The 111,295-nt window shown below is 41.9% G+C and overlaps 4 protein-coding genes and 1 non-coding gene across 13 annotated transcripts; 3 read left to right on the top strand and 2 right to left on the bottom strand.

The window, feature by feature from the left end:
- The first annotated feature begins 11,615 nt into the window (after positions 1-11,615).
- Positions 11,616-11,688, top strand: TRNAK-UUU. Its single transcript has one exon. It is a non-coding gene; the product is annotated as a tRNA-Lys (tRNA).
- Positions 11,689-12,481: 793 nt separating this feature from the next.
- Positions 12,482-77,471, bottom strand: TULP3 (TUB like protein 3). Of its 6 annotated transcripts, none has more exons than XM_042945514.1 (12): positions 77,187-77,471; positions 43,229-43,280; positions 33,880-34,039; positions 33,041-33,217; positions 22,369-22,440; positions 20,704-20,831; positions 19,888-20,085; positions 17,409-17,521; positions 16,773-16,887; positions 14,145-14,243; positions 13,572-13,743; positions 12,482-12,649 (listed from the first exon to the last, which is right to left on the bottom strand). In XM_042945514.1, the coding sequence occupies exons 1-12, from the start codon at positions 77,225-77,227 to the stop codon at positions 12,516-12,518; spliced, it is 1,461 nt and encodes a 486-aa protein (XP_042801448.1). In that variant the 5' UTR covers positions 77,228-77,471; the 3' UTR covers positions 12,482-12,515. The 6 variants fall into 6 exon arrangements, with proteins under 6 accessions (XP_042801448.1, XP_042801447.1, XP_042801452.1 ...); XM_042945513.1 differs by lacking the exon at positions 77,187-77,471 and adding an exon at positions 77,090-77,179; XM_042945518.1 differs by lacking the exon at positions 77,187-77,471 and adding an exon at positions 77,090-77,179 and having other exon boundaries at positions 33,041-33,145.
- A 1,185-nt stretch (positions 77,472-78,656) lies between these two features.
- On the bottom strand, positions 78,657-86,119 carry RHNO1 (RAD9-HUS1-RAD1 interacting nuclear orphan 1). 2 transcript variants are annotated; one of them, XM_042945521.1, is made up of 3 exons: positions 86,026-86,119; positions 81,280-81,531; positions 78,657-80,006 (listed from the first exon to the last, which is right to left on the bottom strand). In XM_042945521.1, the coding sequence occupies exons 2-3, from the start codon at positions 81,445-81,447 to the stop codon at positions 79,410-79,412; spliced, it is 765 nt and encodes a 254-aa protein (XP_042801455.1). In that variant the 5' UTR covers positions 81,448-81,531; positions 86,026-86,119; the 3' UTR covers positions 78,657-79,409. The 2 variants fall into 2 exon arrangements, with proteins under 2 accessions (XP_042801455.1, XP_042801456.1); XM_042945522.1 differs by lacking the exon at positions 86,026-86,119 and adding an exon at positions 85,465-85,696.
- Positions 86,120-86,194: 75 nt separating this feature from the next.
- FOXM1 (forkhead box M1) lies at positions 86,195-98,252 on the top strand. Of its 3 annotated transcripts, none has more exons than XM_042945511.1 (9): positions 86,195-86,391; positions 88,435-88,977; positions 89,569-89,714; positions 90,823-91,014; positions 91,904-92,032; positions 92,708-92,752; positions 93,397-93,466; positions 93,614-93,789; positions 96,223-98,252. In XM_042945511.1, the coding sequence occupies exons 2-9, from the start codon at positions 88,482-88,484 to the stop codon at positions 97,246-97,248; spliced, it is 2,280 nt and encodes a 759-aa protein (XP_042801445.1). In that variant the 5' UTR covers positions 86,195-86,391; positions 88,435-88,481; the 3' UTR covers positions 97,249-98,252. The 3 variants fall into 3 exon arrangements, with proteins under 3 accessions (XP_042801445.1, XP_042801444.1, XP_042801446.1); XM_042945510.1 differs by having other exon boundaries at positions 93,394-93,466; XM_042945512.1 differs by lacking the exon at positions 92,708-92,752.
- A 590-nt stretch (positions 98,253-98,842) lies between these two features.
- Positions 98,843-104,512, top strand: TEX52 (testis expressed 52). The gene is made up of 3 exons (XM_042945520.1): positions 98,843-98,990; positions 100,055-100,605; positions 104,047-104,512. The coding sequence occupies exons 1-3, from the start codon at positions 98,895-98,897 to the stop codon at positions 104,339-104,341; spliced, it is 942 nt and encodes a 313-aa protein (XP_042801454.1). The 5' UTR covers positions 98,843-98,894; the 3' UTR covers positions 104,342-104,512.
- Positions 104,513-111,295: the final 6,783 nt, after the last annotated feature.

The following is a 111,295-nucleotide window of genomic DNA, read 5'->3' as shown; positions in this document are numbered from 1 at the left end:
ACCCCTCCGCTGGGACCCGGCCTCCGCTGGGACCCGGCCTCCGCTGGGACCCGGCCTCCGCTGGGACCCGGCCTCCGCTGGGACCCGGCCTCCGCCGCTCCCCCGCACCCAGACTTTCCCTTGGGTCTCTCCGCTGCGACTCTGTTCCTCCTCCCCGAGCCCCCCGGTTCCTGCCTTTCCTGGCCGAGTCTCCGACTGCCTTTCCCAGGAGCTGAAAACCTTCCCCGTAACCGGGATGGGGGGTCCTGTAGGTGGCCCCGCCACCCTCGGCGTCCCCGGTTGCCGGCTGGCGCCTCTCCGCACAAGTCCCTGGGAGGCCGGGGGAGGGGCGGGCGCCCGACGCGCAGGAAGGGCTGCTCCCTTCCCCGCGGCTCCCACCAAAGGACACTCGCCCCGGGGAACCAGGAAGCAGGAACTCCCGGGCTGTAGTCCCAGATCCGCCGCCAATGCCCCCACGCGCGCTCTCCCTTGCATTGGTCCTTTCGGTCGTTGTCCCGTGGCCCCGGCAGATCTGTCACTACCAAGAGCAAAGCACATGGGGAGAGGATATTCGATGTGAAGTACGTGTGGTGCGAGGAGCCACCTTTTGGGCTCAGTAACTGAATGAATCTTTATCCAACATGTATTATGTGGCCACCAGATGCTGTGAGAACAAAAATGAAAATACGACTTAAGCACCTGCCCTCGAAGAGCTTATAATTTAGCTGAGAAGACTCCATATATAGAAGAGCATTACCACAAAGTGGGAGTCTGGGTTTGAAACAAACATGCCAGATAGTTTAGTCTCTTGTTGGGGAGAGGGGTACTGGAAACGCGTTGGGCTCCTGTTTGGCATTGGCTTAAGGCAGTGTGTTATCACATACCTCTGTCACTCACCTTGTTGGAAGGTTGAAACCAAAGGACTTTTGGCTTTTTCCAAAAATCAGATCACTGGGGATCTGATCACTGGGGAACATTATCACTTAAGCTTGTATTGCAGTGTTTGCCCAGATCTTATCTCCCTTACCAAATAGAAACTTCTTTGAAGACAGAGTGAATGTCTGATTTATCTTATCTTTCACCCAGCACCAGTTTGGTGCCTGGGATAGATAAGCACATAATAAATGTTTAATAAGTGGAAACAAACAAAAAGCTACCACGGGGGAGATTGAAAAGAAAGTGCTACAAATGCCGAAGTTGTTTCCAAGAGAGGTGTTCCAGAGGTGTTTTGAACAATGAAAGCATGGCAGGACTAAGTATCCAGCCTCACAGGATGAAGACTTTGAAGGAAGCAGCTAAGCAGCTCTCATTTGGTTCCATAAATTCTGGTATGCTTATTAAGTAATGAGTCACATCACGGCTTGGTCACACCTCATATGTTTAAAAAGACTGCCATACAAGACAGTATTAGGCACCAAGGGAAGTACAAACTGTAAACACTTGGCTCTCTAATGGAATAATTATTTGTTGAATGTCTATTGACTTTGAGCACCATGCTAAGTGCAGATTCAGGTCCCTGCCCTCAAGAAGTTCACAGTCCAGGTAAGAAGGCAATTATACAGAGCTCAATGGAAGCCCAAGGGAAGGAACAGTGAATTCCAAGTTATAGATGTTACATTTGCTCCAGCTCTTAAAGGGCAAATGAGAACGTACCAACTCGAGGGTGGAAAACCCACAAAGGTATAGGAGCACGTACACACGGGGTGTTTAGGAAAACTGGTGTGCTGGAGGAAGAGGTTACAAATAAGTGGGTGCCAGGTTGTGAAGATCATTATATACCATGCTGAAGAGTTTGGGCATCAGAAAGGCCCTTTAGACAAAGGTGTGACACGATCAGTACCATTAGAAAGACCCCTCTGGCAACAGTGTCTGGCCGGATTGGAGAGTCAAGATACCCTAAACTCAGGCAGTGCTCCTGAGTTTAAGGATGAGGGAAAGGCTCTTAGAAACAGCCCAGAGGCAAAATCAACAAGAATTGGTAACTAGGCTGGCTGTGAGGGTGAGAGAGGAAACCAGAATCACTAAGCTTTGTCAACTGAACAATTGGTGGTGCCATTCACCGAGATAACAATTCAAACACAAGAAGAAATAGGTTAGTTGGGAGCTGAGTCCAGCCAAGGTTCAGAGGGTTTAGAGGAAGACAGGACAGAGTCCAGAATGGAGACAATAAAGCAACCTTGGAGTATCACATCCAACCCAGATTGCTGAGAGGAAATTCAGAGCTCAGACTGGCTTATTCCCCCCAAATCTTAACTATCCAAGACCCTAAGTGATCCAGGCTGGAATAGTGTGCCTTCAGGACCTCAGCCTCCTGGTCCACACCCTTACAGGCTAGGGAGCTCTGTGTCTTCAGGAATCCCACTTCCCAAGCTTTTGTGGTCCCTTTAGGTAGAAGAAAGTTCTCAGACATGGAAATTCCGAAGATTCAAGACTAGCAGTGATTTTACATACATGCCCTGCCCTTACCAAGGGTATGTACATTTCTTAAGGGACAGGACCCTCTTTCACTGACCCTCAGGAATGAATCTGTTGGTGGAAGTATTGCATCTGTCTGGATCAAGCTAGAAGAGATACATGTGACTCCCCTCAAATGACACCATATAATCCACAGCTCACCTCACTTCTTAGCAATCCAGGCCACTCTACCTGGTCCTACAAATGGCTCTCACCCAGGGCTTGATGTTCAGTAGCACAGAAAGAGGAGGGCAGGGGTGTGGTCAGAGCTGGTTTTCACGTGGGAAGGCTATTTGTGTTGTCTGTACTCCAAAATTATAGTAAAAAATTTTATTAATTACTATTATCACATGTTGTTTGGTATTATTTCCACTCCTTTAATAAATTTTGTTTTTCCAACCCACATGGTCATGGTTAAACAAATTATCTATATGTGTTAAACAAATTCAACCACATCTATGTGATGGAATTCTTTTCAGTTATTAATAACAAGATTTTTAAAAATAATCCAGACAAACATTGGTCATGATATAATGAATGGAAACATGGATTCTAAGAGCAGTATATGTGGGATGATCCTGTCTTTGAAAACTAAATTGAAAAGTGTTGGAGAATGACGGGTTAAAGGTAAACAGGATCTTTTTTTAATTTTCTCATTTTTATTCTTTATTATTTTTTTTAACATTTTTAATTTATTTTTGGGACAGAGAGAGACAGAGCGTGAATGGGGGAGGGGCAGAGAGAGAGGGATACACAGAATCGGAAACAGGCTCCAGGCTCCGAGCCATCAGCCCAGAGCCCGACGCGGGGCTCAAACTCACGGACCGCGAGATCGTGACCTGGCTGAAGTCGGACGCTTAACCGACTGCGCCACCCAGGCGCCCCTATTCTTTATTTTTTTTACTGAAGAAGACTTGACACACAATGTTACATCAGTTTCAAGCATTTTTTTATTTTCTTCTTTATTCTTCTATATTTTATTTTCTTTATTCTTCTTTCTTCTATATACAACAAATTTTATAATCAGGGAGAAAAATGTGACTAGAACCCTTCCCTAACTTCTCCACATCTTTTTTTAAAAAAACACCCACTACTGGATTTAATGGCCTCATAAGAAGTTGACCAGGAAAAGATTGTTCCCGCGCCTTTAGGTAAGAGGCATCTCTACTGTTTTTCGGATATCTTCAAAGCATACCCTCGCCCCCCTTCAACACTATCACGTGGCTGACCCCTACCGTGGTTGTGGTATCCATGACTCAGGTTCCTTTTCTTTTTTCACTTCTCCATACTACACATCTATTTGCTTTCCCTGAAGAAGACTTTTCATTCCATATCAGCTGGACTGCATCTTGTGTTTTGGAGAACAAAGCAGACCTTTAGCAAAGGTGTTTGGAGTCTTTCTCTTTCAATAGAATAAAAGTAGCCTATAATTTGATAAACATAATATTCGTTGCTATCTCTTGTCAAAGAGAAATGTGGAAGAGAATGGACTCTGGGTCTATCTAGGAAACAATGTACACTTATGGGCTGAATTGTGCCTCCCCCAGACTCGCATGTTGAAGCCCTAATCCCCAGGATTCAAAATGTGAGTGGTTTGGAGATAATGTCTTTAAAGAGGTGATTAAGTTAAAAAGAAGTCTTTAGGGTGGGCCCTAATCCCATCTGACTGGTGTCCTTATGAGAAGAGAGATTAGGAAGGACAAAGACAATGCACAGAGGGGGACCACGTGCAGACACAAGATGAAGATAGCCAACTGTAGGCCAAGGGCAGAGACCTCAGGAAAAACCAAACATGCCAACCTCTTGATCTTTGTCTCCTAGCCTCCCTCCCAAACCTCGAGGAATAAATTTCTGTTTAAGCCACCCAGTCTGTGGTATTTTGCTATGGCAGTCTTGGCAAACCAATACAGTGTATTTACAGACCAAAACAAACCATTGGTTCCCAGAGACCAGAGGTTGGGGCCTTCCCCACCCAATTCTCAAGTGAGAGTGTTTCTCTGAGGTTCCCAAGGGATCTTTAGGATCAGATATCCAAAACTTCCAGGAAAAAAAAAATCAAAAGGAAAGAAAAGCTTTCTCCAGTGTTATTCAGCTAAAATTTTCATTTTTGGTAGCTATTGATTCAGTATCTTGAAATGAAAGTTAACATAAGTCATGTCTTATAACCTTACCCAGGGAGCTAAATAATCTGGGTTCAACAGCTGAGGCATATCCTGATTGTGACCTTGGGCATACTTAGACCAGGAGCCTTGGTGTCCTCGTCACTCATGTTTTCACTCCACATTTATTGAACATGGATGATGTCCTTGGCACTGTGCTAGGTAAGCACTAAGGAGAAACAGAGGAAAGTTCATCATCCCTCCAGATGCTGACAGTCTAATGAGGGAGGTACAAGAGGAGCAACTTCCACATGGCAAAAAGGTAGAGAGTGACCTTTAGACCTGAGGTTGAGATTTCTGTGCACCCGTGCTCTCCAACAGAACTTTCTGCAACAGTGAAGTGTTCTTTATGTGCCCTGTCTGATGGGGTGGTCACTAGCCACTTGCGGCCACTGAGAACTTGAAATGTAGCTAGTCTGACCGAAGAACCGACTTTTATTTTGATTATGTTAAATTTGAATAACTGAACAGCACAAGTGGCTATGGTGTTGGCCAGCATAGCCATGGACCACCCTCAAGGAGATGCTCAGCAAGCAGTCAGGGGACACTTGCAGAGCAAAGGGGAGAATTCAAGGCTGTGGGAGGCACCAAGTGTAAAGGGGTAACGTTGTGGTAGTTACTGAGTATGGGGAGTGAAAAAGAAGAAGATTACAATAGGTAACATGGTCCCTGGAACACTGCTTGTATTCAAAACACGTTGATAAAATTTCTTTTTTCACCTCCTCCCCTGATAAAATTTCTTAATGTGCAAATTGTCCATGTATAGGGGATTAGTTGAAAACACTGTGGTACTTCCCACAGTGAAATACTGTGGTGCACAAGCAAGTATAAGGCCTGCATTTACTGATCTGGAATTATCTCCAGTGTAAGTAAAAAAAAGCAAGCTATCGAACTGAGTATATAGTATGCTACCTTTTGTGCACAAAGATTGGGGAATTACAAATGCGGGGTTTTAAAAAAATTTTTTTAATGTTCATTTATTTTTGGGAGAGAGAGAGCATGAGCAGTGAACGGGCAGAGAGAGAGAGGGAGACACAGAATCTGAAGCAGGCTCCAGGCTCTGAGCTGTCAGCACAGAGCCTGACACAGGGCTTGAACTCATGAGCTGTGAGATCAGGACTTGAGCCGAAGTCGGATGCTCAACCAACTGAGCCACCCAGGCACCCACAAATGCATTTATTTTTGCATAAAGATACACTAGAGGGAAATTAAAAATAGTTAACTACAGGAGGAAGTCAGGGCAAGGGAAAAAGGGGACAGATATGGGAAGAGGCTTTAATTGTAATTTTTATTTTTTTTAACTATAGTGTTTAAAGTTTCTTTTGGACCATATGAAATTATTAATATTTAAAATTTGTGTCTCTATGTATCTGATATAGAATATAAAATTGACTAAAGACAAAATCAGGACATGTTTTTTAAGGTCCTATTTCTATCATATGTATGTATTTTGTCCTTAAGTGTATTTGTGCCCTAGAAATTGCATATTCACCTCATTTTTCTTAATTTTATTTTTTATTTTTTTTTAATTTACATCCAAATTAGTTAGTATATAGTGCAACAATGATTTCAGGAGTAGATTCCTTAGTACCCCTTACCCATTTAGCCCGTCCCCCCTCCTATAACCCCTCCCATAACCCTCAGTTTGTTCTCCATATTTATGAGTCTCTTCTGTTTGTCCCCCTCCCTGTTTTTATATTATTTGTGTTTCCCTTCCCTTACGTTCATATGTTTTCTCTCTTAAAGTCCTCATATGAGTGAAGTCATATGATTTTTGTCTTTCTCTGACTAATTTCACTTAGCATAATACCCTCCAGTTCCATCCATGTAGTTGCGAATGGCAAGATTTCATTCTTTTTGATTGCCGAGTAATACTCCATTGTATGTATATACCACATCTTCTTTATCCATTCATCCCTCAATGGACATTTGGGCTCTTTCCATACTTTGGCTATTGTGGATAGTGCTGCTATAAACATGGGGGTGCATGTGTCCCTTCGAAACAGCACACCTGTATCCTGTGGATAAATGCCTAGTGGTGCAATTGCTGGGTCGTAGGCTAGTTCTATTTTTGGTTTCTTGAGGAACCTACATACTGTTTTCCGGAGTGGCTGCACCAGCTTGCATTCCCATTACCTCATTTTTAAAATCTTAATCTAAATCCTAGCCCTCCTCTACCTGCCACTCTCTCTCGGACCATTCTTCCTCCCTAGTCTTACTGTCCCCAGACTACAGAATAAAGAGAACTACTGGATTATTCTTTGAATCTTTGAAAATCATGATAAGGGACAGAATCTAGGTAGATAGTAAGTACTTAACTAGATGTTAACACTCTGAGGCTTGAAAACCTCTATATTAAATGAAAATGTTTGATAAAAGGTGGTAATAGGCCAGAAAAAACCCCACTCCCACATGGGCCCCTGCCACCTTTGCGCTTTCTGGGGCTTATTCTTTTCTTGCCCTCCAGATGCCTGGGCCATAGCCCTAGAAGGTAACATGCAAAGGAGCTTGGGCCCGATGGACCAAAAGACTAGGCAGAGCTGTAAAAAACGTTGGAGGCCCATTTCATATTTGAAGTGTTTCCAAAATTTCCATTAACATCAGGGTTTTTTGTTTGTTTGTTTGTTTGTTTGCCTAGGCTGTTCCTTCAAGTAGAAATGGAGAGATGGGTACAAAGAAAGGAATGTAAGGTAGGATCAGGGCTGAGACTTGAACCTGGATGTTTAGTTTCCCAGTTAAACTGTGTTTTTCTTTCCTCTCCTCATAGTCCCTAGAAAACCATCTATAGTCTATGATGCATAGACTATATGCAATCTATGAGTGCATATAAACCATTTTGTATAACTGCATGGCTAGCAGAATTATCTGGAATGTATTGCTCCACTTTGAAAGGATATTAATAGAAGTGATATTGATACTTATGTGCCAAATCCTGGGCATTTAAAAAAAATTTTTTTTACACTTATTCATTTTTGAGAGACAAAGAGAGACAGAGCACAAGCAGGGGAGGGGCAGAGAGAGAGGGAGACACAGAATCTGAAGCAGGCTCCAGGTTCTGAGCTGTCAGCACAGAGCCTGACATGGGGCTCAAACTCACAAACCGCGAGATCATGACCTGAGCTTAAGTCAGAGGCTTAACTGACTGAACCACCCAGGCACCGCCCCGCCCGCCCCACCCTGCTCCTGGGCATTTTACCTGGAATACCTCTACGGCTTCTAAACTCCAGAAATATTACTGTTCTCAAACGTTTAAAAGACTCACACCGTATCACAAGGGTGCTTAGTAAATATGTGGTAATAGGGACTAGTCGTTACGGTCACTGAGCCCTTTGTAACTTCCTCTTCTGGATTACAGAATCAGTTTTAGTCATTTTAATGTACTTGTAATGTACATCCTTAGTCAGTAGGTGGTGCCATGAACCCATCTGTGGTTTAAGGCTTGCCTAAGTTCTGAGCATCAATGGCAAATCCTCCATTTATTGTGGTTTCCCTGGCTTTTGGTGGATGAGAAGAGTGTGTGAGACTTTTAAGGAATGTACATTGACCAGGATAGCTAGGTGAAAAGCAGGAAGAAGAGGCAAAACAATCCATTATGCAATTGGTCAAGAAATGTGTCTGAGGGGGTGGGACAGGATCTGGCCAGTCCTTGGCAAGCCCCTAGCTGGGAAGATGAAAGGAGGGCTATAGATGGGAGTAAAGCAGCTATTAGACATATGGCATGAGTACACAGGCAGGAGCCATTCTATCTAGAGGGGGATCTGGAGGCTGAGGGAAAGGGCAACTTGCAACACCCCAGGTTTTCTCAGTGGAGCAAGATGTCTCCAGTGGTTAGGGAAAAGCAGTTCTGAGGTTTTGCACGTCCTTAGCATCCGACCCTGTCTCTCCCACATCATGTACCCCTGCCATTTCAGAGTCTCTCACCAAAGACACATTGAGAATCTCCCCTCTCCAGTTCCTTAGTTTAAGCATCCATGGTCCTTTCCTGGGGTATCTGGCACTCCTCTCAGAAGTATCATCAGCTACGAAAGGCATAAAGCTGTCCATGAGGTAACCAGAGTTCAATTCAAAACACAAGTAGATGGACCTCCACACTGTTACCAGATGAGTGGGGGGAACCATACGCAAGAATCGAAGATCATATCAAAATCTCTCAATCTATAGATGAGGAAAGGGGCACATGGCAAATTATTGGCAGAAAGGGGGCCAGAACCCTGGGATTTGGCCTCAGTCAAACCATCCCTTCATTTCTGTACCTGTAATGCTATCTAAAGGAAGTGAATTGATGCTAGTTGTGTGATCTACTAAACTTCTGATTAAAAAGAACCTTTTGGGGGCACCTGGGTGGCTCAGTCAGTTAAGTGTCCAACTTCAGCTCAGGTCATGATCTCGTAGTTTGTGAGTTTGAGCCCTGCTTTGGGCCCTGTGCTGACAGTGAGGACCCTGCTTGGGATTCTCTCTCTCTTCCTCTCTCTCTCTCTAAATAAATACAACTTAAGAAAAAAGAACCTTTTAAAGGCCTGTTTTAGATTTTTAAAAAACACTTGCTAATATCTTTCATGTCAGTGACCATTGATATTATTCCTGGTCACTGAAAAGTACACAAAATTGTGTCACAAATGATGTTTAGCTAGCCACGCACTTTAACCAAAAAGAACCACGTGAAAAAGAAAAACCAAGCTCTAAGAATTAAATTCTGACTCCAGCTCTCCTCCTAATTTTTAGGCACTTCCTGCTTCCTTCCACATGACTCATTTTCACTATGACACTGATAAGAGCAGGAAGGCCTGGTAAAGATTTGTGAGCACATTTTTTTTCAAATTGTCTCTATAAGGTGGCTCTAAAATGTGAACATGCAGAGGCAAGAGATAGGGTCTATTTCGGTTTTAGATATTTAATTTGTTTTGCTGCTGAATCAGTAAGCAGTACCAATGAAGAAGATCCAGGAGGCCGACTGGTGCAGGTTATCTACAACAATATAAAATCCCACCCTTCTGTGGCCCCCTCTTTGTTCAGTTCTTGGCCCCATCATGTATCTAGAAAATTCTTGGCGTCATGAATATGATGAGTCTAGACAGTCTCTAGAATACAAACTTCTGAGTCTGCAGACTCCTGCTGTCCTGGGATGAGCTGATTTACATGATGAAAACGATTATTACAGGGGCGCCTGGGTGGCTCAGTTGGTTAAGCATCCAAATCTTGATCTCGGCTCAGGTCAAGATCTCACAGTTTGTGGGATCGAGCTCCACATCAGGTTCTGGGCTGAGTGTGGAACCTGCTTGGGAATCTCTGTCTCCCTTGCTCTCTGCCTCTCCCCCACCCATGCCTTCTCTCTCAAAATAAATAAACTTAAAAAAAAAGAAAATGATCATTACAGAACATGACTGCAAGAACTCTGTAAGGGATAGGACTTTGCAAAGAAGACGATGACACATTTTTATATAAATTATCTTTATTTCTGTAGCATACAAAAGGTATAAATATGATTTATGTAAAACCAATCAGCTGCACGCTTAAGCAGAAAGTACAAGGAGCTGGGGGATAGATGTCTCTGAGCTGAACAGAGAGGAGGAAGCAGGATTAGATCCAGTAGTCCCATCAGGCTCCCTTTCCCCAGACACTGTCATATACGCAACCGGAGAAAAGTGAACAGCTTTCTGTTTTCAACAAGGGTTGATCGGACAGTCCATCAGGACGGTGGTGCCAGAGGCCTGAAGGGCTTTAGGGCACTTCTATGAATGAGGCACTTGATAGGAAGCATGCCTGAGATGGAAACCAGCCATGTCAAAACCAAGCAGATAGGATTTGCCAGCAGGGGATGAGTAAAGTCTTTTCATCTCCCACATCTCTTTCCTTCCCATTGCTATTTGATGTGGAGCAAGGAACAACAGGAAGCGGGGACGAAAAGGAAGTCCACAGAAAGGAAATATGATGGACCAACAGCCACTGATCCCTTGCCCCACGCTGGCCAACAGCTCAGTGCACACTGGGAGTTGAACAATGCTGAATGTAGAACTCACAAAGTTCTTGGATTCTCAAGATTCAGATGCATTCTGAGACTGGTGAACTAGTAGCAAGCAGAGTCATATGGTTTGTTGGGAGGTGCTAACAATCTGAAAGACTTGGCAAAACTCTTATGATCTGTGAGGAAAAGTGACAGGAGTGTGATCTCTACCAATGAGCCAGGCTTTAGGGAGCTGATAATATTTAGGTTAAGAAGAGAGGCCCAAAGCTCCACCTAACAAGGTCCACAGAGCTCAGAGTCAGCTAGCTGGTCCTCACCAAAGCCTCCCTGCCACCTCTCTGCACAATGACAACAAGTTTCGAAATATAATGTTCTCTTACTTCTTACATGGTCTATAGGTGTGTGTGTCCCTTTATACTAATGGCTCCATGTAATAGAGCTGTAGGAAGCACTCCTGGATTGGAAATGAAGGCAACTGTCAAATCACCCTGTCTTAACTAAACTAAGTCACCCCTAGACTTTATGCTTTCAGCCTAAACTGAAATTAAGACAACTGCATACGTTTCTCACATCCCTGATCACAACAAGTTTGGCCACAGCCACTTTGAGATTGCTGCTGGCCGACCTACTCTGAGGGAAGAAAGGGAAGAGGGGAACTGTGACATCAGTGCCTTCCAAGCCCCAGGGGAAAGTAAGCTAGCCTCACCAAAGAAATACCACACTCCCTCTGATAAAGGCAGTGCAATGCCCGATTTATTTCCTAGTGAGCAGAACTTCTTCCCATAGGGAGGGTAAAGTGGCTGGCACTGGCTTCCCCCATGGGTACTTCAGGTAGGACAGCAGAATTAAGCCACCTGTGTGGACTCAAAATGATCACTAATGGGGGTTTTTCCCAGTTCTGAGGGTAAATGATGCTCTGGAAATGACTGTCACCAAAACAAGGTAAAAGCAAGGCTTACTTAATAACAACAACAAAAGGTAAAATAAAAAATTTTTTAACCCCCACGTTGGGCATAATACTTACTTGAAAAAAAATTTTTTTAAATAAATTTTTAAGGGGTACCTGGCTGGCTTAGTCGGTAGAGCATGTGACTTTTGATCTCAGGGTCATGAGTTTAAGCCTCACGTTGGGCGTAAAACTTACTTAAAAAATAAAAAATAGAAAAATAAAAAACAGGTAAAAGCTATATGGATGTAGCCTTTTCAGATCCAATTTATGGGACCGTTGCTTCCCAGAGATATGCATTTCCCACTCATATGTTGTCATGACCACAGGCCCATTCTGGAAGATGCCCAGGTAACTTACAGAAATATACCTGGAGCAGGGGTCAGCAAACTATGGCCCACAGGCCAAATCTGGCCTGCTGCCTGTTTTTGTTAATGATGTTTCAGTGGAACACAGCTGCACTCATTCGTTTATGAGCTGGCCATGCCTGTGTTTGCAATACAACAACAGAGCTGAGCAGCTGTGAGAGCCTCTCTGACCATTTACAAAAACAGTTTGCAGACTGAAGACCGAAGGCAATTTAGGGAACTATCCCACTCAGGAAAGGTCTTCAAGAAAAAAGACCCAAGTATTTACTCATTAGAACCTGATTCTAGCTGTACATTTCCAAGCACAGGAAATCGGACCCTTGAGGGCACAGAATCTGTTGGGCAATAACTTCCGGAGTCGCCAATGTGCCCTGAACAAGAAGCTCTCTGTGCTTTGAACAATCTGTCCCCCACGTTAAGCTGTGATCCCTGACCAGGTCCGTGAAACCCAGAGAAGTTGGGTGCATGTGTACATATACGCATGTGTATGCACATGTACCTATGTACACATGCACACGTGTATGTACACATACATACATACAGGGATTACTCCCAAAGGGGCAGGCAGTCACTCTTCAGTCCTGGGGCAAAAGCAAAGGAAGTGACTCAAAGCTGTGAGTGAGAAAACTCAGCCCTTTTTCTTTCTCTTATTCACATGCTAGCTTGCTGTCAAAGCTGGAAAGTCCAATGGCAAAGGCCTGAAGTGCACACAGTGGGTAGTTGTAGTCCAGGGTGAACACATCGTCTGCCACACGTCCAAACTGCATGACTATGTAGTCAGCTAGGAAAAGAAAGAAATTAGGACATTAGAAAATAGTGGGGCTGTACTGGGGAAAAGCCTATGAAAGATACAGGGAAAAAAATCCTTCAGATCGATCAGTTAATCACCAAGTCTCTTTAAAATGGGAAACTTTGAGAAGGATGGAAAGAGGCATTGACAAGAGTATCTGCTAACCATGAGCCAAGCTTCTATTACTATTCCTCTCAAATACAGAGAGCAGGAGACCACTCATGACTAGCATGACAGGACAAGAGGAGGGAACAGTACAAGCTCCAAGGACCAGAGTTTGAATGAGGGTCATTTGCATCTGCTTCCCAAACAGTGGTTCAGAAGTTTTACTCTAAAGGGCTGCCTGGGTGGCTCCGTCGGTTAAGCATCTTCTGACTGTTGATTTCAGCTCGGGTCATGACCTCAAGGTTCATGAGATTGAGCCCCACACAGGACTCCAAGCTGTCAGCACGCAGAGCCTGCTTGAGATTCTCTCTTGTGCGCTCTCTCTCAAAAATAAACATTTTTTTTAAAAAAGAAGTTTTATTTTAAACTACACTTCAATCTTTCCAAAGAAATCATTTCTTTCTTAAATAATTTTCCCCTGGGGGTGGGTGGGGGGGCACCTGGGTGGCTCAGGCGGTTGAGCAACCAACTTTAGCTGAAGTCATGATCTCATGGGTTGTGAGTTTTGAGCCCTGCATCAGGCTTGCTGCTGTCAGTACGGAGCCCACTTCAGATCCTCTGTCTCCCCTCTCTCTCTGCCCCTCCCCAGCTCATGCTATTTCTCTCAAAAATAAATAAACATTTAACTAATAATAACAATAATTCTCCCCTGGGCAGAACTTCCTGTCAATGATAGGAAGTGCTCATTTCCCCACCGTGTAAGGGCATCTTTCCTCCTATTCCCGCCCAACCCTTCCTGCAGGCTCACGGTCATTCTCGTGGACTATCTGAAAGTTCTTCACAGATGCCTGAGTGACCCGGCCGTGGAAGTTCAGGACATAAGACTGTGTGTCATCATTCCAGACTGGGGACTTGTTGTGCAGTTCAATCAAGTTTTCCATGGTTTTGTTCTGCCATTTGGAAAGCAAGCTCTCGTGGTCCTGTTTGAAGAGAAAAATCACTGCTTTGTACTGAGAACCACAGGAAATCATTCACTTTCAGCTCTGTGAAGTAAAAGGTAGAGTAGGAGAGTATTTCCTCCATTGCAGAAAGGGTACAACAGAAACAAAGAAAGCCCACAGTGAAGGCAGCTTTTAAAAATTGTGGTAGATTATCTAGCATCGCTCTTGGCAGACCAAGCGGTTTCAAATCAACCGCTTTCGCAATTCTGCTGCAACGGCCCTCATCCTGAGGTTCGGGACTGATCACTCTCGTGAAGAACGGTATGAGCCACACTCCACTTTGGGATTCTGTAAGAATCAATACTTTTTTGTAGTGATCTCATCTGTACTGTATTCTTGTCTTTGAGGTTCCTTTGTTGATTAAATACGTTCTTACTTACATTTCGTGGCCGAAATGGGATCCGTTCATGATTCATATTCATTCCTGGAATGATCACAGACATTTTCCTAGGACCTTTAAATCCAAGTACATTTGTTTCCTGGAAGACAGAATAAGGCAGGAATTTGAAAACGGAAAGGAAAAACACATGACTTTCTTGGGCATGTAAAATGTCCAGTGATGATGTCAAAAACACTAAAAACTATTTTATTACTTTACTGTAGGTGAACAAAGAGACAGAGAGTCAAAACAAGGAAGGTAATACTGTACCTCCTTTTAAACCTAATTTGAACACTTGAATTTAAAACAGATTCTATTGGCTTAAAACTTTATTCTCTTTACTCTTAAGTGAAACTTGAGACAACTGTGAGCACTTTCCAATTTTGTCCTCAACACAGGGGCGCCTGGGTGGCTCAGTCAGTTAAATGTCTGACTCTTGATTTCAGCTCCGCTTATAATCTCACAGTAGTGAGATCCAGTGCAGAGCCAGCTAGGGATTCTCTCTCCCCCTCTCTCTCTGCCCCTCCCTCATTCATGAGCACATGGTCTCTCTCAAAATAAATAAATAAACTTAAAAAAACTAACTTTGGGGGCGCCTGAGTGGCTCAGTCAGTTAAGCATCCGGCCTTTGGTTTCAGCTAAGGTCATGATGTCACAGTTGTGAGTTCAGGCCCCACATCAAGCTCTGTGCTGACAGTACAGAGCCTGTTTGGAATTCTCTCTCTCTGCCCCTAACCCACTTGCTCTCTCAAAATAAATAAATAAACTAAAAAATATTTTATTTTTTAATTTTGTCATCATCAATAAATATTTATTTCCCAATGAGGACATATGATATACAATGAGAATTACAGCTTAAATTATATAGGGAATGTACCAGGAAGTAAAAACTTCAAATGCCTGTATCCACATTAGGAATATAATCAGTGGTATTGTAATAGCCATATATTCAGGACAGATGGTAGCCACATTTGTTGTGAACACAGCATAATGTATAAACTTGTCAATCACTAAGTTGTATACCTGAAATTAATGTAACATTATGTGTCACCTATATAAATAAAAAATAATGATCATAATACTATACTGTACATTTGAAAGTTGCTAAGAGAGTAGATCTTAAAAGTTCTTATAAGAAAAACAGCTGTAACCATGCGTGGTGATGGATATTAACTAAACTTAATAACTAAACTTATTAACTGAATGTGATGATCATTTTGCAATATATACATATATATAAAATCATTACATTATACATATGAAACTAATATGCCAATTAGACCTCAATTAAAAAAAAAAACAATAAACCTAGGAGCACCTGGGTGGCTGTGGGTACAGCCTGCTTGGGATTCTTTCTCTCTCCCTCTAACTCTCTCTCCTGCTTTCTCTCTAAACACATACTTTCTCTCTAAAATAAATAAAATGAAAACTAAAAATGAAAAAAAAAAAAAAACCTAAAAAACCTTAAATGCCTGTCAGGCCAGGCAGATTATATATGAATAAAATAAGCACATTAAAAAGGTAAATATATACATTTGTATGTATACCTATACATATATACATGTACACGTGTACATATATATGGAAGTTATGCATAGTTAAAACATGTAATGGAGAAATGAAACTAGGAGAAAAAAACTATACATTATAAAAATATTAAGTTAGCCATTTAATTTCACAACATTTCATGGGAAATGATGAGATTAATTCCAATTTATGAAAAAGTTGTGACTTTGGGATCAAAGCAACAGGTTAAGTCAGGTTAATTGCTTCTTATTTTCTTTTACTCAATGACTTTTGAGTGCTTACCATGCACCGGGCCCTGTGCTAGTGGGGATGTAGCAGAGAATAAGAGTTTACAAGAGAAGGTTCGTGTGGCACAAGCAGTAACAAGTATAATGTGTGAGTTACTAGAGGAAGCACGGGGGCCATGGGGATGTATACATACAAAGGTCAACTCTATCAAATGTTCAGAAAAGACTTCTCCGATGGCATCAGTTGGTTAGACAAAGGACAAGGAGGGGGAAAGGAGAGGCTCTAGGGTAAGGAAAGATCACATGGTGCAGCAAGGCAATGACAGGGGGCTGTTATGTCTCCCATTATGGGAACAGGACAGGGCCAGGGCCGTTAGAAGAGTCTGGAGGAAAGGCCAAAGCATTAGGGCTTTTTTCTGTATGCAGTGGGTAGTCACTAAATGCTGTGAAGCAAGAGAACCACAGGATTTACTGGCACTGTATTTTAGAAAAGATCCATCTGGCAGCAGTATAGAGTGAATCAGGGAAACTAAAAGTAAAGAGAGATCAGTTTCCACTTTGTTGTAACCTCTGGCCAGTGGGTAAGAGATAATAAAGGACTGAATTAATACAATGGCATTAGGAAATAAAAGAGCAGACAAGAAATGTTTTTAAAAAATTAAAAACAACCAAACTTGGTAATTCATAAATAATTAAAATGAATATACAGAAAAAACGATACCAGCAACAGAAAAAAGGGGGATCATAGAGATAGAAACAAGCTTGGGAGGGAAGATAGTGAGTTCAGTATTGGTTAGGTTTAAAGGGCCAGCAGGACACCCAGGAGATTAAGGAAAAGACTCAGGAAAAGAGTGCGTTCTGAGACTGGCACGTACGTAACAGATGGCTGCCAGCTCCTGCCGGGTATAGGCCTTCTCTACCAGACCCTGGGCCTTGGCTGGGCTGACACCGTGATCGTAAACTGTAAACTTGGTCCCCATGAGGTTGGATCTAGAATCAAGAGGAAAAAGTCGCCATTAATGATCTATATTTTTGCTCCTACACAAATACAAATCTAGGACAGGTATGTAACAGAGTGGAAGTCCATTTGCCTGTTCTCCAAATGTTCATCACTACTTTTTCAAAGATCACTCATTAAATAAGGAAGGGACTTAGGTTTTCTGTTAACTTTTATGTTTTTTTAAGATTACAACATAAGTACATGCTCATTGCAAAGAAGATATGGATTGTTTTGGGTCACCTGGGTGTCTCAGTCTCTTGAGTGTCCGACTTTGGCTCATGTCACAATCTCACAGTTCATTGAGTTCGAGCCCTGCATCAGGCTCTCTGCTGTCAGCTCAGAGCCTGCTTGGGATCCTCTGTCCCCTCTCTCTCTGCCCCTCCCCTGCTCATACTCTCTCTCAAAAATGAATAAACATTTAAAAAAAAAAAAAAGAAAAAAGAAATTGTTCTAAAACAACAGGAATAAAAGTATCAGAAAGAATAGATCAGTAAAACAAGGCTGCACTCACCTGAGTTTGCCAATGTAACTTTCCCCTTCACGAGATAAATCTGTTGGATCAGTGGAGATAAGATAGTTGGATGTTTTGCTCTTTTTCCGCTTTCTACCTGCAAGAAGAAATATCTGGAAAAAGAAAAAAATGTCAGTCAAAAATGTCAAGAGAACCACCGTGGCTTATTCCTTTTTTTTTTTTAAGTTTATTTATTTTTGAGAGAGAGACAGCATGAGTGGGGAAGGGGCAGGGAGAGAGGGAGACAGAGGATTCCAAGCAGGCTCCGCGTTGTCAGCACCAAACCTGATGCAGGGCTCGAGCTCACGAACCATGAGATCCTGACCTGGGCTGAAGTCAGGCACTTAACCGACTGAGCCACCCAGGTGCCCCATCCCATCCTTCTAATTCTTTAATGCAGCTGCTTTCCTCATATTCCTTTTTGTATCTTCAGTGATATGAATACTGTCGTATTTATGCATCCTTCCTAAATCCCACTAGACTTGGACAATGACAGGGAAGCAGGAGAATGGCAGTAGCTAAGGAAGGGACTTTGAAATCAGACACAGGTTTGAGTCTGGCTCTGCCACGTATTAGTGTGACTTGAGGCGGGTATGTCACTCTCTATGCCCCAGTTACTCATCTATGAAGCAGGGATAAGAAATCCTATCTCACAAGATTGTGATAAGGATTATAGGAGATATTATATACATGAAGCATTTAGCACATGCCTGGTACAGCATAAACAATAAATAGTGGTTATAACAACAATGATATAAATCATCATCTCATTTCTGTGCTGTTAAAATCATCCACTTAGACCTGGCAGCAGCAATACAAAATACATTGTTCATTAGCAAGTATTAAATTGCCTCAAATTTGTATTTAAAGTAAATTAGAATTCCTAAAGTGAGAAATAAGACATTTCACTTGCATGTTGTTCCGTATTTCCACTTCCTCCTATCCCCTAAAGCTTGCTCTTTCTTCCACAATGTCATGTTCTACCATAATTAAAATAAAAACCAAAGAGCACACAGTAACACCCTCCCCCTGCCAAAAAGTTGGATAGAGGTGCAAATAATTACATTCAAATATTCTCCTCTACTTTCTTATATTCTGGATAAAACTTTTTTCTTTGGGGTGGAACAGATTTTGCCTATGAGACTATGAGCTCTTTCTTTGAAGACAGAACACAGCACCTGGGAGTTAGGAAGTACAATCTGCTTCCAGATGACTTAGTCTGTTACCAGTGCTGTTCCTCTATCCTAAGGCCCTTCAACAATCTATTCCCACAACATTCTTCCCCTCTATTTCAAGGTTGTCTTAAGAATCAATTCTTAGGGTGGCTAAAATGAACAAATCAGGAGACTATAGATGCTGGAGAGGATGTGAAGAAATGGGAACCCTCTTGCACTGTTGCTGGGAATGCAAACTGGAAAACAGTGTGGAGGTTCCTCAAAAAATTAAAAATAGATCTACCCTATGACCCAGCAATAGCACCGCTAGGAATTTACCCAAGGGATACAGGAGTCCTGATGCATAGGGGCACATGTACCCCAATGTTTATAGCAGCACTCTCAACAATAGCCAAATTATGGAAAGAGCCTAAATGTCCATCAACTGATGAATGGATAAAGAAATTATGGTTTATATACACAATGGAATACTACCTGGCAATGAGAAAGAATGAAATATGGCCTTTTGTAGCAACATGGATGGAACTGGAGAGTGTTATGCTAAGTGAAATAAGTCATACAGAGAAAGACAGATACCATATGTTTTCACTCTTATGTGGATCCTGAGAAACTTAACAGAAGACCATGGGGGAGAAGAAGGAAAAAAAAAATTAGAGAGGGAGGGAGGCAAACCATAAGAGACTCTTAAAAACTGAGAATAAACAGGGTTGATGGAGGGTGGGAGGGAGGAGAAAGTGAGTGATGGGCATTGAGGAGGGCACCTGTTGGGATGAGCACTGGGTGTTGTATGGAAACCAATTTGACAATAAACTTCATATTTAAAAAACAAAGAATCAATTCTCAGGGTGCCCAGGTGGCTAAGTAGATTGAGCGTCCAGCTCTTGGTTTTGGCTCAGGTCATGATCCTGGAGTCGTGGGATTGAGCCCATGTCAGGCTCTGTGCTGAGTGTGGAGTCTGCTTGGGATTCTCTCTCTCTCTCTCTCTCTCTCTCTCTCTCTCACTCTCCCCCCACCCCCGTCCCTCTCTCCCACACTCACTCTCCCAAACAAATAAAAGAAAAATATTAAAAAAAAATGTTTTTAGTGTTTTATTTATTTTTTGAGACAGCGTGAGTGGGGGAGGGGCAGAAAGAGAGGGGGACAGAGGATCCAAAGTGGGCTCCATGCTGACAGGCTGACAGCACCAAGTCTAATGCGGGACTCTGAGATCAGGACCTGAGCCAAAGTCATTCACTTAACCAACTAAGCCACCCAGGCACCCCTAAACAAAAAAAAAAAATTTTTTAAAGAATCATTTCTCATACCTTCCGATTTTCATCTTTTTCCAAGTGCATATAGTAAGTGGGGAAGAGACCCCGATCCATTCCTTTTTTATCCCTGGTTATCCGACACTTTACTGTAATACCCCGAGGGGCAGGACTATATGCAAAGTCCTCCAAATTCTCCACTTCTCCCAGCTGGTTATCACTTTGTTGGGCTGCAGTACCATAAGCTCCTGTATCCTGAAAGAACAGCCACATGTGAGCGATAGAGGTTGGATCAGAAAACTTGTTATTCTTATCAAGAAACAACATACAAAATAATTTAGTGACTTATCCCTATGTCTCTAGTCTTCTGACAAAATAAAGGGAAACTCTGAGAAGTGAAATAGGCATATGAATATTGGGAATAATGAAGGAGCCAAGTACAAAAGTGGGATATAACTTCACAATAGCTGGCTTGAAACACAAGAAATTTAGGGGGGGGTCATGAACTTTAAGACTAAATTTGAGCTTAAATCTTTTGAAAGAGGGGCACCTGGGTGGCTCAGTTGGTTAAACATCTGACAGGCTCAGGTCATGATCTCATGGTTCATAAGTTCAAGCCCCGCATCAGGCTCTCCACTCTTAGCACAGAGCCCACTTTGAGTCCTTTGTCCCTCCCCTTCTCTGCCCCTCCCCTTCTCTGCCCTTTTCCTACACGCGCATGTGCATGCACTCTCTCTTTCTCTCTCTCAAAAATAAAACATTTTTAAAAATCTTTTGAAGGAACCCTCATTCAGTAATCCTGTTTAAATATTAGAGATGCATTTGGGAAATAGTTAAATAAGTTCCAAAGGAAGAAGTTTCAGAACTACGTACTGTGGTTGATTTCTGGCTGGATGCAGAATTGGGTCTCTCTGCATCTGAATATGGCGAATGACATAATTTCTTTCCTTCTTCTTCCCCATCAGTCTCCTCTTCATCAAAGTTCAAACTACCTGAGATACCTGGAAGAAAGGAAGAACTGTCAAAACTGCCAACACTGGTTTAAAAACTAAATCTTCAAACCAAAATAATTTTAATTTTCTTGCTTAAAACATCCCAGCTATTCTGACTTAAAATGTAGCTATTTTATCCAAATTTTGACAGCTCTTTCTTCATATTCTCACTCAGATCTATCCCTTGTTTTCCGTTTCCACTGTTGTCATGTATCTGATACAGAATTAATATCCAGAATACATAAAGCACTCCTACAACAATAGCAAAATAAACAACCCAATTCAGAAATAGGTAAAGAACATGAATAGACATTTCTTCAAAGAAGATATGTAAGTGGCCAATAAGCCCATGAAAAGATGCTCACTGCTAAGTGAAATATGCCGTCACAAAAGGACAAATATTAAAAAAAAAAGGACAAATATTTTATGATTCCACTTATATGAGAAATCTAGAGTAGTCAAACTCATAGAGACAGAAAGTAGAATAGTGGTTACCTGGGATGCAGGGCATAGAAGAATGGGGAGTTATTATTTAATGATATAGAGTTTTATGGGAAGATGAAAAAGTTCTGGAGATGGATGGTGGTGATAGTTGCACAACAATGTGACTGTACTTAATGTCACTGACCTGTACACTTAAAAATGGGTAAAATAATAAATTTTATGTTATGTGTATTTTACCACAGTTTTAAAAATTCAATGATCTAGGGGCACCTGTGTGGCTCAGTTGGTTAAGCGTCCGACTTCAGCTCAGGTCATGATCTCGCAGTTTGTGAGTTCAAGCCCTGCGTTGGGCTCTGTGCTGACAGCTCAGAGCCTGGAGCCTGCTTCAGGTTCTGTGTCTCCCTCTCTCCCTGCCCCTCTCCTGCTTGCCCTCTGTCTCTCTCTCAAAAATAAATAAACTTAAAAAATTAAAATATAAATAAAAAATATATAAATAAATAGTCTATTGTTCTCTACTACACCAGTTACTTTTTCGTTTTCCAGATTTTGTTCATCTCTAAGTCTAGTTAACTAATTTGAGTTGGGAATGTTTGAAATGCCTTAGATTTATGAAGCATCTTTTTTTAATTTTAATTTTTTAATTTAATTTAATTTTTTGTTAAGGTGAAATTTATTGTCAAATTGGTTTCCATACAACAGTCAGTGCTCATCCCAACAGGTGCCCTCCTCAATACCCCTCACCCACCCTCCCCTCCCTCCCACCCCCCATCAACCCTCAGTTTTTCTCTGTTTTTAAGAGTGTCTTATGTTTTGGCTCCCTCCCTCTCTAACTTTTTTTTTTTCTTCCTCTCCCCCATGGTCTTCAGTTAAGTTTCTCAGGATCCACATAAGAGTGAAAACACATGGTATCTGTCTTTCTCTGTATGACTTATTTCACTTAGCATCACACTCTTCAGTTCCATCCACGTTGCTACAAAAGGCCATATTTCATTCTTTCTCTTTGCCACGTAGTATCCCATTTATTTTTATTTTTTTATGAAGCATCTTTTATGAAAAATTAAAAATTATTTGATTAAAAACTATTTTCTCATTTTATCCTCACATTTATATGAGTTCAAAGAGGAGATACTGGTAGTCTTTCTTGTTTTGTTTCTTGTTTGTTTATGGATCATATCTAGGGAGGAACACAGACATAAAATAAAGTGTGATGTGTGTTGTCAGAGAAGTATAGTACTCAAATTTATATGTGATAATATCAGGCTGAGGAAGAATCATTTGCCCAAGAGAAAGACGCAGAGCCAAGACTGAAACTAAATTCCCTTTTCTCTTTAGGATAAAGGTATCCCTCATATCCAAATTATGAATTTACAAGTAGACTTAAAAATAAGCAGTGTGGCTTTTTTCTCAAACCATTTCTGCTTACATTCAACCATCTCAGAGGACGGACAACTATGATCTATTCAGTTTGCATTATGACTTTCAGTGGCATGTTGAATAAAAGTGGTGAGAGTGGATATCCTTGTCTTGTTCCTGACCTTAGGGGAAAAGCTCTCAGTTTTTCCCCATTAAAGATGATGTTAGCTATAGGTTTTTCATATATGGCCTTTATTAAGTTTAGGTATGTTCCCTCTAAACCTACTTTGTTGAGAGTTTTTATCATGTTGAGAGTTTACTGCATCTATTGAAATGATCATATGGTTCTTATTGTTTCTCTTATTGATGTGATGTGGATTGATTTGCAAATATTGAGCCACCCTTGCAACCTAGGAATAAATTCCACTTGATTGTGGTGGATAATTTTTTAAGGTGTTGTTGGATTTGGTTTGCTAGTATTTTGTTGAGGATCTTTGCACCCATGTTCATTGGAGATACTGGCCTGTAGTTTTCTTTTTTCGTGATATCTTTATCTGGTTTTGGAACCAGGGTAATGCTGGTCTCATAGAATGAATTTGTAAGTCTTCCTTCCTCTTCTATTTTTTGGAATAGTTCGAGAAGAATAGGCATTAACTCTTCTTTAAATGTTTGGTAGAATTCGCTTCTGAAACCATCTGGTCCTGGACTTTTGTTTGTTGGGGAGTTTTTTTAAATTACTGATTCTATTTATTTTCTGGTAACCAATCTGTTCAAATTTTCTATTTCTTCCTGTTTCAGTTTTGGTAGGTTATGTGTTTCTAGGAATGTACCCACTTTTCTGTCCAATTAGTTGGCATATAGTTTTTCATAATATTCTAACTGTATTTCTGTGGGGTTGGTTGCTATTTCTCCTCTCATTTATTTGAATTCTTTGTCTTTTTTTTCTTGGTAAGTCTGGCTAGAGGTTTATCAATTTTATTGACTTTTTTCAAAGAACCAGCTCCTGGTTTCATTGATCTGTTCTATTATTTTTTTTAGTTTCTGTATCATTTATTTCTGCTCTAATCTTTATTATTTCTTTCCTTGTGATGGTTATTAGGCTTTGTTTGTTGTTCTTTTTCTAGCTCCTTTAGGTATAAGGTTAGGTTATTTGATACTTTTCTTGCTTCTTGAGGTAGTCTTGTATTGCTATATACTTCTCTCTTGGAATGGTTTTTGCTGCATCCCAAAGGTTTTGAACCTCTCCCTCTCTAAAAAAAAGAAATGCACGGTATGACTTCAATCTTTTTGAATTTGTTGGGGTTTGTTTTGTGGCCTAATATGTGATCTATTCTGGAGAATATTCTATGTACACTTGAAAAGAATGTGTATTCTGCTGTTTTAGGATGGAATGTTTTTTTTTAAATTTTTTTTTTCAACGTTTTTTATTTATTTTTGGGACAGAGAGAGACAGAGCATGAACGGGGGAGGGGCAGAGAGAGAGGGAGACACAGAATCGGAAACAGGCTCCAGGCTCCGAGCCATCAGCCCAGAGCCTGACGCGGGGCTCGAACTCACGGACCGCGAGATCGTGACCTGGCTGAAGTCGGACGCTTAACCGACTGCGCCACCCAGGCGCCCCTAGGATGGAATGTTTTGAATACATCTGTGAAACCCATCTGGTACATTGTGTCATTCAAAGTCATTGTTTCCTTATTGATTTTGTTTGGATGATCTGTCTATTGATATAAGTGGGGTGTTAAAGTCCCCTACTAGTATTGTATTACTATTGATTAGTTCCTCTATGTTTGTTGTTAACTGTTTTATATATTTGGGTACTCCAATGTTGGGTGCATATTTACAATTGTTATATCCTTTTTTTTTTTTTTTTTTTTTTTTTTTAATTTTACAGAGAGGGAGCACAAGCAGGGGTCAGGGGGAGAGGGAGACAGAATCTTAAGCATGCTCTACGCTCAGCATGGAGCCCAACATAGGGCTCAATCACATGACCCTAGGATCATGACCTAAGCTGAAATCAAGAGTTGGACACTCAACTGACTGAGCCACCCAGGCACCCCTACAATTGTTATTATTTTCTTGTTGTACTGTCACCTTTATGATTATATAGTGTCCTTCTTTTGTCTTGTTACAGTCTTTTTTTTAAAGGATTTTTAAAAAATGTATTTATTTGAGAGAGCACATATGAGTGGGGGAGGGACAGAGACAGAGAGAGGGAGAGGGAGAGAGGGAGAATGAATCCCAAGCAGGCTCTGCACTGTTAGCACAAAGCTTGATGCAGCACTCGATCTCATGAAAAGTGAGGTCATGACCTGGGCTGAAATCAAGATTCAGATGCTTAACCAACTGAGCCACCCAGGCCCTATAGCCTTTATTTTGTCTAAATAAGTATTGCTACTCTGGCTTTCTTTTGACATCCATTTGCATGATAAATGTTTCTCCATTCCCTCACTTTCAATCTGCAGGTATCTTTAGGTATAAAACGAGTCTCTTTAAACAGCATATGGATAGGCCTTTTTTTTTTTTTAATCTATTCTGTCACCCTGTCTTTTGATTGGAGTGTTTACTATTTATATTCGAAGTAATTATTGACAGATTTGTCTTCATTGCCATTTTATTACTTGCTGTGGTTGTTTCTGAAGATTTTCTCTGATCCTTTCTTGTCTTTCTTTCATGGTGCTGGGGTTTTTAATAATACATTTGGATTTCTTTCTCTTTATTCTTTGCATATTTATTAGTGGTTTTTGATTTGTGGTTAGCATTAGGTTTGCATATAACCTCTTCTGCATGTAGCAGCCTAATAGTCTATATTAAGTTGATGATCATTTAAGTTTGAACCCATTCCTTACTCCTCTCTTCCCCACTCCAAGTATATGATGTTATATTTTACATCATTTTATTTTGTGAGTTCCTTGACTCATTTTTTAGAGAAAAATTCATTTTTACTGCTTTTAAATGTTTCCTACCTTAATATTGTCATTTTTGGTCTTTCCTTTCCATTCAAGGAGTCCTCTTTAATATTTCTTGCATGGCTGGTTTAGTGGTCATGAGCTACTTTAGTTTTTGTTTTTCTGGGAAACTCTATCTCTCCTTCTATTCTGAATGATAGCCTTGCTGGATAGAGTATTCTTGGCTGTAGGTTTTTCCCATTCATGCCACTCTTTTCTGGCTTGGAAAGTTTCTGCTGAAAAATTCACTGAATATCCTTATGGGGTTTCCTTGTATGCAACTGTTTTTGTCTTGTGGCTTTTAATATATTTTTGTTATCACTATATTTGCCATTTTTTTAATTAAAAAAAATTTTTTTTAACGTTTATTTATTTTTGAGACAGAGAGAGACAGAGCATGAACAGGGGAGGAGCAGAGAGAGAGGGAGACACAGAATCTGACACAGGCTCCAGGCTCTGAGCTGTCAGCACAGAGCCCAACGCGGGGCTCGAACTCACGGACCATGAGATCATGACCTGAGCCTCAGTTCGATGCTTAACCAACCAAGCCACCCAGGCGCCCCAATATATTTGCCATTTTAATTACAACATATCTTGGTGTGGATCTGCTTTTTGTTGGGGGATCTTTGTGCTTCCTGGGTCTAGATATTTGTTTCCTTCCCCAGATTAGGGAAGTTTTCAGCCATTATTTCTTCAGATAAATTCTCTGCCCCTTTCCCTCTTTCTTCTTCTTCTGGGACTCCTGTAATACAAATGTTATTATGTTTGATGGAGTCACTGAGTTCCCAAGTCTATTCTCATTCTGCATAATTCTTTTTTCTCTCTTTTGTTTATTCTGTCTTCTAGGTCATTAATTTGTCCCTTTGCTTCTTCTAGCCTGCTTTTCATTCCAACAAGCATGTTTCTCATTTTATTTATTGAGCCCTTTATATCTGCTATGCTATTCCTTATCTCTGTGTTAATGGTCTCACTGATGTCCTCTACTCTTTTCTCAAGTCCAGTGAATATTCTTATGATCATTGCTTTAAATTCTCCATCAGGCATGTTACTTACCCCTATTTCACTTAGATCTCTTGCTTGGCCTTGTTCTGTTCTTTCATTTGGGACAAATTCCTGTCTTCTCATTTTGTCTAAATCTCTGTGCCTGTTTCTCTGTGTTAGGAAAGTCATCGATGTCTCCTGTTCTTGAGGGTAATGGCTTTATGAAGAAGAGATCCTCTAGTGCCCTGCAGTGTACCGCCCCCTCTTCCCCAGGGCCTGGTGCCTCTAGGAGTGTCTCAAATGTGTCCTACATGTGCCTCACTGTTGTGTCTTAGCCATTTTATCCTCTGGCCAGTCCTCTGAAGAGGCTCCTGTTGTGGGCAGTGTTTGGTCCCTGGCCTGAACGAGATGCGTCTTAACTAGATATGCTCTGGTCTGCTTGTGAAATGAGTCCTGTTGCCACCACTACTGGAATCGAAGCCTCACCAAACTTCTGGTCAGGGAGATATGGTGTGGGCAGGGTTTGGGCTGGTCTTCTGGGGGAGGAGACTTGTCATGCCAGGACTGAGGCATGCATGACTGGGAAAGGCAATTCCACCCAAGCATGGGGGCAGGTGGGGCTTAGTGTAAGCAAGTTAGGTAGTGAGTGTCAGTGCTGCACTGGTTCCTGCAGGTGGCTGTGTGCTTTTGCTGAGGGATGGGGGAGAGAATTGGTGCCTGCCAGTTCCTTTGTTCCTGGAGGGGGTCTCTCTGTGAATGCTGTCTCTCTGGGGCATGCTCCAAGATGAGCAACTAACCTCCCCACTGTGTGTCTCTTCAGATCACTGCTTCCATACTCTATGTCCACAGGTTGTTTGCCTGCCTTCTCTCCAAGAGCAGTGCAGTGCCCTCTGGGCTCTCCCTGAGCCAAGCCCGCTGACATTTAGAACTCTAGGCTTTAAGCCCCACTGGTTGCAAAAACACGCAATTCAGCCCCTCTCACTTTCTAAATCAATCACTATGGGGATTTATTTTCTCCATGCGCTTCCCTCTGTGTTAGTCTGTCTCTCACCCTTCTCTGCAACTGCAGCTCCCTCCCCACTGTAGCAGCCATGATTCATTTCTTCCCAAACTTTATCTCCATACTTCCTAACTTCTTCAATATGGCCTCTTCTCTACCTTTAGTTGTGAAGTATGTTCTGCCAGTCTTCAGGTCCATTTCTGGAGTATTCAGGATGATTTCATAGTTATCTAGTTGTGTTCAAAGGGCGAAGTGAGCCTAGGGTACTCCAAATCCACTGCCATCTTCCCCCTCCATACCCACTGTTCACTTTAAATGGGTCAATAGTATGGCATGTTAAGTATATCTCAATAAGGCTATTTAAAAAATTCTTCAGTTTGTGAAGGGGATTTTTTCTTTTGTTTTCTAAAATGTTAACCCTTTTTCTCTTTTGTAGCAAAAAGGCGTAAAACTCTTCAGATCTCACCATCAATATGGATGTCTTCCGTTAGTACTATGTTTGCAAATTCCATTTTTTTTTTTTTTTTTTTTTTTTTTTAAATTTTTTTTTAACGTTTTATTTATTTTTGGGACAGAGAGAGAGAGAGACAGAGCATGAACGGGGGAGGGGCAGAGAGAGAGGGAGACACAGAATCGGAAACAGGCTCCAGGCTCCGAGCCATCAGCCCAGAGCCTGACGCGGGGCTCGAACTCACGGACCGCGAGATCGTGACCTGGCTGAAGTCGGACGCTTAACCGACTGCGCCACCCAGGCGCCCTCAAATTCCATTTTTATAGAAAGAACTCAGCTTATATGAACATAAGTCTGGTCTATATGATCAGAGCCCACTTACCCCTCCTCCAGGCTTACCTCTCTAATCCCTCTGCCCACATCTTATCCCCTCATACTCTGCTCTAGCCATTCTGAACTGGCCAGTGCCTCTTCCTGCATCATGCTCTAGCTTGGACATCATTTTCTCTGGGAAGCTTTCCAAACCTTCAGCTCTGGGTTAGGTACCCCTCTCAATGCTCCGTTGGCTATTTATGTACATGATGCCTCAATTAGAATACACACTTCAGGAGGACAGGAACCTTGTTTACTATTGTAGCCCAAGTGTCTAGAACAATGCCTAATATATAGTATATACTCAATACATGTTTCTTAGATGAGTATGTGAATTTGTTTGCGTGTACATCTGTTCTACTACTGTGTGGTAGAATCTCCTGCTTCACACATCCCAGGACCTACGATGTCCATCTATTACAAAGTAGGGACCTGATAAACATGTCTTCATACCAATTTCAGTCTTCTTAGCAGAAAAAAGGACACTTAATTCCTTCCACTATAAAATTATTTTTCTAAGAAGGAAAATAAACTACAAGAGATCTCCAAAATGTATAGGAATATCCATGGAAATGATAACTCCAACTAGCAGAAAGTAGGCTCTAGTAAAAGTATTAGCTCTAGTAAAGTATTAGCTTAAGGATATTTTGATACAATTTGTATTTCTGCTCAGCTGTTACTTGTTTTTCCCCTTATCACTAGATCAATATAAACTGAAATGGAGGCCAAGTAGGGGTGCTGAGTGGCAACTTTGTCAAAAGAAGGGAGTGGGAACTAAAAATAAAATGTCATGTTGCCTGGCTGGCTCAGTCAGTAGAGCATGCAATTCTTGATCTCGGGGTTGTGAGTTCGAGCCCAACACTGGGTGTAGAGATTACTTAAAAATAATATCTTAAAGGGAGCCTGGGTGGCTCAGCTGGCTAAGTGTCCAGCTTCAGCTCAGGTCATGATCTTGCAGCTCGTGGGCTCAAGTCCTGCATCTGGCTCTGTGTTGACAGCTCAGAGCCTTGATCCTGCTTCGGATTCTGTGTGTCTCTCTCCCTCTCTCTCTCTCTCTCTCTCTCTCTCTCTCAGTTCGGATTCTGTGTGTGTGTGTGTGTGTGTGTGTGTCTCTCTCTCTCTCTGCCCCTCTCCCACTCATATTCTGTCTCTCTCTTTCAAAAATAAATATTAAAAAAAAATTTTAAAGGGGCACCTGGGTGGCTCAGTTGGTTAAGTGTCCAACTTCAGCTCAGGTCATGATCCTACGGTTTGTGAGTTCAAGCCCTGTGTAGGGCTCTGTGCTGACAGCTCAGAGCCTAAAGCCTGCTTCAGATTCTGTGTCTCCTTCTCTCTCTGCCCCTCCCCCACTCACACTCTGTCTCTCAAAAATAAATAAACGAAAAAAAATTCCACACTTCTAAAACTCAAACAGGAATAAATAGAAAATTTGAACAGACCCATAACTAGTGAAGAAATTGAATCAGTTATCAAAAATCTCCCAACAAATAAGAGTCCAGGACCAGATGGCATCCCTGGGGAATTCTACCAGACATTTAAAGCAGCGGTAATACCTATCCTTCTCAAGCTGTTCCAAAAAATAGAAAGGGAATGAAAACTTCCAGACTCATTCTATGAAGCCAGCATTACTTTGATTCCCAAACCAGAGACCCAGCAAAAAAAGAGAACTACAGGCCAATCTCCCTGATGAATATGAATGCAAAAATTCTCAACAAGATACTACAAATCGAACTCAACACATATAAGAATTATTCACCATGATCAAATGGGATTCATTCCTGGGCTGCACGGCTGGTTCAACATTCACAAATCAATCAATGTGATACATCACATGAATAAAACAAAAGATAAGAACCATATGATCCTGTCAATTGATACAGAAAAAGCATTTAACAAAATACAGCATCCTTTCTTAATAAAGACCCTCAAGAAAGTCGGGATAGAAGGAACATACTTAAACATCATAAGAGCCATTTATGAAAAGCCCACAGCTAATATCATCCTCAATGGGGAAAAACTGAGAGCTTTCCCCCTGAGATCAGGAACACGACAGGGATGTCCACTCTCACCGCTGTTGTTTAACATAGGGTTGGAAGTTCTAGTATCAGCAATCAGACAACAAAATGAAATCAAAGGCATCAAAATTGACAAAGATGAAGTCAAGCTTTCACTTTTTGCAGATGACATGATACTATGCATGCATAGACTCCACCAAAAGTCTGCTAGAACTGATACATGAATTCAGCAAAGTCGCAGGATACAAAATTAATGTACAGAAATCAGTTGCATTTTTACACACTGATAATGAAGCAACAGAAAGACAAATAAAGAAACTGATCCCATTCACAATTGCACCAGAAATCATAAAATATCTAGGAATAAACCTAACCAGAGATGTAAAAGATCTGTATGCTGAAAACTATAGAAAGCTTATGAAGGAAACTGAAAAAGATACAAAGAAATGTAAAAATATTCCACACTCATAGATTGGAAGAATAAATATTGTTAAAATGTCAATACTACCCAAAGCAATCTACACATTCAATGCAATCCCAATCAAAATTGCACTGGCATTCTTCTCGAAGCTAGAACAAGCAATCCTAAAATTTGTATGGAACCACAAAAGACCCCGAATAGCCAAAGTAATATTGAAAAAGAAAACGAAAGCAGGAGGCATCACAATCCCAGACTTCAGCCTCTACTACAAAGCTGTAATCATCAAGACAGTATGGTTTTGACACAAAGACAGACACATAGACCAATGGAATAGAATAGAGACTCCAGAATTGGACCCACAAACGTATGGCCAACTAATCTTTGACAAAGCAGGAAAAAATATCCAATGGAAAAAAGACAGCCTCTTTAACAAATGGTGCTGGGAGAACTTGACAGCAACATGCAGAAGAGTGAAACTAGACCATTTTCTTACACCATACACAAAAATAAACTCAAAATGGATGAAGGACCTGAATGTGAGACAGGAAACCATCAAAACCCTAAAGGAGAAAGCAGGAAAAAACCTCTGTGACCTCAGCTACATCAATTTCTTACTTGACACATCTCCAAAGGCAAGGGAATTAAAAGCAAAAATGAACTATTGGGATCTCATCAAGACAAAAAGCTTCTGCACTGCAAAGGAAACAATCAACAAAAATAAAAGGCAACTGATGGAATGGGAAAAGATATTTGCAAATGACATAACAGATAAAGGGTTATTATCCAAAATCTATAAAAAACTCACCAAACTCCACACCCAAAAAACAATCCAGTGAAGAAATGGGCAGAAGACATGAATAGACACTTTTCTAAAGAAGACATCCAGATGGCCAACGGGCTCATGAAAAGATGCTCAACGTCACTACTCATCAGGGAAATACAAATCAAAACCATAATGAGATACCACCTCACACCCGTCAGAGTGGTTAAAATGAACAAATCAGGAGACTATAGATGCTGAAGAGGATGTGGAGAAATGGGAACCCTCTTGTACTATTGGTGGGAATAGAAACTGGTGCAGCCACTTTGGAAAACAATGTGGAGGTTCCTCAAAAAATTAAAAATAGATCTACCCTATGACTCGGCAATAGCACTGCTAGGAATTTACCCAAGGGATACAAGAGTGCTGATGCATAGGGGCACTTGTACCCCAATGTTTATAGCAGCACTTTCAACAATAGCCAAATTATGGAAAGAGCCTAAATGTCCATCAACTGATGAATGGATAAAGAAGATGTGGTTTATATATACAATGGAATACTACTTGGCAATGAGAAAGAATGAAATCTGGCCATTTGTAGCAATGTGGATGGAACTGGAGAGTATTATGCTAAGTGAAATAAGTCAGGCAGAGAAAGATTTAACATATGTTTTCACTCTTATGTGGATCCTGAGAAACTTAACAGAAGACCATGGGGGAGGGGGGAGGGGAGGGGAGAAAAAATAGTTACAGAGAGGGAAGGAGGCAATCCATAAGAGACTCTTAAATCCTGAGAACAAACTGAGGCTTAATGAGGGGTGGGGGAGAGGGGAAAGTGGGTGATGGGCATTGAGGAGGGGACCTGTTGGGTGTTGTATGGAAACCAACACTGGATGTTGCATGGAAACCAATTTGACATAAATTATATATGAAAAAAAATTTTTTTTAATAAATTTTTGTTGCTACTCTAAAAGTAAATAAAATCTTAAAAATAAAATATCAAAAAGAAATAGTCACATATAGTAGCTAATGCTTCTAATATATATTTAATTATTTTATTTTTCTCAAGCAACAGGATAAATACTATGGTTGACAATGGTCAGTTCTCAGATATTACCTCTGTAAAGCCAGAAGCCACATTCCAAGCAATTTTGTTTTTTTGTTTTTTAAAAAAATGTTTGTTTATTTATTTTGAGAGAGAGAGAGCGAGCGAGCATAAGCAGGGGAGGGGCAGAGAGGATCCCAAGCAGGCTGATGACCATCAGCACAGAGCCCAACGTGGGGCTTGATCCCATGGCCCTGGGATCATGACCTGAGCTGAAATCAAGAGTCAGACACTTAACCAACTGAGCCACCCATTCACCCCCCAAGCAGTTTTGAATCATGTAGATTGTTAACCAACAATGAAAAAAAGGAAAGGAAAAGTTATACGTGGCTAAGGTGATTGACTGCCTTACAATCATTACCAATCCTCACCATGTTTTTGGAGAATCTCCTGGAGATCTGGCTTGGGCGCAGTATCCACAGTGCTTTCCCCATCAACACTTCCTTCGGTATCCTCTTCTGTAGCAGAAGAGCCTACTGAAAGAACATGAAGTTTGGTCTCCAAATCTTGAGCATCTGGCTTCAAAAAGGCAGCTGGACCATCAATGCCTATGGTCCAAAAGAAAGGAAAAAAGAGGAAAATATTATCCATTATTCAGCTGGTGGTTTTGGTGTATGTGATCGAATTAAGAACCACCAAACCATTTTGCTTCTCCTTCCTTAACATTCACACAGATATTTGTTAATAAAGTAACTCAGGACTGGTGTTCAAGTTATTAACATTGTGACTGTCACTAAATAAAACGTACTTGGTTGTATGCTCTAGAAACTAAAGAATGAGACCATGAAAACAAAGTAGGTCCTCCAAAGTTCAGATCCTGTCCAAGTCAATAGCTCACCATCTCACATGGTCCATTGAGTCCTATCTATTGGAAGAATGGATGGTCTCTACTACTCCTGGCTTCATGGTTAACTCTGTCATGATGCAACAATCAAGACAATCCCTTCCTCAAATAGGCCATTCTGGACTAATTCATTTGGCAATGAAAGCAATAGTTCTAGGGTGGACACGAACTTCAACGTATCTTCCACTGATTAATCTATGGCTTTTATTTTAACTCAAAGATCCAGAATGTAATTAAAAGATTTATGAAGGTACCTAGTAACGATGCTAATAATTGTCCCTCTGGTCCATCTGAAAATCCTCCTGCCTTCTCCTAGGTTTGTGAAAACTATACCCTAGTGGGAAGAGGTGCTGCCTAAACACACACCATGTAGGATGACATCATTCTGTGGGGTATGAGGTTCCACCAAAGGAGTTTGCTCCTCGCTACCTCTTGGCTTTGATCGACGTAGCCTTGCTTCTGGATTTGGCTGTACCATGAGTGGCTCAAGGCGCTTTTTTCTCTGCTTCTTCTCCAGCAGCGCTCTCTAGGAAAAAATTGTGATATTATAGCCAGAAGAGTTATGACAGGACCTAGCTGCTTCGAACATTTACAGTTTTTCACTAATCCTCACAAACCTCTTGTGAATTAATTTCTCCTGCTTAAGACATGGCAACACTGAGGCACAGAGAATGACAATGATTAACTCATTTTGTTTACTATATATTTACCAAACACCTTTAAAGATCTATTTAAAATGATACAAATGCATTTCTAGCCAAGCTGAGGCAGTGATCCAAGTCTATTTAAAATATTTATAGTAATTATGGGGCACCTGGGTGACAGTTGGTTGAGCATCTGACTTCGGCTCAGGTCATGATCTCACAGTTTGTGGGTTCGAGCCCCGCATCAGGCTCTGTGCTGACCACTTGCTCAGAGCCCAGAGCCTACTTCAGATTCTGTGTCTCCTTCTCTCTCTGCCCCTCCCCCGCTCATGCTTTGTCTCACTCTGTTTCTCAAAAATAAATAAATATAAAATATTTATAGTAATTATCATATTATTATCAAAGCACAATCACAAGTTTAAAATACATAAACGTGCATAGGAGAAAAGATAAAGAAACATAGTAATGGTGATTTCTTTGGGTGGTAGATTACGGATTTTTTTTCCTTTTTCTAGTTTTTGTATTTTCTAAATTTTCTAACTTTTATAATTGAAAAAACATAAAACTTCGTATCCTCTAAACTTCAAATTATTTCCATATTTTAGTCAACTACGGAGCAGTGGCTTTTCCTTTCTTGCTCATTTTTACATAATTAGAAATAAAACAAATCAGAACCAAGGATAAAGAGAGGGAAGAAAACTTTCAGTCAGGACATTCTAAATAGAAGCAATCAATTTTATGGACAAAAGTGATAGAGAATATGGTAGCAAGGAAAGTCAGGGAAAAAGTATGAGAGACTCTGAGAAAAAAACCCAACATGATGAAAAGGAAGATACTAGCACATATATTATTTTTAAGCTTTGACAAATAAGAGATTATAATACCTGGAAATTATTATGGATCTGGGATATCTCAGAATAGGAAAGTGCTAAGCCCCAAGCTAAAAAAACTAAACCATGATTTTAAAGCAAAGATATTATAACCTACTTTATTGTTTCTTAGGCAGAAAGCTGTCTATTTACTTTTTTTCACTGATACTGCTTTTAAAAATTGCCACGAGAAGAAGAGTTACTCCATGGGGTGAGACAATCAGTAGAAAAGGATGTATGTTTTTCCTCAACTGGGCTGATGAAAGCTTGTAGATAAATTCAGAGGACACAGAAGAAACAGAACTACTCTTTACCCAACCCCGTGAATAAGAAAAAAGACTAGGGAGCGAAGATAATGTGCCAAAATGGACTATTCCATCAAGAATGAATAAAGGTTAGAGCAAGCTGGGAAGGAATAACTGAAGTTTCTCAGATTATTTTGAGACTCATGAATTGATATGAATAGATGGACCTTAATGTAAAAGGAACACTAAATACATAAGAGGCCCTAATGAGCTGCTTCTAGCAACTGAGAAGTCTTACGTAGTGGATCGGAAGTAAGCCGGCTGAAGAGATGGGACATGAAACATAATAGACATGAGAAACTGCCGCATCTATGTGGCCACAGTTATCTAGTCTCATATAGTCTCATAACTGGCAACAATTGATGAAGCAAAGATGCAAGCCACAGCCAATCCATTCTGTTAACATATGTAAAGAAAAAATGCTCTTCAGAAAAGGGGTATTCTGCTGGTGGTCCAGAAAAGAGCAGCCAAAGACCAAGAATTTGATAGAGGTTATCCAACCTGTCCCAAGACAGAGAAATGTTGAATCTGGTAGACAAGAGTATCCAATTTCCTGGGAGACCTTAGTCTGTTTGTGGACAGGAAACCATATAAGGGCTTCTTCACCGCCTTGGTGAAATGTCCCTTGGGACTACTAATTTCATTTCCTCAAATTCCCTTCTTACCAACCAGCATTCTAATTTTCAATTAATTTCTTAGGTATCATGTTCCCAGAGCAGGGAAGCATGAGCAGCAGAGATGAATGTACACTGGAAGAGCTGGGGTTCCCATTGTATATTAATAAATTGGTATCTGGTTTCATACCTGACTGTCGCGAGTTTGACCAGTGTGAATTTGTGCCAAAGGACCTGGTTATATTTAGGTTCACTGACAAAACCCAGTTTTTAGACCTGTAAAGGGCAGACCAGACTCCTGGCCACAGTGATCCTACCAGTGTATCTGGTGAAGCCTTTCTCTATCAACTTCAACACAAGTCACACTTATTTAGATCAGCAACTTGAGGGAAAGACACCAACTGTAGATTGTAGTAGCCACCACTACTACTACGTTATAGAACTGAATATAACCTGCTATTGTCCAAATTTTTAAACGAGAAAAAAATCATAAAATATTGGCGGGCAAATTGCTATTTTGGTGAAAAGTGTCTCCTGATTTAGCATTCTAATCATCCTCACACAGTTTGGAGGAGGGAGATAGTAGGTGTTAATTGAGCTTCAATGCAACAATGTCAACTCATATTTCATTTGTTTTACCTTCCCTAAAAAGCTGTAAATGAAGCTGCATAAACAAAGGATTCTTTACAATATTAAAAGAAGGATGGGTAGTCAGGAAGAGAGCCACAGGTGACTGATTGATACCCTATATGCAATTAAAATACGTTGCTTTCAGGACCTTCAGTGTCACATAAGCCAAACCTTTAAATTTCCCAATTCCCTTGGAAACTGAAGAATAACTCAAAGAATCCATCTTTTCCAGAATGCAGTGGTATGTCCTATTATCACTCCCCGGGAGCAAAATACTGGATGGTAATTCCAAAATAAATGAGGAAATAAAGGAGATTAGATGGAGGGGGGATTCCATCAAATGGCTTCATGCAATAAAATAATAAAGCTCAGGCAAGCCTCAAATTAGTGAGAGTCTGACTTCACTGATGCTCAATTTTACAGAAAGACTCCCTAGAAGTGATGGGTTGGTTACAGTATGACACTTCTGGAACAGACTGGCTGACCACAAGGGGCAACCAGCAATATCAGAATGGTTGCCTGCAATCTAACAGTTTGGCTAAACATAACTAATCTCCCTAGCACGCAAAGTCAGATCAAAAGAAGACGAGACTAAAATTTTTAAATCACACTTCTTTCTCTTTTTTATTTTAAAGAGAGAGAGAGAGTGAGTGAGTAGGGCTAAGGGGGAGAGTGAAAGAATCCTAAGAAGGCTCCATGCTCAGCACAGAGACCAATGCAGAACTAAATCCCACGACCCTGGTATCATGACCTGAGCCAAAATCAAGAGTCACGTGCTCAATGAGCCACCCAGGAATCCCTAAATCACACTTCTTTTTTTTTTTCAACTTTTTTTTTTTTTTTTTTTTTAATTTATTTTTGGGACAGAGAGAGACAGAGCATGAACGGGGGAGGGGCAGAGAGAGAGGGAGACACAGAATCGGAAACAGGCTCCAGGCTCCGAGCCGTCAGCCCAGAGCCTGACGCGGGGCTCGAACTCACGGACCGCGAGATCATGACCTGGCTGAAGTCGGACGCTTAACCGACTGCGCCACCCAGGCGCCCCAAATCACACTTCTTAAAATACCAATTCAGTGTGCGAATGACCACCTCTGTTATAATGATAGGAACAAACAGATGAGCAACCTGACCAAAAGGGACTATGTTGTACTTCAATCCCTTGTCCACCAGATGGCATAAATGTTCTCCACCTAATGTGCATCCATGGCTGAGTAACATCCCTGGAAGAATCTAAAAATCTTTACAATCTGTAGCCAGCTAAGGAGTTCACATACCCTGAAAAAAAAAGTGAGTACCCTAGAGAAACAAGTAAAAATAAAAACAAAATATACTCAATGAGAAAGAATACCTTTTCAATAAATGGTACTGGGACAACTGGATATCCACATGCAAAAGAATAAAGTTGGACTCTCATCTTACACCATATATAAAAATTATCTCAAAGCAAATCATAGGAAGTGTAAGACTCTTAGAAGAAAACATAGGAGCAAATCTTGGTAATCTTGGGTAAGCAATGGTTTCTTAGATATGACACCAAAAGCGCAAGACACAGGAGAAAAAATAAATGAAAACTTTATGCTGAAACCAATACCATTAAGAAAGTAAAAATTGCAGAAAGTATTCACAAATGATACTTCTGATAAAAAACTTGGATCTAGACTATATAAAGAACTCTTATAATTTAACAACAAAAAGACAATAACCCAATTTAAAAATGGGTTTTCTCCATTTCTCCATGTCTCCAAAGAGGACATACAAAGAGCCACTAAGTACATTTTAATGCTCAACATCATTAGTCATTAGGGAAATGCAACTCAAATGGCTGTAATCAAAGACAGAAAATAATAAGTGCTGACAAGGATGTGGAGATGCTGGAGGCCCCAGACATTGCTGGTGAGAATGTGTAAAATGGTTCAGTGACTTTTGAAGACAGTCTGGCAGTTCCTTAACATGTTAAACAGAGTTACCATATGACCCAGGAATTCTCTCACTCCTATTACCTGAGGTATATCAGACAAGAGAGATGAAAGTATATCTGTACAGAAACTTAGACACAGGTTCAGAGCAGCATTATTTGTAATAGCCCAAGAGTGAAAATAATGCAAATGTCCATCATCTGATGAATAGATAAATGAAATGTGGAGTATCCACAACTAGGAATGTTATTCAACAATAAAAAGGACTGCAGCAGTGATACATGTGACAACATGGATGAACATTTTCCTAAGTAAAGGGGCCAGACACAAATGACTACATATTATATGATTCCATTTTATATGAGGTCTAAAAATCATTTGTACACTTTTTTCTCAAAGTTTATTTATTTTGAGAGAGAGAGGGTGTGTGTGAGTGGGGGAAGGGCAGAGAGAGCAGGAGAGAAAGAGAACCCAAGCAGCTCCATACCACCAGCACAGAGCTCGACATGGGGCTTGAACCCACAAACCGTGAGCTCATGACCTGAGCCAAGATCAAGAGCCAGATGATCAACTGAGCCACCCAGGCAACCTTCATGTGTACACTTTAACTGGGTGTATATTTACCGTGTGTGAATTAGACCTCAATAAAGCTGTTCAAAAACCTATATAGGACAAAAACAGCCATGTGTAAATTATCTGTGAATCTAGGATTTTCAAACATTAAATACTAAGATTATACTATCAGGGAAAAAAGACAGATATGAAAGAAGCAAACCTGCTCAGTACTGCTGAAACATGGATGATGAAAGAATGAGTTAAGAGAAGGGAAATGGTCAGTGTGGAAATAAGGTAGGATAAAACTTAGAGCAAGAGTTACCTTGTGTCTCTTGTACTATATAAGGCAGCGAGTGGCCTGGCCAGATACTCACATATCTCATTCTGTTGGCAGGTGTATCCCTTTAGTAGAGATGAATTAATTATACCTTCACACAATGATATTTACTGTAGATATCATTTTACAGACTCCACTTGCTCTGATTCCAAACTTACCAGGCCACTTTAATAATTGCAAACCTCCCGCAGATAGGAATGTGATGACCAGCTGATTCTGGTATATAGTTCATTAGAAATTAATAAATTAATCCCCTGGCTTAGGTTCATCACTTATGAAATTGGTTAGTATGAACCAATCCTCATGAGACTTATGACCTCTGGCTGCTCTTATCAAACTATCTCTCATCCTACAAAATTCATGACCAATGACTCAACCATGGGAACATTCCCAAAGCAGGACTCCTAAGAGGTTAATCTACTGTATACTTCAGGCAGGCGTGGGGAGAATAAGGTTCCCTAGGCTCTCCCACCTCCACTGATAATCACTGCCACAGTAAGCCACTGTCATGGATGGGAGTGCATGGTACACCTCAGGTAGGTTGGCAGGCCCCGGACTATGAGCCTTCCATCAAGATCCTACCAGCCTGTGAGGCCCAGACCAAGCAGCAACCTAGCCTTCCTCAATATACTTCCATCTCAGCTCTAACTTACTCTAAGATCCTATCTAACATTCTGTTATCCAGTCTGACCCCACTCTACAGATGAAATAGTGGGCCCCAGAGTTGAAGAATCTTACCTAAAATCAGGAGCACCTGGGTGGCTCAGTCGGTTAAGGGTCCAACTTCAGCTCAGGTCATGATCTCACAGTTTGTGAGTTTGAGCCCCGTGTCAGGCTCTGTGCTGACGGCTCAGAGCCTGGAGCCTGCTTCAGATTCTGTGTCTCCCTCTTTCTGCCCCTCCCCTGCTCATGCTCTCTCTCTCAAAAATAAACACTAAAAAAGTATTAAAAAGAATCTTCTCTAAGATCACATAGCTAATTAATGGCAGACTAAAAACTAGAACCAAAGGCTTCTGATTCCCAGCCCTATGTTTTATTCATTCTGTAGTGCTGCCTTTGTTACAGGCCATTTGAACACTCAGTTTGCATTTGTGGAAATTCCCTTGCCCCCTGCTGAGCAACCTCCTTCTTATGCCCAAGGCAGCATTTCAGGCCCCTTACAGTATTCTCGCACACTATTTAACACCATTTGTACATCAGGCCTGGACATTTTTTGAATTTTAAAATACTCCTACAAAATTTTATGTCTTGATATTCATTGACCACCTCTGGAAAGATACATTAGAAGTTAGTGACAGCCTCTGGTAAAAACTAAGTCATATAGAGAGGGAGAGACTGTTCACGAAATATCTTTTCTGTATTACTGGAATCCATACTTTTAAAATAAAATATATCTCTATACAAAATTCAAAAACTGCAAAATTCAAAAACTTACATCTACTATGTTATTTCATAGATGACCATAGATTTTAGATGCTAGCACAGTATGTACCAGTTAGCCTTATAAAAATAAATCAAACAAAGATCTACAATTTTATGGGCACATCTCCCTAAATAGAGTTTGCTATGCAATGGAATATAGAAAATAAAGGGCCCATCTCAAGTATTTCAATCTCTTTTGTGTGTGGTGGGGAGGTAAGTATAAGTAGAAATATATATATATAATCAGAATTTTCCCCATGATCCCAGTTAGATTAGTTTCCTTCCTAGTTTTAGTTTATGTTTTCCCAGTATTCAAAAGGATTGTTTATTTCACACCCTTTACCCGGCAACTTTACAGATGTGTGCACAACACTAGATGGGTCTCTGTTTAGAGGCAGCCTGCCTCGCAGAGGAAAATGCTGAGACAACCACCTGTAATTGCTGAGAAGTTTTTTTGCCATTTTCCTGCTTGGCTGTGCAAAACTAGACTTGCTTAAGATGTCCCTGCGTCTCTTTAAAGGAAGCAGGTTGGAGGGAGGATACAGCTGGTATATTAACCTCAGCAGTGGTTTCGAGGAAGCCTACTTATAAAAAGTGCTACAGCCAGGCTCCCCCAGGACAGGTCACTCATGTTGGGGTCCCCAGCCTTCCAAGCCCACGTGCCCTGGGGATCCCTAAGCCCCAAAGTGGATTTCACCGACATATGCCAAGATACAGGTGCCAGGCTGTTGGGGTTCACTTGGCCCTCCCCACGTGGAGGGTGGGCTCTGAACACCAGGCTGCACAAGCACTCCCACAATGGCCCAGGGACAGGCAAGCTCTGTCGTGTGTTCACCTGGGTGCAGGGAGAGCCTAGGGCAGCTGGGGCCCAGAGCGCTAGGCCCAGTGGTACTTGTCCCTGCCAGCCAGCCCTCTGGGGCCCTTGCCAGGGGTGGAGAAGCTGTGGTTGTCCTGTGCCTAGCCAGGTGGCTCCAGACAGGCCTCTGTTGCTATTTAGACCTTGAAGGTGACAGAACTAGATGGGTGGAGCCACAGCCGGGCCACCCTGTCCAAGCATCGTGGCTGCTCCTCTCTGCATACTTCACGATGCAGCATGTGAGGAGGGCTAGGGCCTGAGCAGGATGATGGCACAGCTGATGATGGAGGCCACCACGGCCACCTAGAAGCCAAATGTCTCCTATGGTGGCACAGGCTTGCATACACGGGGTCTCTGAAGACCACTGGGCAACATTTCCCCTCCAGCTGCACGTGAGGAGACTAGACCCCAACATTTGGTGACTTGAGTGTCAGTAGAATGTGATGACAGTTTCTGCCATCACCATGAAAGACTCAGAAGGTGCCATTCAGGGGTGGCCACACATGAGCACAAGCACCAGTGCTGTTCCTGAGGCCAGTGTGGCGTTCCAACCCACAGGGGCCTTGCCCTATGGAGAGTAGGCCTGCACATCCCCACATGCCCCAAAGAGACCTCTTCCCCAGTTTTTAATGAGTCCACCTTTAAAGCAACTTATTACACTAGAAGTCCCATTATTAATTCCAACATTAACATAAATAAGGCAAAACTTTAGAGGTATGTTTAGTCACCTAGAGTCTAGACACTACATGGGAAGACTACAGCTATAGAATGTCCTAAATTAGAAAACATGCTCAAATGAAAGCAAAATATGTTGGGCATAGGTTCTAAGCTGACTAACAATGATGATCATAGCATATAACGACACACAAGTGTCCATTTATTCCTTCCTTCCTTCAAATATTTAACGAAGGATTATTATGTGCCCAGCCCTATGCTGGGAACTTCTGGTCATCATAAACAGACTTGACTCCTATTCTCATGGAGCTTAGCCTAGTGGAGGAAACAAACATAAATCAAATCACTGAAGAAAAGAATGAATGTGTAACTGAACACTGGGACCAGTGCTGTGAAGAAAACTGTGCTGTAAGCAATCGGGGTTTTAAGCAGGCACAGCAGCATGCTCAGGTCTGTATTTGAGAATGAGAAAAACATTGTAGTTCAATGAAATTGAATAAAATTCCATGAAATTGTAGTTCATTCTTGTAGTTCAATGAAAGTACAATGTAGAGACATATTTAAGGCAGCAGGACCAAATTACTATACAGAAATACAATGTTAACATTCTTCTAACTCTTAGGAAAGGTGCCAAGGAATTTCCAGTGACTATAAATCCAAGGCCAGTTTTATCGCTGTGCTCCTGAAGGCAGTTGGGTCTTGCCAGAGCCCAGGGCCTTGGTTCAGCACTGCTTAGTTACAACATCAGAACCTTTCCCTTTCCTGTCTTCTTTCCATGACCCTGCCAAGACTTCAGAGTTCAAGACTCTGCATCAGCAGATGCATCATCATCATGGATCAGTATAGCTGTTCACTTATTTCAAAACAGGAGGGAGACTCCTGATTTGCTCACCTGATTATCTAGTTTCAGCTGTCGAAGCTTCATTGTCTCATCTTCAAAGGCACTATTTAAAAAGGAAAAAAAAAAGCATGTAAAGAGAAAATTCTGTTAAAAACATGTCAATTTCGTATTCTCCATGTATCTACTCCCCTGGGCTATTTTCAGCCAAATGATTCTGCCTTAGGGAAAGTTTCTAGATGTTACCTGACACTGGCTTCAGGAGGACTTGCCACGCTTATTCTATGGAAAACCTCAGGAGACTGAAGTACCCAAAGGGTAAAAAGAAAAAAAAAAAAAAGATGTAGAACATAGACTCACATGCATGCAGGAATTTTTTTTTTTAAACCGTATGTTGGGTACTAACTATAGCCCAGACACAGTGCTAAGTATCTGACATGCATTATTTTATTTATTCCTCAAAACAATCCTACAAATTAGGCACTATTATTCTTCACACTTTGAACATGGAGAAACAGACTTAGAGGGCTATGCATAAGGTTAAACAGCAGAAACAGACTCTAATCCAGGTCTCTTTCTAGAGTCTAAATTCCACCTAAAAATCCAATATATTTTTCTTCTTTTTTGGAGCTAGTTCTAGGAAATAGAGAATTAAACTGAATGGGGATTGTGGCAGGCTGCCCCCAAATACGTCAAAGTAGGACACTGATAATTCTGAATTAAAGTTTACTTGAGAAACAGCCAATGCAAGCACATTCTGACCCTCCTTTCTGTCCCCCAGAAGCAGGAAGTCAATTTCCCATGTGAAAGGTACTCTTCCTGTACCAGGAGGTAAAAAAACATTTATCACCAGAGATAGAGAATTCAAGGCCTAGAAGTCAATGTACACAAACTCTGCTTAAGTTCTTCACTAATTAGTAGCCAAGACTAAGGTTCTTTGTCTTGTCATTTCTTCACAAATTTATTGTTTCTTTCTCTAAAAGGTATATAAACTGCCTACTTTGGTCATTTCTTAGGTTCCATATCTATGAGACCTCCACATGTACAAAATTAATTTTTCTTCCCATTAATCTATTTTGTGTCATTTTAATTGTTAGACCAGCCCAAAGAACCAAGATTAGTAGGGGGAATTTTCCCCCACCCCAACAACTGTGTATAGCATCTGACTACAGCCTACTGATTTCCTTAAGATCTAGGCAAGTTGGGCACCTGGGTGGCTCAGCTGGTTGAGTGTCCGACTTTGGCTCAGGTCATGATCTCATGGTTCGTTAAGTTCGAGCCCCACATCGAGCCCTGCATTGGGCTCCACCAGGCTCACTGCTAGTAGAGCAGAGCCCACTTCGGATCCTCTGTCCACAACCCCCCTACCCCCCGCCACCCCTTCCCAGCTTGCACTCTTTCTTACTCAAAAATAAAAATAAACATAAAAAGATTTAGGCAAGTCATTTAACTTACTTTGCAAGTTTGCCATTAATAAAATATGATGCCAGTCATGGAAGGAGACTATAAGTACAGTTGAACAGGCAAGACTTAACACCACTAGGAGACAGATTTGTTTGATGGAAGAAAACAACAACAAAAATGGAATCCAATGACTGTTTTCAACTGATAAACCAAATGCTTTTGAACTTTTAAAAAAACTCTCTCTGAAGCCATTTCTATTTTTGAAAATTTTCTAACTTAAGATTTTATTTTGTGACTCAGAATTCTTGGAAATAGTAGAGAATGAAACAAGGCAGAAATGGTTCTCAGTTATTATTATTTATAATAATAGTAATTATTATTTAATTATAATTTTTTCTGGAGCTTACTATCAGAATCTATTTGAGAAGATAAATTCCATGGTTACCAAGGGAAGCATGGCTTTTCCTGCATTTGAGGTAAAAATACCAAAGCATCTACCCACAGCTTAGTGGTTTACCACTACCTTCACACATTTTAGAAGGTTTTATGCATTTTATTTTATTTATTTATTTATTTAAAAAAAAATTTTTTTTTTTAACGTTTATTTTTGAGACAGAGAAAGACAAAGCATGAACGGGGGAGGGTCAGAGAGAGGGAGACACAGAATCTGAAACAGGCTCTAAGCTCCGAGCTGTCAGCACAGAGCCTGACGCGGGGCTCGAACTCACGGACCACAAGATCATGACCTGAGCCGAAGTCGGCCGCTTAACCAACTGAGCCACCCAGGCACCCCAGTTTTATGCATTTTAAAAATGCATAACAACTTGGAATTTGTGTACTATCTCCAAGACTCCTCCTGCCTACTAACCTGTAAGCAGATTTTTTTTTAATGTTTATTTTTGAGAGAGAAAGAGAGAGAGCACATGCGTGAGCAGGGAAGGGGCAGAGACAGAAGGAGACAGAGGATCTCAAGCAGGCTCTGCGCTGACGCAGGGCTCGAGCCCAACAGTGAGATCATGACCTGAGCTGAAGCCGGACACTTAATCGACTGAGCCACCCAAGCTTACAGCCTGAACCTGTAAGCATATTTCATAACCCCTTAGATATAGATGACATCCTGGTTCTCTGACAGTTTCCCTCTATTAATTTCCTTCTAAACCATATGCTTAAAAACCTGTTGGGTATTTAAAATAAATCATCTCCTTTATCCCAGTTCAAAAAAGGGAGGGACAAGCAAACAAACAAAAATGTCAGATATGATGTATTCAGGCCTTGACTTTGTAGGTCCCTAACAGTTCTCCTAGACATGTTCCTGTTTTCCTTAATATTTTTAATATTCATTCACATATTTTTAAATCCTAGCTTTATGAGTACAGTACTAGAATATTATTAGTATTTAGTGGATATTAGTATAAATTTGAAAAACTCTATAAAGCAACTAAGACAAAAAATTAAGAATATTAGGATATATAGGGAAAAAAGTATGAATACACAGGAACAGATAACATGGTAAAAAAAAAATGCACTGTTACGTGCTGGTATTTTCAACAGCTACTGCTATGAATCCTGCTTCTCCTCTAACTCACTTTGCCTTCAACACTAAACTAGAATTGCAAAACCCCCTGGCATAGAAAATAAATCATCCTATCCCACCCCCAACCCCACCTCTACACACACACACACACACACACACACACACACACACACACACACACAGCTAAAATCTCAATCATGCTAAATTCTCACACACATCTAAAGTTCTCAAACACTTCTGTTAAAGACGCTAAGAGTGAGGAAACCAGCTGTATCTTCAATGCCAATCTCGACACCATGTAATTCCTTTCATCAAGCCTGAGCAAGCTGAACAGGTTTTGTTTTGACCTTAACAAAAGAAGCACTAAAAATATGCTATATAATTATAACATTTAGATACCTCCTATACATCAAGAGCTATGCTTCCCTTGAGCTCTAGTTTTAAATTGTAATTTACCAGAAATAACATATTTTATATACTTATATTAATCTGAACTAGAATTTCTGGTCTAAACTGGAAGATGATCTTACTAAATTTGCATTTTTTCCTTCAATACTCTCTCCTTCCTTTAAAACAAAGTTGTTTAATGGCAGGCCTAACCAAGCCTGGTTCATAAATCAACATAAAACAAGAAGAATTCCTACAGTGTAAAAGAAATGGAATTACGTACTATATTTTCTCCCATTTTTCTCATGGAAAATTTCCTATTTCTGGATACAAACAGGAAAAACCCTAAATATACATCTTATAAAAACAACATAGATCCAACATTGAAGTGCAGCATAGAATAATACTCACAGAACGCCATTCTCTTGAACTACTCTCCATTATATATATGTGCATTATACACACACACACACACACACGCACGCACGCACACACACACACACAATGCTCACCACAATAAGTGTAGTCACTATATCTGTCACCTTGAAACATGATTACAATATTATTGACTATATTCCCTGTGCCATACTTTTCATCCTCATGACTTATTTTATAACTGGAAGCTTAATGCCCCTTAATGCCCTTCACCTATTCACCCTATTATTTCTTTAATTGAAAGGATTTTTGAGATAATATATGTGTTACAAGAAGATTGCTGGTGACAAACTCTTTTTGTATGATTTTTTTCTTTCTAGTTTTTTTCTTCATTGGTTGTAAAAATAAAGCATATTCATCTTATAGATTTTGTAAAAATTTATAAAGAAATAGTCTCTTCATAATCCTACCCTCATGAGATAATAATCCCTGCTAACAAGAAAATATCTTTACAAATATTTCTAGTAATTTTTATATATTTGAAATAAAATTTATGATTTTTATATCATTTTAACTCAAGATTATATCATAAGCATCTTTTATGTTATATAGGTTTTTGAAATATAATATTAAATGGCTAGTATTCTAAAATATGGACATTCCATAAATTTTTTATTGTGGTAAAAACATGTATCATAAAATGTAATATCTTAACCATTTTTAAGTGGACAGTTCAGCAGTGTTAAGTATATTTACATAGCTGTTTGCATACAATTTTTTATAGCAGCATTATTCACAAGGGCCCAAAAGTAGAAACATCTCAAGGGTCCATCAACTAATAAATAGGTAAACAAAATCTGATTTATCTATACAATGGGATTTATTCTGCCATAAGTAGAAGAGCTTGAAAGCATTGTGCTACCTGAAAGAAGCCAATCAACAAAAGCCCACATATTATATAATGCTGTTTTTATGAAATGTCCAGAATAGGCAAATGCATAGAGGCAGAAAGTACGTAAGTGATCGCTTAGGGCCTTGTGGGGATCAAAGTTGAGGGATGATAGCGAAAGGGCATGGGATGAAAACATCCTAAAATTCACTGTGGTGATGATTGCACATTTCTATGAATATACCAATAAGCACTGAAGTGTGTATAATTTAAATGGGTGTATTGTATGGTATATGAATTATATTTCATTCAATAAAGCTGTTATTATTAAAAAATTCATGAGTCTATACTAATTATAAATAAATGGCACAACAAAGATCTTTACAGAATAACCAACTAATAAATATAGAATGAATAATGGAAGTAGAATGTCACCATTTTATAACCACCATATTAATAATTGACTCTTGCAAGAAACATTGATGGATCCTACAACCATTGAGTAAAATAAGATATTCAACACAATCTCAAGTATCTCCCCACAGATTATATTAGTTACAAAGAGGGAAAGGTAACCTTACAATGAGAAAATCTAGCAGATATCACCTTAACCAAATGAACAGATTCAGCAATGATGGGACAGACTGACATAAGGTATTTCCTGATGTGATGTATCGAGAAGAAAACAATATCACGTATGCAATATTCCTGCCAACAATGTTTGTCCTAAATCTATTCAAGAGGAAACAAACCAAATGGAGGGAAATTCTGCAAGACAACTCTCAGAATTCTTGAGAAAAACATCCTTATTAAGAGAGACCAAAAAAATTTTTTTTCTAGATTAAAGTGGAGAGACTTAAGAGATTTCTAGCAAGAAAATATAACACATAATCTTTGAATATTAATCATAACATACACACAGTAAAGACTATTATGGGTGCACTAAGGATATTTGACTCTGAACTGTGCTTTAAATAAGAGTATATTAGCATATTAATGTGATAATAGTATTGTGGCCATGTAGGCGTGGGAATAAGGTGGAAATAATAATGGAACAGGGTAGTATGGATGGGGGGAGCCACATTTCTCTGAGTATCCATGAGTCCATAATGATTAGAATCAATGAATCAATGAATGAATAAATAAATGAAGAAGGTACACCTCTTCCTTACAGAAAAAAAATCCAATTAAAAAAGATAAAAGGGTTCTCTGAGTATCCATGAGTCCATAATGATTAGAATCAATGAATCAATGAATGAATAAATAAATGAAGAAGGTACACCTCTTCCTTACAGAAAAAAAATCCAATTAAAAAAGATAAAAGGGAGGCACCTGGGTGGTTCAGTCGGTTAAGCATCCGACTTCAGCTCAGGTCATGATCTCCTGGTTTGTGAGTTCGAGCCCTGCGTCAGGCTCTGTGCTGACAGCTCAGAGCCTGGAGCCTGCTTCGGATTCTGTGTCTCCTTCTCTCTTTGCCCCTCCCATGCTCATGCTCTGTCTCTCTCTGCCTCTCAATAATAAATAGATGTTAAAAAATTTTCTAATAAAAAAAAAGATAAAAGGAATGATGGAAATAGAAAGTCACCAAAGGCAAACACAGTAATAACCATTGCAGACAAGAACCATAAATGGACACTAAAATTAGTAGGTGTAAGTATGATGGGAACTAGATATTTGTATAGTCTCAAAGTATCTGTCCACAGGATAATTACTGATTGCAAAGGGAAAAAGAGTAACTTTATAATGGAGAAACCTGGAAGACAGCACGTTAGCTAAATGATTAAGATTAACATCACCAGTAAGAAGACACAGCAACATCACGCTCCTTCTGATATGATGTGCTGAGAAAGGTACAGCATCATTTTTTTGTGGCACTCTCGCCAGAAGTGCACAGCCTTAATTTAATCATGAGGAAACAACAGAGGAGCCCCAACTGAGAAACACACTACAAAATAAAAGGCCAGTACTCTTCGAAACTGTCAAGATTAGAAGGGATGAAGGAGAATGGGAGGTACGAGCTTCCAATTATGTGATGAATAAGTCACAAAGATAAAAGGTACAGCATAGGGCATGTAGTCAATGATACTAGAATAGCCTTGTATGCCAACATATGGTAGGTACACTTATGGTGAGCATGGCATAAAGTATAGACTTGCTGAATCACTATGTTGAACACCTGAAACTAATGTAACACTGTATGTCAACTATACTTTGATTTTTAAAAAAGGAAAGGCAAAGGGGCACCTGGGTGGCTCAGTCAGTTGAGTGTTTGACTCTTGATTTCAGCTCAGGTCATGATCTTGCAGTTCATGGGATGAAGTCCCACATTGGGGCTCCACTGTCAGTGCAGATCCTGCTTGAGATTCTCTCTCCCTCTTTCTCTGCCCCACCCCCACTCGCTTGCTTACCATCTCTTTCTCAAAATAAATAAACATTAAAAAAAAAAAAAAAAAGGAAAGGCAAAGAAAGACTGAGATACTAAGCAAGTTGGAGAACACTAAAGAGATATGATGACTAAGTAGACTACAGGATCCTGGATTTGGATCCCAAATTATTAAGAGACATTAGTGGGAAAACTGGTAAAACTCCAAGAAGACCTGTGGATTAGCTAATGGTACTGAATCAGTATTAATGTCCTGGTTTTGATAATTTACTATGATTATGTAAGATATTAACATTAGGGGAAGCTCAGCCAGGGAATTCTCTTACGTTTTTACAACTGTTTTTTAAGTCTCCTTTAAAAGATTTTTAAAAGTGAGATATTAAGAGATAATGTTAATAAGTAATGACTCTAGGTGAAAGTCATAGGTTATCGGTTTATTTTCCTTGCTTGATTTCAGTATATTAAAATTTTTTCAAAATAAGAAACTTGAGGGGAAAAAACAAAAAACCAGACATTTTCCTAAATGTGTACACTTAAAAATCCACATGCCCCGGGGCACGTGGTGGTTCAGCCAGTTGAGTGTCTGACTCTTGATTTCAGCTCAGGTCAGGATCTCATCATGGTTTGTGAGTTTGAGCCCCACATTGAGCCCCGCATTGGCCTCCATGCTGACAGTGAGGAGCTTGCTTGGGATTCTCTCTCCCTCTGTCTCTGCCCCTCCTCCTCCCTCAAAATACTTAAAAAAAAAAAAAATCCACATGCCCCTTAGTCGAGGGTCTAATTTACATGCACAGTATTTCTAAGGAATGGAGATGGTATGAACAATAAAGAAATTTGCCCAAGATCAAATATCTGAGACACTCAAGAGCCCACCTTAAAATGTTACTCACTGAATTGCTAGTCTAGAGCTGTACCCAACAGACCATGTTGCCAAATAGTTTGAAGCATTTAATAATATATCAATGACATGCTAGATTCTATGATTACACTTTTAGCATTCCTGTCAAGTTCTCTACGCATACAAAAAAAAAAAAAAAAAGGATAATTTTTTCTAACACAAAATCCATTGCTGCAATACAGTCAGGGAGTGCTTCTTGCCACCTCCTACATGGTGCCAGATAATAAGGATGCTGTAATCAGCACTTCGCTGCAATTTGGCCAGGGATGCAGGTGGCTAAACAGCTCCTTCTGTGGTGCCGGAGGGAGTAAACACCATTCTTGCCAGGAACACAGCAGGCTAAGACTTGCAAAAATGAAGGCTATGAACAGTCCACGGCTCTTCTAATAGTAACTTGAGTGAGTACTTCCTTTACTGATTGCAATATTGCTTCATAACATCACAAATGATCGTTTTTAGTCTCAGGAATTAGTTAAGAAACAAGGAAAGGCTTACCCTGCTTTATTACATAAATTCAATAAATGCCAATGGGGATTGATAAAGGAGACAATTTCGAAGGCAATTTATTCATTTTAGTTAGAGGAATTCATAATTGTAAATTGTTAGTAATTAGCTGCCTGTGTGAAGTTACAATAAAGCAATTTATGAAAATCTGGTTCAACTCAATCAGAAATAAATGTACTATGTGTGACAACGAACTATTAGATGATATTACAGGAAAGATGAAGGAAAAAAGGTTTACCTGAAGACAAATAACTACATAAAGCAATGTAATTTTTTAATTCTTAAATCTAGTCCATTATTCATACTTAATAAAAGATCTGACTCCTACTTCTGGGAGAAAAACTGTACATTTTATTATGCCTTTCACTTAAATACACATACTAAAAAATCAATAAAATCAACAAATTAGACTTCATCAAAAAGAAACTTTTAGGGGAGTCTGGGTGGCTTAGTCGGTTAAGCGTTTGACTTCGGTTCAGGTCATGATCTCACGGTTTGTGAGTTCGAGCCCCGCACTGGGTGCTGTGCTGACAGCTCAGAGCCTGGAGCCTGCTTCGGATTCTGTGTCTCCCTCTCTAAAAATAAATAAAATGTAAAAAAAATATATTTTTTAAAAGGAAACTTTTAGAGAGAGTACATCAAACTAAAAAGTTTCTGCACAGAAAGGAAACTATAAACCAAATCAACAGGTAACCTACTAAATGGGAGAAAATATTTGCAAATCATATATCTGATAAGGCGTTAAAACCCAAAATATATAAAGAACTCCTACAAATCAATAGCAACCTACCCCCAACAATCCAATTTGAAAACAGGCAGAGGATCTGAATAGACACTTTTCCAAAGACAGACAGATGACCAACAGATACATAAAAAGGTGCTCAATATCACTAACCATCAGGGAAATGCAAATCAAAACCACAATGAGATATCACCTCACATCTGTCAGAATGGCTATTATCAAAAAAAACTAGTGTCGTTGAGGATGTGGAGAAAAGGGAACCTGTACGCTGTTAGTGAGAATGTAAATTGGTACAGCCACTATGGAAGACAGTATGGAGGTTCCTCAAAAAAATTAAAAATAGAGCTTCCATATGATCCAGTAAGTCTATTTCTAGCATTTATCTGAAGAAAATGAAAACCCTAACTTGAAAAGATATCTGCACCCCCATGTTCACTGCAGCATTATTGTGCTGCAGCATTATTGCAGCATTATTGTTGTGCTGCAGCACAACAGCCGAGACATGGAAGTAACATAAGTGTCCATCAATGGATGAATGAATAAAGATGTAATATGGAATATTATCCAACCATAGTAAGAATGAAATCTTGCCACTTGCAACAACATAGATGAACCTTGAGGGCATTATGCTAAGTGAAGTAAATCAGAGAAAAGACAAATATTGTATCTCACTTATCTGTGGAACCAAGCTTACAGATTGGTGGTCACCTGAAGTGGGTGGGGGCTAGGCAAAATGGGTGAAGGAGGTCAAAAGGTTATAAAATAAACCAGTTACAAAATAAGTGATGGAGATTTAGGGTATAGTTAATAATAAAGTATTGAATATTTGAAAGTTGCCAAGAGAGATCGTTAAAGCTTTCATCACAAGAAAAAACAAATTTTATAACTATAAATAGTTATGAACATTAACTAGACTCACTGTGGTGTTCATTTCACAATATATACAAATATTGAATCATTATGTTGTACACCTGAAACTAATATAATGTTATATGTCAATTATACCTCAATAAAAAATATGTTCTCTTCATCTGTGGCTTTTGTTGTACAAAAAGATATTGTTATGAAAATTAAAGGACAAGGCTCAGATGAGGAGAAAATATTTGCAAAATACATATCCAACAAAGGATTTATATTTAAAATCAAAGGTAGTCTTACCAGTTTACTCAGAAGACAACCCAATTAAAAATTGGACAAATGTTTCAACATTCATTTCATAAAATAAGATCTACAAATGGTCAATAAGTATTTGGAAAGATGATCAATATGAATAGTCATTAGGAAAATGCATATTAAAACCACAATGAGATTGGGGCGCCTGGGTGGTTCAGTTGGTTAAGTTCCCAACTCTTGGTTTCAGCTTGGGTCATGATCTTGTGATCTCACGGTTCATGAGCTGGAGGCCCACAATGGGCTTCGCACTGACAGCATGGAGCCTGCTTGGGATTCTCTCTCTCCCTCTCTCTTTCTGTTCCTCTGCTGCTCACTCTCACTGTCTCTCTCTCGGAAATAAACTTAAAAAAAAAAAAAACCCAAAATGAGATATCAATACATAAACACTGGAAAAGCTAAAAATTAAAAGACAGACCATACCACGTGTTGGTGAAGACGTAGAGCACCTTGAACTCACATTGCTGGTCAACCAGTATTTGTGTGCAAAATGTGCAACCACTTCCAGGTAATTTTTTAAAACAGCAAACGCCAAACTGGATGGCTCAGTCGGTTAAGTATTCGACTTCGGCTCAGGTCCTGATATCCTGGCTCGTGAGTTAAAGCCCCATATCAGGCTCTATGCTATCAGCACAGAATCTGCTTTGGATCCTCTGTCCCCCCCTCTCTCTGTCCCTCCCCTGCTTGCACTCTCTCTTTCTCTCTCAAAAATAAATAAACATTAAAAACAAAAGTCAAATTATACCAACTATTTAATCCAACCACTCCACTCTGAAATCTACCTAAGAAATGAAAGCATATGTCCACAAAAAATATCTACATATGCATGTTCATAGCAGCTTTATTTGCAATAGCCAAAAAGTGTAAACAACCCAAATGTCCCTCATCAGATGAATAGATACACAAATTTAATGTGGGATGCCGTTTGGAAATAAATAGGAAAAAGCTATTGACACACAAACAAAATGGATGAATATCAACATCATTCTGCTAAGTACAAAAAAGAGAATATACTATAAGATGACATTTACATAAAATTCTAAAAGATACTAAATCAGTAGTGACAAAAAGGAGTGGGTTTCTGAGAGTGAGAAGAATTGGATTATAATAGGGCAAAAGGAAACTTTTGGGGTTCATTATCTTGACTGTAGTGATGGTTTCACAGGTGTATACATATGTCAAAACTCATCAACACATACAGTTTAAATGTGGGGTTTGACGTATATCAATTATACCTCAATAAAGCTATTTTAAAAATCCATCTACAAAGGGAATTAAACGAGTAAATAATTCACAATCCAGTTCCAACTACAGTATGAGTATCAATATAGTGTTAAATCAATGCAAACCATATATTTTAAGCTTTTGCAAACTATCATGATGAAAAATCTCCAACATATTAAATATATCTCCAATATATTAAATGTGTTCCCATGCACATACTTCAGACATTTTATAAATATTTGGACACAAAGATCTAAGGTCAGGCTTGCCACAAAAATTCACACAATAAAAAAGCATGTAAATTGGAGGCGCGCCTGGCTGGCTCAGTTGGAAAAGCAGGCAATTCTTGATTTCAGGGTCAGGAATCGGAGCCCCACGTTGGGTGTAGAGATTACTTAAATAAATAAACTTAAAAAAATTTTTTTTTAAAAGCATGTAAGTTGGAGAATGAAACATACCATGTGAATTAGGTTTCAGCCATTCTGTTATTCTTCTCCCAAGAGGGCCCAAGGGCCACATAGCTCCTCTTTACTTAGGTGAGGTAACAATTTGAGAAGCAAATTTTCATCATCTTCTCCAACCCTACTCATAAAAACACACTTTCTCTTCCTATCACAGAGGAAGATGTTCTTCTCCCTAAAGTGAATGCTGATACTGGTGAATTGATTCTGTCCCGTTTCCCCAGAATTAACAATGCATATTGCTCCTGTATCCTCCGTCTTTCGATCTCTAGTAGTGCCTTTCCTCAGCTCACAATCTTTCTTTAAAAAGATACCTTCCTAGACCTTATCTATCTATAAAGCTATGAATCTATCTCCACTTTCCATCATCATTAAATAACTTCAGGATTATCAACACTCACTGTCACTTTTTTAACTATAATTCACTTCTCAACTCGCTGCAGCCTGGCTCTATTCTCTCATTTTCCTGAAACTCTTTCTCTGATTGCCAAAAATAACACTTTGTTTTCACCCTTCATTCCTCCTTGATTTGCCTAAAGTATTTGACAAAAATAACCACAGGCTCCTCACTGAAACATGTTCCTCCCTTGTTTTCTTGAAAACTCCTTGGTTCCACCCTTAACTAGCTGCTGCTTAGTCTCCTTTCATTAAATTCAGCCAGCAAATATTAAGCATGTCCTGCGTATCAGGCACTGAGAGGTAGGCACTAAGGATACAGGAATGAACAAGGAATTCACCTCAGCCTTCACAATACTTTCACACCTGTATTTTTCGTCCTCTTCCACTAACCATTATTGTAGTCAGGATTACATGCTGATCTACACCAATCTATTCTCCATTGTTGGATACTTATGTTGTTTTAAATTTAATAACAATAAGTGTTACAGGTATGTATCCAGGAGAAATTAGCAGATACGTCCTCAAAATGACCTATACATGAATGTCCATAAAGCCAAAAACTAGAATCATATATCTATGAACAGGAGAACAAATAAGCAAATTGTAGCATATTCATTTAATGGAACACTACTCAGAAATAAAAAGAACAAACTGGTAATATACACAACAACATCGTTAAATCTCAAAAACATTATGGCTGATTGAAAACAGCCCTGCACAAAAGAGTATACACTGCATGGTTTCACTTATATTAAGTTCAAGAACCAGCAAAAGCATATATGGTGATAGAAGTCAGAGCAGTGGTTACCATTGTGGGGTGACAGGTAGAGTATAACCAGAAAGAGGGCAAAGGAAACTTTCTGGGTGACAGAAATGTTCTATATCTACATAGGTAAAATAGTCATTGAGCTGTACACTTAAAATGTGTATTTTACTGTATATAGATTATACCTCAATAATAAATAAATAAATAAATAAATAAATAAAATGTACAGTTTATATCTGCATTTCAAAATTTCTTTCTCCTTTTTTAAGTAGGCTTCATGCCCAAAACAGAGCCCAAGGCAGGGCTTGAACTCACAACCTTGAGATCAAGACCTGAGCTGAGACCAAGAGTCGGATGCTCAACCGACTGAGCCACCCAGGCACCCCTCAAGGTTTCTTCTTTTTTTTCTTCCTCAAGGTTTTTTCTTGACACAGATTCCCAGAAATAGGCTCACTAAGTTACAGGGTGGATCTAAATCCTTTGTGGAATGAGAAGACTGGTCAAAAGCTATGACTAGTTTTATTGCCAAATAGCTTCCCAAACTACATCAATTCACACTCCACCAGCAGTGCACTGCGGATCACACATAAAGTGAAAATTATCTTTCTTGGTAGTCCACATTTAGATAACCTGTTTACAGGTATAAAAAAAATACCTTGACCATATGTATCCTAACACCATAGATATTTTAACTTTACCTTTAAAAATAGTTTTAAATTTACTTAGCCATCTGGTTCTTATTAAGTCTACTATAACTTCACAATTCTCCTTAAAATAAAAGTAAAAAAAAAAAAAACTGTCTATAATTTTAACCAATGCCCAACCAATGCCAAGTATAACAAAAGCCTATCAACAACAGAAATACAATAATAATAATCACATGTCACTGGGGTAAAGGGTAAGACAGAGGTTCTACTATTTGCTAGGGAGAGTGCTAAGGGGCTTTATACATATAAACCTTATTTACTATTCATCTGAACCATGAAGGTCGATATTATTTTATAGGTGAAAAAACGGTGGCCCAGGAGATTAAGTTACTCACTAAGCCAAGCTTAAGGTCATATAAATTAGAAAAAACAAAGCAAATTTTAATGCAAATATGTCAGACACCAAATTCCATGTTCTTTCCATCACCCTGCTTTTCAAAAACAGGCACACATCAATAAAGTAAAAAAAAAAATTGATGTATAAAAAGCATTTGACAAAATTCAAGATCACTCAACAGAATAAAAATAGAAGGAAACTACCTCCATATACTAAAAGCCATACATGAAAATCTACAGCAAACAATACACAATGGTGAAAGCATTTCCTCTAAGATCTGGGACAAGGCAAGGACGCCCCTTTCATCACTTTTATTCAACATGGTACTGAAAGTTCTAACCAAAGCAATTAGGCAAGAAAAAGAAATAAAAGGCATCCAAACTGTAATGAAATAAGTAAAATTACTTCTGTTTGCAGATGATATGATCTTAAACACCGAGTATTCTAAAGACTTCACACAAAAGAGACCCTGTTAGACCTAATAAGTGAACTCAGCAAAGTAGCAGGATACAAAGTCAGCACACACAAATCAATTACATTTCTATACACAAACAATAAGCAACCTAAAAGGAAATTATAAAAATAATTCCATTTACAACAGCATCAAAAAGAATAAAATATTTAGGAATTAACTTAACCAAAGAGGTGAAAGATTTGTACAAATAAAACTACAAAACATTGCTGAAAGAAATAAAGGAGACATAAATAAATGGAAATGCATCCCATGTTCATTGGTTGGAAGACAGTACAGTTCAAATGTCAATATTACCCAAAGTAATCCCTGTCAAAATCACAATGATGTTTTTTGCAGAAATAGAAAAACCCATTCTAAAATTCATAAAGAATCTCAAGAGGCTCTGAATAGTCAAAATAATCCTGAAAAAGAAGAACAAAACTGGAGGATTCACATTTCCTGATTTCAAAACTCACTACACAAAGCTAATTAGTGTGGTATTGCTAGAAGACACATACAGACCAAAGGAATAGAAATAGAGACCCCAGAAATAAACCCTCAAATATATAGTCAAATGATTTTGACAAGGGTGTCAAGACCATTCTCGTGGAGAAAGGATAGTCTTTCAACAAATGGTGCTGGAAAACTTAATATCCAAATGCAAATAATAATAATAATAAATTTGGACCTTACCTAACACCACATACAAATATTAACTTAAAAAGATCAAGAGCCTAAACATAAGACCTAAAACAATAATTCTTAGAACAGGACAAAATCTTCACAACATTGGACTTGGCAATGATTCCTTGGATGTGACACCAAGGGCACAGGTAACAAAAGAATAGACAAAATGGACTTCACGACAAATTTTTTAATTTGTATATCAAAAGAGACTATACACAGAATAAAAAGGCATCCCACAGAATAGGAGATAACATTGGCAAATTATATATCTGATAAGGGATTAATACCAAAAATATATAGAGAACTCCTAAATGTCAACAATTACCAACAACAACTCAACAGTCTAATTCAAAAATGGGCAAGACATTTCTCCAAAGATATACAAATGGCCAATAAGCACATGAAAAGATCTTCAACAGCACAGATCATTAGGGAAATTCAAATCAGAACTACAATGAGATACCACTTCCTACATATGAGGAGGACTACTATCCAAAAAGCAGAAAACAAAAGTTGGCAAGGATGTGAAAAACTCAGAACCCTTGTACACCACTTGTAGAAATGTAAAATGGTACAGCCATGGTGGAAAACAGTACGGATATTCCTCAAAACATTAAAAACAGAATTACCATGTAAACCAGCAATTCCACTTCTCAGTATTTACCCTAAAGAAGCAGGGTCTTAAAGAGATATTTGTACATTCATGTTCACAGCAGTATTATTCACAATAGCTAAAGTGCAGATGCAACCCAAGTGTCCATCAACATTCGAACGGATAAGCAAAATGTGGCATATACAAACAGTGGGATATTATACAGCCTTAAAAAGGAAGGAAATTCTGACACATGCTACACAAAGTTATAGAAAGACAAATACTATATGACTCCATTTATAGCAGTTATCTAGAATAGTCTAAATTATAGAGACAGAAAGAATAGTGGTTGCCAGGGGCTGGGGGGGTGGTGTGGGGGGGAGGGGAGAATGAGAAGGTACTGTCTTACAGGTAGAGTTTCATTCAGTTTTACAAGATGAACAGAGTTCTGGTGATGGAGGGCGGCCGGGGGTGGTTGCACAAGAACGTGAATGAATATAATTCCAGTGAACAGCACACTTAAAAATGGTTAATGGCAAAAAAAGAGAAAAGCTTAATGGTAAATTTTATGCTATGTATATATTAACACAATAAAAAAAGAAAAAAACACTAAACATAAATTTGAGAAAATATAGGCTAATGTTTTTATAGTGTGAACTATAGAAAAGTCACAGCAAGACATAAAGCCCAGAAAATATCAAGGAAACAACTGATAGATTTCATTACATAAAAATTTTAAACCTGAATGCTAAAAATTAGTAAATAAAATAAAAGCCAAGGACTACCGAAGGGGGAAAAAATGTAACAGGTACACCAGCAGCTCTTTAAAGTGTCATTATTTTCTCATTTTTAAAATAATACTGCATTGCTTTTTAATTCAAGCAATGCTCCATGACACCACAATGGCCAAATAGCCCAGATTATCCAAAATAATCCTGATGCTTTCCACATTTTATATTTGAGGAGAATAAAAATCAGTGGTTTTGAAGGATAATAGTAGTAGTAAAAGCTTAGTGTTTGAAGTCTGAAAATCTGGGTTCAAATTCTGATTCTGGTACTTCCTCACTGTTTAATCTTCAATAATCAGTTCATACACCTAAGCCCTAGTTGCATCAATTATGAAATGTGGACAGTAATATCTACCTCACGTTGTTTGTAAGTATCAGATAGTTATGTGTGAAAGTATATGCAGACATACATAAAAGTGCTTTGGAAATTGGCTGCTAAAGCATCCACTTTGTTCACTGCTCCGAAGGTAGGCCACAGGCCAGTACAGTGAATTCACTCTTTAATTCTGACAATACTGAGCATAATATAAAAAAGACCATCGAGTACCCTGGTGATACAGAGGAAAGAAGACCAGTGAGTCTGGTGAGACCAGTCTACTGAGTACTGACTAGTCAAAGTCTGATGAGAGTACCAAATATAGTTGGATGGTTGCAATACCCTGTGAAAAATACATTAACATAGGTACAATCTACCCAGTAGAAGTTTAGTGACATTTCCTCCCCTTAGGCGATTAGACAGGCATCCTCAACTTTGGAACATCTATACATACAAATGACAAAATCATTCTCAGAGTAGGTAATCCTAGATGAGTAATGTAAAAAATGAACAATATGCCTTTATCTACCATGATCTAAGTCAATTATAGAACAATTTTCTCCATAAAAATTCTCAAAAAAAATTTTTTTTAATGTTTATTTATTTTTGAGAGAGACAGACAGACAGAGAATCCAAAGCAGACTCCAGGTTCCAAGCTGTCAGCACAGAGCCGATGCAGGGCCCGAACCCAGGAACCATGAGATCATGACCTGAGCTGAAGTTGGACACTTAACTGACTGAGCCACTCAGGTGCCCCTCCATAAAAATTCTTATAATTAATGTTTAGGTTTCCAGTCAAGCTCAGAAAGGCCTCAAACCATGGTAAATAAATAATCAATTGGGTTTTTAAGTTTATTTATTTATTTCGAGAGAGACAGAGCAAGTGGGGAAAGAGGAGAGAGAGAGGGAGACAGAGAATCCCAAGCAGGCTCCGTGCTGCCAGTACAGAGCCTGATGTGGGGCTTGAACCCACAGAACCATGAGATCATGACCTGAGCTGAAACCAAGAGTCAAAAGCTTAACCAACTGAGCCACCCAGGTGCCCCAATCACTAATTGTTTCATAAACTTGAGTTATATTTACTTTTATGTATTGCTCTGGAAATCCAATTTCATTTGAAAGATTTTTCTATAGGAAAACATCCTAAATGCCGAACAACCAATTCATACTAACAATTGGAACATAAATACGGCTATAAATTGGGGAACTATCCGTATATCCTTTTTTTTTTTTTTAATTAATTTATTTATTTTGAGAGAGACGGAGAGAGCATGAGCAGGGGAGAGACAGAGAGAGAGAGAATCCCAAGCAGGCTCTGCAGGGTCAGCACAAAGCCCAATGCAGGACTTGAACGTGTGAAACTGTGAGATCATGACCTGAGCCGAAATCAAAAGTCGAATGCTTAACCAACTGAGTCACCCAGGCAACCCTACCCGTGTATCTTTATAAACTCACCTGAAGTACCAAAGTTCGTGCTTAAAAAAAGTACCAGAGGCTACAATGGCAATACAGTCCACTCCAGACAGCATCAGCATTTACAGCAAGGACAGGGTGTTAATGTAACAGTAACAGTAATTCTAATGGATGTGACAACAGAATAGTGAGTAGAGAGAAGAGAGAGAAGAGAGCCTCTTTTCTACTCTGCTATTGACAAAGTGAGTTATTTCCCACAGTCTTTCAAAACCTCCATCTTACTAATAAAAGAAACACAAAAATATGGATTTCTTATTTAACTAGCTAAGAATATATGAAAATAAATTTAAAGGTGGCAAATTGTTGTGGTAGCCTCAAAAGATCATCAAGTTTACTACTTCCCATATGGAAAAGTGAAGAGAACGCAGGAAAAAGAGGCGATATTAGAATTGGGAGTAACCTTTCCTTTTTTCTTGTTCTTCTGTTATATCGGGGAGGGGGCGAATATTAGAAAAAGGAAGTTTACAACTTCCTATATATCCTGTGATACATATGTGAGGATTTTGCTAGGAAGCCTAATGTTAGTATCACCACTTGCTGGTGATATGGAGCCTCGCTAACCAACAGTATAAGGCACTGTGTAGCCCTGCCAACTAGGAAATCACCATAGAAAAGCAGAGGCCAGGAGAGGTGAAAAATAATGCCAACCGAGAAAAAATATTTACAAAACACATAACTGATAAAGGAGTCATATCCAAAATATACAGAGAACTCTTAAAACTCATCAATAAGAAAACAACCCAATTAAAAAATGGGCAAATGATCTAAACAGACTCCTTGCTGAAGAAGATATACAGATATCAAATAAGCATATGAAAAGATGTTCCACATCTTATGCCGTTAGGGAATGGCAAATTAACAAAAACAAAACAATGAGTTGCCACTGCATCCCTATTTTGTAATGGCTAAAATCCAAAACACTGACAACACCAAATGCTGGCAAAGATGTGGGGCAATGAGAAATCTTGTTTATTGCTGGTGGGCATATGAAATGGCACAGCAGCGTTGGAAGACAGTTTGGTAGTTTCTAACAAAACTAAACCTACTCTCATCATACGATCCAGCAATTGTGCTCTTAGTATTTACCCAAATGAGTGGAAAACTTTTGTCCACACAAAAACTTGCCCATGAATATTTTCATTGTGGTTACAGTCGCTTTATTCATAATTGCCAAAAACTGGAAGCAACCAAGATGTCCTTCAATAGGTGAATGGACAAACTGTGGTATATCCACACAATAGATTATTATTCAGTGATAAAAGGAAATGAGCTATCAAGCCACAGGAAAAAAAAGACATGGAGGTCTAGTGATAAGTGAAAGACACCAATATTTTTTTTTTGTTATTACATTTCTTTATTTTTGAGAGGCACAGAGAGATAGGGAGCAAGCAGGGGAGGGGTAGAGAGAGATGGAAACACAGAATCCAAAGCAGGCTCTAGGCTCTGAGCTGTCAGCACAGAGCCCAACACGGGGTTCGAACCCACAAACTGTGAGATCATGACCTGAGCTGAAGTCGGATGCTTAACCAACTGAGCCACCCAGGCACCGCTAAAAGACACCAATCTAAAAAAACTGTATATACTTTATGATTCCAACCACATGAAATTCTGGAAAAGACAACACTACAGAGATAGTAAAAACAGACCTAGAGGATATAACGCTAAGTGAAGTCAGCCAGAGAAAGACAAATACCATATGATCCCATTCTTATGTGTAATTTAAGAATCAAAACAAATGAACAACAACAGCAACAACAAAAGAAACAAACAGAAAAAACAGACTCTTAAGTACAGAGAACCAACTGGTGGTTGCCAGAGGGGAGGTGGGTAGGGGTATGGATGAAAAAAATAAGGAGATTAAGTATACATATCTTGATGAGCACTGAGAAATGTATAGAATTGTTGAATCAGTATATTGTATATCTGAAACTAACACAACACTGTATGTTAACTATACTTGAATTTTAAAAAATAAAATAAATAACAACAAAAAGATCAGTGGAGAGATGAATAAGTAGAGCACAGAGGTTTTTAGGGCAGTGAAACTATTCTTATGATACTGTAATGGTAGATACATGCCATTATACATTTGTCAAAACTCACAGAATGCACAATACAAAGAGTGAACCCTAATGTAAACTACAGACTTCAGTTAATAATAACGTATCAATATTGGCTCATCAATTATAAAAAATGTATCACACTAATGCAAAATGTTAATAACAGTGGAAATGGGGTGGGTGGGTGAGGGGCTATATGGGAACTCTCTATACTTCCATTTATTTTTCTATAAACATAAAACTGCACTAAAAAGTAAAATCTATTAATTAAAAAAAAATGATAGTATCAATACTGTGCTTTTAAGTTCCTGCCTTGCCCAAAATAATCCCCTATTTCTGACAAGACTGGACGTCTGGAACATGTTTATACGGCTTATTATTCTGTATAGGCCTGTTTCCACGGCCATAAACTGACAGACTGGAATACACACCTGATAAAGGCTGAAGTAATCAGACTCTCCTGGGATTTTTAATTGGCTCTGAGAGATCTGAGATCTGAGTTCAGTATAGGCTATTTTATTGTAATTCAACCTTTCAAAAAGTAATTCAACCTTTATTTTACAGTTGGAGAAACTGAGGCACAGCTAAATTATGTGGTCCCACAATCAGTAAATGAGAGTGCCAGGATCCAAACCCAGGAAGCCTAGTTCCAAAGCTTATGCTCTCAACCCTTATATGAAAGAATATTTTACTTTACATTTTATTTGTAACCAAGAATACTAGGACACCTAAAACTGGATCTGACACAAATTGATCGGTCAGTTACAACTGCCATCTCTAATTCAAACTTTCTTTTAGAAAGGACACAGAATTGAGATCTAAGAAAAAATATGGATATATATAAACATTCATAAACAGGTAATTTTCTTTAGGAGAATTGATACTGCCTTTTACCCTCTTGGCATTACCTTCAATGATACCATCAACCAATGCAAAGTAAGGTTTTGTACTCCATATTTTTAGACCCTTTCAAAATACAACTCTCTCTAAAATTTTTTTCCTTTAGAACTCCTTTGAAAAGTCTAAATTTCCCATATGCCTTTCAAATGAAAACACCTGATATTTTAATACATTTATTCCCAATCACTGAGTCATAATATTTTGTCATATTGTGACATCCTTCGCTTCCTTATTTCCCACTGCCAAGGAATTTTGGCATGTGTACCTGTGAGATTATACACAGCATTTGTAACAAAGAAATCAGAATAATTTTAATGAACTACATGTAAGTTATTTTCACTGTTTTATATGCATATGATAAACATTTTTAAATGTGAATATGGATGTGAATTGATAAACTTCTGAAAAGATATAGATGAATCAGGGACTAGGAAAGTCAATGAAAAGGGAACAGGGAAGCATTCCCTCCCCGCTGCCGTATCCACCCCCAAGTCCCCATTTTACCCACATCCCTAGAGTTGCTCAGCAAACATTTACTTTAATAAATGTCAGACCTTTACTAACACCAATGAAGAGATCCCTTTTTCCCCCAAATGTAGTGCCTGGTCTTCGTTTCTTGAGGCTTTCTTCTCTTTTTTCCTGACCAATTCTTTATTTCTTTTTTCTTTTTTTTTTTTTTTTAATGTTTGTTTATTTTTGAGAGAGAGACAGCGCGGGGGAGGGGCAGAGAGAGGGACGGAGGGCGGGGAGACACACAGAATCTGAAGAAGGCTCCAGGCTCTGAGCTGCCAGCACAGAGCCCAATGTGGGGCTCGAACTCACCAACCAGTGAGATCATGACCTGAGCCAAAGTCAGACGTCTGACTGAGCCACCCAGGTGCCCCTTGACCAATTCTTTCAATGATCAACATCATACAGAATTTTACCCTTTTGTATGGGACATCAAATGACAAAATACCAAAGAGAAAGGGCATTTCAAGACTGCAATATATTTACAAGAATCCCAAAGTTGAATTTAAAAACCAGTGAAATTCACAGACCATAATTCTCATGACTCCTGGAAAGTTCCTTCTGGAGCTGTCATGGAAACATAATACAATTCCTCTCTACAGAGCAGAGTGAATGATCATTTCTTGTTTCCTGCTACCTCAATTCTATTATATTTTTAAGCCACACACCCTTCCTTGTGAATTGTTTTGTTAGTGTAAATATAAAAAAGCCTCTTGGTTGACAGATAAACAGAAAGGACAAGAACAATCTGTTTAAACATATAAATTGCTGTCTTAGCCATAGTCAAACCAGTGATTGCTTAACAGCTATGCTATTCAAAGTCCAGGAGGAAAAACCTATCATCTTCCCCCTAGGATCTTTACCTATCAATACTTTTTTTTTTTTTTTTTTAATTTTTTGAACATTTATTTATTTTTGAGATACAAGGAGACAGAGCACGAGCAGAGAAGGGGCACAAAGAGACAGGGAGGCACAGAATCCGAAGCAGGCCCCAGGCTCTGAGGTGTCAGCTGAGCCTAATGTGGGGTTTGAACTCAGAACTGTGACATCATGACCTGAGTCGAAGTCAGATGCTCAACCAGATGCTCAACTGACTGAGCCACCCAGGCGCCCCACCTATCAATACTCTTAAATTGAAAGCACTAACCTTAGGCCTTCCATAAACATGGAAGCAAACAATCTTACTTTTCTACATTTTCCTTCCCTAATAAAAGGGATAATAATAACGATCTCATAAAACATTTAAGAATGAAAGTAAAGTCAATCAGCTTTACAGAAGAATAAACTAAGGACAGGCTCTGGATCCAGACTCCAGATTCCCTGGCTTTTTAATATCATGGCTCCTTACTACCTCTGATGTTATTTCACCTCTGCCCACCTCATGCACACCATAAGGATAATAATAATTTTTATCTCATATGACTATATAAAATTTAGACAAAATAATAAATAGAAAATGATTAGAATAGTGTCAGGTACATAGGAAGCACGCATTAAATCTGTATTATTTTCTGAATCTCTAACTTGCCTATGTGTTTTGTTAAGAGTTAAAGATATAGTTAATGACACTAACATTATTAAATGTTAAAGAAAATTTTTGTGTTAAAATAAAATGGCCTACTACTTATAAAATAATAATGGGCACTCAATAAATTCAAGCAGCTACAAATAAAATGTGTGGCCTCTGTTAATATAATGCATCAAAGAGGGAGCAGTGATTTTTACTCTGAACCTTCCATAAGGAATTATCATAGTGTCAATGAAGTAATTTTTTTTTTAATGTTTATTTATTTTTGAGACAGAAAGACACAGAGCATGAATGGGGGAGGGTCAGAGAGAGAGGGAGACACAGAATCCGAAGCACGCTCCAGGCTCTGAGCCTCAGCACAGAGCCCGACGCGGGGCTCGAACACACAGACCGCGAGATCATGACCTGAGCCGAAGTCGGACGCTCAACGACTGAGCCACCCTGGCGCCCCTAGTGTCAATGAAGTAAGAAAAAAAAAGTAAGAGACACAAGTTCCCACTCTTTCCCTCCCCCCACTCCAACCTTCCAATAGCTCCCACAGTTCCATTATTTTTTTAACAAATAAGCTTAACAAATAAGCTCAGCTGTGGATAATGATCACATATTTGCTCTAACATTAGTTTTTGAAATATTAAAAAATATGTTGGTATGAAATGTAAAATTTCTGATCACTAATGAATTCAACTTATACTCTTAGAGAAACTCATCTTTAGGGAAATATATGCTCCTTATTAACTTATTATTTCCCAACTTTAGCCAACTGTCCAGTATGATTATAAACTTTACATGACTTTGCAGCACTATTTGTAACAGCAAAAGATAGCACAATCTAATGTTCATCTGTAGGGACTAATTAGATAAAGTATACCATATCCATACAATCAATACCATGCAGCTGTTTAAAAAAAAAAAAAGCACAGATATAAATAAAATATGGAAATATATAGAAACATAGGGATACTAACTTGGAACAATTTCCAAGAATGTTTTATTAATTGAAAAAGGCAAGGTGCAGAAAATTGGGGAGTATTTACCATCATTTATGAAAGAAAAATATATATACAGATATTTCATCTGAAATGCAGAAAATATCTGTGGAAGGATACACAGTAAGCTGGTTTTGGTGTTGCCTTCAGGGAGGAAAACTAAATAGGTAGGGGATGGGAAGTATTCTTACTTTTCATTATGTGCTCTTTTCCACCTTTTGAATTTTGTACCTGTGAAGGGCAGATCACCTGGTAAGAAGCTCGGAAAGATCAAGCCCTGATAAGAAGCTTGACATTTTCAGCTCGGCTACGCATTCTCTTGAAGAGGAAGGGCTGAGAATGGAATTCATGATTGATAATGCCTATCTGATGAAGCCTCCATTAAATACCACAAGTAGAGAGTTTGGAGAGCTTCCAGGTTGGCAAACACATCCACACTGGGAGGGTGATATACCCCAACTCCATGGGGACAGAAGTTCCTGCGCTTGGGACCCTCCCAGGCCTTGCCCTACGTATCTCTTGATCTGGCTGTTCTTCCACATCCTTTATCATATCCTTTAATAAGCCGGTAAATGTTAAGTGTTTTCCTGAGTTCTGTGAGCAGTTCTAGAAAATTAATTGAACCCAAGGAAGAGGTCTTTGGAACATACAGTCTACAGCCAGTTGGTCAGAAGCACAGGTGATAACCGGGGCTTGTGAATGACATCTGAAACTGGGGGGGGGGGGGGACAGTCTTGTGGGACCCAGCCCTTAAATCTGTGGGATCAGACACTACCTTGGGTAGACAGTGTCAGAATTGAGTTGAATTGTAGGGAACCCACCTGGTATCACAGGGAAATTGCTTGCTGTACGGACAAAACCCCCCACATTTGGGGACCAGAAATGTCAGAAGTGTTCTGTGTGAGTAGCTGAGGAGACACAACAGGGAAGAAACACACAGTAGGAAAGGACTGGGTTTTCCCCTACCTAGAAAGGAAAAAGCTGAATTTTTCTGTAACAGTACCATGTAAAGGCATTTTAAAAATATATATTAAGTCAACTTTTTTTTTAATGTTTATTTACTTTTGAGAGAGCACGTGCATGCACAAGCGAGGAAGAGGCAGAGAAAGAGGCGGACACAGGATCTGAAGCGAGTTCTGTACTGACAGCAGAGAGCCTGACGCAGGGCTTGAACTCACAAACTGTGAGATCACAACCTGACTGAGCCACCGAGGTAACCCTATTAAGTCAACTTCTTAGCTCATTAGGTGTAACTAAGAATAAAACAATTTGAAACTATAAATGGTTGAAATTAATATAGGATCCAGCAATGTTCTGCTTTGTATTACTCAACCCCATGTCTCAATTATAAGCACACTGGTCTGATCTCCACTAATTGCTACATGTGTTCACTCAAAATATGCTTGAAGGCTCTTAAATGGCTGCATTTTAAAATGAAAAAAAAAATGACTGTAAATGTTGTTATTTATTTTTATTTTTTAAGTAATCTCTACACTCAATGTGGGTCTCAAACTCACAACCCCAAGATAAAGAGTTGCATGCTTTACTGACTGAGCCAGCCAGTCAGCCCTAATTTTTTCTTTTTTTAAAGTAAGCTCTTGGGGCGCCTGGGTGGCTCAGTCGGTTAAGCATCCGATTTCAGCTCAGGTCACGATCTCGCGGTCCGCGAGTTCCAGCCCCGCGTCGGGCTCTGGGCTGATGGCTCAGAGCCTGGAGCCTGCTTCCGATTCTGTGTCTCCCTCTCTCTCTGCCCCTCCCCCGTTCATGCTCTGTCTCTCTCTGTCTCAAAAATAAATAAACGTTAAAAAAAAATTAAAAAAAAATAAAAATAAAAATAAAGTAAGCTCTATGCCCAATGTGGGACTTGAACTCATGACCCTGAGAATTTTTGTTGATTATTTTTCAACTAGAAATCAAAACTGATGCCATTATCCCAGTTAGCAACATGAACCCCCAGAACAACCACAGGAGCACCGTGCTGTGTTAGCAATACAGTTGACGCTTTTAGGAGAGATCTGTTAAGGGAATGTGTGCATACTTCTGGTTCAAGTGCAAGCTTGTGAGTACTGAAGCTAAATTTATCCACATCAGTGTCAGTTATAGGGTGTTTATGCTATGGCTGTGCTGTCAGGAGACACACTCTACACTTCCCTGGGAATTCTCTTGTTTTCACCACAACAGAGCAACTGCCAAAACAGTGCCTCTGCTAAGCTAAGTGACACCCACAGTAATTTCTTTTATGACTTTTGAGAGACCACTTCGAACACTCAAAAAAAAAGCAAAATTACAAAAGAAACTTAATGAACATCAGTACTTTCTAACATTACTCAACATTGGCAATGGCACATGATGTCTAGAACATGGAAGGCGTGAAACAGATGTTTATAAATAAATTAATTTTAAAGTTAGATGAAAAAACTCCTTTTAAGTATGCCTTAAAGAAATATTCTAATTCATTATCTCTTACTTTTGGACTTTCCAAAGTAGGTAAAAATTAGATATTACTGTCCCCATTTTATAGTTGTATGGCTATGGAAAATAATTAAGAAACTGAGAAAGGATCACTAAGTTACCCTGCCTAACCATGAGAAATAATCTGAACAGAAGTTACTGTAAACTTAAAATCATTTTTAATGAAAAAAAAACTTTATTTTCAGTTTAAAACTGTGTATGAATTTTTCACAGACTTAATAAAATAGTACCTACCCTATTAGCTTTACACATTACCAGAGATGATAAAGACTTCTGCTCTGTTCTTTGGTTGTCTCATTTAAATTTCCTCTTAGTTATGTGCTTAAATGGGACAATATGTCTAGCACATAGCAGACCAAGATTACTCAGTCTGAGATCATTATTCTATATCAGAAAAGCTGGAAGCAGTTATTTTTTTAAATTTTTTAAAAATCTTTTATTTCTGAGGGAGGGAGAGAGACAGAGAGAGAGAGAGAGAGAGAGAGACAGAGCATGAGCGGGGGAGGGGCAGAGAAAGAGGGAGAATGAGAATCTAAAGCAGGATCCAGGCTCCGAGCTGTCAGCACAGAGCCTGATGCGGGGCTTGAACTCACGAACTGTGACACCACGACCTGGGCCGAAGTCAGATGCTTAACTGACTGAGCCACCCAGGCGCCCCTAAAAAAATTTTTTTAAAAAAGAAAGTGAAAAGGCAATCCACTGACCAAGAGGTAATATCTGTAAATCATTTATTTGATAGGGAATCACATCCAGAATACATATAAAGAACTCTTACAACTAAGTAATAAAAAGACAACCCAATTTAAAAGTTTACAAAGTAAATGAACAGATACTTCTCTAAAAATATAGGAATGACCAATAAGCACACGAAAAAATGCTCAACATTATTCATCATTAGAGAAATGCAAATCCAAAAGAGCGCAATGAGATGCTACTTCACATCCACTAGGATAGCTATAATCAAAAAGATAGCAATAACAAGTAATGCTGAGGATGTAGAGACATTGGAACCCTAACACACTGCTGGTGGGAAAACAAGTCTGATAGCCCCTCAAGTTGTAGAACATAGAGTTACCATATAACCCAATAACTCGACTTAGGTATATATGCAGAAGAAATAAAAATATATGTCCACACAAAGACTTGGACACTAATGTTCATAGCAGTATTATTCAAAACGGTCAAAAAGTGGAACAACTCAGCATGCTAACCCACACCCCGACCACATACACTCAAACGGTCAGCAGAGTCTGGAATTTCACTACCATGGTATTTCAGTAAGTCTGCCAAGAATCTTTTCAGTCAAAATGCCAGTTAATTTGAATTGTTAGGTAGCAGAATTTCCAACCCAGTGTATGCACGCTGAAGAAACCCATGGGAGGAATGGATTATAGTATATACAAGTGAAAAAGAGTCATCAGATTTCATGGTCTGAACTGATTACGGTGACAGGTAGTTGGGGCAAGAGCTATCAATAAAGTAATTTTCTCTAAGTCAACTGACAAATAGATTCGCCTTGTCCAAATCCCAAATGTTAATATTGGAAGGCCATATTTTCACATGTACTGAGACACCAAGAATACCTCTGGCTCTAACAAAACATTGCTTCCGGAGAAAGGTATGTAAAGGTCAAATTAGAACTGCTAGAAAAGACTCCTTTGAAAGCTATCTTTCCTCCTCTGAGGATGAATATTAGTATTCTAGTCTCAGCTGTCTTCTACTTGAATGACTGCCACAATCTGGAACTAACTTAATTGAACCTAGGGAATGAAAATCCATTTCCTAAGAGGCCCATTTAGTGGGGCCCATTTCTTTCCTTCAGAAAGAAGGGGGAATTGTTTGGGGATAGAGGCAATGAGAAGGAAAAGTTGGCAGCTGATTAAATCATCAGTTTGTCCCCAAATAATGCAGCAAGGAAAATTACTTCAGAATGAACCCTCTCCGTTTGCATGTTCCACAGAACAAAAGCAACAACATTCTTTCGAGTGAACCAATCAGAAAGGTTATTTTAAATGCATAATTTGATTCAGAAGTCAAAAAACTTCATTTCTTCTTTCTAGATCTAAAAAGGCATGTTACTCAGAATCTAAGTTCATTCTACCTTTTGCCTGATTCTCCTTTCCTCGGGGGTTACATTTCTCTCTTCAGGAATGTTACTTATTTCCCTTCTATTTCTTGGGTAGAGATGAAAGTGCATTCGTGTGTGTGTGTGTGTGTGTGTGTGTGTGTGTGTGTGTGTCTAACAATACCAAAGAAGTATTTCTATTCCCTTTACAATGGATGAAATTAATACTCATTTGTACTTCACTAAAACATCTGATTTCAACTGTTCATCCTAAAAATAATTAGAATGTAATCAGTATCTGTTGTTATCATTTATATGTAAAAATGGCATCCAGAATATTTGGAATAGATATTTTGAAAAGTGGTGGGGGATGGAGGGTGGGGAGGGAAGAGGAGACTTCCCTCAGGGGCACTTGGGTGGCTCAGATTGAGTGGCTGACTTCAGCTCAAATCATGATCTCACAGTTCATGGGTTCCAGCCCTGCATCAGGCTTGCTGCTGTCAGCACAGAGCCTGCTTCTGATCCTTTCTCCCCCTCTCTCTCTGTCCCTTCCATGCTTGCTATCTCTCAAAAATAAATTAAAATATTTAAAAAAAGAAGAAATCAAAAGCCTGGATTTTACTTCTGAATTTTACCTCTGACTACATCATTTACTGGTCATGTGACCTTAGGTACATCACATCCTTTCTGAGCCTAAACTTCCCCATCTATAAAATGAAGATAACAACGACAGCCCTGCTTTCTTCAGGGCTATGAAGCTCAAAAGAGATCAAATGAGTGAAACACTATGAAGGCTGCAAAAGCTACCCAAATGTAAGCCCTTATTACTGATAATTTTATCTTGACAGATCTTCCCTTAATGCACAGCTTAAGAACTTTACTCAGCCAAAACACTCTTTTCTACTTTGTCTCTGGCTCATATGGCATTGCTGTAACAAAATTAAACTGTTAGAATAGGGAAAACAGGTCAATCCTCTATTAAATTTGTTTCATTCTAAAACCTAAAATCAAAGGCAAACTGCAGATTTATCGAAGTTTCTTCCTGAAAAGCTGAATAGCAATGATTTATTCTTCCTGAAGACTGAAAAATAATCTTTGTTTTCTTCTTACAGTTCTATTTTCCATACTTTAATTACTACAGGAAAAAATTAAAACTTGCAGTAACTATATAGTTCATATTTTTTTTTTAATGTGGTCATTTTTTAAAATTTTATTTTAGTGCTTTCATTTATTTATTTTGAGAGAGAGAGAGAGAGCAAGCAGGGGAGGGGCAGAGAGAGAGGGAGAGAGAATTCCAAGCAGGCTCCACCAACTCGGGGCTCAATCCCACAAACTGTGAGATCATGACCTGAGCTGAAATCAAGAATCAGATGCTTAACCGACTGAGCCACCCAGGCACCCTGCTATAGTTCATATTCTAAAAATACATCTTGCCAATGATGAAAGTAGAAATCTGAGTTTAGTTAATTATATTTTACCCTAAAACTCAAAATCATCCCCACAGTATTAGCAGTGGGGAAAGAATATTTGAAGATTTTTTAATATAATATCTTTGAAAGGTCCCATAAGACGCCCATCAATGAACTAGATGACATGAAGACAATAAGACACATTTTTCACTGAAAATCATTTTGTACCTTTTGAAATTTGAGCCATGTGCTGTTAAATATATATATATTTGCTATTTATTAATTCGTTATAAATCACTTAGGGCATCCAAGGAAGCTCTCATTTTCCAGAGGAGAAAACTGAAGCCAAAGAAGGAGATGTGCGGCTCAACATCACACTGCTAGAGAGGGAAAAGGCTGGGATTAGAACTCAGGAACCCAGAGGAAGTTTCCAGTGCCTCCCACAATACCATGCGGTCAAACAGCAAATGCCATCTTATAAAAAATAAAAGCATTACTCTAACCCTCTTCAGAACTGTGGTCTTCCAGGGGGTTCTGGTGACGCATATGACACAATGCTAATCATTCGTGTTTTCACAGAAGTTCTAAGGCAGAGACAGACATGGCAATCTTCATTATCAAGCCTCATACCAGGTATTAAAGTAAGTGAATAAAGACAGCACATCAATCGGCATGTGGATAGGGCGTCTTCTCTCAAGCATAAGTGGATTTAAGTTGTAACCAGGCCAGGAAAATTTTGCAGCTTTCATTATTACTAACAGTAAGGATGTCTGATGAGGCAGAACAGATTCAGTAGAACAAAGAGCTTATTTCTAGTGAATTGATTCAGAGAAAATAAAGCAAAAGCAGACTGCAAGAAATTCTAGTTTTAAAGAAGCCATAATAATTCCACTATTCTCAAACAGGAGATCTAGGGGAATTATCAAGTCCCCTTCTAGTCCTAAAATCCTCAAGCAAGCAACTTCAACTCCTCCTCTTGAGTAATTTCAAGCATACTTTTCCCCTTAGTAAGCAGAAACGTTACCATTTTCTTTCAACAGGCACAAATGCAGGGAAAACAGAGTTTCCATAGGAAAAAATAAGAGAAATCAGAAATAAAAACTATTCCAAAAACTGTCTGAATTGTCTGCTTGGAACAGAAGGATCTTAGAAAAAAGAGAATTTACTGCAGGGATTATTCTCTCCTTTCTAAGTCTGTATTTAGCTTTCACATTTGGAAAAATACATTCATGATTGATATTGGGAGCTTTTAATATTTACCAAACATACTGCAGTGCTGTATTAGATAATCTGAGTATCTTTAAGCCCTGAGTAAGTCTCTTTATTTGTCAACAAGTAGTTGATCCGATGAAACATTTAAAAAAGAAAGAACATGAGAGAGGATACCAAGCCTGGATGATACATAACCTCCAGCTACTACTGTTCATATTTCTAAAGAGAAAGCATGGCGTGTGGATAAACCACAGATGACTTTCTAAATCAACAGGGCTGCAAGGTCACATCACACCAAGAAATCTCTCGCCATACCTTCAATTATCTATCAGGAATAAAAGGCCAGAAAGAGCTCAAGTTCTACAACCAACCACAAGCATCTCCAAAGAATCTAGACTATAAAATGCCTAGCTTCACCAAAGGTCCTGAGTGTTGTTTCAAATTCCATCTCCAATTTTCACTAAATATTTCAGAAATAGGAAATATTTGGGGTTAGTAATTTTTCCATTTTGTTGAAAAGAAATCTTTAAAAATTTTTAAAAATAAAAGAGGGGGGGGCCTGGGTGGCTTGGTCAGTTGGGCATCCAACTTCAGCTCAGGTCATGATCTCACAGCTCGTGGGTTCCAGCCCTGCATTGGGCTCTGTGCTAACAGCTTGGAGCCTGGAGCGTGCTTCAGATTCTGTGTCTCCCTGTCTCTCTGCTCCTCCCTTGCTCACACTGTGTCTCTCTCTCTTTTCAAAAATAAATGAACATTTAAAAAAATTAGAAAAAAAAAAAAAGAAATCTGTTTCATGGGAAAACAGTCACATAATTCAAAGAAAAAAAAACACAGGAAACTTAAAAGTCAGATGTTATACTTCACACTGAAATGTATTAATACCAAAAACTCATTGAAACCATTAAACACACAACCTGAAGCCAAAATAGAAGAGATGTTCCACTCCCTCTCAGCAACAACTGAGTTAAGTAGTGATAGAAACTGCACTTAAAATTACCTAGGGCAGGAGACACATTTGGTGACTCACTCTCCTTTGATGTCTGCTTTTAAATTAAAGAGCTGTTTTCTTTGGGAAGAAAAAGGAGGGAAACTTTAAAATTATCCCTTTAAACTTCAGGTCCAATAAATTAAAAACCATTTTGCCTCATGGTCTCGGTTTCTAAGTCAATTCCTTTTTTCCCCCCAAAATCATGAGTCATATATCAACATCTGGTACCCATGAAATTTACTTCCGTAAATTCATTTAATTAACTTATTGAATGCCCACAAGTGAACAAATACCATCTGAATTCAACGAAGACGCTGATTTTTAGCTCTACCTCCTCCTAGCACTTCCATATTTATGTCGGAAAACGTGGGTTATTTTTCTCTCATCTTGAAAAAAAGAAAGCGTAGCAAAGAAATTTCTCAGAGAGCAGCTATCACGTAAATAAAAAGATAAAAGAGGAAAATGGGCGTTCTCTATCCCCAACACCTCCTTCGTGACTTTTTAAATGATTTAGAATTGCTTAAATATCTACTAAACATCAGACTAAATCATTACACGCTACATCTTTATTTGCTTTGGTAATGGAATAAAAAGCGGGGAATACAGTTGGCGTGTATGATTTCAATCCTCAGACAATACCAAAGTTTGAAGCCAATGATTTCATGCCGCTCCCTGTTAACTTTTCATTAACCTAGCTAACAAGAAATTGACAGACTGAGATTTCAGATTGTTGTATTTCCCAGGCTCTCCCTCTGGCGGAGGCAGGAAAAAAGGGCACCGCAGAGAAAAAGAAGCACAAACAAGGGGTATGGTAGATGACAAATAAGACGAACAATCCTAAATAAGAATTACTGTAAAGCAGATAGATAGAAGCTAAAGAACAGTTTTGCACTTTCAGTTCTCGGACTCTGTTCTAGAATTCAGCACCGCCTGCCAAAAACAATGGCATTAGAGCAAATGATTAAATATCACCCACAGCCTTCCCCTGCGACACCCCGAGAAAAGACTTCATCCACTTCAATTACGATGACACTGCTCGGCAGTGCGTGAGAAGCAATAATACCGAACATTTTGAGTAAGCGAGGCCCACAGAGAGCAAGGCGAGCTTGTAACCAAAACTCCAAGAGTTTCCCAAGCAGGGACGAGAACACAAAGTCTTTGCTCTCAGTACCGGCTGCAGAACCGCTGCCTCCTACCGCCCACAGATAAAAAGGGGATCCTCCACCTTCGAGAAGGGGTTAGGGGATTCGCCTCCTGCCGCCAAATCTGTCCCTACCTCCCCAACCCAAGCCCACCGCCTTCTCTCTTCAGAGCTCCCAGAGAGGAGCGCCACAGTCTCACTCCATTCTTCCGCCCCGCTCGAGACGAAACCAGCCATCACCCCTCTCGGACCTGTCCCCGCGGGGTCCGAGTCGGCAGCGCGACGCCTCCATCCCCGCAGCTCAGGAAGTGGCGACCACGTCCACAATCCCCGACTCCGCTGCTAGGGTGGCAAGCCTGGCAGGCATCCGGGCCCCGCCCCCTGGCAACCACACTCTGCACTGTCGCCACCGCCTATTGGCCCTCCTGTCCACCGCTCTTCTCTCATTGGCTATTGCTGCCGCCCCAAGATGCGGGAGGGTTTCTAAGGGGCGGAGGCGCTAGGAGTTAAAGGCGCCTGCGCGGGAGCTCTGGTGAAGCGCCAGCAGGGCTGGGTCCGCTGACCGCGGCACGGGGAAGAGGCCGAGGGCGGAGGGATGTGTTCGCTTCAGCAGTGTTGGCTTCCAGCTGCGAAGTCACTTCGTCGGAAGAGCGGCCCATCCCCCTAACCGCCACCCACGGAACGGCTTCCCCACATCCCAGCAGTGTCTACCCAAAGACCACCCAGAGCGCTTCCAGAGGTCTATGTAATGTTAGGACTCCTAGACCTCCGCCGACTCCGTCACAGTCCGGCCCCTCCCCTGACACCAGAGCCTTCCGGGAACCACACTTGTACCCACTATGGCAGTCATTCCCGGGTAAATGCATCTTTCATAGTTACCTGGTCTCTCACTCCAATTGAACAAAACTTTAGCCCCCTTCCTCCAGCCCAAACTTTTAGAGCATTGCTAGACCGACTCTACAGACTCTAGGAACCTTTCCCATTTATCTTTCTCTACAGCCTATGAACGATCTTCAAACATCCACATCCCGTGAGATCCGCTATCTAAATATGTACTCTCGTTTCCAATAAACGTTGTCGCCAACCGTCACCGCCTTCTCACCACCAACTTATACATATCATTATAACCTGTACAAAATATCCTGGCAAAAGTTATCGCATTTTATAGCATTGCGAGGTCAGCTGTTTCCACATCGGGTTCGCTTAAGAGGCACAGGACTTGGCACAAGCTGGGAGAGCAGAGCATCGCCTTGATGTGTCAGCCTCCACTCACTGTGTGACCCTAAACACAGTTCATTATCTGGGCTTCAGATCCCCATCTATAAAATAAAACGAAATAATCCCTGCTTGTTCAGCTCGGGCTGAACAGAATAGGTTCTTAAAGCTGAATGGCTGCAGTTAAAGGAGACGCTATCTGTGTTGGCGAAAGGGCAATGGAGGCAGTTTTTGACTGGGTAGTTCCGCATTAGTTATGGTAAGCAGTCTTCTCTGAAAAGTTTCCATATTTGGGGCGCCTGGGTGGCTCAGTCGGTTGAGCATCCGACTTCAGCTCAGGTCACGATCTCACCGTGGGAGAGTTCGAGCCCTGCATCAGGCTCTGGGCTGATGGCTCAGAGCCAGGAGCCTGCTTCCGATTCTGTGTCTCCCTCTCTCTCTGCCCCTCCCCCGTTCAAGCTCTGTCTCTCTCTGTCTCAAAAATAAATAAATGTTAAAAAAAAAAATTAAAAAAAAGTTTCCATATTTAATTACATATTTTAAACAATCATTACAAGAAATCAGTTTCCCACCCTGTGTGGTATTTTCAGATCTGTTTGAATGGAAATATAACCAAAACACAGCAAGCTTAAGTAACATCTCTGTCCCCTTTTTTTGCTCCTGATCCCACTGTATTCACTAACACAGGGCTTGGCACCTTTCCTCATCCTGACTTTTTAGCAGATGAGCAAGGTTGCAGAGGTCTAAAAAGGTTGCTCAGCTCTAAAATGTCAAAGTTTGCTTTGATTTTTCCATCCAACATGTCACAAAGGAAGCTGCCGCTGAGCCTGACACAAGAGTTGGTACTCAAAAATGTGGAATGAATTAGGTTGAATGGGGTGATTAGAGGATTAATTAGTGGCTTAAAAAAACAATGAAGACCTTTTGTGGAGAATGCAGTATTGCTGCATGATCAGTAATCAGGAGCAGGGTTCTCTAAAACCTTTCTGCAACCATTTATTTACAAACATTTTAAACAGTTACTATAAGATACTTTAAAATTTTAAACAGTTAATAGAAGAAAAATTTGAAGTGAACTGTTTATGACACTAAAAACTTTTTAGGAAAAGACATTTTAAAAAGCAAAGCTGGGAATCAAATTCCCTTATGACTCCAAGTCTCTAGTTAAACTATCTTTTTTCTGTTGATGTTATTGGCAGTATTTGCATTTTATTCTTCTGACATACACTTCTGTGAGCCAGAAAAGTAATTTAGCAACTCTATGAAAATTTCTTGAGATTGCTGCTGTCTGAGAAATCCAGTGAATTTTTCACAAGGAATTGGTTTTTATTCAGCTTCCCTCTCTCCCTGAGGTGAGTAAACAAGTGGCGTCGTCTCCTCCATGTGACCTTGATCCCATACTTCTCCTCAGGAGTGTCTTTAACTAGAACAGGCCCAGGCCCTGGGGTCTTGGGAGTACTGGTGTGAAAGGAGCCACTTGGAAGGCTATCTTCCCTTTGATCTGGGGGAATGGGCCCCTCCTTCACAAACGAAGACTCTGGGGTCTGAATATCAGGTGGAATGAACACGTAAGGTAAGTTTTGAAGTGTATGTGTGGACAGCTCCCCACAGCTTTGAGGACTGAGCACTGGAACTAAGGGCCTTCCAGAAATGCACTTTTCTGACTGATTGGCGCACTCCCTGGTTAAGGGGATCCCAAGTGTGGCTGAACTGGAAGACGGGGGGCTCTCAAATGTTAGATGTGGAAACTTGGAGGTGATGGATTTCCGACTTGAAAGTCTTGCCTGGTTTCGGTGATGGTGTTTCTGGTTCATTGGGAACCAGCTTTCTCCTGTTGTATCAAACTGAGGTGAAACCTAAGTAAGAATCAAAAACAAAAACCAAAAAGAAGTGAGGAGGGCTAGGTACCAGGTATGAACCTGAAGGAGGAAACTACATCCAAAGACCAGAATCTAAATGGGGGCCCATTATAGTAATGGACACAAAACAAAACATCTGTCTAATGGGACATTAAGAGAAAGGGATAGGAGCTGTGGGCAAGTTACTCAATCTGGTTTTCCATTTCCTCATGTGTAAGAAAGGGGACAATGCCACCTTCACGTTATCACACCACATGGCTGCAATTTGCTTAATTATCTTTAAACCTTGAGGGCAGAGATGGGCAGTGTTCTTCGCCTTTGATCCCCAGCACCCAGCAGAGTGCCTGGCACCAAGAAGGCCCCCAGGAAAGTGAATGGATGGATGCAAGAATAGGGAGTCGATGGACAGCAACTGGCCTAAGACCTGGCACGTGATGAGTTCTCAATAAATGCTCACTCCTCTTCTCATCCACAGGATTCTAGCATTTCAGTTTCTTCTACAACTCCGAAGCAAGCATTATGGTTCTTCCTAGCAATCCTCAACAAGTTTTATTAATCAAGCACTCTTACGTGGAGATTTCTGCTTTTGTCTGGCCGTTGGCTATACCACCTCCCTGAAATATAGTAGTTCTGTTCTCTTCCCAGCGCTTCGAAACTGTCAAAACACAACATGCCATGGTGCACCTGGGTGGCTCAGTCGGTTGAGCATCCAACTTTGGGTCAGGACAGGATTTCACAGTTTGTGAGTCTGAGCCCCAATCAGGCTCACTGCTGTCAGCACAGTGCCGGCTTCAGATTCTCTGTCCCCCTCTCTCTCTGCCCCTCCCCTACTCATACTCTCTCTCTCTCTCTCTCAAAAATAAACAAATATTTAAAAACAAAAAATAGGACACGCCATTTTCTATGAAACAGTAAATATAGTGCCTAGCTAAATATTTTACCTCTCACATGAAGCTCAGGGAATAATCTCATTGTTTACTCATTCTGCCATTTGTCTGGCTTTTTCACCCAGCTACTGGTTAATGAAACTTTTATACTGAACTCTTTAAGAAGAATGTGGGGGGAAAGACTCCAATTCCAACCAGCCCTCAGCTTGAACTTAGAAAAGATATATACCAGAGAAGACGGCTGATGACAAAAAGAGTACATTGCCTCCTTGTCCCTGCCCCATGAATCTTATTCTTTGGAGGCCCTGGTTCAAGGGGCAGAAGAGTCAGCATCCTGAGAAGCCTAAATGAGCAAAAGTCAAAGTTAGAATCCCATGGCCTACCCAGGAAGTGATGGTGTTGTGGTCAATGGGCTTGCTGGCCACCTGTCTAGTGTGAGTGATGGGAAGTTGTGCAGATCCGTAGTGGTGTTTGGGGCCCTCCAGTGGTGGTTGTTGGAATAGCAGCTGGGCTTTCTGGAACCCTTGGCGGCGTTTTTTTCTGGGAGGCATCAATAGGTGAATGAAGAGCGGTTAATAACCACATCATGCTAGCTGTAGTCAGGTCGGGGTACAGGCTCCGATTCCGACCCATGCCTGCAGAGAAGAAACAAAAGCTGGGAAAAAATAATTCCGATGATTCCATCCCCAGCTCTTCCTCATACTCTGCCAGCCAGTTCTATCAACCACCATTCCTACCTCAATACTTTGGGGGGCACAGCTTCCTATTCCTACACCAAGTAAAAACACGGTAGTTCACATTCAACAACATTCAGTCAATGAACAATTGACCAAGCACGTGTTGAGTGCCATGCTGGGTGCTGGGAATTTAAAGATGAAGAACCATTGATTCTACAAGCATTTATCAAGTGCCAAGTACTTGTAGGGACTCATAGGTGAGACTGTCCCTTTCTTCAATGAGCTGAGAGTCCAGCAGGGGGAGAGAGACAATTACAATAATGAGGAGAATGCTTCCACTCATTCCAGAGGAGGCTTTTAGACTTTCTAGAGAGGATGATATCTGACCTAGTATGAAAGGGCTACAGAAAGCCAAAAAGCAGACAGGGCAAGGCCCTCTGGGCTGCGGAGCAGCACATACAAAGGCCCAGAGACTTGAAAGGGCACTGTGAATTCAGGGTATTGCAGACTATGTAGCCAGACACAGGGTATGAAAAGATGAATATAGGAACTGAGAGGCTAGACCTGGTGTCAGGGTCAGATAAGAAAAGCCAGGAGTGCCACAGGAGTTTGGACGTTAGCCTAAGGAATCACCGAAGATTTTCAAGCAGAAGGATGTGATCACACCTGGATTTTTTTCTTTAACTTTTTACTCCAGATAATTTTGAACATACACAAAAGCAGAATGAATAATATAATGAGCCTCCAACAACCATCAACCCATAGGCAATCTGGATGCATCCACGCCCTTTATCCACCTCCCTACACCTGTATTATTTTGAAGAAAATATGACATTCCCAGTCTTTGTACCATTCCCATGAATAAACCTTACATATATGTATTCTTTAACATTATTACATATCCAGACATGTTCAATTTTTTCAGCAGTTTCATAAATGTCACAGTTGGTTGTTGTCTTTTAGACAGATCATCCTGGCAACCGTGGGAAAGGAGAGAAGTACCCTGGAAATACAGGGACCAGTTTAGGAGGTTTTGCTATGTTACTTAAGTGAGAAACGATGAGGCCTGAATCTGGGCTGTGTCAGTGGAGATGGGAGGCTAGAGACAGAGGCAGGATCAAGGATCAAGAGGACCCACAGAGTAATAAAAAGTCTGAAAAAAGTGTCCACGGACTCTAGTAACCAGATCAACTTTAATAAGAACTTCATCAGTGGAAGAGTGAGTGGGAAAGATGTTTGAATTCAACAGAGCAGTGAATGGGAGGAACAGCCAGGCATCCTGGAAAGTCTGGCAATAGGGCAGACTGGCCATTCGTGATGCATTCATACAGCCAACAATCAAAAGTAACCTGCTCTGATTTATGTCACTAGGCCGTGGAAATATAGGGAAAGCAAAAAGGAAGGACAAACTCTCTACCTCAGCAGCTAAACATTTTTAGGGAGAACACAGGTAATACATACATCTACTTGTTCATTCATTCGGCCACTCAACAAATATTTACTGAGTACCAACAGTGCTCCTGGTGCTGGAAATATATGCCAGAGAACAAAATGAAATCCCCGCCCTCATGGTGCTTACATCCTAGTTGGGAAGTGACTATGGAGAAAAGTCAAACAGGATAAGGGGTTGAGCCTACTTAGTGCTCCTTTAGACAGGGTTGCCAGGGAAGGTAACTGAAAAGGTGATATTTGAGAGGTGCCTGGGTGGCTCAGTCAGTTAAGCGTCCAACTCTTGGTTTTAGCTCAGGTCACGACCTCACAGCTTAGTGAGTTCAAGCCCTGCATCGGGTTCTGTGGTGACGGTGCGGAACCTGCTTAGGATTCTCTCTCTCCCCATCTCTCTCTGTCCCTCCCCTATTGCACTGTCTGTTTCTCTCAACATAAATAAACTTTTTTTAAAAAAAAGTGATATTTGAGCAAATACCTGAAATGAAAAAAGGAGAATAAGCAATCAATAGAAAGGCAGAGTGAATAATACTGCAGGCTTCGAGAACAGTAAATCCAAAAATCACAAGGTGAGAATATGTCTGATTTGTTCAAGAAACAGTAAGGTCAGCATGGCTGAACTGGAGAGCAGTAACAGATGTGAATGGGTTCACAGGCAAGGTTAAGGACTCCAGATTGAATTATTCCTAGAGTGATAGGAAGCCACCACAAGGCCCTGGACAGGTAAGGGACATAATGTGATTTACACTTTTCAAAGATAACGTGAGGTGGTTTGTGAGAAAAGGTGTGTTGGGGAGTGTGGGCGTGGAGAAAGGCAGCAGGACAACCTAAAGAGTTGCTACAGGAGTTCAGGGGAGAGTTGACAGCAATAGCAATGGCTCCAGTCAAAAGTGGTGACATTAGCCAGCCTGCAATGGACACTACGGTGCTCAACAGCAACCCTATTATGTTTCCTTCATCAGCTCATTATCCGCAATGATTATCTTAAGATGTTTCCACTTTCAGGGGTACTTGGGTGGCTCAGTCGGTTGAGCATCCTACTTTGGCTCAGGTCATGATCTCGCGGTCTGTGAGTTCGAGCCCCGCGTCAGGCTCTGTGCTAACAGCTTGGAGCCTGAAGCCTGCTTCGGATTCTGTGTCTCCCTCTCTCTCTGCCCCTCCTCTGCTCATGCTCTGTCTTTCTCTGTTAAAAATTAAAATAAACATTAAAAAAAAAAAAGATGTTTCCACTTTCTTAAAACTTCAGAACTCCCATTCTCTCTTTTTAAAATAAATAAATAAATAAATAAATGCTTATTTATTTTTAGAGAGAGAGCACGAGAGGGGGTAGGGGCAGAGAGAGAGGAGAGAGAGAGTCCTCAAGGAGGCTCTGCACTCAAGGGCCCCATCAGGGGGTTTAATCCCAGGAACCATGAGATCATGACCTGAGCCAAAATCAAGAGTCGGGTGCTTAACTGAGCCACCCAAGTGGCATTTCCCTTCTCTCTTAACAAATGACCTTACTTCCTACTTCCAAGGAAGCCGGGAGACACCAAAGAAAATATTCTCACTTTCCAGAAACCAAACATACAAACCTATATAGATCCATATCCATCCTCTTTATGTGACAATCACAGATCAGTCCCTTCACTATCTAACACCTTGCCCTCTGGCTGTGCCTCAGAACATTCCTTACTCTACACCTTTCTTAGGCAATCGGTTCACACCTAAAAGTGGGTGACTTAAGTATTTATATATTCAGCCTAGAGTTCTCCACGCTCAGGACCCATATACCTGCTGCCTACTTGACAGCAACCAGAGGACTCAAATGCACCTCAAAACCCAATACGTTTAAAACTGAATTCGTGATCATTTCCCCTGCACCCGCTCCACAGGTGATTACCTTCCAAGGCCCTTGCTCAGGGAATGGTATCACCGTTCATGTAGTGATGCAGCCAGAAACCTTGACATTTCCCTCCTGTCTCCCCATCCAACAGCACAAAGCCCTGACGATTTTACCTCTTAAGTAGGTCTTCAATAATGCCCCTTTCTCCCCTGTCACTCTCTTTCTCTCCCCACCACCCTTCAATTCCAACAATTCTGATCCGGAGTATTGTAATAGCCTAAGTGGTCTACCCTAATCCACTCCAAAATGCCCTGAATGCATCATCTGATCTTGACTCACTTCTGCTTAAAATATTTGATTTCTGGATAAGGACCAAATTCCCCCAGTTCCGGCTAAGGTCCTACTTCCTGTGGCTCCAGCTTCATCTCACACCACACTCCACTCAGGCCTGTTAGCTCAGACTCCTCAGATGGTCTTTAGCCTTTGTACCTACCAATCTTCCTCCCACCACCTCCTTGCACACCTTAATCCTTTTGGTTCGAGGGTTTCACTCCTTTCTTTGCACAAAGACATCAGATCTCCCAACAAGCTTCAGTTCGGAAAAGCCTTTCCTGACCTACCTAAGGTAAGATCTTATTGTAGATACTCAGTTATCAGTGACCTCTAATTTATCCCTTCACAGCTGTAATTCTCCTTTTGCTTATTTGATTCTTCAAAACCGTCTGTTCTGTCCTCTCTTCCCATTACAGGTACCCAGGGTAAGAAAAGAATCTCCGCAGCCACTGTATCCTAGCAGGTCCCTGGCACATAGTAGGTGCTCAACAAAATTTCTTGACTACATTAGTCAAAGAGCTTTATAGTGTGGAATTTAAGATGTTGGAAGCTGAAACGAGATGATAGGCTAGGCGACTAGTCGAGATAGCTAGCCGATCGTTAGGTGAATGGAGTACGGTGTCCCCTTACGGGGAAGCCAAGGCCTCAGAGATTTTGGAAAAGGCCAGAGGGAGGCGGGAGGAGCGGCGTCGGGGGCGGGATCAGGGTAGGGACCGGGAACACGCGAGGGAGAGCAGGCCGAGGGCCCCGGCCGTCCCCGCCCGCCCCCCGCCGCGGGAGCCCCCCTGAGCCCTCCGGGCCGCCCACGGCCGCTCTCTCCCCACGAGCCGGTAGCCGGTCCGCCTTACCAGCCCGGCTGCTTCCCGGCCTCAGCTCCCCTCCGCCGCCGCGACGTTCGAGCCCGGAACACGGAGACAAGGGCGGCTGCCGATTGGCGACGCTCCGTCACGTGACCGCAACGCTCCGCCGGCGCCAATTTCAAACAGCGGAACAAACTGAAAGCTCCGGTGCCCGACCCCACCCCCGGCCCCCCGGCCCGGGACCCCTCCCCTCCCGGGATCCCCCGGGATTCCCCACCCCTCCCGCACCGCCGGGGACCCGGCCGGCCTGGCGCGAGTCCCTGTCCGGGCCCCTGGCTCGGCCCCCAGGTTGGAGGAGCCCGGAGCCCGCCCTTGGAGCCACAGCCCAGCAGCGGCGGCTGCTGCAGTCGGGAGGTGAGCGGGGGGCGAAGGAATGGAGTCTGAGGCCCGGCCCGGGCAGAGGCAGGGAGCCCGGGCCCGGGCGCCGAGGTCAGGGGGTCTAGCAGCAGGGCACGCGACCCGAGTGGAGGTTTGGGGCCACACGGAAACCAGGGCTGAGAGAGGGTGCAAACTTTTTCTGCATCCAACCTCCTGGCCTAGTCCTCACTCCATTCTCAAAGCACCTTTTGGCCTTCCCTGGAAGTTTGACCTCTGCACCCTGCCCACAACCTTGAGAGGGCTGCCGGGGTGGTCTACCTTTCTAGGCAGACTGGCTGGGATGAAGACTGGCTTTATTCTGCATTAAGTCAAAGACAAACCTGTCCACACCCTCCCCTGCTCCCAGGCGCTCTCACCACTAAGCAACACTGCCTCCGCTCCACCCTTTTCCAGGGCCCTTCTCCTGGATCGTGAGAACCTGAAAGATTTCTCTGGTCCGGATGGGCAGTGGTGTCGGAGGGGTCACTCTGGAAGTCCCCTAGGTTAGATAAAGTGTTGGCAATGATAAGAAAAGACTGGTCAGAGAGTAGGAGGCAAAATTAAGCCTTAGACCAGGAAGATATCTTTTGGGGATGGGGAAGGAATAATAGTATCTACTGTTTGGCAGGGGGGAGAGGGAGGCCTGAAGAGATAGGAGGTAGAAGTAAAACTGAGATTTTAAAGTAGAGGAAACCTGGTTATAAAGGAAAGGGAGGGGGGCAGAGCGGAGAGGGCCTATGAGCTCTAAGCAGACAGCAAATGTCATAGGGGTGTCACAGTCATTTTCAGGGAGATAGATGTCCTAAAACAACCCATTCCTCTGTCAAAGTGCCTCTAAATAGGATTGCACAATGTTACATGATAGCAGAGTATCCTGTGTATCTATCTATTTTCCTTAACATTGCGAAATCACCTTGGCATATTGATGATAGTGCATTCTATTGGTCAGGAGATAATGGATTATAGTCTTAGTTCTGGAAGAGAAATTAAGCAATACAGTAACATACTTTGAAAGTTAAAATATGAATAAGCACATGCAAGTACTAAAATGTCACTATATAAATAATTTGTAAATTGGTACAACACGGTGGTTATATACTTAATAATACTATATTGTATATTTGAAAGTTGCTAAGAGAGTAGACCTTAAAATTTCTCATCACAAGAAAAAAAAATTGTAACTGTGTGTGGTGATGGATGTTAACTAGACTTACTGTGGTGATCATTTCAGAATACACACAAATATCGAATCATTATGTTGTGCACCTGAAACTAATATGTGTCAATTCTATCTCAATAAAAAATAAAAGTACAATAAATAAATAAATAAACAAATAAATTGTAAATTGTGAAAGAAAGATGAACTTTTTATCAATGCAAGGATAATGGCCTGAGAAATGAATAACACCATGGGCCTTGAATAGAGCAGTTTCATCTTGAGATTTTGTGAAGGAGGTGATGGCATGAGAGCAAGATTACAATCTGCCTTTCTCTCCCCTCCCCTCCCCTCCCCTCCCCTCGCTTCCCCTCCTTTCCTCTATGGGCACTGATCCTTTTATTTATAACTAAGATGCTATAAACATATACCAGCTTTATCAACCCTAAAATAGATTATGGGAGCAGAGTTTTGTCAGGACTCCTAAAATTGCCAATGTCCTCCTATTCCAGCATTCTTGTCCCTACAGTCGCTACAAGTGATCTGTATTATAGGAGGCAGTGATAGAAACTTCCACATTTTTGTAACTGTTCCACTCATTTCTGTAGCCAAACATTCTTAAGCTTCCAGAAGACTTTTGGCCATGTTGACCTACATTCAACCCAATCCCATTTTCCCCTTTTGAAATGCTTCAGTTTTAGCCTTGTTTTGTCGTACAACTCATCTCCTCGTTGTCTGAGGTCTTTATGAGGCCCAGAGATCATTAACCTGGGCACATGGGCTCATGTTTTTCGTCATGGAAAGAGGAAAACGCCTTTCTCTAACAGAACCTCCTTCTCAGTCTAACAAATCTCTGACATCCTGCTGTTCCTTGCACTTTCCAGGGTCTATACTTGTGATTCTCAATGGAGAGTGAAAGCACAGATTCATAATGAAAACCAGCCCCCATCGGCCACTGATTCTGAAAAGACGGAGGCTGCCCCTTCCTGTTCAGAATGCCCCAGGTGAAACATCAGGAAAGGAACTTAAGAGGCCCCCTGCCCAGCAAGAGCCTGGTCAAGCCTCCAAGGAAGTGGCAGAGTCCAGCTCTTGCAAGTTTCCAGCTGGGATCAAGATTATTAACCACCCCACCATGCCCAACACCCAAGTGGTGGCCATCCCTAACAATGCCAATATCCAGAGCATCATCACAGCATTGACCGCCAAAGGAAAAGAGAGTGGCAGCAGTGGGCCCAACAAATTCATCCTCATCAGCTTTGGGGGAGCCCCCACGCACCCTTCAGGACACCAGCCTCAAGCCCAATCCAGCAATGATCCCAGGAGGACAGAAGTGGTCACTGAGACCCTGGGACCAAAGCCTGCAACTGGGGATGTGAATCTACCTAGACCACCTGGAGCCCTACCTGGGCAGAGATGGGAGAGCTGTGGTATGTGGCCTGCAAGGCAAAGGAGTGAGGAGCCCAGCCTTTCCTTTCTGGTAGCAAGGACCGCAGTCCATCACGTTGATACCTAACAGGCACCTAGCCTGAACCAGGGGAGCGTCTTGTCTTTCTTCATCTCGAATCCTTGACCCAGATCCTTTGGGCGCCATCAAAAGTGCCCCAAGTATAATTTAGCATTTCTACTACTTCATATTAGAAAAGGATGTTTATTTTTTCTACTTATCTTTCTCATTGACCATATAAGGAAATAAGAATCTTTCTCCATTTTAATAAAGGAGAAAACTGAAGCATGAGGAAGAAAAGTGACTTTCTTTGTGCCAATACCCAGTAACTCTTTTGTAAGGTTACCTTGACTGATTGTAAGGCTCACTGAAATGCAGCTTGAGCAATGCTCCTGAATTTCTCCTGAAATCCATAATAGGGCAGAGTATCTGAGGGCCACATTAGATTGAGCATGTGTTCCCTGTCCCTAAGGGTAGAGGTCTTAGAGAGCTGCTCCCTAACCACCGATTTCAGTGGGCCTGCCAGGCACTGGACCGGGCAGCTAAGTGGCATCTCGGATTGTTTCCCCTCTAGCTGGCGGTGAGGCAGCAGGCTGCACTCTCGACAACAGCTTGACCAACATCCAGTGGCTCAGAAAGGTGAGTTCTGATGGACTGGGCTCCAGCAGCATCAAGCAAGAGACGGAGGAAAAGGAGAATCGTCACCTGGAGCAGAGTCAGGTAAAGGTGAACAGTTCTGTCACTCACTAGGGAAGTCAGGGCCAGTGCAGAAAATTTCTAAGAAGGGAAATGGATCAAGTGGCCTGTGGAGGAGAATTTCCAGGTTCCGGTATTAGCATTTCACTTACTGTGATTCTGCATAACTTTTGAGCTACCTACCTTTCTGCCTGGAATCTTTTTTTTTTTTTTTTTTTTGCCCGGTCTCTGAAATTTCCTTGAGGGCAGATTCCCCTGGCTCACTCTGTATTCCATTAACATGAAGTTTAGTACTCTGCCCTTAGCAGGTACTTAGTACGTATTCAGGAAATGATGAAGAGATCTTAGTGTGGAAAGCCACTTGAACTTTAAAGAGACACCCCCAACAGCATGAAAGGAATGGAGCATTTTTAACAAGATAGATTTATTAGAAGATACAGTAAATAGCAAATAAAGTGAGTGAGGTGTGAATTTTAAATACTTCCCCAGCAATCAAATTTGATTTGGCCCAGGCTTGTTTTTCACAGTTACCACATTGTTGCATACATCCTTAAATCATTCATTCAACAACCTTTATGAAAGTGAAAATTTGCATGGATGTGTGCATAAGTAAAAACTCAGCTGTTTGCTTCAAACTTGTGCACTTTCTAAAGTTAGAGCTCCGTTTTTTAAAATGTAAATGATCAGCTCTTTGCCTAAGACTTAGCCAGATGTGTGTTTTGCAGACGTTTGTCTATCCCATGCTCTTGGGAATATGTCTCTCATAGAAACACTGAAAAGAGACAGTTTTATTCACATCACATTAGTAGAATGCAGACGAAGACCTTGGTCTCCTGACCCCCCCCCAGGTCTGAAAGATGGGTACTGGACTTCCACTTATTATTGGACAGTATATTCGACAAAATGAACAGTGACAGAGAAATGGCTCCACATTGTCTGGGGACATCGCTACCATTCCTAATCCTAAAATTTGATTCTATGGAATAGTGGTCTCAGATGAGTTGGTTTCTAGTATAATTCTGCAGGTTAAAGTTTTCTCTAGGGAATGTTCTTAAGGGGCCCCGGGGAGGTCTTATGAACTCTTCCATGTCATTCCTTTTTCTCCTTGCCTTTGGCTTCTCATAACCCTCAGGTTGAGGAGCCCCCGGGAGCATCAACTTCCTGGCAGGACTCTGTGTCTGAGCGGCCACCGTATTCTTACATGGCCATGATACAATTCGCCATCAATAGCACCGAGAGGAAACGCATGACCTTGAAAGACATCTATACTTGGATTGAGGACCACTTCCCCTATTTTAAGCACATTGCCAAGCCAGGCTGGAAGGTACATAACAACCCATGACAATCCATAGCAACCAAAGTCAAGGTCACTCTGACCCCGCAGTTTGTCTACGCAGATGTGCAGCAGTTCTGTGTCTGGTACTCTGAGGAAGCAGTTAAATGCAAAGGAAGCTGGAATTATAAACAATTGTATCTTTTAGACTGTGACTTGATCCTGCTGAATCCAGGCAAAAAATGGTCAACAACAGCTCTGCAAAGCACTTCATTGGTCCCTACCTAAATGGAGTCTCTCCAGTGTAACACTAAGCCTATGTTTGTGCTACAATGAAAGGCAGCTGGAGTGACTAAGTAGCAATGAAAAAATGCTGTCTTTGAGCCTCGTGACCTGAGATTCACCTCCTATAATGTCACATGTCATCTCCAGAAGGCAGGGACTTTCTCTTCATTGTACTTATGGGAACACTGAGGTCCTTTGGAGTTGCTGTAGCTCACTCCACATTGTCAGAGCTACAGTGTTGATTTTCTGACAGGTGGGCAACTCCAAGCAAGGGTTTTTTGTTTTGTTTCCTCCACAGAATTCTTAACTGCACTGTCTTACCTCAAAGAAATTTCCTAGTTTCTTAGTTGCTTTACTTACCTATCTTGCTACTGATTGCTTCATAGCCTCCATACCCTTTCCTTGCTGCTGACAGCCATCCAGTTCTTTCCTTTATCACCAGCTGATGGCTTTGTGGACTGATGGCTTGATGGCCCAGCTTGCCAGCTCTGCAGTGTGGAGCAGCAGGGGAGAGAGTCGCCAATAGGCGAGATCATGAGGATCCTGCTGGCCACAGTGGGGGAGGCCTGAGGCTGCTTTCAGCCTCAGGAAACATCAAAGGTGATAATTCAGAAGCTGAAATAGCTGGTAACTAGTTGTCTTTCTCTCCTTCCAGAATTCCATCCGCCACAACCTTTCTCTCCATGACATGTTTGTTCGGGAGACATCTGCCAATGGCAAAGTCTCCTTTTGGACTATCCACCCCAGTGCCAATCGCTATTTGACATTGGACCAGGTATTTAAGGTGAGTGTCCTGGCTTCATCTCAATAGGGCCAGAGTTGGTCATCATAATATCCATCTCAAAAGGAAACAAGTCCTCCTTGTGATGATCTTACCTGGCCAGGGCCGAGTTAAAAGCCAGCCAGCCCAGAGATGAGCTGTATAAAACTAGCTGAATTCAGTACAGTTGACAGATACCAAATGACACACTTCTGTGCCAGACCAGGCCGTGGAGGAGACCGCTTTGATCCAAACAGAGGACTACTCTGGGCAGTGTTTCCCTAACTGCCTTGCGGATAAGAATTGCCTGCCGCCTGTTAAAAAAATACAGCTTCCCAGGTCCCTCCCTGGGGGCTTCTGACTCAGTGGGTCTGGAACGGGGCCAGGAATACATATTTTTAACAGGCATCTTGGGTGATTCTTACAGAGAAAGTCTGGAAAACCATTTTAAAAGAGCCCTTCTTTAGCCTGGAGACCAGAAATTGAGCCATCAGAACCTCTTTTCAGAAATGATTGTTTGGGGATTTCAGGGTGCCCATAAGGCCGCTATCAGCTGTAACTGTTCTCCTGGGAGGGGAAGTTGTCCCGGGTGGCCCTCAGCATCAAACAGAAATAGCTGTTTTTCCCGACCTGGTCAGATTGGCCACGCTGGTGGTAACTTCATTTCATTTCTTTCCCACAATGCCTGACCGCCACCAGCCACTGGACCCAGGGTCTCCACAATCGCCTGAGCACTTGGAATCAGTAAGATTCTTTTCCTCCTGGCTCGGGGCTTGGCCTTGTTTTCCTTTCACTGCTCAGCATGACTTTAGTGGACAGGGGAAGGGAGCCTGGGGCTGTGTGACTTCCAGCCCTGAAGGCAGAGCACCCCTGAGCTTCTGGGAGTAAGGAAATTTATACCGCCACCTCATCCCCCCACCAGCTTCTGCCCACTTCCCTCCCCTCCCCGCACCCCACGCTCTGGGCATGACGAAGGTTCACTGAGCAGAGCAGGGTGTGGCAGCAGGACATGCCACAGGCTTCGTGCAAGATGGCAACCACAAGTGCATGGCATGGGCCTGGCAGGTGGCAGTTTTCTCTCTTCCTTTTCTACCTGGCTTTTCTTTGTCGCTCCTAGAACAACACGCGTTAGCATCCCCCGGGGGTGGTGAGGACACCCAGATGAGGTGGTAGGACTGTCCTGCCATCATAGATCTGTGTGCCGTCCACCTCTTCCCACTAACCAGGCTTTGGAGACAGTGCTCACCTGCATCTGCCCCAGACGGCCTTTTCTTTCTGGGCCATCGGTTAGCTCGGTGCACAGTCCCAGAGCAGCTGGTGGGTTCTCCTGGCTTCTCCCCCTGCCTTATTAACCCAGGTTTCTTTCTCTCCCCATCTGCCACAAGCAGCAGCAGAAACGACCCAATCCTGAGCTCCGCCGGAACGTGACCATCAAAACTGAACTCCCACTGGGCGCACGTTAGTATGGGAGAGTGGGCATCAGGCTAGTCCTTGCTCTGGGGGCGTGTTTTGAGTCTGAGCCCAGAGAAGGAGAGCAAAGCTCCTGGGATTGAGAAGGGGTTTATCCCTGGACCCCTGCTCCTGATCTCCCCTGTTTCCTCTTAGGGCGGAAGATGAAACCACTGCTGCCACGGGTCAGCTCATACCTGGTACCTATCCAGTTCCCGGTGAACCAGTCGCTGGTGTTGCAGCCCTCAGTAAAGGTGCCATTGCCCCTGGCAGCTTCACTCATGAGCTCAGAGCTTGCCCGCCATAGCAAGCGGGTCCGTATTGCCCCCAAGGTGAGTGGCTTCGGTTTTTCTCCAAGGAGAGACCGCAGTCAATTAAAAGTGTTGGACCTCTAGTTTGCAAAGCACTCTGCTAAGTGTTCCTTGAGAAGTTTATAAATCTATATGGGTAGACAAGGCATAAATACAAAGGAAAATTCAAGAGCATTAGAAGAGCTAAAAAAGAACTTGGATTACAATATGAGTGGTGTCAGAAGACCCATGAATACCTAATGAGTTTATAAGAATTCAGACCAGGGGGATTATGATAGATGGGCTGGGATGGGTAAGGAAGAGTTCACAAAGGAAGTAGGTTTTAGAAAGACGTACATTTGGATAAACAGGTGTAGCAAGAGCATTCTAATTGGCAGTGCCATGGAGGCAGGAGATGCCAGTTTATACCTAGTAACAGCAGAGTGATTGGGTCGGGTTTTCATCCTTGGTACTATTGACATTTAGGGATGGATCATTCTTTGTTGGGGGTGGACAGGCGTGGTCCTGTGTGCTGAGGGATCTTTAGCAGCACCCCATGTCTCTTCCCACTAAAATGTGTCTGGACATTGCCAAATATCCCATAGGGAGCGGAAGAGTGCAGATATGGCCCCTGGCTGAGCATCAGTGGTCTAGCTTCAGGAGAAGGTGAGGAGCCGTATCTTGATGGGCTATCAAGTGTGGACACAGAGAAGGATTTGTGAGCAAGAGCTCTCCTTTAATAGAGCAGAAGAAAAGGCCCTCCCTGCCTCCTCCACTGAGATGGCAACAGCATGGGCTCTGGAGTTCAGAGAGACTTGGCTTTGCTTTAGTTTTGTTTTTGTTTTTTTATTTTTTTTAACTTTATTTTGAGAGAGAGAGAGAGAGAGAGAGAGAGAGAGAGAGTATGCATGTGCGAGCGTGGGAGGAACAGAGAGAGAGGGAGACTGAGGATCCCAAGCAGGCTCTGTGCTGTCAGCGTGGAGCCTGACTCAGGGCTTGATCTCACAAACTGTGAGATCGTGACCTGACCTGAAATCAAGAGTCAGACTCCACCAACTGAGCCACGCAGGTGCCCCTATTTTTTTTTTATTTAAAAAATACTTTTTAAATATACATAAAATTATACATACTACCATAAGTCATTTTACCTAAATGTATCCATATGACTGTAGCACATATACTGTTCTTGTTTTAATGCAGTCTTTGTTTCTTCATCCACATCCCCCCTGCTGACATCCCCCCCTGTTGACAATTTAGTATGCTTGCTTTTATAATTTATCCATGCTCTTAGTGTACCATACATACATCTTGCCATAGCCATTTTATATAGACACATACAACACGCAGAACATTAAAAACGGGATCTCGTTGCACTTTTCTGCCACATGGAAATTCTTCCAATTCATTTGGCATTGGCTCTAATTCATTGTTTTTTAATGGCCACCTAACATTCCACTGTGTGGCTATGCCAAAAATTTTCCAGCCATTCCACTTTTATGGGTACATTTTGCTTCTAGTTTTTTTTTGCCCTATGAACAACACTGCAGGAAATATCCTTGCAAGTATCTTTCTTACAAGTGCTTGTATTTCCATGGGATAGAAAACCAGACACAAAATTCCTGAGTGGAAACGTGTTACCAATTTTATTAAATATTGCTAGATATTGGTTTCCAAAATCATATACAGTATTTTACATTTCTACCAGCAATATATGACAAGACCTGTATCTTTGCCAGCAGTCGGTATAGTCTTTTAAATATTTGCCCATCTGCTATATATAAATGATATCTCCTTGTTTCATTTTATCTTTCGTTGCTTATCGGTAAGTGTGAGTACCTTCTTATTATGTTGGGTCACTTGGAATTGTTCACTATCAGATACTTATTTATGGGCTTGGCCCATCTTTCTATGGGGTTTTGATAATATGTGAAAATTCTTTGTTATTAAAATACTAACTTCAGTCTTTTATGCTGAAGATACTTCTTTTACTTCTGTTGTTTGTTTCTTTGTTTATGGAATCTCTTGCCACAGTAAGATTTTAAGTTTTTATGTAGTCAAATATGTCTCTCTTCTCTTTTACAGCTTCTGGGTTTCCAGTCTTGCTTAAGAAGGTCGCACCCACCCTCAGATTGTACATGTAGTCTCCTAGATTCTCTTTCAGGATTTGTATGGTTTTACTTCTTCTATTTAAGTCTTTGTACATGGTATGAAACAGGCATCCAATTTTATTTTCTCTCCGATGGGTACTAATTATACCAGCACCATATTAAATGCTCTTTTACTCCCCGGAATTGAACCACCGCCTTCATCCTATATTCTCCTATTTAATAGTTTGTAAAATTTAAAAAGACAAAAAAGAGGAACAGCACCAGCATGTGGCTTGCTTTAGCCAGGATCTTGTGTCCCGCCTGGTGACCGGGTTGAATCTCAAGGCCTGGAGAGCTCTGTCTCACCGTATCCCTGCTTCACTTGCAGGTGCTGCTAGCTGATGATGGGGTAGCCCCTCTGCCCACCGCAGGGCCTGTGCAAGAGGACAAATTCCTGCTTGGAGAAAGGCTGTCTCCTCTGCTTCCAGTTCAGTCCATCAAGGAGGAAGAAATCCAGCCCGGGGAGGAAACGCCACTCTTGGGGAGACCCATCAAAGTAGAGAGCCCGCCCTTGGAGGAGTGGCCTTCACCATGCCCGTCTGTCAAAGAGGAACTGTCGCACTCCTGGGAGGGTTCATCCCACTCTCCCACCCCGAGGCCCAAGAAGTCCTACAGCGGGCTCAAGTCCCCAGCCCGGTGTGTCTCAGAAATGCTCGTGATCAAACGCAGGGAGGGACGGGAGATGAGTCGGTCTCGCAGAAAACAGCACCTCTTGCCTCCCTGTCTGGATGAGCCTGAGCTACTCTTCTCCGAGGGCCCCGGGGCTTCCCAGCGAGCCACAGAGCTCACTTTGCCTGCAGTGTCCTCCGAGCCCACCTCCCGGCTTGGCTCCTGCCAGGAGGAGGGAGGACCCTTTAAGACACCCATTAAGGAGACACCGCCCATATCCTCCACCCCGAGCAAGTCTGCCCTCCCCGTGACCCCTGAATCCTGGAGGCTCACACCCCCAGCCAAAGTAGGGGGCCTGGATTTCAGTCCGGTACAAGCCCCCCCGGCTGCCTTTGGCCCCCCGCCTGATTCCCTGGGGCTAACGGATTTTAGCACCACCCCACTGAAAAGTATCCCACTCTTTGACTCACCCCGAGAGCTCCTCAATTCAGAGCCCTTTGACCTCACCTCTGACCCCTTCAGCAGCCCTTCCCCCTCAGATATGGAAGTCCCCAAGCCGGGCTCCCCCGGGTCACAGGTTGCCAGCCTTTCAGCCAACCGTTCTCTGACGGAAGGCCTGGTTCTGGACACAATGAATGACAGCCTCAGCAAGGTCCTCCTGGACATCAGCTTCCCTGGCCTGGAGGAGGACCCTCTGGGCCCTGACAGCATCAACTGGGCTCAGTTCATTCCCGAGCTGCGGTAGAGGCCTGACCTTACCCTTGCTGCCCAAGCCCTCCGCACTTCCAGGAGCTCATGCACCTGGGCCATCCAAGCCCTCTGAGTGAGGACAGCAGGCAGGGACCGTCTGCTCCTCTAGCTCCACTTTGCCTGCTTATGCCAAGGCAGATGTCACGCCGTGGCCACCACTGGGCCCTCTGCAAGCCGCGAGGGCCTGGTGACTGGTCCCTGGGCCACCTGATGCTCCCCAAGAAAATCTGACTCCTCACTCTCCCTGCTAGGAGCTGAAGGGTGAGAACAGCAAAAGAAAGGGTGAAAGAGATTAGGAACCCCCCCCCCCCAAACTGCGCCTGTGCCCAGTAGTCCCCCACCTTCCCTGCTCCTTGTAAATAGTGTATATTCTCCAAATTAACCTCTAATTATAAATATAAGCTTATTTCCTTAGATCATTATCTAGAGACTGCCAGAAGGTGGGTAAAGTGACAAGGGGTTTCAGTTTGCTTCTGTTCCTTGCTTTTAATTCCCAGAGAAGGGAGGACCTGCAGTGCATGGTTTCTTCCAGGCCTGGGGTACTTGCCTCAAGGGCTCTTCACTGTAGGCACCCATACAAGCAGATCTGCTTCCTAGGGTCCCTCTTATTGCCCCTCCCTCCCACCTTCCCACATTTCCAAGTCAGCTTTCCTGCACAAAGAAATCCTGGTAAAAGGTAAAAAGGTCTCGTAATGGGTCAAGAGTTGAATTGGGGGTGGGGGAATGGATGCATCTGAAGCAAAGAATGGGTGTCCAGATGTGCTCCCGAGAGATGTTTCTCTGATAATATCCCTAATCATGCCAGAGAGACTAGCATTGCCAAGAACTTGGCCCAAGGCTTGAGAAGACTAAAAGGGCCCTGTCCTGCCCTGCCTAGCTTCCTTAGCTCACTCACACCTCAGCTTTGCAAAGAGCCACCCTACGCCCCAGCTGACCACATGCATGTGAGCCAGCTCAAGAACACTACCATAACTCAATAAAATCCAGGGTGGAAGTGTGGTCTCTGGTGCATCGGTGTCTGGTCCCTGAGGCATAAGGAGGGGTTGGAGAAGAACGTGGGAAATATTGGGCATGGTGGTGACAAAGAAGAGGTAAGGCCTAAAGCTGAGAAGAAGCAGGTGAAGGAGAGTGCTAAGGGTTTTGGCCTGGCCTGCCTCCCACACGGCATGGGCACACATTTTTAGCACAGAAACTGCCAGCTTTCTCTTTAGAACCTCTGAAACTGATGGTTAACTTAGGCCTTTTAGAGATCTCTAAGGGAAAGGCCTGCAGAGGGGCAGGACCCTCCCCTCCTGCAGGATTAGGGAAGGATGGGCACAGTTTTAGATGCCTCATGGCCACCTCCACCCTAATCCAGGGCCTGGAAATCAGCCGGCCCTGCTTCTTTTCTCTTCCTGCCCTTCTAGGCAAGCCCTTCCCAGAAGCCCCTCTGGTTACCATCTTTTGCAATCAAAACTTAGGAGTCCTATCCCATGCCTGTCTCGCCTGAAAGGCAGCCAGGGCCCAGGGGACTGATGAGTGCTCCCAGGGAGAGGTAAGGGCCTCCTCCTGCGACACCATCCAAGAAACATCACCATAGCAACCCCAACAGCAAACAATGCTGCCAGGAAAGTCTTCCCTTACCAAGCTGCTCCTCCTGGCATGGCAGTCAGGCCCAGAAGAGGAATGGCCAGTAGCCCACAGAGACAACCCAGAGGGCGGAATAATCCACTCCATGTCCAAGAACCTTTCTTACAGGTAGGAGGTGGGGCCCCATCTCCACAGCCTATCTGTTTGCACCCTGCTGGACTAAGTCCTCCCCCTGGGATGGGCCATACTTTCCTCTGGTCAGTAGATGTGGCCCAGAGCTCTCCACTTACTTCCTCTCTTAATCCTGTACTACTGTGAACACAGAGCTCAGAGCAGAGGAAAGGAGGTGCCTGGTTATTACACCTCCCAGCCCCACCTACTAGGGTGATGCTGTGGAAATGACAGAGGAGTGGGCCCAAGAGACAGGTGAGCTTTTAGGATCAATAAAGTCCTAGGGTGGAAAGGAGGGAGAAGCACTTTAGAAGAGCATATATGATAAGTAGTGCAGACAGATGGCTCGAGTCCCAGCTCTGCCACTTGGGTGAGCTATTTGCCCTCACTGTGTCTTGCTTTTTGCATCTTTGAGATGGGATAGTAACAACGCTTGCTCACAGGGTTATAGGGTTAACTGAGTTGTAGATGTATTTAGCACAGTGTCAATACATATTTGCTACTGTTTATTTCACGGGAGGTGGGACACAGAAAAGGGAAGGAGGCAGCCTTCTAGATATTTTCCATACTTGCTTGTATTTGGATGAGAAGTGAGGGAAATGCACCAATGACAGTAACAGGTCGAGTCCGGGAGAGAAGAGCACCTGGGCTGCATTCTCCCGAGAAAGCTTTTCCTTCTATGCGCGTTGCCCGGTAATGGGCACTACCCCTCACTCCACCCCCCACCCCACTCCCACCCCCACCCCTCAGTATCCTCAGGCTTAGGAGCACCAGCTCCAGGCAGGGGTGCGGGAGAGCCAGAGCGCGGAGGATGTGGAGTAAAGAGTGGAGAGAAGGGAAATCAAAACCCAACAGACGGAGAGAGAGCGAAAGCTGAGGAATCCTACAGAGCGGACATAACTTCTGACGGCAGGGCAGGCGCGGAGAGAAGGGTTCCGGCCAGGCCACCGTGTCCTGATGAGAGTCCGGGGTCCGAGGAGGCCGGCAGCTTGTTGTCTCTGCGGCTGCTCCTGGAAAGAGAGGCCGAGCGGTCCCCCCGGCACCCTTTTGTCTCTCCCTAGATGGCCCACGCCCGAGAGCCCCTCCTGACCCACCAACCGCGGGCCCGGCGTGAGTTCCTCCTCCCCAGTGAGCCCGGGGAGTGGCCCGGCTTCACCCGGCAGGCCTACCACCGGCTGGCCCTGAAGCCGCCGCCTTGCACCGAAACGAAATCCGAGGTGCGCCGCCGACTGATCCGCCCTTGGAAGGACGCGGCGCCGCACACGTGGGGCTTTCACACGTGGCTCGATGTGGGCCGTTTGCCAGCCACCTTTCCCACCAGGCCCGACAGGCCCTACGACAGCAACGTGTGGCGCTGGTTGACGGACTCCGGGGCCCACGGCCGCCCCCCAGCGGAGCCTCCCATCCCTCCTCCCTCCTGGATGGGTCCCAACAGCTTTCTGACCTTCATCTGCTGTACTCCCATCTTCGCGGACGACAACAGGAAAAACCAGGTGACCGTCAGGACGGTGCAGGAACTGAGGGAGCTGGAGAAACTCAAGCTGAGGAGTGAAGCAAGGGCACCTCCCCTCGACGCCAAGGGCAACATCCTGCCCTCGAGGAAGTTCAAGAAGTAAGAGGAGCTCCTTCCTCTCTCTGATTCCTGTTTTCTGATGCCGCCTACCTTGGTACTCTGACCTTCACGCCTTTGGGCATCTGACAACTAAACTCTGTTTTAAGTGTAGCTGGAAGGAAGGTGTGGGAGCAAGAGAGGGGACAGCCAGGGGAGAGGCTTAACCGTTTAACTAGAATGCAGGGGATACAACTAGGTGCTTAACACCTGCTAGGCCCTGGCAGTACAGAGAGATGTCATCCAGTCCCTTCCTGCAGGGAGCTTATGAAAGGCAGAGACCTACCTACATGCATGGAAAGGCAGCTGACCATTCAAGCCCACGCGTGCTACATGCCCAAAATGTGACACGGATAGGGAGTGTGGTAAGAACATCAATTACTAGTGGAAAGTCCTGAGATCTGGAGTCAGAGGTTTAGGTTAAAGTCCAGACTAGGCAAATTGTTTCGTTTTTCCAGACTCAATTCCATCCTTGATAAAATGGGGACAGTAAACACCATGTCTACCAACCTCGGTGAAGAGAAAATGGGTAATGAATATATGAGAGCACTATACAAGAAAACATGTTACTACAGAAATTCAGAAGAAGGAGGGGGTGCTGTGGGCTGGAGCATTCCCCCAGGAAGCCTTTGTGGGGAAACCAGGTAAAGGCTGGAAGGGTAGGAAGCCCTCAGAAAGGTAGAAAGAAGGGGGTAGAGGGTTGACTGGTCTGAGAAGAGGCAGCAGTGTGGAAGGAGTTACTGGAGTACCCAACAGCCCTTCCTCCCTGCCACTGTGGGAGCACACACAAATCTCCAGTCTAGTCAAGGGGATAAGAGGCAGGAAACGGAGTGGGGAATAAGGACAGAATATCTCAAATTCCAATCCCAAGGGCATTAACAGAAGCACTAAAGGGTTGGAGGGGAGGCTGTGGAGATTTTTGATTTTTTTTTTTTTAATGCCAACAGTTGGTGATTTTGAGAGAAGATTATTCAGGACCTTGGCTTCTCTCTGCAGCCCTCGCAGTACAGATTATTGGTTGCTAGTATGTGCTAACACTAGGGATACAAAGGTGATAAAACTTAGATCACTCCTCAAAAAATAAAAATAAACTTCAGTGAAATAATAGTGCCAGATGTTCTAATCACTTGAGTTATATTACTTATACCCTCCCACTACCCCAGATAGAAACTATTACTATCAACCCCATTTTACAGAGGGGGCATCTGAAACGGAAAGGTCACTTATTTCGCCCAAGTTCATATGGCCAGTGAGTGGCAGAGCTGGGATTGGAACCTAGAGAGCTCAGTTTTAGAACTGTGTTCTTAACCTCTGTGCTCCACTTCCCCTCCTGTCTACCTGGGGAATCAAAGAAGTTCACAGCTACTCCTGATGTGATATAATGTTCTATAAAGACAGCATAAGAGAAATACAGTTATCCATAGAAAGAGCTTAGCACAATGCTCGGCAAACAGGAAACCTGTGTGTGATGGTGGAAGCCTTGTGGGTTCAAGAGCCAAACACATCTTAGGTTGCAGTCTACCCAGCTCAATCCCAAACTTGCTATACAACAAAGAAACTTGACTTTCTTTAAGCCTGACTTCCTCAAGTCTGGATTGGAGATGTACCTGGTACCTTGCAGGGTTGTTAGAAGACAAAAAGGCACAATGCCTGGTGTAGAGAAGGGGGCTCAGTAAATCGTGTCATTAGTACACTGTCCCCGTGAGAGAAGGATCCTTGTTTCCCTCTGTTTGCTGCTGGAGGCCCAGTTCCTGGAGCCAGGAATGAGAGAGTCACAGGCAAGGTTTTGCTGTTCACGGAGGATGTGGTACCTGAGCTACGTGGACCTTGAAGAATGTGTACAAATTCACTAGGTGGGAACCAGACAGGATGGTGGGAAGAAAGGCCCATCCAGTCGTGTTATTCCTTTCGAGCAGTTCTCTAAGGCATTAAAATATAGTTAAAAATGTCTCTAGATCAGCGACCAAGCACATTTTGAACATGAGAGACCCAGAAAGGACTTCAGACAGGTCTAAGCTTCAAGAAGTCCATGATGTTGGTGAGAAATAGAACATTTATACATAACTCATGATATTGCTGAGAAATAGAACATTTATACATAAACCCATGATGTTGAGAAATAAAACATTTATACATAAATAGAACATTTGTACATATACATAAACCCATTTATGCATACATCAACTCTGGTTGATGGTACATACAATCACCTGGGTCTTTTTAAAAAATGTGTGAGACCCACCCATGAGATTCTAATTTACTTGGCGTTGGGGGTGTGCAGCTTGAGCACTGGAATTTGCAAAAGGCTCCTAGGAGTGATTCTAATGTGCAGCCGGGCCTGAGAATGTCTGATGTAAACCAAAGACAGTAAACAAGAGAACATCTACTGGACGAGGTGCAAAGCATGTTGAAACAGGAAATTTGCCACTATTCAACTATGTTTTTTAAAAGGTCCATTTCTCTCGGTTGAACCTAACACTACAGGCCTGTAGAAGAGGGAGCCATCAGATCAGGTGTCATATGGCAGCAGGTCAGAGCAGGAAGGGCTCTGAGACATCATCAAGTTCACCAGATGAGAAGGGGCCCTTGAGTTTCATTCTCTCTTCTTCCTGCTGGCACTGTGTTAGCAGAGGAAGTGGGACTGAAAGACAGAATCTGGATAATGAGATACAATATGTAAAAAGGATAGGAGACTGACCATCTAAACAACATAATTTCACCATCTTAACACCAAACACACAGACAGGGTGCATGCTATCTGGATAGGCCAATATCCAATCAGGAGGAGAGACAGAAGTGATTCCCTACAACCTGATCATTCGTTAGCTTGTGTTAGCTTAATAGAAACATATTGGCAAAACATGGCTTTATACCTCAGTCTCAGGATGCGCACGACAAATATACTTTCAGAATACAAATGCATTATTTTCTTGTGGCACTCACATCAATGACAACAGTTGGTCACCCTTTGCCACCATCAAAAATCTAACAGGATCCCAATGATGATTCTTTCTTATTTTGAATGATTTTAGTTTGGGATCATGATTGGTTAGCATTTTATTATTGTCATAAGTTGAAATGATTCAGATTTTTTAAAAAGCCTACAGAATTTTTAAAAGTATTCTCTACATCCAGTGTAAGGCTCGAACTCACAACCCTGAGATCAAGAGTCGGATGCTCTACCGGCTGAGCCAGCAAGGCTTCCCAAGTCCATAGAATTTTTAAGCATGATTTGATATTTAATACTAAGGCTTTTCAAAAAAAATTTTTTTCAAGAGGAACATGAAGAATTATAAATTTGGGGGCTTACCTTTGTAGCATTGTGAAAATAAACTTTGAGTAAGCTATGAAAAAAGCATCAAACTTTTCCTTCTTACTCCTTCCACCATGCCTGCATCCCTCTTTTGACCTCTTTGTTCTCTCCACACCCCTTTCCCCCAACAGGTACCGGCACATCTCAGCTGGTGGAAGGTTTGAGCCTGGAGGCCTCCAGCTCATGCCCAACCCACTTCCCAATGATTTCGCCAGGGGCTGGCCCTGCCCAAACCCTCTGCCTCATTACCAGGAGAAGGCGCTAAAACTGGCCTTCCTGCCTAGTGCACCCCTGAGCCAGGACCTCCTGAGGAATTACCAAACCCTGATAGAGAACCGGGTTGCCTTGCCCCTCTATCAACTCTCCAAGGCACAACCTGGTAAAACCTTAGTGAGGAAGACCAAGAGAAGACCTGGACAGAGCTAGTAAAGCCTCCAGCTGGGCAGGGACCACTGTGGGCTACAGCGTTCTCAACCAATGCACCTTCAACAAGAAGCTTCTGCAGAACAGAACCTCTGCACCATCCCTCCAACTGCAGGCCACCTCTGTCTCCCAGGCTCCTAGAGACTCTACTTAAACTCTAGATGATTATCTGTCTTCCTTGGAGGATGCTCTCATAGCAGGTGGGAGGATTGAATCAGGTAGAGCAGAGAGAGCAGAGGAGGATACAGCTTTTAGGGACAGAATGAGGAGTGGGGAGGAAGAAGGTGTGTGTGTGTGTGTGTGTGTGTGTGTGTGTTGGGGTGGGGGGAAAGGCACTGTAAGAAATGTGAATAAGAAATTACCTTTACTCCCATAATCCATTTGGAACAAAACTGGGATTGGTCAGGGTACAGGAAGCTTCTTAGACAAAATAACCTCAATTCCACACCTCCCTAGACCATTTTAATGTTGGACAGAGACCAGAAGCAACTCGGCTGGGTTGCAGTTCCCATGCAGGGTCTGGGGGAGCAGAGGTCAGGCCAAGGCTGGTGCTGGAAGATGGAAAAGTCAGGTCTGAGGAAGGCTGACCAGGTCTCTGTGGAGGAACAAGAGTACAACAAAGTGGAGATTTAAGGCAAAATAGTAGTCACCCCAGAGCATAATGTCAGGGCCTTGGGCCTATATTGTGGTTGACCCCAAATGCCTCAGCTTTTGTCATGGGGGGCCAGAGGCAAAAGGCCTAGAGTAGAGACTGGCAAATCGGGTTGGTCAGAAATGTGCTGACCCCAGCTGGGGTGGATATTGGGTATGGGAAACCCAGTAGAAGGCAGCAGGGAGGTGGCTGGAAGGGGAGAAGTTGTATGGTGGGGGCCTACCTCACCTCCTCTTGCCCCTGTGACACCCCAAGTTGGTCGTCTTCCTTGGCTGGGATTCTCCTGGCCTTCTGGCCACTGCCCTCTCACCCACTTTTCTCGAGCCCCCTAGGTACCTGGGAATCAAAACCCCACCAGGGTTCTAGCCCTGGTTTAACCACTGACCAGCTATATGACCTCAGGCTTTCAGTTTCTTCCTCGGCACAGTGGGAGCCATGGCACAGTGGGAGCCACGAGGGTACAACTAAGGGGAATAAATAAAATAAATGAAGTACCCGCAAAGTGTCTGAACATTGGAGGCCCTCCATAAACGAAGTTATCAACCAGTCATTACTCATGGGATGAAAACAATGGATGGGCTATTATTCAGTCAAAAAAAGGAATGAAGTACTGATACCTGCTACAGTGTAGATGAACCTCGACAATATCACACTGAGGGAAAGGAGCCAGACACAAAAGGCTGTATATGGTATGATTCTATTTACATGAAATATCTAGAATCGGCAAATCCATAAAGACAGAAGGTAAATTGCCAAGTGCTGGGGGTGGGGGAAATGGGGACTGACTGCTCAGTGGGTACAGGGTTTTCTTTTAGGGTGGTGAAAATATTTCAGAACTAAATAGAAGTGGTGGTTGCACAACATCATGAATGAACAAAATGCCACTGGATTGTATACTTTAAAAATGGTAATTGCTCAGGGAGCCTGGGTGGCTCAGTCGGTTAAGCATCCGACTTCTGCTCAGGTCATGATCTCACAGCTCTTGTGAGTTCGAGCCCCGTGTCGGGTTCTGTGCTGACAGCTCAGATCCTGGAGCCTGCTTCTGATTCTGTGTCTCCCTCTATCTCTGCCCCTCCCCCACTTGTTCTCTCTCTCTCTCTCTCTCTCTCTCTCTCTCTCTCTCAAAAGTAAATAAATATTAAAAATAAAATTAAACTGATTACAATAAATAGGGTGTGATATAGTGAGTTTCCAAATTTTCTTCTAGTTCCAAATCTAAAGTTCTATTAATAGTTCTTCTCCTTAACACTTCTCCCCCTGATATGTATGGGGGATGGGTGGGGGCAACCAGAGCCAAAGGGTGAAGGAGAATTCTCTCAGTACTCCAGGGGCTTGCCAGAGCTCTGGGAATGTGCCCATTCTCCCCACTCTGGGTTAGGAATAATGGTGGAAAGCAGGAGGTCCCCTCACCTAGGATCCTAACACGTCAGAGCTGGGCAGGCCATGAGGACACAAGTCGAATCCCCTCAGTGTTTAGGTGGCCAACCGAGGCCCATGGGCAAGTGACTTGCTTGGGGCCACAAAGCCAAGCAGTCCCTGCCCCTCCTGGCAGTAGAAAGGAGGCTGGTTGCTAGGACTCAGGGGCTTGTTTTCTCATCCTGCCTCTCTTCCGTTATTCTACTTCTGCCCATGATGCATGGATTTTGTCACCTCCACAATGAAAGGCCCTGGGGAAACTTAGAAGGTTGGTATGAAGGTTTGGGGGGTGGGAGGAAGTAGGCCAGGCAGATGCTTAACCGACTGAGCCACCCAGGCTCCCTGAGCAATTACCATTTTTAAAGTATACAATCCAGTGGTTCTTCACAGAAGGCTGCCTACCCCCGGCCTGGAAGGTGCAGGAAAACAGAATGGTAAGGTGCACTTACACAGACTCCTGCCTTGGCCAACCAAGACCACTCAAGAGGTTGCTAGCCTCATGTCAGAAGGACTTCCACCCTTCCCACCAGCTGTTTGTTCTCTGGATAACAGTCTTTTTCCTGCTGGCAGGGAGACCACACATTATCAGAGGCCTTCTTGTCCACTGGCCACCCTAAACTGCAGAAGCAACACCCTGGAAATTCCTGATGCGGTGGGCCGTGGAGATCTGAGGGACAATGATAGCATCCATACACCCTCCTGGTCCTGGGGTCTCTTCCAAGGCAAGCCCCAGCTCAACCTGCTGGCAACCATGAACACCCCTCATCCCCCAACCCCACATTCACTAATAAATATGGCATCCTCGAAAGCCTCTGTTGGGGTGGAGTGGGGGATTCCTGTAACCCAGACCTGCCTTAGAGATCTACTGTCCTACCACAACTTTTGACGGGAAGCAGGGTGAGCATCCCTCCCTCGACATATCACCAACCCCATGGGACACCTTATGACCTGCTGAATGCCACCAGCCTCATGGAAACTGATTAATCTCACCCAGCACAGAGGCCTCAGAGCCACTTCCGGGTCAACACCTCCCCTTCCTCAACCACCCTATCCGTAAGCCAGGTAGAGTCTCATGAGCTGGATGGCCAAGGCCAGTTCAGGTCCCTGAGTTACCAGGGCCTGAGGAATGGTTGGGGGTCAGTGAGTGCTGGAGGCTGTGGGGCTGGGAACCCCTGAGGGAAATGCAGGGGTTTTGCCAACCATGATCTTCAGTCTTCATTCTTCATCTGGCTCTCTGCCAGTGTTGTCCTGTCTAATTGCCATCCCTCAAAAAGCCCCATTGCTGCTCCCCAGTGTGACACATCAGACATCCTCTCTCCAGGCTTCCCCAGATTCACTTCCCACCTTCCTCAGGGCCCTCTGCCCTGTCATTTCTACTCATCACTGACTTGCTTACTCCAAACCCTTTGTCTTCTTGCTTCTCTTCCACCTCCAAGCCCTCTCCTACTTGTACTGTCTGCTGAACCACATACATGTGTTTATTTACAATGTAAATAATTACTTCTTCCTATTTATCATATTTAGTGGTTTTCTGTGGCCACTCATACAGTTCCCCATCTCATGGTAGTCTCAAGCCAACACACACTCTGCAGGTCCCAGGACAGAACCTCACAAATGCCTCCATGCTTGTAAGCTAATGCTATTGCATCTTGCCATTGTTCAGAGGCAAAGGTTTTGCTGGGTGGCTCCCCTCGGCCCACCATCACTCCCACTGGATGTCCACTGAACACTGACACTAGGTATCATATATGGTTCTTAGAGAATAGTCTCTGACTTCGTTAGCATGAATGTCACTAGGAAATGGAGGTCATGTCTAGGGGTGCCAAGGGCAGGCCCAAAGCTTAGGCAAGGAGGAAGGGGGAAATGGAGGGAAATGGAAGCAAGAAAGGAAGCAGATAAACACAAGAGGGAGGAAGAGAAGTATTGAAGCCAGAGGAAAGGCAAAACAGGAGTCTCTGAAGCTCAGAGGTCCAGAATATTTGGTGGCATTTGGCAGCTTGGTCAGATTCTCTGAGGGTATTTGCAGGATCCAGATTTTGGCAAAGTCCCCCGCGGTGAGAAGAGTTGGCAAATAAATCCTATGGGTGCAAAGGAAAGGGGATGAGTAGAATAGGGTCTTGAATGATCCCCTAGGGCATTAGTTGAATTCTGAGGCTGAAAAATTCAGGCGGGGAACTCGACAGGCTGTTCTGGTGTCTCATCACCTGCGGAGATGGGGTAATAACAACATGTTTCCTCCTGTGTCCACTGCAGTCCTGCTGCCCAATGCATTCAACTAATGTCTTAGCCTGGTAGTTTTTGGGGTGGAGGTAGGGTGATACATTTCAAAACTGGTATGACCTCCTGGGACCTTTGCTAGACAGGAGAATTCTGGAAAACAGCTTCATTCCTGTCCTCAGCAGATCTGACAGGGCCAGAGGATAAAGACTGAAATAGAACTGGCTGCCTTTAACCTTCCACGGGCTCAAGGGAGCTGTTTGTCTAGCTCTGAATAACCCATTCTATGAAGAATATTCTGGGAATTTCCTTATGTGGCAGAGCAATGTCTGGGTGATTTCACTGTGCCAAATGAGCTCTCCTCCCCATCCCTACCATCAGAGATAAGAACTGGTACTAGTCAGCCTTGAAGAAAAAAGGTTACAAGAAGAGGTATAAAGATATTCAGAGGCATGAAAGTGTATCACAAGGAAGGTGGGAACCAGTTCATCTCCATCTCTACTAAGGCTTGGACAGGAAGGCAGGGATTCTGAATATAGGTACAGGGATTTAGATTAGATAAAAAGAACTTCCTGAGTCAGTGGAGAGTTGTTGGCATAGATTAGATCAGGTTCAAGGAACCAGCTGTGAATCTATTTGGACCAGTGCCATCCAATAGAAATATAATAGACCGGTATATGTAACTTTAAATTTGTTAGTTGCCATATTTAAAAAAGTAAAAATAAACCAATGAAGTTGATTTTTATAATGTACTATATTTTATTTAATACAATAGATCTGAAATATTATGAATATAAAATAATGTAATCCATGTAAAAATAGTTGAGATATTTCACATTGTTATCTTATATTGTTTTCAAAATCTGGTGTATATTTTACACTTATAGCAAAGCTCTCTTCAGCCTAACCACACCTCAAGTGCTCAATAACTGTATGTAGCTGGTGACTGCTATATTGGTCAGCACAAATCTAGACTTGCTAAGGGTTGTCTGACACCCAGTGGCAAGTATAAGGTGTGATCTGGTTTTATCTGAAGGCAGAAAGTTCTCTAGAGACCTGAGAGCCTCTGAGGGTAAAAGTCAAGAAAGCCTTAACTTAGGAGACCCTCTCAGCCTTCCTCATTGCCAGAAATACAAAGACCCATCGCCCTCTGGCTGTTCTTAGAACCCACACAGCAGTGTTCTGTGTTCTCTTTCAGTAGAGGAAATCCCAACTTCCTCAGGTCTGTTGGACTTGGGGTTTGGCGGCTAGTCAACCCAAATGGGAAGAGCACTGCGCCAAGCAGAGCAAGGAAAAGGGTTCATCCTGGGGTAGACAAGGTAGCTCTATTCTCTCCATGGCAGGAGACAATGCTCCATACCTCAGTCAGTCTTCCTGGTGCAAGTGACTGGTCACCAGAGGAGCCAGGCTGGACAGAAGGGATGGACAGGTGTAAATCTACCCTGTGTGGGGTGTGTGGGGGGACAAGCACTGTCTCAGCCTACCTTATCTTACCTGCAATATTCTGAGTTCTCTGTCTGAGACACCCTTCCTCCAGGTATGTGCACAGCCTTCACCTTGTTCTCATCTCGGCACAGTGTCATCCACCCACCACCCTACCCCCATCACTCTCTCTCCTCTCATCCTGCTCTAGTTTTGTTCAGCATTTACCACAACCTGACATTATAAATGTCGTTGTTCCTTGTCTGCCTTCCACGTTACAATGTGAACCCCATGAGGGTGGGGCCTTCATTTGGTTCACCATCCTAGGCCCAGAGCCTACCTCGGTGTCTGACACATAGTAGGTGCTCAATAAATATTTTTTGACTGAATGAAAGGAAAACTTGCTATAATTCAGAGGAGAACCAGTGCAGTGAGGGAGCCAAATCTCACACTTCCATTTTTCTCCTCATGAAATTTCTGAATCTGGATCCATTCACTTCAACATCTATGTGAACCACAAGATGAAATAAATGAGAGAAATTACAGATATTTCCCAAGTATCTTGGAAGGGAATATCTCCACTTCCTCTGTTCCTCACTGTAGAAGACTGGTTTAATATTCCTGAATAGTGCTCCTGGAAGTTTTCTCCTCCTGTGTCTCATCATTAGAGCTCAGTGTAGTTATCCCTTGTTAATGAACTGGTTTGTTGAAGTCTATAATCTTTAGGTTAAAAAAATGACCAGGGGATGAGCATCTGGCTGGCTCATTAGAAGAGTGTGTGACTCTTGATTGTGGGTTCAGGCCCCATGTTGGATGTAGAGATTACTTAAAATAAATAAGCTAAAAAAATGACCAGGGGAGGGGAGTGAGGTAAATTATTGGCAAAGACACAGACCACCCAGCTGAGGATACAAACTGCCTTCAGAGGTAAGTTATTGGCAACGACACAGAACACCCAGCTAAGGATACAAAGTGACCTCAGAACATTCCCTGGCACTCTCCACCATTTTTTTTTAGGATTAGATGAGGCTAGATTTTTTTAAGCCAAAGTATAGTTGACATATACTATTAGTTCCAGGTGTACTACATAGTGATTTGACAATTATATACATTATGCAGTGCTTGCTATTGTGAGTGTGGTTACCATCAGTCACCCTACAAAGTCTTAAAATATTATGGACTATATTCCCTAGGAGATAATTTTCACCCTCATGAATTATTTTTTATAGTTAGAAGTGAATCTCTTGGGG

The sequence above is a fragment of the Panthera leo genome, chromosome B4, assembly GCF_018350215.1.
Source record: "Panthera leo isolate Ple1 chromosome B4, P.leo_Ple1_pat1.1, whole genome shotgun sequence".
Lineage (NCBI taxonomy): Eukaryota > Metazoa > Chordata > Mammalia > Carnivora > Felidae > Panthera > Panthera leo.
This window is presented reverse-complemented; position numbering and strand designations above follow the sequence as displayed.

Bases quoted from the DNA above. Each gene is read 5' to 3' on its own strand.
- TULP3 (XM_042945513.1), bottom strand. From the start codon at position 77,172: ATGGCTGGTTTCGTCTCGAGCGGGGCGGAAGAATGGAGTGAGACTGTG. The intron at 20,086-20,703 runs GTACGTAGTTCT...CTGTTCTTTCAG, and splicing joins CCAGCCAGAAATCAACCACA to GATACAGGAGCTTATGGTAC. The intron at 13,744-14,144 runs GTAAGTAAGAAC...CTCTTCAAACAG, and splicing joins TCCCATTTCGGCCACGAAAT to GACCACGAGAGCTTGCTTTC.
- RHNO1 (XM_042945521.1), bottom strand. From the start codon at position 81,447: ATGCCTCCCAGAAAAAAACGCCGCCAAGGGTTCCAGAAAGCCCAGCTG. The intron at 80,007-81,279 runs GTAGGCCATGGG...ATTCTTACTTAG, and splicing joins ACAACACCATCACTTCCTGG to GTTTCACCTCAGTTTGATAC.
- FOXM1 (XM_042945510.1), top strand. From the start codon at position 88,482: ATGAAAACCAGCCCCCATCGGCCACTGATTCTGAAAAGACGGAGGCTG. The intron at 91,015-91,903 runs GTACATAACAAC...CTCTCCTTCCAG, and splicing joins TTGCCAAGCCAGGCTGGAAG to AATTCCATCCGCCACAACCT. The intron at 93,790-96,222 runs GTGAGTGGCTTC...CTTCACTTGCAG, and splicing joins GGGTCCGTATTGCCCCCAAG to GTGCTGCTAGCTGATGATGG.
- TEX52 (XM_042945520.1), top strand. From the start codon at position 98,895: ATGGCAGTCAGGCCCAGAAGAGGAATGGCCAGTAGCCCACAGAGACAA. The intron at 98,991-100,054 runs GTAGGAGGTGGG...GTCTCTCCCTAG, and splicing joins TCCAAGAACCTTTCTTACAG to ATGGCCCACGCCCGAGAGCC. The intron at 100,606-104,046 runs GTAAGAGGAGCT...TTCCCCCAACAG, and splicing joins CCCTCGAGGAAGTTCAAGAA to GTACCGGCACATCTCAGCTG.